Source organism: Scomber scombrus, chromosome 15 (genome assembly GCF_963691925.1).
Source record: "Scomber scombrus chromosome 15, fScoSco1.1, whole genome shotgun sequence".
NCBI classification, from domain to species: Eukaryota; Metazoa; Chordata; class Actinopteri; order Scombriformes; family Scombridae; genus Scomber; species Scomber scombrus.
The window spans coordinates 15,848,124-15,992,302 of NC_084984.1; the positions used below are offsets into that span (position 1 = coordinate 15,848,124).

Below are 144,179 nucleotides of genomic sequence, written 5' to 3' on the forward strand. Positions count from 1 at the left end.
TTTTAAAGTATTTTTTCTCCACTGTCAAGGGGCTAAAACTACGATGTCTACTCTTACACTTTTGTCATTATATACCAATGCAGAAACTTGAAATAAATGGTGTTTATTGATGTCCACAAACATTGGAAAACAATTACTCAGCATTTTTAAATAAAGAAAAATGACTTTTAAAGTACAATTTAAGAAGTATTTCTATGGTTGCTCACTCATTTCCGGCAATAAGGCGTTGCTGTTTATTTGGGTCACACAACGAGCGACTTTTCTTCTGTAATGTTTATGACTACACAGCAGCAGCAGCAGCAGCATTATCCTGCAGATGTTACTGGATGAATCTTTATTTATTCACTTTAACCAGATGCTTCCTGTTTTTGTTTCACTGGCGTCGCTTCACAACTGAAACGTCGTGCTTTAATTACGTATTTTAACATTAACTCGGTCACCAAATCATCCTCGACCATTTTCAATCTTATATCAATCATTTTTTAAATCCTGTACTGAATTGTTTGACTCACTAGTGTTATCTATTTGGTTTTCTTATTTAGTATATTGTATTTTGTACTTAATTTTTTTAGTATATTGTTCTTTGATGTCTTGTGTATTAAGCTGCTGGACCCTAAATTTCCCCAAGGGGATCAATAAAGTTTCTATCTATCTATCTATCTATCTATCTATCTATAGGCCCCTGTTAGCCTCACTAGCTCCCAAAAACAGCTGACGTAGCTCATAATATTTGGGTCACAGGCGGCAAATTTAAAGTCTATTTATCAATTATAACATCTGGCAACAACATATATTAAAGAGTCAGTAGTTACATGGTGATCATCCGTTTTTAAAACCCCCAAATACTTACAGACAAATGTTTCCCAGCGGGGTTAATATCTCTATGTGTCTGCTCCTGTTTGCTGTTTGCTAAACAAAAGCGGCGAAGCGGCTTTTATAGGGAACACACATCGGGGTATCCTTCCGCTGACCCACCCGGTGGAACTATAAAATATAGTTCCATCACACACACACACAAATACACCATAACACGATCATGGAAGATAATTAAAACATAAGTATAATCGATTAAAATACACAGATGTAATATTGTGTAGAATTATGAGGAGGGTAGCTTTTTTTTTATTTAAAGGAAAAGTGAGAGTTGCGATGAATGACCGTTCACAGCCTGCGCGGATGTAGACCTGACATAGAAAAGAAAACATTCGGCGTTATTTTTAAAGAAAAATAGAAAAAAATATATCAATAAATATTAATATAAAAATACCACGAAATTATTACTATTATTATTTTATTTTTATTATTATTATTAATAATAATGATAATAATATACTTTTGTAATTGTTGTTAAGATAAGACGCTTTTTTATTGATGGTAGAAATTCAAAGTTGACTCAAGCAGTACAATGGAGGGGGGGGGGGGGGGGGGGGAGTAGCAGTGTAAGGGTGAAGGTGACAAAAATAGATAAAATAAAAACAAAATACTACATACAGTAAACAATCTCTGTGTAAATAAATCAGCCATAAATAAATGTGCAATATGCAGAAGTTCCTGAGATAATATACATATGTGCAATGTTCCTAGGATTTACACAGTAAGGATAGCATCAGTCTTTTTTTAGTGGAAGTGGCAGGTACTGGGAATTGTGGTGTTGTACAGTCTGATGGCTGATGGTATGAAAGAGTATACCATACCATTTTCATTAGTTTAATTGTGTTAAATAATATGTTAAGTTGTATATCAAACACAAAGTTTCAGTTATAGTCAATGTTAAATCAAGAATGATGTGTGCCATATACTTCTGCAAACACAATACAAAGAATATTTAAGTTTTTAATGAGATCTTGAAATGAAGACAGAGGAAAATACTGTCTCACTATTAAAAATCATCTTTATTGATTATTTAAAGCTTCAGATTGTTCACACATCAAATCATTCTGATCAATGACTTTTGTTCAGTGATTTCATGTGCAGATTGACTTCATCCACACAATCAGCTAGTTTAACCACAAATGGCAGCTATGTTTAACAACATCATTAATGATCTCCAGGTTGATTATTATCATGATAATTACAGTTTGATTGATGACAACAAAATATCTATGAGGAAGGAAGTTATGCTGTTTTCTCTGTTTAAGAAACAACAGCACACAAGGAACTGAAATTATCTACAGAACAAATGAAAAGAAAAAGGTGTTGACAACTCCAGTTTGATTGACAGCTGATCTCTGTGCAGTTCAGAAACATGGAGACAAAAACATGAATAATTACAACACAGAATCTGACACATGAAGTCTGAAATGACTTCTGTCTATTTCAGTTTACACAACTCAGCTGTGACTCCATAATAAAGCTAAAGTCCAGCATAGAGAGGCTGAGTGAATGTGGTCTGGACTCTGTGGAGGAGAGTCATGGTTTCAGAGACGCTGTAGAAGGACAGAATACCTGCTCTGTGATCCAGCTACACTCCAACTCTGGAGGAACCAGGACCTGAGACGGGAGTTTCAATGTTGTTGATCAAAAATGTATAACTGTTAGTGTCACAATCTAAAGCCCAAGATAAATAGGCATTCATCCGACAATCCTGCTCTGCTGATATTCTTGTATGCGACTGCTACATAAACTTCTCCTCTCCACTCCACCTCTCAGTAACAACGTCCAGTCAGACTCTCTCTACTCAGGACCTGACACCATCAAGTGAATCTGTCTGGGTGACTAGAATAAGACTGCTTTTGTTTTATTCGTTCAACTTTTCTGTTCCCCTCAGATAACAGTCGTGTATTTTCTGTGTTTGGATCCAGAGTGATTTCACATGAATATTTTAAGAACTCAGCTCTGGTCTTGGGCTCTGGTTCTGACAGTAAAACATCCACTTCAAGTCTCAAAGACCAACTCACCATTTTAACAGTTTATTTAGATGTAAAATACTAGTTGGTATGCCAGGGTTTGGTGATGGATGCGTATTTCTTTAACTCTTCCCTATAATCAGATCAATTTATATGTATTGATTAAAAAACCTGACTGACAACAGTGAGTTATTAAATTAAAGTGTGTTCCAATAATTTAATGGCTTTATGATCATTTTCTCACATTTAATACACTTCTCTGAAGGCTTTTTGACAAAACAGGTGAAATTCAGAATACCATTCAACTTCAGACGGGTTTACACAAACATCATCTCAACCTGCAGTATCTCTAATGGCCATCAGGGGGCGACTCCACTGGCTCCAGAGAGAAGTCAGATTGTATGAAAGTCTGAGAAAATGACCCTACTTCTCCTTTGATTTATTACCATAGTAAACATTTTCCTGATGAGTTTTTGGTCTCAATGACAAGGTCAAAGTCTTCAATACATCATGATGTTCATTTTGTATATTATGGTCACATTTAATATAAATTTGATAATCTATGTGTGCTTTCGTGTGTTGACTTGATTTGACTCATTTGGACGGCTGAAGCTCATTAGCTTCAGATCAACTTTTAAATACATTTTTTACACAGGAGGAGGACTGTGGATTTAGTCCTCCATTACTTACATTGTAAGTGTATTGTAATAAATGTGCATTAACTCTAGCAATAAAATGCTAAAACTGTCAGACCCTTGAATAAACACACAGAAAGAGATGGCATACAAAAAGGAACAATCTTTATTAACACTATATCAAGAAATTGTTGAACACAGCACACACACAAGGCTTGCAACACCACACCTTAAATCCACTGCACACAGGGCTAGTCTCACTAGCTTTTAAGGCACACCTTTAAACACAGCACGCTATTTTGAAGAACCACCCCCACACGGCTAAACTTTAGCATAAGACAAGTTACTTAGCATGCTGACACCCTCCGCTAGGAGGCACTGCAGGTAAGACGCAATGCCCAGCCCACGACTCGTCACCTACCCCCTAATCAGCCCTCCCGCTCCACACTATTAAAACTACAAAAATAGCCGACCACACAATATAACAAATACATAGGCATACAATAAACAAAACACAAAGGAATAAGAACAAAGTCCATACAATGTACTTAACTCGCCGAGACCCTCCCCCGGGGTATGAGCTTGTGCCACCGTCCAACTCCCCGGGGAAACGGCTTCACTGGACGGTGAGACAGGAACTTGATGGCGCCCGGGTGAATGCTGGCACAGGCCACCAGGCGGCACACAGGGAGCAGAAGCAGCACAGCACTCTCTAATGTGGGCCCTGGTTTAACCCCTCCTGACACAGGAACAGCTTCCCCTAGACTACCTGTCTTCATCGCCGGCAGCTCTATTTAACTGCGAACGATACCCTCCCGTCTTCCTACCAGAGTGCCGTGCCACCAAACATGTTGCTCCAACCCCGTCCTGCCCCATCTGCCCGCCTTTTCATTGTTCGTCTCCTTCCATGTTGCCATCAGTCACAGCTGCATCAGATCACTAATCACGGAGTCTCCGCTCCTGATGTCGCTCACTAGTGGAGCCTCCCCCAACTCTCACCACAGTATTATGAATAGATCTTCTAATGGTCAGTATGAACAGGATGAATAATTACAGCAAGAAAAAACAGGTTTCAATGTTCATTTGGGCTTCTGATTGTTGTTTTAAGACACACTTGAAAATGAACTGTCCTATAAGAAGGGAGGATAGCTGTGTATTTCCAAAAGCTGTACACAAACTAACCTGTCTGTAAGAAAAAACAAAAGTAACCTTGTCTCACTCATTGTGCGCCAAAGGTGAATACAATTTATTGTCATATAATTGTTACATGCCTATGCCACAGGTTACCCCTGGACTCACTTGAGGAAACATTTCTCTATCATGTTATAACTATATGACTTTCTTGCTGTAGCAGCAACTTTTCCTTACTGTCACCAAATGATGAAGATTAACACCATCATCACCGACCATCAGTTTTAAAACAAACAGGATCTTCTGAGTCATTATTCCTACATTTCCTGACACAATGTGCACTCATGAATAAAACATATTGATTTTAGTTACCCCATGACCTTTGACTTAGTGCTACCAGGAGGCCTAACATTGCTAAATATATCATTTAACCAATACAACACTGTCTGTAAAACTAATGAGTAACTGAGGAGATTATTGGAGTGGAGCTATAATCAATTTCTGGCAGGTGAAAATGCCTTATTTTGTGTTGTAATGGTCCTTTAAAAGAGTTCAAAACTGTCCTGTGAGCTCTAGTGTTTATATTATGAAGCTTATGAATGAGATCAAGTCATTTTTAGGCAGAAATAACCATTCAGTAACTGCATTTGGCCTCCAATCAATTTTTGGCAGGTGAAAACTGTTTGTTATTTTAATAGTAGGCATAAACAATAATATTATATATACAAAACACATCCAAACATGGGAAGCAAATACTACGTAGGGCCCAGATCAGATAAAAAACAATGCAGAGTCACGAGGATCATTGCAAAAGTGATCATTTCTTTATTGAAAACACACCCATAAATCTAAAACATACTGTAGAGACATGTCTATCACGTAATTGCCATGCCTTATTTCGCTACAAACTACACTTCTTTTGGCCACAGTTGTGATAATGTGTGATAATTGTTTGTATATGCATATTATCACTTTTTGGCACGACACCGGCTGCTTATTTGATGTCTCCTGTGCGCTTGGTCCTTCCGTCTGGTCCGCGTTCATTAAACATTCTAAAGAACGTCCGCACGAAAAACAGAACCGCGTGAATTGGCTCAAGTTGTTCCCACAAAACGGGCAAAACATCATCCATAAACTTTCACTACATCCATGCACTCCATCAAGTCTTTTCCGCCATACAAACTTTTTGACCTCATCCTCAATCACTTCCGGCCTTTGGTACATTCCCCTTCCGTGAGATTCTGGCGTTTGTAAATTTGTTTCGGGATTTGTAAAAGTGTTCTGCCACTTGTAAATTTGTTTCGCAACTTGTAAATTTGTTTTCTAAAATGTAAATTTGTTTTGTCTGTGGTAAAAGTGTTTGGCTTATGTAATTTTGTTTAACAACATGTACAAATGTTTCCCAACATGTAAATGTGTTTCATGCTTTGTAAAAGTGTTTTGCACTTTGTAATTTTGTTTTGCACTTACCGGCCACCGTAGGTTTCCTCTACGTAATTGTCCTTTGATTTCAGATCATCTGTAACGCAAAATTTTGTCATGAGTGCATATTTTTTCTGTGAGAAGTCCAATGTTTTTAAAATGAGCTGGTCAGCATTTTTAACTTCCTTAGAAAAAAAGGAATTTTCAGTTTGAATTTGAAGCTTGTTGGAGTCACATTTTCAATTAGAGTTTATATAAAACATACACTCAAGTCCGTGTCACAAGTTTGCATCCTAAACACTTCTTTTTTTTTTTTTTAATTCAGTGCTTGAGTTCCAATAGAAGTTTCAGTGGTTAATGTAGTTACCATTGCAGCTCAGACTTGGCGGAAATGTATAGTTTATATAGTATAGTTTAATTTGTGTGTTATCCAATGAAAATAATAATTGTTGTGTTTTGTTACCTTTGAATGAGCCCTGTATATCTACAGAGCAGGTCCTCTTCCATGGAGCCTGCAATGTTGCACCACCATGTTTCTACAGTAGCCCCGAACAGACAGGTTCTTCCTTGCTTTTTGCAAGTTTAGTGGCATAAGTTCCCCAGCAACACTTGTAGTAGGAGAACTTTATTAACAGGCCAATGCATTTCGGATTGTGGCTTTCATCAAAGTAATCATAAAACACATCACAAGCAGTATTTATATGGGTATTGAAAACATGACATGTATCAGGCAATGGGTAATCCACCAAGGTGGGTTGGGTACATGGTCATATGACTTCAGACCAATCATTGTCCCGGACAGGCAGCGAGGCAAATTGAGTATCCAATAAATATGGGTGACACCATGGACCAAATATGGTGTCACCCATGTTATTTGATTGGCCTAAAGCAGAGCTGGGGACTCGGACTCGCGACTTGGACTCGAGTTGCACTTAAGTCTCACTAAACTGTGACTTCAGACTCGACTTGGACTCGACCTCAAAAGACTTCAGACTTGACTTCGACTCGAGGCTCGAGACTCGCGAACAACCTTTATTTCATGTTATTATTATTATTCTCATTATTTATCTGTCATCAGGGGCGGACTGACCATCGGGAAATTCTGGACTTTTCCCGAACGGCCGGTCTATTCCAGGCCCTAACCGGCCGGTGGTCGGAGCGTTTTTTTGTTTGTTTGTTTTTTAAATTAATGATGTTAATAAAGCGGAGCCACAGCAGCCTGCCCTCACAGCCCCGGCCGCAGGTAACACAAAGTCGGTAGGACGTCAGACCGGATCAATCTAATGTTTTGCAAATTAAGGGGGGGAAACGAGCGGCCCCTCCCAAATTGAACTGATCCATGTTTCCAGACCTATGCATGTTTCTGTCAGAGGCAAAATATGATTGGCTCGGCTGCTCAGTCAGTCATTAAAGTATTTTCCTGTTTTGTTTGAAAAAAAGAGAGAGAAGGTCCGGATGGTATGAGCATTCAGCAAGCATGGCGAAAAGAAAGAGACAAGAAAAAGAAATGGGTGGGGCGGAGAAAGTAAGGGCTAAAAAGAAAAAGTTGTTAGTACAGGATGCAGCCAAATGTGCGAAAATAACGGATCTTTTCCGTGGAGGGGCTGCAGTCAGCCAGGCCGCTGATGACACGGGTCCGAGTAGCACGGCCACAGTAGGTTAGCAAGTGCAGCCGACATGACCCTATCATCACAGACTTGGCATGTAACGTGCTTGTGTTTTTGGATGTGTTAAGATAACTTTAAAGGTAGTAGCTATCAATGTTACACCATATGCATCACTAATCTGCGTTATCAATTAAAAGAACATAGATACATTTCTTTATTGCAAGTATATATTTTAAATTACTCAACAAACATATTTCAGGAGAGTCTCTGTGTTCAAAGTTAAAAAGATTTAAGCCTATTTAAATTCAGGCTGTGCATTATGTTTTCCTGCTCTGTTTCTACATGAATGTATTGCCATTTTACCAGCTCAAGAGAATTACATTAAAGTGAGTAATTATTTTACAAAAAAAACTATGAGCAGATTATCAAAATCAAAACAAAAGAGTGAGTGTGTATGTTGAATGTATGTGCTCTAACACTGTGAATTCTTTACAACAGTGCTTTAACATTTATCATTGTTGCTGTTATTGTTATTATTAGCAAACAAAGCCAGTATAAGTCAGTACCAGTGTCAGGACAAAGAAACAGATGTGGAGGGACAGGAAGAGGAGGAGGAGGAGGAGGAGGAGAAGGTGGAACAGGAAGAGGAGAAGGAGGAGGAGGAGAAAAGACCAACAGTGTCAGGTATAGGTGCACTGCACAGGAAATGCATGGAATAGTATCAAGATGTTATATATTGATGTTCCAACTCAAGTCACATAGAAACAATGAGCCCATTTACTCCTGCAGTTATGTTCTGAAATAGATATCTGTTTTCCCCCCCAATATTAATGACTTATAGCTAATTTTTGTTATTACCTATGTTCTTTTCATGCAGATGTACAGGGAAAGGCAGGGCCCAGCACAGGGGAAACAGAGGCAGAGACATCAGTTGAAATTGAAGATGAGGGTTTTGATTTTTATGCACGCCCAGCCTCCAAAGATTTAGATCTCTTTTTTTCTTACCATCCTCAACAACCCCCCAGAAAAGGCATGTGTATTTATCAAACCAAAGATGGTATAAAGAGAAAGTGGCTTACCTACTGTGAGAAAGAAAACTCCCTATACTGTACAGTATGTTTGGCATACGCAAAGCCAGGTGCAGGTGACAGTGCTTTTGTTAAAGGTGGGATGAAAGCATGGAAGCATGTACATCAAAGAATAGAGGAGCATGAAAGAAACCAAGTGCACAGAGATAGTGCTGAAGCTTATTTCATGAAGGCCAACAAAGCAGATGTAGCAAGTCTACTTGGAGGAAAACAAGCTTCAATTCAACGTGAACAGGTCAGAAAAAAACGTCAAGTTATGGATCGTATCATAGAAGTGATAAAGGTCATTGGAAAATGTGGTCTCAGTTACAGGGGCACTAATTTTGAGGCTGCATACACATGGGAAAACATGGCTCATGACCATGGAAACTTCTTGGAAATGATCCTGCTGTTAAGCAAATTTGATGTTTCCCTTGAAGAACATTAGTGAGTGTATAAAGAAAAGCAAGAGCCTACATGAAGCTGGGGCTAAAGGCAGGGGATCCCTGGTTACACTGCTTTCTAGCACATCTGTCAACAAAATAATCAACGTCATCAGCCACTTGATAAAAGAAAACATTTCAAAGGAAGTAAAGGAGGCAGGAATGTTTTCGGTACAGATTGATACGACACAAGATGTTACCTCTACAGATCAGTGTGCTGTTGCCCTCAGATATGTGACTGACACAGTCCATGAAAAGCTCATCAGTGTCGTTTCATGTGAGTCAACAACAGGGGAGTATTTTGTTAAAATGCTCAAAGAAAATCTGGCAAAGGTCAATATTGATATCCAGAACTGTGTTGGTAACTCTACAGATGGAGCAGCAAACATGCAAGGGCAGTACAAGGGGTTCTCCACTTTACTCTCATCAGAGTCCCCAAACCAAGTGCACATCTGGTGCTATGCACATGTGCTCAATCTTGTTCTGGGAGACACTACAGGTGTTGTGATAGAAAGTGCATCCCTTTTCTCCATTGTGAATGACGTTGCTGTATTTATCAAGGACTCATACAAGCGTATGAACATGTGGGAGAAAGTGAGTGATGACAAGCGTCACAGACGGCTGTCCCCCATTGGAGAGACGAGGTGGTGGGCCAAAGACCAAGCCCTGAGCAAGATATTTGGCTGTTTTGGTAACCCAGACAATGCCTTGTTTGTTGATTTGATCATAACATTGAGAAGGATAGTGGAAGATATGTCAATGAAAGCACAAATCAGAGCAAGAGCTAAGGGCTACATTGAGTCCCTACTGAAGCATGAGACTTTGCTTACGGCACAGATATTCTTGAGGATCTTTGAGATCACCTCACCACTGTCGAAATACCTTCAGACCAGCAACATGGACCTAATCACTGCTCATCGGCTTGTGATGGGGGCCTTAGACAGACTAAAAACATGCACCAGGGACATGGAGGGTGTTAAAAAGGCAGCTAATGTATTTGCTGAGTGGGCAAATAAGAAGCTGGAGGAGGGTGAATGCAAAGAAGTGGTCCAGGCCGATCTACCTGAAAAAAAGATCAGAAAGAGGAAGACCATGCCAGGTGAGGGAGCAGAGGAACAACATGAGTGGACTGCAGAGGATCAATACAGGGTCAAGGTGCACAATGTTATTTTGGACACTGTCACTGAGAGCATTCAGACCCGCTTTGCAGCAAATGGAGCTCTGTATGATGATTTTGCATGCCTCGACCCAAGGAATTTTGGTGCAGTTAAAGAAAGGGGGCTTCCGTCTGAATCACTCCAACAGCTCAGTAAGTGTCTCCTTAGGTTTGATGACAGAGCCACATCTGGAAGACTGAAGGCTGAGCTATGTAGTCTTGCCAGCCATTGGGAAAGACTTAGGTTGCCCCATTTGGAGTCATATACTGTGTGGACTGCTGAGGAGACAGAAAATGAGGAAAACGTGGATCGGACAAACAACAGTTGCATCTCCTGTAAAAACTGTGCCATATGTGTCTACCACATACTTTCCAAATACAACCTGCTGACTGATGCCTATCATCGACTTTCTCCACACTCAAGTTTGTGAAGAACAGACTGAGGACCACACTGACACAGGAGCATCTTGAGGCATTTATGCTAATGTCAACAGAGAAAGAGACCCTGGTGACTTTAGACAACAATGCAGTCATAAACAGAGTTGCAGAGACAAGTTCACTGCTCAAAAGCTTGTTAATGATATGAGACAATTTGATTTTCTTGGGAGATATTTAGATGTTATAGGTCTGTATATCTTTGGAGTTTGGTTTCTGTTGCCAAATTTTTGCTAAGCTGCTTGTTTTTTTATTGCTTATCAACACACACACACACACACACACACACACACACACACACACACACACACACACACACACACACACACACACACACACTCACACACTCACAAATGCAAAACACACTGTAGTATATAGTAGTAGTAATATAGTATTTTTACACTTAAATTAAAGTTGTAGTGTTAAAATCACGGTTCCACTTGTGTCCTTCTTGCGGTCGGATAAAAGGCCTCTTGACACCAAACTCCCGGGCTGAATTTAAACCCCAGTCCGCCCCTGTCTGTCATTCATCTTTTTGTATGATCTCTGGCTCTGAGCTAGATGTAAACACCAACGTCATGCCACGCGCATGCACCGTGTGTGAAGCGCGCATCTTCAGTATCAGACATTGACAATGGCGAGTGCGACAAGTTCAGCAGGAGTGCCTCAGATCATTACGTTTGGATACAATGCCTTCACACTCCCGTTTTTCCATGGTTCTCCAATATTTCAAAACCATCTCCCGCCGCCCTCCCGTCATTTCTCCCGTAATTGACAAGCCCCAAATTTGTTTGTTAATAATAATAAGAAGCGCACAATAGCAAAGGTTTTATTTTGAAAGCTCAGACAGGAAACCACCGCAACTCCGTTATTTAGTGCCACTAACTTAGTGGCTCCGCTACTAATTATTAAAAAACACAACGTTGCGTTAACTATGGTCATTTTATATATATATATATATATATATATATATATATATTTTTTATATTATCCCCACACATTCCCTATTGTGTGTTGTGTTAAGCAGCAGATAAAAGGCATCTTGGAGAAAAAATAATGAACATGTGTTTGTACCACAGTGTTAAACTGCAGTGCAGTGTTTCTGTGATGTTCATGTTTTGTTCATTTTGTTATATTTTACAACATTGTTAAAATAATAATTTTTTTGTTGAAGAAAATACAGTTATGCAATTGAAATAATTCTTAGTGTATGTTTCTTCACATCACATTGCAGTAGATTCTCTATAGTGAACCTACAATTGATACATTTTCATACTGTCCTATATCAAGGTCTAGGTCAAGGTAATAGCCAAAGGTAGATTTGGTAACAGTTTCAGGAGAGGGCATCTCAACATACAAACAGATACATACATACAAACTTCAGTGACAGCACACCACAAAAACAGACATGGGCAGGTGCTCGCAAAGCTAACTGATCAGGATGAAGGATTGTACAGCTCTAAGGTCAGAATTTGAATTTGATTTAGTGTTGGCGAGAGACTTGAGACTTGACTCGGACTCTTGACCAGAGACTTGAGACTTGACTTGGACTTGACCCTCAAAGACTTGAGACTTGACTTGGACTCTAGCTCAAAGACTCGAGACTTGACTTGGACTTGTAAAAAATGACTTGTAAACAGGTCTGGCCTAAAGTCATATGATCATGTACCCAACCCACTTTGGTGGATTACCCATTGGCTGATGCATATCTGGATGCACATTATTGGTTCCTTTTTGCACCTTTTTGATATGTTTCTGTTTTTTTTAAATACTCTATATAAACTGCTTGTAATGTGTTTTATGATGACCCTGATGAAGGCCAAAAGCGGAACTATGTTGGTCTATTAATAAAGTTCTATTATATACTACAAGTATTGCTGGAGCTTTGACTTTCTTCAGACTATTTTTTCCTCTCCATGCACCTTGGAAGTAGGTGAAGTTGTGCCATAAACCTCCATCCTGTTTCTACACAATAGATTCTCTTACATGCTTGGAAGGAGTGTTGGGGTTTTCAGTTGGTTGCAATCTAAAAGTGTGGGTAATGTAGGCCAAAGATTTTGACAAGAAAGTAAATGTGGGATAAAAAAGAAGATATCTCTCTTCTGCTGCATCAATTTTTACCCTTTTTGTTTGATGGATTTCTGTTTTAATCATTTTCCTTACAGACATTTTCCAGAGACTGTTAACAAACAAAAAAAAAATCACAAATAGGGCCTGTAACCTTCTTTTGTTTAAAAGTGCAATACCAATTCCACAACACATAACAACAATGATTGCCATACTATAGACTGCTAGGTGGAGTCATTGGGTAACTGAATTTACTGTCCGTTTCGCTCATACACAATAAACTATAACAAGTCTGTGTTGGCTGATATGGGGAATTTAAACCTTACATGAGATGTGAACTGGTTCAAAATAAAGCCATGAGGTACTTTTGGGGAATAAATAAAAATGCTGTAGCTGTAGGCTCCAGCTGCGAGAGGAGACGTGGCCTGTGAGGTACGTGGAACAGACTGATGTGTCTGGTTCACCTCACACTAAAATACTAGCAGTGTGAGGAAATGTTCACTTGTAAAGAAAAAGTCAATATCAGTTTGATTAAAGTCCTGAAAGGCAAGTGAGATTTTTTCCCTGGAGATCCATTTTATAAGTCTAATCTAAATTGTTTTCTCTCCTGTGTTTATGGCTCAAGAATAGGTGAAAAAAGGTTTTTCTAACTTTTTTGTTGTGGTTGCTGTGAAAACAGATGAAAAAGACACATGGGGGTAGTGGTACACTTGTGTCCTCCTGTGGCCAAAATGAGTATTACACCAGCAAACACAGGGAAGTATTAAGATTATAGAATATTTTGTTTAAAACAAACTGAGTTTAGTACTGAAAATGAAATGTAATCTGTTCAGGAGGAAAGGTCAGACAACAGAATTAGATTGTCAGTAATGTGAGTTAAATGACAAGTAATGAGATATATTTTGTTTTGTATTCTCTTTTATATAATAGATTACAAGAAAAAAATGGTTATATTTCTTTATATAGCTTTCATATTGTATTTCTCTATTCTATTGTGTTTCTGTGTAAAATAAGCCAAACATTTTTGATTCATCTGTACCTGAAAAAGAGCCAAACTGGGCTCAAAACATTGTACTTTTCTTGTAATGTGTTACATTAAAAGTTTTAAACTTAAACAGTGTATTTTCTTTAATTTAAGAACATAAACAGTCTATGGTTTGCAGCAATGATTTGATTTCCTTTGGAACATGACAGTCAACTATCGAAAGTCTTTATTTACTTTTAATGATGCAATATGAGAATCAAAAAAAGTTCTTTTTGTGAGTAACTTTTTATTGTTTTCCCCATGTAATTTGGTATTTTACAGGGCACATAAGACTTTTTCTTTACACTTTACTGCAATACACTTGTGTACTGAGGAAAGTGTTCGGGCACAAGCGGTGTCCAATGATAATTTGTCAAGTGACTATAAAGACAGCTTCCACTGGAGTATACTAGCTTTGTGGGAAGGTTTCCATCTTATATCCAGGTTTATGTTATTTTTTGGTTGCTTATAATCCTGCAAACAGGACTCTCTTTCTATATACAGAGGGTTTGGCTTGTATCATCATTCAGTAACATAATTTGTGGAGGACAGGGTACAAAACCATCCAATATTTCAGAGAGGATAGAAGCAGCCTGAGTCCAAAACTAGGACACTTCTCATAACTGCATTCATATGATCCTGTTTTCATTATGATGAGGTTATACAATGTAGAAATCCATGAATGATGACTGAGTAAAACTTTAAATAAAACATCCAATTATCAGCACACTAGGACAGACGTAGTTATTTCATTTTTGCATTCTGCTGCTGGTCAGTGTGTCACAGTTATTGGCTTTACTTTCTGCCTGAAGCTCAAAAACTGGAAAACTTCCAGGAAAACCAAAGTGTCTCCTACCCTGTCTGTCTGTCTATTATACATAAATATCCTCTTGCCTCTGTAGTGTGGGTTTGACCCATGCTGTTAGCTGCTTGTAATATTGATGATCTCCTTGTGTTTCTGAGCTCATTAGAATCTCTCTGGGTAATAGCACAGAATATTTATTCTCTAAATGTAGACATAAATGTAATGTATTTCTGGCTCTGTGAATGCCTTTGGATCATTAAACGTATGTGGGTGGCACTCAGTTTTCTCAGAGTGCCTAATATCATAAAGCATCTGGTTTAAAGCTTCTCAAGAGTCAAATTAACTGCAGCAGGAAAGCCTCTGGAAATTGCTTTCGTTGCAGGAAGCATTATCTCCTTATTAGCATTCACGGTGGCAACAGAAGGAATCATTAGGACATTAAAACGGGCTGGAGGCAGGGAAATGCTGCGGGGCAGGATTTGCCGCCCACCCATCAGGGTATATTTGCAAGATGAAAACAGCACTCCAGAAAAAAACTTGCTTGTCAAACTGTATGCTTGCCAAAACTGCACACTAGGGTGAAAGTAAGGAGTTCATACTTCAAAGAAACTTTTCGGAACAATTAAGAAGATTAAAATCTTTTTATGCATTGCAGGGGGGTTGGAGAGCAGACAAAACATATTTCTGCTGCACCACATTAATAACAACAAATATGATTTGGCCAAAAATGAAAACAACCATTTGATCACAAACACAGACTGTATATAAAGATGGATGCAGTGAGGTGGGACGTCACTGCTTGGTTTAATTGGAGTTGGTTTGAAGTTAGAATTGCATCTTTTCCATTTGGAGCCAGGATTTAGAGCCAAGGACTGCAGGGTGTTTCCTTTAACACTCTGGAAACATGCCCCTCAGACCCAAGTTAATGCTGGCCTACTGGGAACATCTAGTGCTGCACATTAGCTAAATTGTGCTAACAGGGCAGCTATCATAATCACGTTACATTGGACTTTGTGAAATATTTCGGCAATAGTCCTGGGGGCTGGGGAGAGCAGCAGGTGAGCCAAAATCACCCAATGACAAACAAGACAAGTTGCTGTAAGTCTTCAAATCTAATTAACGGAGCAATAATTTCCAGAATGACCAGCAGCACATTTGTTACAGGGCCTGAATTTAGAGATTGAGACCAAAATGACTTGATGAAAACAATTGTTGAAGGTGCTTCAGCCTCAAGATGTGGCAGCTAATTTTCAACAAAATTTAGAGGTACCAAATTATGAAATGGCTTTTCCCACCTGACAAAAACTGTTCCTCTCTAAAAGTTATAAAAGATGGTTAAGGGAACATTTAACTGCTATTTTGTAATTGTTTTAATACTGTGAAATTTTAACATTTAGGTGGAGGCTTCAAATAAGCCTATTTGGGTTTTCTGCCTCTCCCCGCACTGTGTGTGTGCGTGTGTGTGTGTAAATTTTAAATTGTGTAAAATAAACTAAATTTTAAAAACAATTAGTTACAATATAATCAAACATTGAAAACAATACCAATAAGGCCAATAGGAACAATCATATACTAAAGATGAAGATTTAACAAGGTGAAATTACCCCCAAGTTAATATCCCTATTTAAAAGTTATGTGTTTTTAGTTTCTGTTTTAAGATGTCCTGGGAGTTTGGTGTAAGATCCAAGAGGAGGATGCTCCACAGTTTAGGAGAATGAAAACAGGAAGCAGCCTCATCAAAAATGAACTTCTAAAAAGAAAGCAGCGGGAGATCTGAGACTTCTGGTTGGTGCCTCCCAGCTTTAAGAAGCTGCTAGCTTATGTAAGATTTAGAAGAAGTTTAAATGCTTATTCCCACCGGACACATTTTAACATAAAAACATATACAAATAAACTTCTTTGAATAATAAGTTGTTTCTGATGTTTTTTTTCCTCTTCATTTTCAGTGTACATGCATCAGTTTTCACTTCACATTTATATAAGCTGCATACTGGACTATGATTGGCTCCAAACTAGTCGTGATGTCACAAATCCTGCTCATAGGTACACACCTTAAACCAGGGGAGTCAAACATGCAGCCCGTGGGCCAGAACCGGCTCGCCGAGAGGTCCAATCCGGCCCAGTCTTTCTTCCTCTTTTCCTTCCTTCCGTCTGTCCTTGCTCCCTTCCTTCCTTCCATCTTTTCTTCCTTTCTTCCATCTTTCCTTCCTGTATTCTCTTTCTTCTCCTCCTTCTTTTCCTTCCACCCTTCCATCCTTTTAGTGGTCCGGCCCACATGAGATCAAATTGGGCTGTATGTGGCCCTTGAATGAAAATGAGTTTGACACCTCTGCCTTAAACTCTGAGGCGAGAAACCCTGCCCCTTCAGCTGATGAATGTGAAAACAGCCTTTTAGTGTTAAACTCAAACATGTACATCATTCTGCACAGCGAAGCAACAAGAAACAAGAAGGAAAACATATTTTTGAGTAGTGGAAGTACTTCTAGAGAAACTTAGACGTCACATTTATATAATCCATCTTAAATTTTTGAATGCAGATGAAAGAAAATGTGCAATACATTCCTTTCTGAATCTAATAAGAGACTCTGAGTAGTCAGTTATGTACTTGTGTTTTGATAAATGAACTTGTTTTTAGTGTTTTCAATTAGTATGATTGTATTATATTGTTTGGATAAAGAATTGTGATACAGGTTTTCACCAGTTTCTCTTCTCATTTTGACCTATATGAAGCTGAATCCATGTTTAGTCATATTAAAACTACAGATGCAAATGAGCTGTTGAGTAAACAGTTCCACATTTATATTGCATGAAGTTGGCTAACACAGGTCTAACACAGAATTGGGTGATAATTTATACATTATACTTTATAAACAGTCAAATCAGACCGGGTGCACTGTCACCTATTAATACTAAATAAAGGGGAAATAGAATATAACAGTTTTAATAACCATTTACATTATAAAACAAGTTTGTGCACTGCTATAAAATATCTGGAAAGACTACAGAAAGAGCACTGACAGATGTTTGTGGGTGACAACAGATGAATTAATTAATCATAATTTCATCTGCTTCCTCATGGATTTTATGTTTCTCCACATTTGGCCCCTGAAAAGAAAACATTACACAAATAAACAGAACAAATCCATATTTAGAAATAATCTTTTGTTCTTTTTTATTCAAGTTTTACCATTTATTTAGGGAAACTGTTAACATTTGTCTTCTCATAATGAAAATGTACATTTATCAATTTGCATAAAACATCACATATACAGTACATCAAAATAAATACATCATCTGGTGGGTTGATTGAGCTTTTGCACTCGAAGGTCGGTCAGTAAACTACAGCTACGCTATTCACATTTGCAGCCTCCAACATCTGCAAAAAAATCGGTGTTTTTCATTTCCCTTTTTAATCATCAGCCGGTGCAGAGCTGGAGACTCCGAAGCCAGTCTACCACAGTCATCAGTCTAACTACATGTGAGAGAACTAAGACAATAGTACTGCACTGGCCCTAAAGTCACAGATTTATATACCACTTAACTACAGCTACAGCCAGACCTGGACCGGTTGGAGTAAAAAGCCTTGAAGGCGACTGCAGGCAGGAGGGAGTTTGGGGACAGGAGACAGCTGACATCCTGTGTTGGACTGGAAGCAACTGAACATTATTTCCCTCCTGTTATAATCATTTTATGGCATCAGATGGTGACTCGAGTGGATGTAAACAAAAACTAAAAACCCTATCCTTCTACCTTTGAATTTATCAGCTTAACTCTAGTATTTTTCCCACTAAATTGCTGACAAGTGAGAGTTTTTTTATGGCAAAAATATCAGGGGTAGGTGAATAAATAACGATCATTCAATCAATTAACAAATGTCATAAATCCATAACATTACACTGATGAAACTAAAAACATGGAAATCACCTGTGAGGGCAGCGCAGCACCTGCATGGTTTACAGTACGCATGCACACTCTGGAGTTATCTTATAGTCCAACTTGCGAAAAATGCAAGTGTTTAGGTGTTTTTTTTAATCTGACGACCAGGCAGCCGATAGGATCCAAACAACTGTTAAAAAACTCCACAAAGGCAGCTCACCACATTGTGCAAAACAAAGTTTTTTAAACAGTGTGCAGGTTTCATTTGCTGCCATGTAATCTGCTCACAGAGACTACGCACCTGCTGCCAATCACTGAGCAGGACAGAGCAAAGGTGCAACAGTGATTGGATGTTTCATGATAAGGATTAAACAGGCTCCACGCAAGTACGCAACTGGTAACACCTGGGTTAGGAGGAGCAAACGCTCAATCGGGAGTGTGTTTATAAGTGGGTCAATGAGGTTTTTTTGTGTCAATGTGGTTTAGTTTAAATTTAAAGGGGTTAACATGTGAAAATGAACGTATCTTGCACACATTCCGTGTGTAAACATTCAATTTCTGTCCTTAAGGAGGCGATATAGGTTGGTTAAAGCTAATCAGAGTGTTTCCATGACCACAGCACTAAACAAACATGGCGTCTGTGTTTACCGATGTACTTACTGCAGAGGAGGAAGAATAAAACAAGAAAACACCAAAGAGGGTCGACATATGAATCGCTCACAAAAAAAGACTGGACAAATCCTTTTGAATGAAGAGCTGATAATGTTCTACAGAGTAGTTTGTTGAACACAAAACAAGGATTCAGCTTTCTCTGGTTGTTTCCAGGTGGGGAGTTCCGGTCCTCTGAAATGAGGCCAACGCGGAAGTAACTTAAAACTGCATTTACTATTAAAAGGCCACCTGGGGGTGATCGTTTTGGTGTCAAAAGGACTTCCGTCTCTATATAAGTCAATGGAGAATTCACCAACTTCTCACTTGATTTCTAACCTCAGTAAACGTTTTCAAAATGTGTTTATGGTCTCAATCGCTAGTTTAAAGCTTTCTTCAATGCCGTAAGATGTTCATTTGTGAAATTTTGGCCTCCCTGATTTTATATTTGACGATAAAGCAGGGTATGCATTAGGGCGTGGCTACGTCGTGTTTGACAGGTTGATTGGTTCACAGGTTCAGGAGGGCGCCTCTTGCTCCTCCTGATGCCCATATAAGTAGAATCCGTGTTTTTATTTTTCCCGGCATGCACCTGAAATTTTGAAGATGGCGCTGCTCAGGTCCGATACTATTGGCTTCCGAGCAGCAGTCAACAAACCAATGGGTGACGTCACAGATGTTACGTCCATTTCTTATATACAGTCTATGGTTGTTTCATGCTATAGCTCCCTCTAGCTGCAAGGCTCAGACTGCAACTCATGCTTGATTTGCATTAAGAATTTTAAGGTGGTGCAAACCATGTTACAGGCTTTAATTATAATTTTTGCACGATGATCGAGCGTGTGCGTTTACGTACTTGCGTGGAGCATGTTAATAATTATCTTTGCAAGACGAACACTAAAGTATTTAGTGAATCCTCAGTAGCCCATCAACCAGAGACCAACGCTGGCGGCCCGAAGCAGCACGAACAAACGGTAGCGGCTGACAAACGCACACTGCAGCACTTTACTAAACTTCAACCTGTGAAGGAAATAAGTTGCTCCATTTGTCTCAGTTTTACAGTCTTTTAGAGTACTTTGCATCCCTTTTTAGCCATCTTACTCTAACACTGAAGCAATGAAGTTGGTCAGTACATCACACTTTGATTTCATTCTTCACATACAGGCAAAAGACTGGAAGATGCTTCCAAATTAAAACCAAAGGCTTTGTTCAGACTGCAGGCAGATCAGATTTGTGTGTCCAGACATCACCTGCCTACATCTACATGGGTTGCTGTGTTAACAATGTGGGCATCAGTAACTATGCACGATGGTGATGCTGCTTTCTAGTGTAGCGGCATTAGAAATAGAGATCCAACATCCCCTCAAAGTGCCAGCAGAAATTTTTTTTTAGTATCTGCTGGCACTGTGATTGTTGATCTCTGTGTTGTCTTCCATGATGCTCGGCTAATAGCAGCATGGATTCTGCTCAGCTGCTCTGATGCATCTCCGTCACATAAAGGAAACTTTTATTTGAGCATCCAGTGCATCCAGACTGAGACACATCTGTAGAAGTATGACTGGAAACCATCTTAAAATGAGACTTGGATTTGCAAACTTTGCATTTCATGTGTTGTTTTTTTTACTGTGCAGGCTTTCTAAAAATCCATCTGGATAAAACCTCGATATGTGAAACAACAGATTTGGGCTGGCAGTCTGAACAATGATGAAATGCTGCTTACAGACACTTTCTGTGCTTCTTTCTGTTGGTCAGACCTTCATCTGACCATCAAACACACCAGTTAGCTTCACTGTCGCTTATGTTTCATAGTGCAGTTCGGTGGATAAAGGTTCAATGGTTTGGCACACAGTGAATTGGACTAAAAGTAGCGCCCCCCTTTCTATTAACTGAATCAATAATCAGTTTTGAATTGAGAACTGATTCTGAATTGAATTGTGACACCAAAAATCTGAATCCAATCCCCTTAAAAAAATACTGCTTCAATCCTATTATTCCACACTATCCTCAAACTGTGTCCTGTCCCCAACTCATTCCCCTTTTCCCCTTCTTAAAACTTATTTACATCCCAACTTCACACCCAACATCTCTTCTTTTCTCACCACATTTGATGTTTTTGAGATGATCTTTGGGCTTTTTCCACACAGGCTCATCTCCTCTCCCCCTCCACGTTTAAAAAACATTTTTTTAAACCCTCTCCTCTTTTCTCCCCGTCTTGTCTTCAGAAGCCGTCGCGTCAGAGGAGGAGAGAACAGGATCGATCGCGGCGACGTCTCGTGGCAGAAGGGGCTGGAAATCATCTATTCGTATTTACATCGCCTCCTCGTGGGCGGAGAAGGGAGGGAGGAGAGGATGAAGAGTTGGGAAGGGGCGGTCGTTTTTTGTTCAGAAATGTCTTTTGTGAGGCTTTTCATATTGATACTTCATATTCACGAGTGTCCTGCTGAAAATGAAAGAGGAGATGAAAGAGGCGGTGTTAGTTGTCTGTCATGAAGCTAAGTCCAGAAATCTAATGTTTCAGTGTATTGGAGACTTACTCCTCCAGTCTCATAGAGCGGGTTGTCAAATTCGGTCTCCACAGTGATCTGTCGGTATGGGTGAGGATAGATGAGAGGCAGCCTTAAATTGGAGTGATATCGGCACCTAATGAGAAAAATGAGAGAAAACAGAAAGAAGGAATTAACCTTTGTGTCGTCCTCCCGGGTCAAATTTCTCTCTTTCTGTCTTCTTCCTTCTTTCCTTCCTCCATCCCCCTTTCTTTCTTTCTTTCCTTCTTCCCTCCTTTCCTTCCTTCTTCCTCCCTTCCTTCCTCCTTTCCTTCCTCCCTCCCTTCCTTCTTCCTTCCTTCGTTCCTCCCTTTCTTCCTCCCTCCCTCCTTTCCTACCTTCTTCCTCCCTTCCTTCCTCCCTCCCTTCCTTCCTTCCTTCCTTCCTTCCTCCCTCCCTCCCTCCCTCCTTTCCTTCCTTCTTCCTCCCTTCATTCCTCCCTTCCATCCTTCGTTCCTCCCTCCCTCCCTTCCTTCCTTGACTCAAGGACAACAGGAGGGTTAACACAGTTCAGAGATTCAACGTCCAAAGAGAGATTTTTTCATGTATTTTTATATTTATGTACTTTTATTATTGCATTAAATATAGTCATGCAATTTGATAATATATACACTCAAGGAGCACTTTATAAGGAACACCTGTGCAATCAATATTTTGTCCACCCAATTAACATACATCATGAAAGGGGAAAACATGACCCCAATAATAAACATTAAGTGATCACCTTTCTGACAATGTCAACAAAAACTGAAAATGTATAAGCTTCATAAAAGTACAATTTATGGCAGAGCTGTTGAGTTTGCATAAGATTGCACAGGTGTTCCTAATAAAGTGCTCAGTGAGGTTTTCCTGGCTGTAATCATTCCTCCTGTTCAGGGGCGTTTCTAGGCAAGAAGGACCATGGGGCCCCACTGAATAATGATGAATGAAGTCCAGTACTACGGATCAGTAGAGAAATCTTTTATTAAACAATGAACATATAAAATAAATCATATATATATGAAATTGTGTAAAAATCAGCCTGTCTCTGCTCCCAAGCGCTCTACCAAGTGTCTCCTATCAATCCATGTCACCACCTAGCTAGGCTGCTAGCTCGGCTAACTGGCAAAGGAGCAGGGTCGGGTTTATGCTAATTGTTGGACCCGCCCACTAAATCCTGAACGCAGACATTTTAAAACAGTTTGTGAAGCCTAGCTCCACAATTCTTGAGAAATACATTTATGACCTATTTAATGTGTTTAGAAGAAAATGGCTGAATCCACTTTACACAGACTTTAATGTGCAGTAAACTTTTTTGGTGCTTGGTGGATGACTGGGAGTTTGGGATAAAGTGGCAGGCTGGCTGGCAGCACTACTTTTTTTATAATGTAACACACATAGCTTACACGTTCCCACTTACCACTGTCACGTTTTTTCTTTTCATCCTCTTCTTGTTTTTTTTTTCTTTTCGTGTGCCCAGAGAGATATGTTCGCTTCATTTTTTCATCTGTGTGTTTAACAGGGACCGCACGACGATGCCAGCTAGTAGCGGGGCCCCATTAGGGAGATTCCCGGCATGTCATTGCAGTGTCTACGGTGGTTTCAAGTTGTGTCGCTGAGATGGAGCGATATCAGCCGTCTGTCGGGGCCCCCCTACTAGCAGCTAGCCAGTGACAACTCGGAAAGGGCCCTGTGCGGGGCATTTCCGATGCGTTGTCGTTGCAGCATCTAAAGCAGTTACATTATTTTGTCATTGACGTCAGCCGTCCCTCGGGGCCCCCTTCAGCTCGGGGCCCTAGGCAATTGCCTGGGTTGCCTGCCCCGTTGCGGCGTCCCTGCTCCTGTTCATACTGACTATTAAAAGATCTCCTTCAAATGTGCTTTTAATGTAAAGTGATGGAGGACTGTATCACAGTGTTTCTACACAGTCATTTAAAAGTAGATAATCAGCTTCTATTGAGCTTCATCAGTCTGAGTTAGTCATATCAAGTGATATCTGACACATTTACAGTCTTTTTAGCATCAGATTCCCTCTTAGTGTTTCCCTGTTGAGCTGTGGTGGAAGTATAGTAACAAAAAAAAGGAACTTTGGCACTAAAAACACTGTAGCGTTGAATCATAGAAGATGAAGATTTGACTCATTTGGACGACTGAAGCTTCATATTAGCTTCAGATCAACTTTTTAAATCCTTTTTTTACACAGAAGGAGGACTTTGGATTTAGTCCTCCATCACTTCCATTGTAAGTGCATTATGAAGGGATCTTCTAATGGTCAGTATGAACAGGAGGATGTTCTTTAATGTTCATTTGGGCTCCTGGCTGTTGTTTTAAGACTTGAAAAATTGTGAACGTATCCTTTAAGGGAAACACATCTCTTTTTTTTTAAATTACAACTACAACATTTTGACTTTACATCTTCATCCTGCTGACTCACTTGAATATGTGACAGGTACATTGGAGTCAGTAAGGTGCAACTTGAATACAAATGAGAAAAAGTACTGCTAGAATATTTATTAATTTGCAGAGACTACAGAGAGTTTTCCACTTTGGATGTTAAAGAAATAGGTTCACATTTTGGGAAATATGCGTATCAGCTTTCTGTCTTGTTATTGAACAAAACTTAATGTGTTTATCCCAAACTTTAAAGGTGCTTGTAGGCAGATTTAGTTACTTTTGGACAGAGCTAGACTTGCTGATTCCAGTCTTTGGGCTAAGCTATGCTGCTGGCTGCATCTGCATATTTAACAGAGAGATATAAGGGTGAGGTATTTAAGGTAGTGCATATATTATATTGCTTTAAGTTGGTCCCTAAATTATATAACTATGTCACTCTTCCTTAACCTTTGTGTCGTCCTCCCGGGTCAAATTGACCCTGTCTGTTTTGACTGTTCATTCTTTCTTTCTTTCTTTCTTTCCTTCCTTCTGTCCTTCCTCCCTCCTTCTCTCTTTCTTTCCTTCCTCTCTCTTTCCTCCCTTCCTCCTTCTCTCTTCCTTTCCTTCCTCTCTTCCTCCCTCCTTCCTTCCTTCCTTCCATCCATCCATCCTTCCTTCCTTCCTTTCCTTCCTCCCTTCCTTCTTTCTTCCCTCCCTCCTTCTCTCCTCTGTCCTTCTTTCCTTCCTCCCTTCCTCTTTTTCTTCTCCCTCCCTCCCTCATTCCTTCTTCCCTCCCTCCCACCTACCTTCCTTCCTTCTTTCCTCCGTCCTTCCTTTCCTTCCTCCCTCCCTCCTTCCCTTCCTTCCTTCCTCCTTTCCTTCCTTCTTCCTCCCTTCCATCATTCCTTCCTTCCTTCCATCCTTACATCTTTCCTTCCTTCCTTCCATCCTTCCATCTTCCCTTCCTTCCTTCTTTCCATCCTTCCTTCTTTCCATCCTTCCTTCTTCCTTCCTTCCTTGCTTTACTCGAGGACAACAGGAGGGTTAAAGCTGTGCAGTCAAACAGCTTACCGTGTGACATAGACATACGCTCCTCCCAGCAGCACAGACAGCAGGAGAACCAGGATGAAGATGGCCAACGCTACGTTCCCTCCATCCAGAGTGGAGCCTGCAGTCGCCTCGGCAACTGATCGACAACACACGAATAAAACAAGGTTAATTAAAAAGGATACAATTTTATCAAGACAATAAATAAAACATCTAATAAATAAAAAAAGTCTGGGGGTAAGGGTGGCTTTAGCAAACACAGGTGGGTGCACAGGTAAACAGATGAAGGGAAACAGGTGAATGCACAAACACACAGACACAAGGCAGGCAGATGTTTGCTGATGCAGGCAGAGCAGACACACAGACAGAGAGAGAGAAGTGAAGTGCTTTTTATTCTTTCGATCGTGTGATGTTTGAGGGTTTTTGTTATTTTTTTGTCAGTCTAGAAATCAAACTGAGGTATTTTTTCACCCCCAACAGCAGCAGAGCACACCGACACACACACACACACACACAAACACACACACACACACACACACACACACACACACACACACACACACACACACACACACACACACAGGCAGGCAGACTCACCTTCCAAAGCATGGTTGCCAAAGCAGTCATGGTTGGCTGCAAGACATCATTCTGTCAGTCAGTGCATGTTTAACCTTGTATCACACTTCCTGTTGAGTTTGTATTTGTAACAAGGCGGCTTTGACCGCTCGCTAATCCCCCCTCCAGCCCCCCCTGTTGTTTCCACACCTGTAAGGATTTCCATTGACGCAGGACTGATATGAAGTTTCTATCTATAATGGTGACGAGATATTTGAGGACGTCATCGCAGGCTTTGGGAAACACTGATCGACAGTCATTTTATGGACCAAGCAACTAACCGAATAATCATTAAATGTATCAATAATGAAGATAATTGTTAGCTGCAGCTGTAGTGTGTTGAAACTGTATATTTAACTTTGAATGTTACAAGAGTTAAGTCTTTTAGGATGAGGACTGAGCGATGTGTGATGTTGGATAAAAAGCAGTAATATCTCGGACGAGCCCCCAATTGTCCTAAACATTTGGCTCAGAGTCTTCAACAAAATGGGATCACACTTAAATAAAGCTTCTAAAATAACATTTATTATTAACTTAAAATGTAGTAATGTTAGTCAGTGAAGTCAGTAATGAATGCAATGTGTGGATGAGTGAAACGCTAACACATCTGGCTGGTGGAGGCCCAGAAGGAAGAGAAGAGAGAGGTTAAAAAGGAAGCCAGCTAAATAGGCTGAGACCTAAACTACACCAGGTACAGGTAGTTTCCTGATGTCCTCTCTAATTCCACCCACTAGTTCCTGGGCCAGTAAGCCAACATAACATATACCATATACTGTAGTTAATACTATGATCTTATGGCTTGAACGTAATGCTTGGTTACTACTCCTCAGGTAGTAATATAGTTAGCTGGACATATTAACGATTGCAGCTCACATTAGAGCAGATAAATGCAATTCATTCTTTACATGTTTGCTCTTGTGTTTTTGGTTTTGGAAAGACTACGCTTCAAACTCTTTAAATACAAAGAATCTCTAAATTCACAGCCCTGTGTACAGCGCTTTAACAGGTGGAAGAATCCAAAGGAAAACAGGCCTACAGTGTCTAGTTATATATATATATATAAACATATTCAGTGTTTTCTTTCTGCTTTTAATTAATCTGTCAGTTATTTTGGTCGATAAAATGTCAGGAATGATGAAAAATATTGATCACTGTTTCCCAAAGACGAAAATACATCCATTCATTTTCTGCCTCTTATCCGGGGTCGGGTAGCGGTGGCGTTAAGCCGAGCAATGAAACCCAGACATCCCTCTCTCCTGTTAACTCATCAGCTCTTTCTGGGGGATCCCAAAGCGTTCCCAGGCCAGAAGAGATATATACTCCCTCCTGTGTGTTCTGGGTCTGCCTGGGGTTTCCTCCCAGCTGGAACACCTCTAAAGGGAGCCGTTCAGGAAAAAGACATAAATGAAATCCTCAAATAGTTAATAGTTTTAATAAGATGGTAGTTATGAGGATTTCTTTTTATGATGTAGCAGTGAAGACTGATGGCTCTAATGGTTATACAATAAATCCAACAGTTCCATAAAGTTCTTCTCATTTTCACTTTACATATAAAATAACTTTTCAACCATTATTACTATGTTATATTTTCATGTCTTAAAATAGGACATGATATTGTGTGAAAGGAGCTGTTTAGTGGTGTAAAAGCTAAAAAATAAACTCTCTCTGCTCTCTGAAACATGAATCAAGGTTTAATCACACATTTATTGATCAGTCAGATCGACTATTGATGTTTTCTAAACAGATCTGTGGTTCAACATTTGGTTTAGACACTTTTTATGAGGGGAACATACTGCGAGGGTAGAATATTAACAGTATTTAAGGGGTAAGCATTGAGGTGTTTACTGCTAATTGTTTTATGTTAAACACACTCCCAAAAAGCTTATACTGTACAACATTTTTGCCTGATGCTGGCACAAAAAATGTTACCAAATCCTCAAATATCTTCCTTTGTCCTGAACAATGATCCACAACCCATAAATATTCAGTTTACTATCAAAGAGGTCTAAAGAAACCATAAAATATTCACATTTGAGGAGCTGGATTATAGAATTTGTACTCCACATGATGAATCAATCATCAATATAATATCATAATCATTGCAGCCATGAATTAGTTTTCAACTCGCTGATATCGCCTTATTCTTGAACATCAAGTATGTTCACTGAGGTTGCACCTTGAGGTTGCACATGATTGGACAATCACAATTTAGGGGAGGGGCTTAGCGAACTGTCAGGTGCATGCATAGGGGCATGATCAATCTGTATCAACAAGCATGAGACAAAAAACTATTCAAAGATATCGTGTACATGCATCCATCCAAAAAGGTCTACAAGGGTTTCATTCCACACACATACACGAAGATGTAGAAGTCTCACCTCTGCAGAGTGGGAGAGGGCCGCTCCAAAACGACGGGTTTCCTAGGATGCATTTAATTGCGACCTCTCCAATGAGCTCGTAGCCTTGGTAACAGACAAAGGTGAGTGACTCGCTGGGCAGGTAAAGCCTCTTGGACAGGACCTGGTAGCCATTGTCAGGGAGACCGGGGTTCTCACAGGAAACAGAATCCTCGGCTAGATGCAGGGAATAAAAATAAAAATGAAAGCTGGATGGATCCCACTGAGTTTCTCAACGAATCAGAGGTTTTGCGTCAGAGCTGGACTGACAGATCTGACAGGTTCTAGCTGAGGTGACATGACTCATGGATAATCTCCACCCCCTCCTCCAGGTGGTGGAGGGCTGATTGGTACGCTGCATTAGCATTTGAATTTACATATCAAACACTTTCCACAAACATTAATAACCCTGAAAACACACACACACACACACACACACACACACACACGCACACCGTCAGTCTTGAGATGAAATGAAGCGTCGTCTCTGGCATGCAGAGACGCTGTGATCTGTGTCAGCAGAGGAAAGAGAGCAATGCTTTTTTTTCCCCCTTCTTTTTTGTAGGAAATCACACAAACCCACTCATGTTAGATTGCACAGCGACAGGAAAAGAAACCTTTCATCTCCAGTTAACTGCCATGTGAAACTGTCTATCCTGATGACAGGTCTCTGAAATCACAGAGACGGTGAATTACACAGATAACGACTAAACTAAAGCAACCTTTCAGCCCACAAGTTCAATAAAATAACCACTAGCTTTTTCATGGTGGGTAAAACAAACTAACCTCATATGTTTTCTCTTTTTCTTGCAACAAAAAACCATGAAAAACTTTCTTTCTGATACTCACAGACACAGTGAGGGAGTCTGGACGTCCACACAGGGGTCCCAGGCTCTCGGCCGTAGCAGGTGATGGTGGCGCCGCCCTGGAGGATGAAACCCGGGCTGCAGCTGTACTGAATGGTCGTACCAACCAGGAGTTTTGGGTCTGACAGAGACCTGGTGGAGTGCTCCACATGGCCGGGATCAGAACAGTACATGACTGTAAGAAGAAAACAAGGAAAAGGAGGATTGTTTTTGTATCTGATTGTGGGTCCATGTGGTTTATTCAAATGTGACCTTTGTGTCGTCCTCCCGGGTCAAATTGACCCCGTCTGTTTTGACTGTTCCTTCTTTCCTCCCTTCCTTCTTTCCGTCTGTCCTTCCTCCCTCCCTCCTTATTTCCTTCCTTCCTTCCTTCCTTTCTTTCCTTCTTTCCTCCCTCCCTCCCTCCTTCTCTCTTTCTTTCCTCCCCCTACCTTCCTACCTTCCTTCTTTCCTCTGTCCTTCTTTCCTCTTTTCCTTTCTCCCTCCCTCCCTCCATCCCTCCTTCCTTCCTTCCTTCCTTCTTTCCTCCGTCCTTCCTTTCCTTCCTTCTTTCCTTTCCTCCCTTCCTTCCTTCCTTCCTTCCTTCCCTCCTTCCTGCCCGCTTTCCTTCCTCCCTCCTTTCCTTCCTTCTTCCCTCCTCCCTTCCATCCTTCCTTCCTCCCTTCCTTCCTTGACTCGAGGACAACAGGAGTGTTAAAATGTGAAAATAAACGTATAAATAACTTGCATCACATTTCTGCTTTTAATCCATTTTGAGAGAATATATTAGAGGATTATAGCAAAAATGTCTAAGTGGTGTAACCATAAAAACCTACATCATGAAGTAGCTTTTGGACATTGTCTCCTCTCAGATTGAGGGCGGAAAAACGTGGATAACAGAATCAATAACTGTCCATTGTTCCCTTCCCTTTCAGGAAGAGGAATGATTTTATCGGCTCAAACGTCAAAGTTTGTCATGGCAACGTCTTTTTTGGTTTCAGTTTAGACTGAAGTTGATCATCTGTCCTTTAAGGGAGGACAATAGGCCTTTATTAATCTGTGGAAGTCTTGCTACGCCTGTTTTATCAAGATTGCTTTGGCAGCTTGTGACTTGTGTTTCACTAAATTAAGTTTTGATATTTTATTTTTCAGGCGAGACCAAAACCATTTAGAGTTTGAATGTGTGGTAACTTTTCAATTAAAATTATGCAAATTTGAGCTAACTTGCTTTCCAGAGATGTGACAACTGTCTTCACATCTCTGGAAAAGCTAGTTAGGAGTCCAAGCAACAACAGTTTTGGAACACATTGGTATTTTTTGTGGGGGGTTTTCCAACCGAAAAGCATTTGAGTGGGTGTTTGAATGGAAGTCCAAGATGGGTACGACATCCTCACATCCTCCAGAGTTTAGTCTCCAAGAACATGACGTATTATATAATGAGAAAGGCCTGATTTGTGAACGCAGAACAGAATGCAATCTTAGTTTTTAACCTTCGTGTCGTCCTCCTTGGTCAAACTGACCTTGTCTGTTTTAACTGTTCCTTCTTTCCTCCCTTCCTTACTTCCGTCTGTCCTTCCTCCCTCCCTCCTTCTCTCTTTCTTTCCTTCCTCTCTCTTTCCTCCCTACTTTCTTTCCTTCCTCCATCCCCCTTTCTTCCTTCCTTCTTTCCTTCCTTTCTCCCTCCCTCCTTCTTTCCTTCGTTCCTTCCTTCCTCCCTCCCTCGTTCATTCCTTCTTTCCTCCCTCCCTTCTACCTTCTTTCCTTCCTTCCCTCCATCCTCCCTTCCTTCCTTCCTCCCTACCTCCTTTCTTTCCTCCCTTCCTTCCTTGCTCCCTCCCTCCTTTCCTTCCTTCTTCCTCCTTTCCTTCCTTCCTCCTCCCTTCCATCCTTCCTTCCTTCTTCCTCCCTCCCTTCCTTCCTTCCTTCTTCCTCCCTTCCTTCCTTTCTTTCCGTCTTCCTCCCTTCCCCCTCCTTTCCTTCCTTTTTCCTCCTTTCCTTCCTTCTTCCTCCCTCCCTTCCTTCCTTCCTTCTTCCTCCCTCCCTCCCTTCCTTCTTCCTCCCTTCCTTCTTTGACTACAGGACAACAGGAGGGTTAAGAGAGCTGGTTATGGACACGGAAGAGTTGACTGAGGGGAAATTAGGACAAAGCAGTGGTACTAAAGCAAAGCTCAGCTCAAACTATCCTATATATATATATATATATATAGTTTTTTTGTGTCCATGTGGTTTAGTCAAATTTAAAGGGGTTAAAATGTGAAAATAAACGTATGAATAACTTGCACACATTCTTTTTTTGTGGACCCAGCATCAAATTTCTGCTTTTGATCCATTTTGAGAGAATATATTAGAGGATTATGGCAAAAATGTCTAAGTGGTGTAACCATAAAAACTTTGTACCAAATAATTCAACTTGCTTAAAAACAGTAAATTCTCAATAAAACACCATATCAACTAGTTTGGCATGATCTTACATTATAACTTTTTATATTAAATAAAGGTAATGAAATACAATTGTTCTAAATATTACATTTCATCTGGGGAATCATGGAGATCAGGAAACATTTACATGTTTTAAATGAAGTCATTATTAGTATAAATCCCCTTAAATACACTGTAGGTGATAAAATATGTAATATGTATCATTCTTTTGTGGTTAATTCTGTTTCTTTCCTTTTTTTCTTTCTCTTTCTTTCTTTCTTTTTTCTTTCCTTTTTTACTCCTTTTTCTTTCTTTCTTTTCTTTTTTCCTCCTTTTTTTCTTTCTTTCTTCCTCCTTTTTCTTTCTTTCTTTCCTCCTTTTTCTATCTTTTCTTCCTCACTTTCTTTCTTTCTCTCTAAGTGGATGACATATTTAATATCTATCATTCTTTTGTGGTTACACCATTTGACATTTTCAGGAGCATTCAGTCTTACTTTTGGTAAAAAAAGTTGCAAATGTCATTTCAAATTATATAAAACCAACAAAAATACTAAATGTACATTTTAACAAACCTGATGCTGCTTTTAAAACTATTTTTAAAGATATGCCAAGTTATTTGTCACTAACACAACCTTAGTTTTCTATAGAGCTTTCATTGAGACAGAAATGTTGGTCGTGGGAAAATTAGGACAAATCAATGGTACTAAAGGAAAGCTCAGCTCAAATTCTCCTGTGGGGAAAGTGATAATAACTCATGTCAGATTCAACCCCACAGTGAATACCAGCTGATTCCTATAAACCACAACAAGCATGACCAGCGGCACATACACAAACACAGATGTAGAGCATGTGTGTGTAAATCAGAGAGTAACTGACTCTTTTCACAGAACGGGGGCTGTGAGCTCCAGGAGAGGTCTAACTGGCAGGTGAGGGTCTCTCGTCCCACCAGGTCGTAACCAGGATCACACTGGTAGGTGATACGAGCTCCTCGCACCAGAGCAACGTGGGACGTCGTCTTCCAGCCGTTCTGGATCTCAGGCAGGTCTGGACACGAGTCGTTTCGGGACACCTCTGAGAAGACACACAAACAAAAAAAACAGGTTGATGAATGGCTCCATTATGATGGTGTCATCACTCGCGGTCCAGGTTTGACGGCAGGGAAGCGTTTCCACTCTCTCGAAGGTTAAGTAGCAAACAGAACGTCTAATACTAACATGATTCTGGCACATGCACCCTGTGAGGAGGAACGCATCCCACCAGCAAAGATTTATGGACTTATTGTCCGTCTACTTAACCGTGTGACAGAATGATGGATTTCTTCTGTATTGGACGATCTTTAAATATCAGCTCTCCAGTGGATCCACAGTGAAGAATAGCCAGTCAGTTTTAATTCATCCTCAAACTGAAACTGTCTTCAATTAACCCTCCTGTTGTCCTCAGGTCAAGAAAGGAAGGGAGGAAGAAGGAAGGATGGAAGCGAGGAAGAAGGAAGGAAAGGAGGGAGGGAGGGAGGGAGGGAGGAAGAAAGTAAAGAAGGAAGGAAGGAAGGAAGGAAGGAAGGAAGGAAGGAAAGAAGGAAGGAAGGAAGGAAAGAAGGAAGGAAGGGAGGAAAGGAGTAAGGAGGGAGGGAGGAAAAGAGGAAAGAAGTAAAGAAGGAAGGAAGGAAGGAAGGAAGGAAGGAAGGAAGGAAGGAAGGAAGGAAAGAAGTAAGGAGAAAAGGAAGGGACGAAGGAAATGAGGAAGGGAGGTAGGAAGGAAGGAAGGAAGTGAGGAAAGAAAGGAGGAAAGAAAGAAGGAAGGAAGGAAGGAAGGAAGGAAGGGAGGAAGGAAGGAAGAGAAGACAGATGGAAGTAAGGAAGGAAGGAAGGAAGGAAGGAAGGAAGGAATGAAGGAAGGAAAGATGGAAGGGAGGAAGAAGGAAGGAAAGGAGGGAGGAAGGAAGGGAGGAAAGAAGGAACAGTCAAAACAGACGGGGTCAATTTGACCCGGGAGGACGACACAAAGGTTAACATCACTCTTGATTATCAATTAAGAATGAAATCTGATCAGATATCTTTGAGACATTGATTGCTCTTGTTCGACGGAAGGAAGGGAAAGGATTAAGGAGGGAGGGAGGGAGGAAAAGATGAAGGAAGGAAGGAGAGAAGGAAGGGAGGAAGGAAAGGAGGAAGGAAGTAAGGAAGGAACTGAGGAAGTGAGGAAAGAAGTATGGAAGGAGGAGGGAGCAAAGAAAGAGGGAAGGAGGGGAAGAACGAAGGAAAAATTAAAGAAAGAGGGAGGAAGGAAGGAAAGAAGGAAGGAAGGAAAGAAGGAAAAGTCAACCCGGGAGGACAACAGGAGGGTTAAGTGATTACAAGCTGTCAGTTATCTGTCACAGGCGGGGGAAAAAACATTTTGTTGTCATGTGCTGCAAAATAAACGTTTTGACAAAAGAATTGTAACTCAAGGTCCACTTACTACCTTTTTAAGGACTGCTTCTAATGGTCTTCATTGGTGCATAAGGGGTGTGGAACTTGCATTTACAGCAAGTATAGCCTTAGCAAAAAGTAGTTTATTCAGGTGTACTACGAGTATACTTATTTTATACTAAAACTGAGGCAGTATACTTGAAGTTTACTTTTTATATACTATATTTTATATACTTAAGAATAGTATAGTGAAGTATACTTGGCTTATACTGAAAAGTATAAAGAAAAGTTCATTTTATTAAGTATGCTTGAGTGTAAGTATAAGTATAGCAAGTATACTACGGACCATGTACTTGTTGTGTACTAGAAAGTATACTAATTTAATACCTCTTCGGACTAAATTGTAACATTTTTAAGTTTATAAAAGTATACTTTAAGTTTACTTTATAAAGGTCCTTTCAAGTATATAACAAGTACACTCATCTATATACTACTAGTGTATTAGGTATACACTTCTAGTCCACATTTTAGTTTATTGAAGTATACTTAAAGTATAGCACAAGTCCACTCTTCTATATATTGCCATTGTACTAGTTATATACTATATGATCTTGAACATATAAGTTTATAACAGGGGTAATAACTCAAAGCAAATGTGTGTAGTGAAAAACATTTTCATTCTGCTAAATTAAATGTAAGCACAAGTCAATGACTTGACCTTATTCTGCACTTGGATCAAGATATACTAAGTATTAGTACTTTGTGGCAGAAAGAAGTAAAAAGTATACTGAAGTACAAGTATAAAATTTAGTATTAAAGTATAAGTGTAAGTCTTAGTATTAATGTGCTTAGTCTTAGACTTTTCTTTATACTTTTCAGTATCAGCCAAGTATACTTCACTATACTATTCTTAAGTATATAAAATATAGTATATAAAAAGGAAACTTCAAGTATACTGCCTCAGTTTTAGTATAAAATAAGTATACTCGTAGTACACTCCAACAAACTACTTTTTGCTAAGGGTTACCAAATGAAGAAACAAACAGGATGAATGTTTTGTCATGTGTGAGCTGTACTGTGTATCTGAGAGGACTTCACACAGCAGCATGTACTGATTACACAGACAGAAGCAGCAGGAGGCTCAAACCAAATGTCTCCTGATTGCTCAACAGATCTATTTAAATCAAGAATTCCTCTGATCACAGCGACTTACTGGCATTGAGAGCGTCCGGCTCAAATATTTCTTACCATGTAATCTCTACAGGATGTTTTTGAGTTCTCAGTTGAAGTCCAGAGTCATGAGAGCAGAAAAAACTTCCTTTTAGACTGATCAAGGAGTTAAAAACTGGAGTCATGTCAGTATTAAAAAAAACAAGCATACTCTTTTTTGTTTGAAGTTCCACAAATGTCTACAAAAATGTTTAGTTTATGATGAGCTGCTACTGTAGGCGAACAAGTCCACCCTTAAAAAGACTCATTTAAATGCTGATGTACAACTAGAACTGCAGTCGGTACTTGGATGTACAGTTTCATTTCTTTTCTTTTCCTTAGTGCACAGTCCTTTGCACTAATCCTTAGGGCTTTTATATATATATATATCATAGACTGTATATAAGAAATGGACGTAACATCCGTGACGTCACCCATTGGTTTGTGGACTGCTGCTCGGAAGCCAATAGTTTCGGATCTGAGCAGCGCCATCTTGAAAATTTCAGGTGCATGCCGAGAAAAATAAAAACAAAGATTCTACTTATATGGGCATCAGGAGGGACAGGAGGCGCCCTCCTTAACCTGTGAATCAATCAACCTGTCAATCACGACGTAGCCACGCCCTAATGCATACCCTGCTTTATCGTCAAATATAAAATCAGGGAGGCCAAAATTTCACAAATGAACATCATACTGCATTGAAGAAGGCTTTAACCTAGCGATTGAGACCATAAACACATTTTGAAAGCGTTTACTAAGGTTAGGAATTTTCCATTGACTTATATAGAGACGGACACCAAAACGGTCGCCCCCTGGTGGCCTTTTGATAGAATGCAGTTTTAAATGACTTCTGCGTTGGCCTCATTGCAGAGGACCGGAACTCCCCGCCTGATATATATATATATGTATTTACAGTATATGTTATTTATGTATATTGTATGTGCAAAAAACCCTGACACTTCACTTTGCACTTTGCACTTTATTCACTCTATTCAGAGCAACACTCTTGTGCAATATTCTCAAGCACTTTATTTAGCTGTTCTTTATTCAGCTGTATTAGTATAGTATTGTGTAGTATTGTATTTTTATTTCCCCGCTGGTCATTTATCGTCTCCTCTGATATTGTTGTGTAGGAACGAATGTTGTTGATTGCTGTTTGTTTATGTGAGGTCGGGCCTGTAGAAACTGAATTGCCCCTCAGGGATTAATAAAGCTGAATCTGAATCTGAATCATCTGAGGTCAGCGGTGTCATAAGAAATTAATTAATAGCAAGTTAAATTAAAGCTGCGAGCAGCGTTGGGCGGGACCTCGCCCCCTTGCGCAAGTCGGGCCGCGGCGAAGCGGAAAGGTTTCCGTCAGGTGCATTTAGACGCATTCAGACCCGGGCATTTATTGGACACTGCAATAAGTAGATACACGTTACACACACAATCTCTCTCTCTGTCTGTGTAGACATTTAGACTGAGCAACTGAAATGAACTGCCACTTTGATGAGTCAAACAGGAGAGGAACTTATTTCCAGTGAAACCTGTAGATATGTTTGTAGTTCATGCTCATGTAATTCGTGTTTGATCTAGACTTTGACAGCAATGTCAGTGAAATAGTTGACAGACTGCACAGATATCTAAAATCACAATAATACAGTCAATAAACTTGAACTAGAATCAAAAATCTTCCTTATCAGGTATCATGACAAGTTTTCTCCACTGGGTGGCACACTAAGACCACAAATGAACCTGGCTGAGCCAACTGCATACACACACACAATCGTTGCCATGGTAGTTAACGACTGCAGAGCATGACAACAGAGCATGCACAGACAGAATGGAGATTCGGGATTGAATGGGAGAGGATCGCAGATCAAAAAGTATAAAACATAGCCAGACCAAATTACACACATCTATAGATGAGACTTGTGGCTACATTTTGACGTTTAAATGGAGTCTATAGCTGAAAGTATGCAGGAAAAATATATATATTTTGAAAAAGCCTGAAAAATCGTCCAAAATCATACATTTAAAGGCAAACTGTGCACTTCCTGTTGGATTTAGGTCAGTGGTGTCAGCATGTGATTGGTAGGTCTTGATAAGACAAACAACTGAGTTTTGGTTTGATCTTTCTACGACATTCCTATCAGGTGTAGTGGCCGTTTTACTGTTTCTAGGTGGCGCTAGAGAGTTCGACGTTGTTTGTTTTTCCATTTTATCGAATTTTTCGCCAGACCTGATGTGCGTTCCGAATTTGGTGAGTTTTGGAGCAGGTTTAGGGGGTCAAATTAAGGCGCAAAGAGGCGGTAGAAGAAAAAAAAACGATACAAAAACAATAGTGTCCTTGCCTCCAGGCAAGGGCAGGACTCCCTTCTGGAGTCCTCGCCCTCTTGCCTTTCGGCTCGGTCCCTAATAAATTACTGGACGATGAAAGGACAGATTTGAACAGAAAATGGACTCCAGTTAACACTTTTGTTTACTTAAATATAATGTGTATAAATGGTTACAATATGTTAGAATTTTTACATGGTACTAATTGTGTGTATTGGGTGAAAGACTTTTTATATCTTCCTTCCTTCCTTCCTTCCTTCCTTGCTTCTTTCCTCCCCTCTTTCCTTCCTTCCTTCCTTCCTCCTGTCCCTCCTTCCACCTTTCCTTACTTCGTTCCTTCCTTCTTTCCGTCCTTCCTCTTTTCCTCCCTTCCTTCCTCCTTCTTCCTCCCTTCCTTCCTTGACTCAAGGGCAACAGGAGGGTTAAACATTAGTTAGTGACCTTTAGAAGTGTTGGTAGGTGGATTTTGTTACTTTTCTGTCTCTGATGTGATTTCATAGTAACCATATTTCCTAAAATAAGTATGTTTCCTCTATTGTATTTACTTTAATTGCAATTCAACATTTCAGGATTTTTATCCTCTTAAGATTTCATTCTTTGAGTGATTACTGTTGTTGAATATATATTACGGTATGTTACCATGTGTTTACTTTTCAAATCTTTTCAAATTTAGTTGATAAAAATATGTCTCAAAAATCACGTTGTACAAAGAAGAAACATGAGCAGAGACACAACACCACATTTAATGAAATCAGTTCAATTTTAATGTTAAGTGCCCTCACAGATGGTTTATGCTTTTTTTCTCCAGGCACTTTTGTTGCCCTGTGTATTGTAATGTCTCAAGTGTACCATTGTCTGGAACAAAGGAAGAACAAAACAAAAAAACACTTCCAGTATCCACTCATGCCAAAACCCCCCAAAAAAAAAAACATTAATGAAAATGCGCTTTTTAAATGATGGCGAAAAAAGAAAAAAAAATCAGCACAGCTCAGCCTTGAAAGACATATAAGGGTCAATGACGTATAAGGATTTTCAACAACTCAATTTTAAATAATAAAAACAAGCATATCTAATGCAGTAGTTCAAACATTCAGAATGTTGTGTACCTGAAAATTCATATTACAATTTGAAAGTGATTTTAGTGGGTTTTTTCAAGATTAATTGGCACTGGCCTGAAAAAAAAGTCATGTGGTGCGACCATGATTCATCTTGAAATATCTTATATAAATAAAAGATCATCATTTACAAAAAATGTTTAAAAAATGCAAATACTTTGTTTCCAAACACTTTATATTACTGAAAACTTGTAAAAAAAGATGTGAAGCGTGTTAAGTATATTAATTTATTTCAAGATGAATCATGGTCGCACCACATGACTCTTTTTAAGGCCAGTGCCAATTAATCTTGAAAAAACCCACTAAAATCACTTAATTTCAAATGTATAATATGGAGCTTCAGGTACACAACATTCTGAATGTTTGAACTACTGCATTAGATATGCTGGTTTTTTATTATTCTACAATTGAGTTGTTCCAAATCCTTATACGTCATTGACCCATAAATAAGTGTCCTCCTCCTACTGATATGACAGTGTGTGTGTGTGTATGCATGAATATGTAGTAATATGTAGTCTATATCTGATGATTGATTGGGCAGCTTACAGTATTGCATTACACTGTACAAAATAATAGGTCTACAGGGATTTGTAAGTTGAAGTTCCTGAATCAATTATTCATTCTCTATTGACTCAGTTCTCCTCCTCCACATAGTCTGAATGTGTGTGGTGGGTAATTTATCTGCAGCACACACACACACATACACACACATTCATGCCCACATACATACATAATCAAAGAGAGTAGCCTACGTATTCACAGTGTGTCTACTTGATTTACTCCGTGGGGAAATGTGTGAGAGTTTGTGGAGTCGGGAGGGTGACAAGTAAATTGGACGGCGTGATTCTAAATTGGTGTCAGGTGTTGGTTGGATCTGGGAAGCAGTGCAGATTACTGTGTGTAAAAAAGAAGGAGGGAGTGAGTTTATTTGGCTGCTTGTAGAAACTGTGTGTGTGTGTGTGTGTGTGTGTGTGTGTAGATGAGGGCCGTTGTGAGATGGTGAAACAAATAGGATGTGATTGAATAAGGGCACGGGGAAATGAAAGGACAGACAAATAAAGATGAGACGAGACAAAAAAAAAAGAGAGAAGATGAAAAATGGAGTGGGCAGCTCGAGGAGAAAAAAAAGGCAAAATAGAAATGAATGGTAAACTAGATGAAGACAGTGCTATTTAAAGGGAAATTGTTATTCTGTAGTTTTTCTTATTGTCAACACATTTACTGAATGTAATGTGTTAGTCTGCCTTGCAACAACTGTCCTCCCCAAAAAGTCTTTGAACATTAGACTCAAATATATATAATAACATTTTTTTAAAAGCTTAGAAATTTCCTAAAACAGCAGGGCACTGTAGTTTTTTAGCCAGTTTTAGTCTATGTAGCAGTCGATAATGTTATAACAACCAATGATGTAATCATTTTGTCCATTTTTAAAATGTAACAAGGCAAAACGTAACTACTATTCGACAATAACATAGTAAAATGGAAGTGAGAAACTTTATATCCAATAAATGAAACTTAAATAAAGTGATATTAGTATATATACACTCTGAACAAAAATATAAACGCAACACTTTTGTTTTTGCTCCCATTTTTCATGAACTGAACTCAAAGATCTAAAACATTGTCTATATACACAAAAGACCTATTTCTCTCAAATATTGTTCACAAATCTGTCTAAATCTGTGAGCACTTCTCCTTTGCCGAGATAATCCATCCCACCTCACAGGTGTGGCATATCAAGATGCTGATTAGACAGCATGAATATTGCACAGGTGTTGGCAAATTGTGGTCACACCAGATACTGACTGGTTTTCTGAAGAAGGTAGGGGGAGGAAAGAGAGAGAGAAGGAGGTAGAGAGGGAGGGAAGGAAGGAAGGAAGGAAGGAAGGAAGGAAGGAAGGAAGGAAGGAAGGAAGGAAGGAAGGAAGGAAGGAAGGAAGGAAGGAAGGAAGGGAGGGAGGGAGGGAGGAAGGAAGGGAGGGAGGACAGATGGAAGGAAGGAAGGAAGGAAGGAAGGAAGGAAGGAAGGAAGGAAGGAAGGAAAGAAGGAAGGAAGGAAGGAAGGAAGGAAGGAAGGAAGGAAGGAAGGAACAGTCAAAACAGAGGGGGTCAATTTGACCCGGGAGGACGACACTAAGGTTAAAGTAGAATTCATGGCAGAGCTGTACTGGATTGCATTAGATTGTATGGGTAGTGTGTCGTGGCAAGTTACCTCAGGCTTTGGAAACACAGGTATCACCAGACCTATACTTTAATTCATACTTTCATATTTTCACCAGATAAAACAAGCATAGGTTGTTTAGATTGGTGATAAATTGGTTTGAACTCTCTCGCTCACCCATATAGTTTATGATGAAGCCTTCTCCTTTTCCGAAGACGAGCCCCGCCGGATCGGAGTGGAAGGTGACAGTCAGGTCAGGGGTGGAGGAGGAGAGCTTGAAGGGGCTGCTTCCTCCAACATACCGCCCCAGGATACGTGTCGTAACCTCATCACCGTCAGTAATGGTCAGCATGTCACTGTCGCTGATGTTCAATCTGAGGACAGGAAGAAAAGGGAAAAGACAAGAGCAGGTTTATTTGTCTAACATTTAGAAAAGATTATAGGAAGAAAGCGCAGTATAAAAATATAGATAAAATAAAGGAGAAGTTAACCTTCTTGTCGTCCTCCCGGGTCAAATTGACCCCCTCTGTTTTGACTGTTCCTTCTTTCCTCCCTTCCTTCCGTCTGTCCTTCCTCCCTCCCTCCTTCTCTCTTTCTTTCCTTCCTCTCTCTTTCCTCCCTTTCTTTTTTCCTTACCTCCTTCCTTCCTTCCCTTCCTCCCTCCCTCCTTCTCTCTTTCTTTCCTCCCCCTACCTTCTTTCCTGTCCTTCTTTCCTTCCTTCCTCCCTTCCTTTCTCCCTCCCTCCCTCCTTCCTTCTTTCCTCCCTTCCTCCTTCCTTCTTTCCTCCCTCCCTCCTACCTTCCTTCCATCCTTCTTTCCTCCGTCCTTCCTCCCTTCCTTCCTCCCTCCTTTCCTTCCTTCCTTCCTTCCCTCCTTTTTCTTCCCTCCTTTCCTTCCTTCTTCCTTCCTTCCTTCCTCCTTTCCTTCCTTCTTCCTCCCTTCCTTCCTTGACTCGAGGACAACAGGAGGGTTAAAAATAAAAAGAGTCAGCCAAATGACTAAATGTAAATGTAAATCTATATCAACTGACGATGCATCAGAACAAAGCCTTAGGGGACTCCACGTTTAAATATGTAGTTCTTCCCAGATGTCCAAATGTCATTCAAGACCTTACACGTCTCTGTGCACTGTGGTGTGGTCGAAAACCTCTAAAACACTTGCTCAGAAAACAGACAGGGCAAGAAACAGACAGAGAGAGGAGTAAAGGCTGTAGTATCAGTTCAGGACGAGTTAGGATGACTCAGAGTGCAGTCATGTCAACAGCCAACTGTGTAGGAGACAAGATGACCCAGAAGGCTAAATGCTACATTCATCTACAGGCAAAGTGTTTAACCGTCTGTAAACACAGCCATGTTTTTATTTGCCTAGAGATGTTTGTTTTACCACACCACAGAGGCTTCTGCTCTCAAGATTTTGAAAATTAAAATATCTTTAAATATAGTATGTGATTTCCCCCCCAAAGCATATAATTGGATAAATGCTGGAATGGAGTTTAGTTGGTAATTACAATCATGCATTTAATTTAAACTGCACTTTTCATTTGCAGTGAATCTCAATTAAAAACATATATTTTTCAGCCTTTTTTAAAAAGAGATTAGGATTTGTGCTGCCCCTCAGATGGTTATGAAAGCTTTTCCACAAGTGTGGTGCAGCAGAGCAGAAGGGTCAACCCCCATGGTGTGGAGCTTAGAGATTTGTAGTATGAGCAGTTCCTCTAGGTTGGAAAGCATTGATGAATTTGTATGTGGGTAGCAAGACTTTATTTTCTAAAACAGACATAGGTAGAAGCTATAAAGAAAGTGATGTTCATAACATTAGCTGTATTCCATAAGTTTGTTGCTTGTTTCTGTAGCTTCACATGTACCGATTCGAGCATGTGTGTATGTGATTCTTTGATTTGACTTTACTTGTGCTTTGGTGGTACTGTCATTATCTGTTGTGATGAGCTGTTTGCTTTAACTGATAAACCGATGTTATATGATAAGAAGCACACTGCCTGAATTCATCTTAATCAGGATTCTCTGTTATCTACAAAGAAAACTTATGCCATCAGAATAATGTAAAAGATGCTACAATTAAATGAAAAACAAGTTCTACACTTTGTGGCTGTAGATTTAGTTTTCTCAGTTCAAATACAGTTTTCTGAGACATGAATCTGTAGTCTTCAGACATGCAAAAGATTAAAGATTCAATCCAACAGCATCACACACACACACACACACACACACATACAGTAGAAGTTACTGGTTTGCTCTGGCACAGGCCAGTGATAGCACAGAATCAAGATGAGGGCAGAAATATCCCGAGTGGTAGTCTTATCAGTATGCTGCCTTATGCTGTTTAGTGTTGGGCCCCCCACACTGAAATTCCACACTCAAAGCTCCCTGCATACTGATAACATTCGGTTCTTGCTCGAGCCACAGTGTGGATCGAAGCTGAAGTTTTAAAGTGTATTAGCCTGTGTGTGTGTGTGTTGTTGTTTTTTTCTCTCACAGTTGTACGTCGAGCAGCACTCGTTTGTCCTCCCCAACATGTATCCTCCAGCTGCAGTCCTCCCCCTCCCCGTACCACTCTGGCCAGTTTGGAGACAGAATCACTCCTCCTGGACCAGTCAGGTCGCCTCCACACTGTGCTGCAGAGAGACAGGAGGAGGACAGGTTGAAGAATAAGAAAAAAGAGACAGTAAAAGCTGGAATAGTTTGACATATTAAGAGATATATTTATTTGCTTTCTTGACAAGACTTAAAGATGAGAAGTCTGTTAGCACTGTCCTGTCTGTATGGTATAAATGAAGTTTTGCAGCCAGTTAGCTCAGCTTCTTTAGATCAAACAAACAACATATAATACCGTAAATTCCGGACTATAAGCCGCTACTTTTTTCATACTCTTTGTACCCTGCAGCCTAAACAATGATGCAGCTAATCTATAGAGTTTTACGGGCTAACGGCCTCCAGGGGGCGCTCTAGCAGGAAGAACAAGAGCGAGACAGACAGGTGGAAGAGATAATGTGCCGAGGAAGACGCTAGTTTGATTGTGTTTTGAACAGTCTATGGTTTTGAACAGTCATTTTGCGCATCATGCACACACCCTCATCATGGAAAACACATGAATAAATGCATATGATGCAGCTTTTAAGTTAAAGGCAATCGATCTGGCTGTCGAAGAAGGAAATAGAGCTGCTGCACGTAAGCTTGGCATCAATGAATCGATGGCGAGACGTTGGAGACGGTAGCGTGAAGAACTGACTCAATGCAAAAAGACGACAAAAGCAATCAGAGGTTAGGTTCACTCATTTTACAACGTGGACACCTGCGGCATTGAACATACATGAGAAACCGGCATTGGGCTTCATGCAAGCTCCAATAAATGACTTCTTAAGAGGCAGGCTGATAGAGAAGAGACTGACAGTATAGGCTGCCACAGTGCCACCTGCTATCAGGGGTTTCTAATATTCATTCAGATACACACTCACACAGCTGTGGCACAGCCTTCTGGAGCAATGTGGGGTTCAGTATTTTGGCAGCACCAATCTTCTGATTAGTAGACGAGACCTGCTCTGAGCTCCTGAGCCACAATCCTTCATCTCTGCTTCCTGTCCTCATTTTTACCTTTGCATAGTGGCTCCGTGTCATTCCAGTACGGATCCCTCGCACTGATGCACTCGATAACCGGCGGGCCTTGTTCTAGAGCGTGGCCCGGGTCACAGGTGAACTGGACCACAGCTCCGACCCCATACAACAGGTCAGAGGTTGTGAAGTTTCCATTCTGGAGGTACGGCTCGTAGCAGTGACCACGCTCAAATGCTGTAGAGGAAAATGAGACATGGGATGGACAGAAAGCTCAGGACATTTAATGGATGCTTTAACAATTGTTCAAGTCTGTCTTAGGACAACAGTTAGGAACTTTAAGTATGTTTTTCTTGCTTTAATTGTTCCTCCTGTTCATACTGACCATTAGAAAATCCCTTCATAATGAATTTACAATGTGCAATGTGATGGAGGACAAACCTCACAGTCCACATTCTGTGCAAAAAAAATGTATTTAAAAGTTGATCTGAAGCTAATATGAAGCTTCAGGCGTCGAAATTAGTCAAATCTTCATCTTCTATGTTTCAACGTTACAGTGTTTTTAGTGCCAAAGTCTTTTTGTTCCTATACTTCCACCACAGCTCAACAGGGAAACACTAAGAGGGAATCTGATGCTAAAAAGACTGTAAATGTGTCAGATATCCACTTGATATGACTAACTCAGACTGCTGAAGCTGAATATAACTTCTACTTTTAAATGACTGTGTGAACACACTGTGGATTTTGTCCTCCATCACTTTACACTGAAAGCACATTTGAAGGAGATCTTTTAATAGTCAGTATGAACAGGAGGAAAGATTACAGAGAGAAAAACCTCTTTCACTTTTCATATGGACACTTAACTGTTGTTTTTAGACACTTTTTTTGCACCCATCCTTTAACAATTTATAACAAAATGATTCTTCAACTACAATCCATGATGCCAAAATGATTCATAGCATTTGCCTTGAAAACATAGAATCAAACATTGTCAATAAATCTTTTTTTCAATTTGCAATGATGATTCTTTTTCTCTTCACTGATGAGGATAAACGTGTTGGAAGCGTGTCCATCCCTCTACAATCTGACACTGCCAAAAACTCTGAAAGCTCAGATTACATTGGATGACCGGCGCAGTCGCACCACAATTCAGCCAACATCGACTTGGCAGCGCTCAGTATAAACAGAAACACAGAAGCCTTGCAATCTTCTCAGGAATAGTGGTGTTTGTTTACAAGATTATACAGTAATTCTAGAAAGACCTGTTTTATATTCTTGTGTGCTATTAGATCAACAGTGGATTTATACCTTCGTAGCGGATGTTGAATCCCGTGTTGTGGTTGGGCAGATCGGTGATGAACTGGATCCTTACAGCCGGACCCTCGCTGATCACTCCTTCAAAGGGTATCTGTCCACCCCGACCGGAGTCGAACAGCACCACTGAGCCGGCATCCAGGCCGCTCCACAACACCAGCCTGCAGGGATGGAGAGACTGAGTGTGTGAAAGTGTAAACCTTCAAGAGAGTTCTTCATAAAAACCCAGATCAAAAGCAAACTTGTTGACAGTTTTCGGAGGTTTTGTGGCAAACGGGGGAAAAAAGACGTTTTCTGGAGTTGTGCTAAACTAAAGCCTTTCTAAAATATGTCAGTCCTAACAACTGTGCTGTGATGTCTCTGTAGAGAACAAGGCAAAACATTGTTCTTGTTGTCAGCAGAAAACTAACAAGAAGTTTGGTGTGAAGCTGATCCGACAAAGGAAAGACGAATGACTTGTGGATATTGTTCAATAAATACATTCAGTGAAAAAATGACTTAAATTTCCTGAGTAATAAACCTGCATTAACTATTTCTTTGCCACTTATTTTTATTATTACTTTTTTTGTTTGTTTTTTTTTTCTTCTCCCATTTACTTATTTATGCCTTTCTGTCGCTATACCTTTTCTTTTTTTTTCGTGTACTTTACTATGTAACTGACAGCACTTGGAAATCAGCGCTACAGCACTTTAACCCCTTAAATGTCCATATATCTACCACTGTCATTCATTATGATCAATCAAAACCACAATAACAACTATGTACCGGATTCTCACACCCATCTACACCCCAAGCAGTCCCTTTTCCCACACCTGTGCAATACTATTTTAATGTGTCGCTGGACGACTTATACTGTGACGCTATGACTGTTGTGAATATCTATTGTAATTGCATCGTATTTATTATGTGTAATGTAGTTAATTTTAATTTTAATTCTAAGAATTGTGCCGGTAACATCTGCCAGGGGGGACTACCAATGGAAATCAGCCCTTGGCTGCAAATGGGTACATTTACGTTTTTAGTTCTCCGAAAAATGTAGAATGATGTACTTTGTCCCTGTGGAGAAATAAATAAATAAATACAAAATAAATACTTGAGAGCAGCAGAATGTAGCTAAACACAACTCTGACATATCATCAGCTTTAAAGTTGATATGTTGAACTTATTTCCACATCCTGCAGTTACTGATCAACATTATCATTCATTAGGAGTCGTGTCTCTGTCCACCTGCTGAATGAATGTCCAATATTCACATCACATCATCATCACAACATTTGAGGACTATGTAAAAACAATGAGCTGAAAGGTGCTAAAACAGACAGAGTTGGGTGATAACTAAGAGCAACATCACATTACATATCAGATTTGATCTCCCGTAAACATACAAATATTGATAAAAGCAGCTTTCTGGAAAATATTTTAACAGAAATTAGGTAATTAGTATGAAAGGTATGAAAGATGCCCGACACGTATCTTGACAGTTTAAATAAGGGATAACTAAAGAGAGGAATACATGCATACAGGTTTTAAATACTGCCTTATTTCATTCATGTTTTATTCTTTTTGTGCAACTGTCATGTTGTTGTTTTCAGATATGAATTGAAATGTTAAATAAATTGTATTTATATAGAACCTTTCTAGTCTTCCGACCACTCAAAGCGCTTTATAATACAGGCCCACACACACACACACAAACACACACACACACACACACACACACACACACACACACACACACACACACACACACTGATGGCTATGCAAGCTGCCAACCTGCTCATCAGGAGGAGTTTCTAATGCTCATTCACACGCGGATGGCACAGCCTTCGGGAGAAATTTGGGATTCAGTATCTTGCCCAAGGACACTTCGATATGCGAGCTGCCAATCTTCCAATTAGTGGACAACCTGCCTTGCCTCCTGGCTCAGAGAGGGTACGGTGCCTCAATACGAAAACCCAACAAAACCAAAGCATTAAAGAAGTGCAGTCCGACCTGTCAGTGGGTCCTAAGGCCAGTCTCTCCAGGTGGAGGTGCAACCTCTGGTCTTTGGGTGCCTCCAGGGACCAGGAACAGGAGCGGTCCTGGGTGGCGTTGGGTCCGTGGTGGGGGGAAGGTGACAGCACTCGTCCAACTGTCGCATTCTTCACTGTGCCGCCACACAGAGCTGCAGAGAAGAAGTCACTGCAGTGAACTTTTATGCAACAAAAAGGCCCACGGTAACTTTTGGTGCTTTTCCACTATACAGTTCTAGCAATACTCGGCTCGGCTCGACTGGACTCGGATCGGTTCCAGGAACGACCTTTTCCATTACAAAAAAGTACCTACTCAACGTGGGCGGGGTCGGCATAGCACGGCTCCGCGAAACTGCCGTGACATTGTTTAATACGTGACACATATACAATGGAGGACATGGGGGCGATGGTGTACTTGCTGCTGTATGAGGATTTCTGTCACACACAAAGCAAGAGAAGAGAAACGAATCGCTGTAACGCTGTTGTTGGTATTTAAAAATGGCGGGTTTGATTCTTGTGTGGGACGGCTCATTACTCTTCCAGTGACAACTCTCTGACCAATCAGTGGCCGGCAGTCTGTTGACGTCACATTTAGTATCGGCTCGGCTCGCTTGGAACCTCGGCAGGGCAGGTACTAAAAAAGTACCAGGTATCAGGTACTTTCCCTAGTGGAAACGCAAAAAGAACCGAGGCGAGTCGTGCTGAAACTGTGTAGTGGAAAAGCGCCAATAGACTGTATATAAGAAATGGACGTAACTTGAAAATTGAAAATTTCAGGTAAATGCCGGGAAAAATAAAAACATGGATTCTACTTATATGGGCATCAGGAGGAGCATGAGGCACCCTCCTGAACCTGTGAATCTATCAACCTTTTTAATCACTACGTAGCCACGCCCTAATGCATACCCTGCTTTATCGTCAAATGTAAAATCAGGGAGGCCAAAATTTCACAAATGAACATCATACTGCATTGAAGAAGGCTTTAAACTAGCGATTGAGACCATAAACACATTTTGAAAACGTTTACTGAGGTTAGAAAATCAAGTGAGAAGTTGGTGAATTCTCCATTGACTTGTATAGCGACGGAAGTCCAAAACGGTCGCCCCCTGGTGGCCTTTTGATAGAATGCAGTTTTAAGTTACTTCCGCGTTGGCCTCATTTCAGAGGACCAGAACTCCCCGCCTGGTTCCACCCCAAAAACCCCAAAAGACTCTCACCCCTGCAGCTGGGCTCCTTGCCGCTCCACACCGGCAGGGATGCGTTGATGCAGGTGAGTAGCGGCTCCCCCTGCAGGTGGTAACCCATGTGGCAGTGAAATCGGGCCGTGCCTCCAGGCAGAAGGTCCAGCACTGACACCTCCCCAAAGTGAGGCCTCTTTGGCAGTGAACAGCTCAGCCTGAAGACTACAGACAGAGGAAGTTTAGGTGCTGCATGTACAGTGGAAACAGCTTTTATTGATCGCAGTAACAGTGATCAACTGTTCATATGGATAAAAAAGAATCATTGCTATACTAATGCTGTGTAAAGAATTAGCTTATAGTAATCAATGTGTCCTCTTAGGGCCTGATTTACTAAAGGTCTGCATGTGTAAAAACGTGTGCAAACTTGACATCACCAGCAAAGAATGTGCAAGCTGATCTACTAACGCAGCCCACTGAGTTTTACGTCTTTCAACTGTGCAAGATAATACTGCGCTGTCCATTTAGTAGTTTGCCATAATGAATATGTAATATGAGACGTTTTAACCCCAGTGCGCAAAATACAGGGAGGAGAAAATGCTAATATGTTATTTAGCACACGCATTGTGATTTACTAAACTTGAAGGTATTTTTTCTGATGCTAACTGCGTCTATAAATAAAACCTTTGAAGGGCAGGTATTAACCGGCTGTTACTATGGAGATGAGGAGAAGGACGCACAATGACAGAATACGCACAGGACGGAGTTTTTCCACCTTTGTTAATATTTTTGGAGTGGAATATTTGTGGTTTTACTAACAGCATTGACTTTGTCACTAATACTCTCCCATATGTGGGTTTTTCTGGTAATATTTGTTTTTGTTATAACTCAATATATTTGTTAACCTCTACCACTAGAACCTGATCACATTTCATTTTGTGCTTGCAGCTTTCTGCTTGTCCAAACTCTCCATTAAGACACAAAACCCTCATTTAAATACTGCTGTCTGCACCTGTTGCACCTGTTTTCATTTACGCAGTTATTCTTAGTAGATCACCCGCAAAACGCACGCAAACGAAATGCGCAATCTATTGCACTGTGCACGCAATTTAGTACCCACTATTTGGGATCTAAGCAAATCAGGCCCTCATAGTGTTAATTTGGGGTCTTTTCATACATGACAACAAATGAGATACATTTTAAAACTATGGTAATCATATTTTTTTCTTTTTACTTTACTGCCATGATACACGTGTGATATGTAGACTTCTTAGCGGCTGCAGCTCCATTATTGCCTCTCAGTAACCGGCCGGTTCCAGCTGGTTACTTGAGGCTGCTGCTGTTGCCTGCTCACTGAAATCATGGCTGAATAAAAAAGTAATTTCCTCTTTAGTCTCCTCGAGGCTGATGACAAAGTGCCAGAAAAAATGAGCCAACGAGATGCAGCAGTGAAACCACAAGAGTTTGAAACAATTGGTAAAATTCAGCAAATAGTGAAGCTGTCCATTTCATTACTTTATATCCATTTAATACATTTACACATGTCAGTTAGATAAGGTAATCTGCATGAGAAATAAAGAAAAAGATAAAATGGCAATATTATCCAAAGTTATCATTTTAACCCGGAAAGATGTAAAGTAAGGTAAAGTAAAATGTATTTATATAGCGCTTTTCACAGACATACAGATAACACAAGATGATACATATACATATTAGGGCCGGGACTCGATTAAAAAAAAAAATTAATCTAATTAATTAGAGGCTTTATAATTAATTAATCGAAATTAATCGTATTTTTAACCACATATAAATATTTGACCTGAGAACAGTGAGAAGTAATTTTTTTCACATGGATTTTTAGTATACCATTGAATAATGACTGAATACATAAGCTTAAGCAACACAAATATTGTTTATTTTTGTTCAAGTCCAACAGACCAGTGCAATTTTTGCCATTAAGTGTAGCAATAGCATATTTAGAAATATAGTACATTTCAGAAATTAGCTAGCTACCACACTAGCGTCCACGCTAGCTGCTATATGTTTTGCATTGAGGTGATACTTGAGGCTCGATGTGCTGCGGTGATATGTGAATTCCTTGTTGCATAGCTTGCACACAACCATGCTCTTATCCACACTCCCATCCACGGGGCCAACCAAAGCAGTCTCATCAGCTACTTTGTTCATGTTCACTGTGGTTTGTTGTTGTCTGAACTACGCTTGTTAGAAAGCCCACATTGTTTTGAGTGATATTTACCTGTTTATAGTCTGTTTGCATTGTAGGTTTCATTTGCCCTACGTTATTGAATGCAGCTGAGTTTTACCGACGTTCTTGAACGCACCACACCTGTGCAATTCTCCTTCTCCATGCGCTAGAGAGCTGACGTTTTTTCCCTTGCCTTTTTGCATCTTGCATCCTTATTGCCCTGATTTCCTGCTGTGTGTGAATGTATAAGGACCACAGCTGTAATAAAGCAGATAACTCCGTACATCTGTATCCGTGTTCTTTAATTGGGACACACTCACCATACTTTGCCACTCTAAACCAGTTAACTTCCTGGAGACCCCCACTATCTCCTTTTTAACGCTAGTTGGTGCTCCCGTATAATCGGTCCGCCTGAAACTCATCCAGTGAGAAACGTTCCGCGGTGCAAAAATAAGTGCGATTAAAATGCATCAATTTTTTTAACGCTGTAATTATTGTGTAATTAATTAATCTTAATTAACGCGTTAAAGTCCCGGCCCTAATACATATATATACTTACTTACACACACACACACATATATACACTTATATATATATTATAAAGTTATCAGTGTATCAATATATGATTAATGCTCATAGTACAATGTGATCACTATGAGCAGTTTCCATTTCATTTTAGGATGTTAACCCTCCTGTTGTCCTCAGGTCAAGGAAGGAAGGAAGGAAGGAAGGAAGGAAGGGAGGGAGGAAGGAGGGAGGGAAAGAGGAAGGAAGGAAGGAAGGAAGGAAGGAAGGAAGGGAAGAAAGAAGAAAGGAAAGAATGAGGAAGGAAAGGAGTAAGGAGGGAGGGTGGGAGGAAAAGAGGAAGGAAGTAAGGAGAGAAGGAAGGGAGGAAGGAAATGAGGGAGGAAGGTAGGAAGGAAGAAAGGAAGGAAGTGAGGAGAGAAAGAAGGGAGGAAGGAAAGGTGGAAGGAGGGACAGGAGGAAGGAAAGAAGGGAGGAAAGAAGGAAGGAAGGAAGGAAGTGAGGAAAGAAGGAAGGGAGGAAGGAAAGGTGGAAGGAGGGACAGGAGGAAGGAAGGAAGGAAGGAAGGAAGGAAGGAAGGAAGGAAGGAAGGGAAAGGAGTAAGGGAGGGAGGAAAAGAGGAAGGAAGTAAGGAGAGAAGGAAAGGAGGAAGGAAGGGAGGAAAGAAGTGAGGAAGTGAGGAAAGAAGTATGGAAGGAGGAGGGAGCAAAGAAAGAGGGAAGGAGGGGAAGAACGAAGGAAAAATTAAAGAAAGAGGGAGGAAGGAAGGAAAGAAGGAAGGAAGGAAAGAAGGAACAGTCAAAAGAGATGAGGTCAATTTGACAGGAGGGTTAAGAGTCAAATACAGAACCAATAACTATTACTGTTGTTTCTGTAACTACTGCTTCTGTTATAATAGTAACTATTGTAATGATACAACAGCCTCTTCTACTCTAATTACTACTACTACATACTATCATTACTGCTACGGTGGAAGTTAAAATACACAAGAACATTTTTAAAGGTATTATACCATTTTTAGAAAGTAAGACAAAACATGTAAGGTTTAAATCTCAACTCAACTCAAAAATGTGTCTTTCTTCTTGTTCAGTTCAGTTTGAGCTTAACCTTCGTGTCGTCCTCCCGGGTCAAATTGACCCCGTCTGTTTTAACTGTTCCTTCCTTCATCCCTCCTTCTTTCCTTCCTTCCTTTCCTTCTTCCCTTCCTTCTTTGCTCCCTCCCTCCTTCTCTCTTTCCTCCCTTCGTTCTTTCCTTCCTCCCTCCCTCCTTCTTTCCTTCCCTCCTTCCTTTTCTTCCTTCCTTTCCTTCCTCCATCCCCCTTTTTTCCATCCTTCTGTCCTTCCTTCCTTCCTTTCTTCCTTCCTTCCTTCCTTACCTTCCCCCCTCCTCCCTTCCTCCCTTCCTCGCTCCTTCTCTCTTTCTTTCCTCCCCCCTACCTTCCTCCCTTCCTTCTTTCCTCTGTCCTTCTTTCCTTCTTTCCTCCCTTCTTCCTTCCTTCCTCCCTCCTTTCCCTCCTTCTTCCTCCCTTCCTTCCTTGACTCGAGGACAACAGGAGGGTTAACTATGTAGAATGATGTTAGTGTACAGCAGTATTAAACATTGTTTCTTATTCACTATAAAAACTATTTAAAAAAAGTTTTGAATATGTATTCAGAAGTGGAAGCACATAACCTTAAAACTTTCTGTTTTCAGCCAAGCATTTGAAATTACATGGAAGTTATTTTTTAATTGATTATCATTTGTATAATTTATAATAATTTGTGATTTTGTTATTCTGATCCCACTCTCTGGTCAATTTGTATATTTCCTTCACCATGACTGCTAAATTATCCTTGAATTCCAGTCCAATGTTAAGTCATGTATAATGTTTAATTGAGAAATAAAAAAAAACCCATAGATATACTTCAATTGAACAATCTTAATTAATATTACGTTATAATAATATTAATTAATATTTTAAGCCTATTTATGATATCTTTGTGGTTTTGATTCTCCTAACGCTGTATTTTTACGCCTCATCTTGGCCGTATCTTTCTGTAAAGACATTTTAATCTCAGTGTTACTTCGGTTTTAATCTACTACCTGGTGTTGATGTAAAAGGATTAGATGGCTGTGATTAATGGCACAGGTGGGTCTTAACACTCTGATGCTTCCTTCCTTTTCAGTTCTTGTCATATCCATTACAGGCTGCCAAATGCACACCACACACACACACACACAACACACACACACTCTATACAGCCTCTTAATGAGATGAGAGCCAATTAATCAGAGCTCTAATCGGTTAATTCACACGACAGATTCAATCACTGTGCTAAGTGATTAGATGAGAAGATTTTTGATGATGTAATTAGCATGTATGCAGTGCACAAACAGGCCCTTTGTGTATATAGCATGTTTATATATATGTATGCATATTTATATCTGAGTCATTTAATGTTTGTGTACGCTTGCTCACTCGTGGACTCACTCTGATAGTGCAGCTGGAAGATGCCCATGCTTCCCTCCAGCGTGGAGCCGTAGTAGACGGACAGAGTGTTGGTGGGACTGCGGATCACCTGCCCTTCTACCAGCAGAGTCTGGTTGGCCAGGACCAGCAGAGAACCTCGTGAGTCTATGCCCCTGATGGACAGCTGCTCGCCCTCCGACAGGTTCACACTCTTCACCTGGACACATAGGACAACACTTGATGAGTTACAAGACGAGAGAAAAACACTCCAGATTTGACTGAATTTCCAAATAATTATTCCACCTTATTGCTTTTCATCTTCAGTAAAATCAGTGATAAAAAAGCAACTTCAAAATCCTCAAATTGTTGGTCCATAACCTCCAGAATGACACACTTTAGAAGCATTTTATGTAGGTGAATACTGTGCAATAGTGCGTACACAAGTACATCTGTGTACATTTACCAAGTGCAATAATATCTGAGTGTAAGAAATAAGTGCAATAGGGCATTGTGCAATATAATCAACACACTGAAACGGAAAATGTACAATAACAGCCGTTTTTAATATAGCAGCACTTAGAAGCACTTTAGCACTTAGCACTTTATGATCCCCCAAATTCTGGTCCTGTCAAGACTAACCAGGTTTTCTGCTCATTGTTTATCTGTCTGATTACATATTATTTTTATTTATTTTATTTTATTTTATTCTATTTTTTTCTTTCTTTCTCTATTTTCTTTTCTCTTCTTTCCTTTGAAGAATGTTATTTTACATGTTGTTGTTTTAACATCAACCTGCCCCCAGGGACTAAAGATGGAAATTAACCACTTTTTTTTTTCAATATGCATTGTCCCTGTCTTTTAAATCAAATAAATCAAATAAAAATGTTCTGGTCTGACACTTCTCAGTAGGACGACATCTAGCCCCAGTTTGTTCCTCTCGTGTATCAGCATACTGTACATTCGGGTCACATAGGTAACCATCAGTTTCTCTATTGATAATTAGCTGTCAGTATTAGAAAAAAACCCACACGGTCGTTTCAAAACATCTGCAAGGTCACTTCTAGCTCCTTGGAAAAAAATATTCTGTCCACTGATTGAGAAAAACATTTTTATTCTAACAACTACGTGAATAGGACACAGAGTCTTAAAGGCTAAGGCTGGAAATTTTATAATATTTTTCTATAAATTTAATGTCTCTATACAAGTCAATGCAGAATTCACCAACTTCTCACTTGATTTCTAACCTCAGTAAACGTTTTCAAAATGTGTTTATGGTCTCAATCACTAGTTTAAAGCCTTCTTCAATGCAGTATGATGTTCATTTGTGAAATTTTGGCCTCCCTGATTTTATATTTGACGATAAAGCAGGGTATGCATTAGGGCGTGGCTACGTCGTGATTGACAGGTTGATTGATTCACAGGTTCAGGAGTGCGGACAGATAGACTGCAGGAAATAGCCGTGAACTTGTTTCACACCGACAGTTTTCTCTGGAGTTTTGTGGTTATAGTTAGTCGTAACAGCTAACTTGGTTAGCATCACCAGGTTGCCGGTGTAGACTGTGGTAGATTCAGCCCTCGCAACCTCCCCGGTCTTCTTGCCCCTCCTGATGCCCTTATAGGTAGAATCCGTATTTTTATTTTTCCCGGAATGCATCTGAAATTTTCAAGATGGCGCTGCTCAGATCCGATACTATTGGCTTCCGAGCAGCAGTCCACAAACCAATGGGTGACGTCAAGGATGTTACGTCCATTTCTTATATACAGTCTATGGGTCAACACCACCGTTTCATCCAAATATGGTCACTTCTGGTTCCAAAAATCCAAAATGGTGACAGTCAAATACCAAATTCGAGGCTTCAAAACAGGAGTCCACAAACCAATGGGTGACATCATGGTGACTACATCCATTATTTAGAGCTGCATTAGTAAACTTGTCTTTTTTTGGACAAACCATGACCGACACAAATTATGACTCAGTTATGACTTAAGGCAGTATTTTCATAAGGCTTATATGTGGGTGGGAGGATGGGGGCGATCTTTAATGATTCACATTGTAAATCATTCAAATTTAGGGTTATTTAAAGACTAGGATCACTATTTTTCAAATCTGTCTTGAAACAACATTCATATTAGCTTCAGATCAACTTTTAAATACATTTTTGCACAGAAGGAGGACTGTGGATTTTGTCCTCCATCACTTCCATTGTAAGTGCATTATGAAGGGGTCTTCTAATGGTCAGTATGAACAGGAGGAATCATTACAACAAGAAAAACTGCTTTAACGTTCATTTGGAGTTGATGTACTCCATGTAAAGTGAAACATGACTCAGTGAGCAGTAGCAGTACCATCAGCCGCCACTAGGAGGCAGAGCTCAACCTTGTATCAGAAGCATCCACACGGTCAAAACAGACAATAATAACAATAAACTGACTGCATTGTGATGTCCAGCCGGGTCAGCAGTGAGTGACGGAGGCTTTCGCTGCATCTAGCTGTGTTTATGTGTGTGTGTGTGTGTGTGTGTGTGTGTGTGTGTGTGTGTGTGTGTGTGTGTGTGTGTGTGTGTCACTGTCATGCTGCTGAGGTTATACCTGCAGCTCCACGCCGTAGCCGGTGTACACAGTCACAGTGTAGGTGCAGTGTATCATGGTGCCGTCTGGCAGAGGGGGGTCATCTGCCGAGTCTATGTATCCTTCTGGGTCGGAGAAATTCACCACACAGCTCGACACAGCTGAGGAGAGAACAGAGGAGTTTGTTGGGGTTTTTTTGCCTTATTTATTTTTTCTCTCTCTCTCTCTCTCTCTCTCTCTCTCTCTCTGTCTCTCTCTAGCCTGCCTTGTAATCCCTTTAATGTGAGAAACCCACTGCTGAAATCCCCGCTGTGTATAATTAATGACAGAAATTACAGGGATCAAAACGACTACACAGCAGACACACAAGAACAGCAAAGCAAGAACTGGTGACTGTTAACAGTAAAATAAGATTTTAAAAGAAATTAAGATTTGTATAAGATCAGTGATAGGGTTAGAGAATATTCAGATTATTTTCTCAGTTAAAAGGCGTAAAAAATACTCAATAACCAGCGGAATTTGAATTTATAATGTAATTTATATAAAATTACTGAGGAACTGTACTAAAGTCCAATTTTGAGGAGCGTTACATAAGTATTTTACATTTTAAACTGCTTTATAATATAGACTCCACTAGACTTCAGGAGGATTTATTGTTGTTTTAATTCCACTACATTCATTTAACAGCAGAAATGACTGAATACTTGTTTGCAGATTATTATCCATTATTATCTTATAAAATATGATCCATTGTTATAGACTGAACTACCCAACAGCATATAAAGTAATTCAAATTAGCCCCATCGCAGCCCGCTACAACATTCTGCTTGCATATTAATGCATCATTCATAATAACCACATTAATAAAATATTTGTAATATAAGACTCACAGGGCCAATTTCTATGCATGAGTACATTTACTTTAGGTGCATTTTGCTGAAAATACTTATAGGGGACATATTATGCTTTCAAAGTTAAAATAATTGAGTTAAAAGTATGCAGAAATGCTGCATGCAAAATTTGTTTTCTACCCTGCCGACGAGCTGATGACCGTTTGCCGTAAACAGCCATCTGTTCTGTAGCATTTGTTGCTAAGGTTTTAATTTTAAGGTTATGGGCTGATCGTTGTGATTTTTAAAGAACAATGTTGACTAGTGGTTAGAAACAGGAAACAAACAACACGCTCTATATTAACGTCATCTGATTTCCTCCTGTCATAATTACTATGGCCACCAGAGGCCGCTGTAAATGTAAATGTAAATTTTTTTGCAGATATTCTGTCGTAAAGTAACTCAAACTGTTGGATATATTGGAGCTGATGATGATAATCCATCCTGTAGTTGTTGAGACATTTCACTCCGAACTAGAGCTGCAACAATTAGTCCAATAATGAATTAGTTGCTAACTATTAACCTTTGTGTCATCCTCCCATGTCAAATTGACCCTGTCTGTTTTGACTGTTCCTTCTTTCCTCCCTTCCTCCTTCTCTCTTTCTTTCCTCCCCCCTACCTTCCTTCTTTCCTCCCTCCCACCTACCTTCCTTCCTCCGTCCTTCCTTCCTTTCCTTCCTCCCTTCCTTCCTTCTTTCCTCCCTCCCTCCTTCTCTCTTTCTTTCCTCCCCCCACCTTCCTTCCTTCTTTCCTTTCCTCCTTTCCTTCCTTCCTCCTTCCTTCCTCCCTTCTTTCCTTCCTTCTTCCTCCCTTCCTTCTTTCCTTTCCTCCTTTCCTTCCTTCTTCCTTCCCTCCTTCCTTCCACCCTTCCTTCCTTCCTTTCCTTCCTCCCTTCTTTCCTCCGTCCTTCGTTCCTTCATTACTTCCTTCCTCCCTTCCTTCTTTCCTTTCCTCCTTTCCTTCCTTCGTTCCTTCCTTCCTCCCTTCTTTCCTTCCTTCCTTGACTCGAGGACAACAGGAGGGTTAAACTAATCGCCCTCAAATTTTGATAATCGATTAATTATTTGGAATCATTCATTAAGAAACATTTGACAAAGTCTCTGATTCCAGCTTCTCAAGTGTGAATATTTTCTGGTTTCTTTGTTCCTCTGTGACAGTGACACTGAATATTTTTGGGTTGGGGGCTGTTGTTGGGATAAAAGAAGATATTTGAGGAGATCATCAACATTTCTCACAATTCTCTGCCATTTTATAGACCAAACAATTAATCGATTATTCAGGAAAAATAACCAACATATTAACTGATGTTGAAATAATAATAAGTCACAGCCCTACTTTGAACTACCAAATGTAAACCTCATGTTGGTACTAGAGGAAAATACAGAGGGTAATTAAAGTAATTATGAATGTTTATACAAAATTTCATAGCAATCCATCCTGTAGTTGTTGCAACATTTCAGTCTGAACCAGATCTGCAACGATTAGTCAGTTAATTGATTTATTACACCAAACATCTTTGGTTGTGATTAAAGAAGACATTTGTGGACATCATGTTGGGCTTTGGGAGACTGTGATTTGAACATTTTTCACAATTTTCTTACATTTTATGGGCCAATTAAACAACTAATAAATGAATCGGGAAAATAACCAACAGATTAACTGATGTTGAAAATAATAATTAGTCACAGCTCTACTTTGAACACCAAATGTAAACCACATGTTGGCATTATTGTTGGATCATTAACCTTTGTGTCGTCCTCCCGGGTCAAATTGACCCCGTCTGTTTTGACTGTTCCTTCTTTCCTCCCTTCCTCCCTCACTTCCTTCCTCCCTTCCTTCTTCCTCCTTTTCTTCCTTCCTTCCTTCCTTACTTCCTCCCTCCTTTCCGTCCTTCCTTCCTTCCCTCCTTCCTTCCTTCTTCCTCCCTTCCTTCCTCCGTTCCTTCCTTCCTTCCTTTCTTCCCTCCTTCCTTCCCTCTTTCCTTCCTCCCTTCTCCCTCCCTTCCTCCTCCCTCCCTTCCTTCCTTCTTTCTTCCTCCTTTCCTTCCTTAACTCAAGGACAACAGGAGGGTTAAAGTCATTATGGCTTCATCATCTGGGGAACATGAATATTTGTACAGAATTTCATGGCAATCCATCCTGTAGTTGTTGAGTTATACTTCAGTCTGGTCCAGACAACATTACCATCTGTAAGGCAGCTAACACGGCCCGAAACTGTGATAATTAATCTCTGTAATGTAGCAGATATAAAGTAGCATAAACTGAAAATAGTCAAGTAAAGCACCACAAAGCTCATGAATAAATGTACTTATTTAAATGAATAGTGCTTGCATACTATTCATACCTGATGGAGTTCCTGTCTCTGTGTCTACATCCAGCATTGTGCCCACAGTGGTGCTCTCAGTCTCCTGCTCAGGTGTGTGCGTCTGTGTGTGAGGCAGCTGGGAGTGTGTGTCAGTAGGAGGAAGTTGGGTTGGATCGCTGCCTGGGCCTGACACTGCAGCTGATGCTGGGGGTTTTACCCTCCTCAGTAATCCCCCGCTTTGATGCTCCAGGGAATGACTTCCAGGGAGGGAGCTGACGCTGAGTCCTCTGCCCAGAAGAGGGAGCAGGTTCTGGGGCAGAGCGGAGGGGACAATGTCTCCTTTCTGGGAGACAAGTCGCCCTTTGTGAGCCAGCACTGACTGTAGCAAACCTCCGGCTGTGGCGCTGGAGCTTTTGCCTTTGGGGCTGCCATCCATTGTGCTCCCTGGTGTCACGACTGGAGGCTGTGTGGAGGGGGCGTCTGTGGGGATTGCTTTAGCTGAAAAAGTGGGAAACAAGGAGTGAATCATTTCAACTGGCAGCAAAGGAGAAAGGGAGAAAAAATCTTTGAGAAAAAAAAAAGAAGGCCTTGGGAGTCCAGCTCTGGGTGGTTCTGTCACTGTCCTGCTAGTCTTATCAGGAGTGGGGTTATCTAGCCAGCACAGCCAAAGCTATACCTCCACTTTTCCCCGGCAGGCACACACACACACACACACACACACACCATACTGAGCATGCACACACATACACAATAAGACGGTGTAGTGGAGAGACAGGGCAGTTAAGCATGACAGGAGCCGAGCGAAGAGGAGGAGGAGGAGGAGGAGGAGGAGGAAAGTAGGGGGGGGAGAAAAAAAGACGAAATGCATAGACAGGCAAACCGCTCTGCCGTGCATGCTAAAATGCCATCTCCTGCAGCTTAGTTCAAAAACAGCACAGACCAGCATTTATACACACACACACACACACACACACACACACACACACAAACACACACACACACACACACACACACACACACACATACACACACATTCACAGTCACACATTCACAGTCACATACTTGAGCGTCCAGCCTCACAACCAAGCAGCCAAACATACACACCAGCTGAGGAACTGCCCGCGGTGCAGCCTCACAGCACATCTACATTTGAGTGTCATTTACACTCCTCTAAAGTACGACCGCACAGGCCAAAGGAGCGCTGCCGCTGTCATCTTTATCAAGCAGGAAATAAGTCGGGGGGGAAATATCCTATCTGTGTTGTCAACCACAACAACAACAACAAGTGCTTTCTTGTTTTGCTGGTTGTTTTTTTTTCACTTGAGGAGAAAATACATTTTTGTTTTTGTTTCTGGGTATAACTGCATTACGTTCAATGTGTCAAACTGCAGTCATCAAGAAACTCATTTCAGCTTTCACAGCTTGAAGATATTTAGGCAAGCTGGCAGATGTTCACACACACACACACACACACACACACACACACACAGAGAGAGAGAGAGGGAGAGAGAGAGAGAGAGAGAATTGAAGTATCACATAAATTAAAGTGATGTAAACACAATAACCTTTTTTCATATGGGAACCATTTTCACTCCGTTAACCTTCATCCTACCAACATACAGGGTTGTGCAGGTTATTTTGGAAATGTAATGTTTTTCATGGATACTGACATGATTTATAAGGGAGATCATTTCTTATAAAGCAGCATTTATCTCTCATTTGAAAATGTATTCTTTAGTTCATGTAGATTTTGGAATATAAAATAAAGATATTTGATGAATAAAGTGAGTTTAATTGGTACTGTGACTCCAAATAAGCCCATGTGTGCTCCAAATAAGCCCACGTCATGATTTATTTACTAAATATATAAACAAAATATTGATTTCAAAGAATTAAAAACAGCAATATATGTATTCAGTAACATGTTAAACGAGGAAAAAACCCTTGGGGCAAAAACTTAAAGGTCTGACTTCAGATGCAACCTCCTTTGTAATCATCAACACTCTCAGCTGCTCTCACTGTCGTTTTCTGCAGTAACCGGCAGCGTTCTCTAAGTGCAAAGCTCTAAAATAAGCTGCTGCACGCTACCTGCTGAGCACCAAACAGCAGACAAAGTTACTGACTAACTGCATTTAAAAAAACAAGATTAAGAGTGGTATTGTAGCAGCTCTGGCAGGAAAAAACAAACTAACACAAGATGTTTGAGAGTGAAACACAAACACAGTACATCATGTAACCTTATATCGAAGCTTGTGAAGCACAGTTTCAGGAGCGGAAACACACCCCAATTACACCCCTTCCGGCTCCTATATAAACCAGCCTAACCCCTCTTCCGCTCTCGTATTCGAGTTTCACGTGCAGACTTTCATGGTCATCCCAGAAACTTGAACACACGCTACGTTTACAACTCCAAGAGCCAACTCACCACGGATCACGAACTGCAGATCAACCCGTCCGACTTGACTGAAGATTCGTGTGAAACCGGTTCTCCTCTCCTCACCCAGCAGCAGACCGCAGCCGAGCATCCCAGCGCTAAGCGGTGCACATACCGGCCTCGTGGGCTTTTCAACTCACGCTCCCCTGACGTGACACTCCCGGTAGATCTGCGGCTCCTTTCCTCCACCAGCGAGGGTAAAAAACCAGGGAAGCAACGGGCATAGCCGCTGGAGCAGCTGATTCAACTCTCCCCTCCTCCGCTGCTTCAACAGTCCAGTCCCCTGGTGGGGGCCAGGTAGTATTGCGCTACTCATTCTACTCACTTGTCAGTATTATACCAATGGCACGAGACATCAATTCTGCATTATCATCTGCCATTAAACGCGTCGTGTTGCGTGTTACTAACACAGCTTATCACAAATGCTAACAGAAATCTCTCCGTATTGTCCACGTTAAAAGCACCGGATCGTAAGCTACTAACACAACTTATCACAAATACAACTAACCTGAAATTATTCTTTATCATCTGCACCCCATGCCGTTCCCACTACAACCGCAGCGTTTAGCTTGGACAGGGCCATCAGACACTGTGATACCAGCAACCCAGGCCGTTCCCTCACTCCAACCGCAGCGCAACGCCTTGACAGGGACATCAGGCACCGGGATGCCTGCGTCCCCTGCTGTTTCCTCACTCCAACCGCAGCGTTTCGTTTAGACAGGGACATCATGCACCGGGATGCCTGCGACCCTTGCGGTTTCCTTACTCCAGCCGCAGCATTTCATTTAGACAGAGACATCAGGCACCGGGATGCCTGCAAACCATGCGGTTTCCTTACTCCAAGCACAGCGTTTCGCTTAGACAGGGACATCGGACACTGTGATACCAGCAATCCATGTCGTTTTCTCACCACTACTGCAGCGCTTCGTTTAGACAGGGACATCAGGCACCGAGAAGCCTGTGACACGTTGTTTCCTTACTCCGATCGCAGTGTTTTGCTTAGGCAGGGACATTGGGGTCCACAATGCCAGCGACCATGTAGTTTCCTCACTCCGACCATAGCGTTTCGCTCAGACAGGGACATCGGGCCCCACCCTGCCTGCAACCCATGCTTGTTTCCTTACTCCAGCCGCAACATTCGCTTAGTCAGGGACATCGGGCCCCACACTGCCTGCAACCCATGCTTGTTTCCTTACTCCAGCCGCAACATTCGCTTAGTCAGGGACATCGGGCCCCACACTGCCTGCAACCCATGCTTGTTTCCTTACTCCAGCCGCAACATTCGCTTAGTCAGGGACATCGGGCCCCACACTGCCTGCAACCCATGCTTGTTTCCTTACTCCAGCCGCAACATTCACTTGGTCATGGACATCGGGGTCCACGATGCCAGCGACCCATGCTTGTTTCCTTACTCCAGCCGCAACATTCGCTTAGTCATGGACATCGGGGTCCACGATGCCTGCGAGTCATGCCGTTTCCTCACTCCGACTGCAGCGTTTCACTTAGACAGGGACATTACACACCGGGATGCCTGCTACCATGCTATTTCCTTAAATCGAACAGCAGCACTTTGCTTCGTCTTGGACATCGGGCACCGGGATGCCTGCAACCCATGCTGTTTATGTCCAACCACAGCACTTCGTTCCAACAGGAACATCAGGCACCGGGATGCCTGCGACCCATGATGTTTCCTTAAATCCAACAGCAGTGCTTCGCTTCGTCATGGACATCAGGCACCGGGATGCCTGCGACCCATGCCGTTTCCTTAAATCCAACAGCAGCGCTTCGCTTCGTCATGGACATCGGGCACCGGGATGCCTGCAACCCATGCTGTTTATATGTCCAACCACAGCACTTCGTTCCAACAGGAACATCAGGCACCGAGATGCCTGCGACCCATGCCGTTTCCTTAAATCCAACAGCAGCGCTTCGCTTCGTCATGGACATCGGGCACCGGGATGCCTGCAACCCATGCTGTTTATATATCCAACCACAGCACTTCGTTCCAACAGGAACATCAGGCACCGGGATGCCTGCGACCCATGACGTTTCCTAGTTTGACAGCAGGCAGCTTTTATCGGGGACATCCGGTTCTGGTTGCCGCAGCAGCCTGCTCTAGTCAAGGCTCCTGGCACCGAAGGCTGCTAGCACTCTGCTTTAACTGGGACATTCGCCACCGGGATACCAGCACCCCCGCTGTCTCCTTATCGAGGTAACAGGATCACCCATATTCGACTACACTGATCCCTGCAAGTCATCTCTCCCGGGCAGTGACACCGGTATGTCATTGCCACTAAGTGCTACTCCTGCAACTTCATCAGACAGAACCATGCAGGCCAATTTTGGGGGTTCCATGGTGGATGATCGCTCTCCGGCCAAATGGCCAGCTGAGACCACCCCCTTTCAAACGTTTAATGTAACCTACCTGTCGTTCTATCCCGTCACTACGACCATTCACTATCCAGCTCCTTTCACACGTTCAACGTAACCTACATTTCTTTCTATCATCACTCCGTTCATTTATCAAAGCCCTTTTCATACGTTCAACATACACATCGTCCTATCTCGTCACTTCAACCATTTCCTTATCAACGTCCCTTTCATACGTTCAACGTGAGCTACATGTTGTCCTATCTCGTCACTTCGACCATTTCCTTATGGACGTCCTTTTCATACTTCCACGTAAGCTACACGTTGTCCTATCTCGTCACTTCAACCATTTCCTTATCAACGCCCTTTCATATGTTCAACGTATCCTACACGTCGTCTTTTCTCGTCACTTCGACCTTTTCATTATTAACGTCCCTTTCATACGTTCAACGTAACCTACATGTCGTCCTATCTCGTCACTTTGATCATTTCCTTATAAACGTCTCTTTTATACGTTCAACGTAAGCTACACGTCGTCCCATCTCGTCACTTCGATCATTCCTTATAAACGTCCCTTTCATACGTTCAACGTAAGCTACACCTCGTCCTATCTCGTCACTTCGACCATTCCATTAGCAACGCCCTTTCACAAGTTCAACGTAACATGTTGTCCTAGTTCGTCACCATAACTATTATCGATGCCTCTTAGAGCCTCTCTTCATTGCCGAATTCAAAAGTGCCTAATCATTCCCGGTCACACAGCACTTTCTCCACGTATCATCGTCGCACCATTCTGAAGATCCGCTCGGTGTTGGTGGAGGTTTTTGGGGGTCCTCGTTGCCCGGGCGCAGCAGCGGATCCTTCATACGGCCTCCCCACACCGCATCAAGAGCACAAACGATTCATTCAAATCTTGTTAATACATTTGTCAAACGTATCTCATTGGTGGTGTGGTCCTTGGTCGTGAATCGAAGCTTGTGAAGCGCAGTTTCAGGAGCGGAAACACACCCCAATTACACCCCTTCCGGCTCCTATATAAACCAGCCTAACCCCTCTTCCCCCTTTTTCGCTCTCGTATTCGAGTTCCCCCCCCCCCCCCGCCCTCTCTTTCTGTTCTCTCCTTTCTCATAGGTTCCAAGGGGGTCCTCGTTGCCCGGGCGCAGCAGCGGATCCTTCATACGGCCTCCCCACACCGCATCAAGAGCACAAACGATTCATTCAAATCTTGTTAATAAATTTGTCAAACGTATCTCATTGGTGGTGCGGTCCTTGCTCGTGAATGGTGATTTTAGGGCTGTGAATGATTCAAATGATGAAATCTGAGAAACGTTTCAACTCCTCAAGAACAGGTAACATTCATCAGGCTGAAACTGGCAATTCATGACATGTTCAGGCAGTGGAGATTTGTGTCAAATGGCTTTATTGAGAAGCATTGATAACAAAGAGCCAGACAAGGTGACGTTATGCTTCTTTTCACATATGGCTCAGTGACAAATCAGGTTCGGAAAGATGAGCAATTCAAGAATATGTTTATATGGTTTTAAAAGCAGCATCAGGTTTGTTAAAATGTACTTTTAGTATTTTTGTTGGTTTTATATCATTTGAAATGACATTTGCACTATTTTTTTACCAAAGGTAAGACTGAATGCTCCTGAAAATGTCAAATGGTGTAAACACAAGAATGATACATATTTTATCACCTACAGTGTATTTAAGTAGACTTATACTAATAATGACTTCATTTAAAACACGTAAATGTGTCCTGATCTCCATGATTCCCCAGATGAAATGTAATATTTAGAACAATTGTATTCCATTACCTTTATTTAATATAAAAAGTTATAATGTAAGATCATGCCAAACTAGTTGATATGGTGTTTTATTGAGAATTTACTGTTTTTAAGCAAGTTGAATTATTTGGTACAAAGTTTTTATGGTTACACCACTTAGACATTTTTGCCATAATCCTTTAATATATTCTCTCAAAATGGATTAGAAGCACAAATTTGATGCTGGGTCCACAAAAAAGAATGTGTGCAAGTTATTCTTACGTTTAATTTTCACATTTTAATCCCTTTAAATTTGACTAAACCACATGGACACAAAAACACCTCATTGACCCGTATAGGAATAACATATTAAAACACCCAGAAAAGTAACATGTATAGCAGAATAAAATGAGTGTTTGAACATCTGATAAATGAAAAAAAACAGTAAAATGAGTAAAGTGCAATAGAATGAGGGGAATATAAATAAATAGATAGAAAATGTTCTTGCATGAGGCCTTTTGTGTAACGCACCACTGAACTGAAGACAATTGCTGCAGCCGTATGAATGGCGATGCATTTATGTACATATGTGAAGTGCATTTGAGCAGTTAACTCAGGAACTGAACTGACTGAAACAATTCAAATTAGCAAAGTGATTCATAATTTCCACCTGTAGTCTTGGTTTGGAGCCAGAAGACTGAGACTGAGCTGAATATTACTTTGGGTGAACCGACAGCATTAGATTAAATAAGACAGTTTGTTGCCTGAGCAGCACATTTGTGGTTTGTTAGCTTTATAGTGTCAACAGAATCTCATTGAAAGCCATCAGTGGCTGACAATCCTTTGTCCTTAATTGGTCTCCAGTGTGTGTGTGTGTGTGCATTTGCATTCACTAAGCCTTTGTTTTGTTTTTGCACTCATCCCAGTTACCTTATTTATAGCAAGAGGGTCATTGTCTGACTTTGAACCATCGAAACAATGAGACGCACAGTGAATACAGATCATCATGAGCTCTGTAAGTTAAAGTGTGCTTTGATCCAACCATGAAAATACACCAATATTTCTTTACGATAAGATAATTTAAGATACAATACAATACAACACTATACAATATGATGCGATAATTTAAGATACGATACAATACAAAACGATGTGATGCGATTATTTAAGATAAGATTATTTAAGATACAATAAGATAAGAAATAAGTAAATTTAAGATCGGATCAAATATGATACGATAAGTTAAGATTCAATACGATAAGATAATTTAAGAAACGATAAGATCTGATAGAATACAATAATTTAAGATACGATAAAATAACATCATTTAAGATAACATATGATAAGACGATCATTTAAAATACAATAAGATACGATGAGATAATTTAAGATTGCGATGAGATAATTTAAGATACAATAAGATAATTTAAGATACAATGAGATAATTTAAGATAAGATACGATGAGATAATTTAAGATACGATAAGATAATTTAAGATACAATGAGATAATTTAAGATAAGATACGATGAGATAATTTAAGATACGATAAGATGAGATTATTTAAGATATGATAAGATACAATAAGATGATATAATTTAAGATACGATAAGATAAAATGATAATAATTTAAGATAAGTTGATATAATTTAAGATAAGATAAGATACGATGACATAATTTAAGATAAGATATGAGATAATTTAAGATACGATAAGATAAGATGAGATAATTTAAGATAAGATGAGATCATTTAAGATACGATAAGATAAGATACGATGACATAATTTAAGATAAGATATGATGAGATAATTTAAGATACGATAAGATACAATGAGATCATTTAAGATATGATAAGATAAGATACGATGACATCATTTAAGATAAGATATGATGAGATCATTTAAGATACGATAAGATACAATGAGATCATTTAAGATAAGATACGATGAGATAAGTTAAGATACGATAAGATAAGATACAATGAGATAATTTAAGATAAGATACGATGAGATAATTTTCAGATTGCGATACTATAAGATACGATACAATAAGGCGTTAATTTAAGATGCAAAAAGATAATTTAAGATATGATACTATAAGATAATCCTTTATTAATCTCCCGATGGGGAAATTAGGGAGCAAAAATAGAAGAAAAATTGTTTTTAAATCATAAAAGGGCAATAAATAATAAGTAAACAAGCAATATGAACAATAGTAGACAATAGGTAATAAAAATAGTAACAGAATCAACAACAAAGAAGAATATTGGTATTGTCAGAGTGATAATAATATACCTGAGTGTGATATTGATATTGCACAGTAGTGTTCAATAAAAAGGGCAGTTTGTACGGCAATATTTATAGTAAATATTTAGTGCAGTCCATCATTTCTCTGATCGACTTTAAAAAGCAGACTTTAGGAACATGCTGTGTGATTAATTTCCTGTCATGTATCAAAAAGTGAAAAAATGAAAAGGCGCTGACAGCTTCCAAAGCTGCGCTGCTGCCACCTGAGCCATTGAGTCGGATGAATAATTAAAGCCCAGATGTTGTGAAGTCCATTAACGCACAGGCTGTGTTTACAACCAATTTCTCCACCATTGCAATTTTCAACATTAATGTGCACTGTTTAGTTCTGAGGAGATGACAATAGACATCTCCTTTTTTTTAGTTTTTTTTTTTTTGTGGAAACTTGCTGTGACATTCGCTATTGTGACAGTTTGATGGAAGCATTCAGCATACTGACAAGATTCCACACAGTCTGCAGATAAGACTGAAAAATTAGTAATTACATTAACCCTTTACATACTGTTTAACCCTCCTGTTGTCCTCGAGTCAAGGAAGGAAGGGAGGAAGAAGGAAGGAAAGGAGGAAGCAAGGAAGGAAGGAAGGAAGGAAGAAAAGGACGGAGTAAGGAAGAAGGAAGAAAAGGAGGGAGGAAGGAAGAAAGGAAGGAAAGGAGGGAGGAAAGGAAGGAAGGGAGGAGGGAGGAAGGAAAGAGGGAAGGAAAGAAGGAAGGAAGGAAAGGTGGAAGGGAGGGAGGAAGAAGGAAGGAAAGGAGGAAGGAAGGAAGGAAGGAAAGGAGGGGTTGAGGAAGGAAGGAAGGAAGGAAGGAACAGTCAAAACAGACGGGGTCAATTTGACCCGGGAGGACGACACAAAGGTTAAAGTGGCCTAAATGCACAAAAATGAAACTATATTAAATGTTATACTTTTGTATAGATGCTACAAATGTTTGTCCATTGGGGCTGTTCTGGGTCAAATTATCTCCGTATCTATTGACATGTGTTTTAGTGAAATGAATAGTTAATAGTTTTAATAAGATAGTAGTTATGAGGATTTCTTTTTATGATGTAGCAGTGAAGACTGATGGCTCTAATGGTTATACAATAAACCCCACAGTTCCATAAAGTTCTGCTCATTTTCACTTTACATAAAATAAGATTTAACCACCAAAAAGATATGCAAGATTAATGAAAGAGACACAAATTGACTAAAGAAACCTAAAAACTACCAAAAAGAGATGGAAAAATGACTAAAAGAGACAAAAATGTACTAAATAAACCAAAAAACTACCAAAAAGAGATTTAAAAATTGAATAAAAGGAGACTTGAATTGAATAAATAAACCTAAAAACTACCAAAAAAGAGATGAAAAATGACTAATACGGGACTTAAATTGACTAAATAAACCAAAAAACTACCAAAAAGAGACATACAAATGACTAAAAGAGACAAACATTTACTAAAGAAACCTAAAAACTACCAAAAAGAGACATTATTGCTATGTTATATTTTCATGTCTTAGGTAAAATAGGACATGATATTGTGAGATAGGAGCTGTTTAGTGGTGTAAAAGTTTTTTAAAAATACACTCTGCTCTCTGAAACATTAATCAAGGTTTAATCACACATTTATTGATCAGTCAGATCGACTATTGATGCTTTCTAAACACATCTGTGGCTCAACATTTGGTATAGAGACACATTTTATGAGGGAAAGGTACCGTGAAAGTGTAGAATATGAACAGTATATAAAGGGTTAATCTGCATGCTCGCCTGTAGATTTAAAGTTGACCATCAGTCTGTTGCTAATCTGTCGGGGTCCAGTCCTTGACGCTTTGTACAAATGGCCTAAAACTATCTGCAGGTACAGATGTGATCGGTCACCGTTCCGCCTCGAGCCCGACAGCCACTCTGAAGATATGCCTTTTTGTTTGGGAGAGCCTTGATGTCTGATGTTTCAAAGGCCTACGGAATAAGTTGTGTGGGGAATCCCTGCGGGCTGCAGAGATACCTGAGTGACCTCTCGATCACAGAGAAAGGATGAAAGAGCCCACTTGCTGCTGCTCGACGAGGGTTTCTGTAGAGCCTGGGAGCATGTACTGTACTGTAGCTCACAATAATCAGGACAGTCGTGCCTATTTCAGGACATCAGTAGTGTACCGAGACAGTTTTATTGATTCTGAAAGTCTCCAAACAATCCAATCTGTTGTAACAGCCGCAACTAAACTAAGTCTTATATCTTCCCTGTCTGGATGGGCATGTCTGTTTTAGAGTGTGCTGTTGATTGAACACATACTACAGAAAGGAAGGGAAGCTGTTCACTCGCAACTCAGATGCAATCTTTATCATTTTATGTCCTGCACATCGGTGTTTGGCACATTGCCTTCTTAACCATCTTGTTGTCCTCGAGTCAAGGAAGGAAGGGAGGAAGAAGGAAGGAAGGGAGAGAGGAAAAAGGGAAGGAAGCAAGGAAGGAAAGAAGGACAGAGGAAAGAAGGAAGGTAGGAGGAAGGAAGGAAAAAAGGACAGATGAAAGAAGGAAGGGGGAAGGTAGGGGGGAGGAAAGAAAGAGAAAGAGGGAGGTAGGAAGGGACGAAGGAAGGAAGGAGGGAAGGAAAGAAAGGGGGGAGGGAGGAAGGAAAGAAAGAGAGAAGGAGGGAGGGAGGAAAGGAAGGAAAGAAGGAACAGTCAAAACAGACAGGGTCAATTTGACCCGGGAGGATGACAGGAGGGTTAAGGGGCCTGTTTTTTATCCTGAAGAAGGTAACAGCCTCTCAACTGTTGTAAAATGTGAAATGTTGTTTTTTTATTAAGACTTTTTATATCTTTTGAGGCGCTTTTTTTTTTTAACAGAACTGAATCCAAAGGCTATAAAAAACGTTTCAGATATGCTGCAAAATGTCAAACTGTCCATTTAATTGGGGACATTCAGCCTGCATTGGTTCATTTTGTGTCCACTAGTTTCCAGCAGAAATAAGTAGAGAACACAACACTGGCATATTATAAGCTTTTAAGTTGTTGTTTTTTTTACAGCTTTTTCTTTCTGAAAACAACACTATGAGAGCGCTGAGAGTGAAACAAAACAGTAAAGTTGCAGCCAGACATCTAAACAATGAGCTGAAACTCAACTATAAAGCTCGGTAAAGCTGAGGAGGAGCTGCAGAGACTCTGATAATTCTCTGTAGGTTCATCACTACGAGACACGACTTCCACATTACACACTGACAGATGAGACTGCAGTGTTATAAAACAAATATCGATTACAGCTGCTTTAAGATGAATGGGCTGGAAAACAATCATACACAGCTCCCATTTGGATTGGATTGTCTAATTTTTCTGAAAACAAAAAGCATCTGACACCCAATTTGATTTTAAAGATAATACAGGCGCATAACCATTCTGCATATAGTGGCTTTAACCCTCCTGTTGTCCTCGAGTTAAGGAAGGAAAGGAGGAAGAAGGAAGGAAGGAAGGGAGGGAGGAAGAAGGAAGGAAAGGAGGGAGGAAGGAAAGAGGGAAGGAAGGAAGGAAGGAAGGGAGGAAGGGAGGAAAAAGGAAGGAAGGAAATGAGGGAGGAAGGAAAGAGGGAAGGAAGGAAGGAAGGAAGGGAGGAAGGAACAGTCAAAACAGACAGGGTCAATTTGACCCGGGAGGACGACACTAAGATTAAATGTTTATGAGGACAATTTATTAGGAAACTTCCCTCAGAGTTAAGTCTTTTTTTGGAATGATAAGCACTCTGGGGCCTCAAAGATTTTCAGATAGTGATCTAGCTTATAGTTATTTCTGACCACACAGGCAGGGGGTTTTACTGTAGTGTTTTTGTGCTTGTTCTTATAAGACCTTCACCACTGCAGCCGTGCTGACAGTCGATCCTTATTAGCTTTTCTGCTCAGTGGCTCTTTTCTCGTCACAGTTTCTGTCACACAACCTCCTCTGCCCTAAACGTTCGCTATTATTCTGCTGCATTATCATTCCTCCTCACCCGTGTCTGTAGCCTTTTTTTGTCGTTTTTGCTTTTTCTGCAAAGAGTCGTATCAATGCTGCAGTTCAAGCTGTTTTTTTGGTGGAAAACAAGCAGCGTCTGATTATTTCCTCCCCTCTGATTGAAGGTGCTGCAGTTTCTTGGGGTGGATTAAAAGAAAATCTGCTAACTCATTGATCTCGGCTAGCACTCTAATATAAGATGTAAAGATTTCACACCTCAAACAAACCAAACAGGACGTGGTTGTTGGCAGTGTCCACTAAGATGCTTATAGTCTTTTATTTCCTCATTGTATCATTGTCTTCATTATTTTATTAACCCTTACATACTGTTCATATTCTACCTTCACATTCACAGTACCTTCCCCTCATAAGAAGTGTCTCTATACCAAATGTTGAACCACAGATGTGTTTAGAAAGCATCAATAGACGATCTGACTGATCAATAAATGTGTGATTAAACCTTGATTAATGTTTCAGAGAGCAGAGAGAGTGTATTTTTTTTTTAGCTTTTACACCACTAAACAGCTACTATCACACAATATCATGTCAGGTGGGGCACACAAAATGGGTCAAATTTGACTGAAAACAGTATGTAATTGTTAAAAGCAAAGCTAAATGATTCACCTTCAATATCAAATACTGACTGTAATAATTCAACTGTATTTAATCTATTCAGTAACTTCAGCAGAAAGTATTAATGTTGTTGATGAACAGGTCGGCTAAAACTCTCACCTCAGTTATTATGTCCTCCATGACACCTTCTACATAATGATTAGGGTTGGGTATCGATACTTGATAACTTTAAAGTTTCGACCGAAATAAATCGACACCAAGTAGTATCGATACGTTTCCCGTCAAACGATACCTGCAAATGATCTTTTTTGCACTCAGAGCTAGAAAATATGACTGTTTGTATGGACTTGATCACAGCAAATCAACATAAGCGTTCTACAACCCGTCTGTGGTGGTGAAGTCATGGTGAGTTTGAGTTAGCGCGCTTAGTAGTTCAGCAGCCAAGATGCCACCTAAACGCTCTAAAGTGTGTCTACGCTACACGCCTGTTACACCGGATAAAAAACAGCACAAATGCGCTTTTCCACTATACAGTTCTAGCACTACTCGGCTCAACTTGACTCGGTTTGGTACCAGGAATGACCTTTTCCATTACTTCATAGTACCTACTCAACGTGGGCGGGGTCGTCATAGCACGGCTGCGCGAAACTGCCGTGACTTCGTTTTATACGCGACACAAACACATAAACAATGCAGGACATGGAGGCGATGGTGTACTTGCTGCTGTATGAGGCTTTCTGTCACACACAAAGCAAGAGAAGAGAAACGAATCGCTGTAACGCTGTTGCAGATATTTAAAATGCCGGGTTGGATCCTTGTGTGGGACGGCTCATGACTCTTCCAGCGACAACTCTTCTGACCAATCAGTGGCCGGCAGTCTGTTGATGTCACATTTTAGTACCTGCTCGGCTCGCTTGGAATCTCTGCAGAGCAGGTACTAAAAAAGCACCAGGTACCAGGTACTAACCCTGATGGAGAGGCAAAAAAAAACCGAGTTCAGTCGAGCCGAGCCGAGTAGAGCTAGAACTATATAGTGGAAAAGCGCCATAAATGTGTATCTAATGAAGTATCACTGGTATCAGTATCACTTTAAGGGTACTTGGATTGGTACTGGTATCCTAATGTTTTAAATGATACCCAGTCCTAATAATGATATAAAGAAATACAATACAGCTGGTGTTACTGTAAAAATAACTCCACAAAAATACAAATGTAGCACAATGCTTTCAATTTCAGAGCTGAGAATGTGAGTGTAAATGGTAAAGTGGTATAGAAACTTAGACTTAATCAATTAGCACATCAAAGCTAACCATTGGTGGTGCTGATTCTCTTATCGATTGCAGTAAACCACAAAAAGAAGAAAATGGTACAACGCGATGACATAATTAAGAGAGCTGAAGCGATGGAAAACAGTGATAAACATCCTGGTAATGGAGAGCATGATGGACAAACAGCTGACATCACACCTCGATAGCAGCCCTGTGACACTTCTATAGACGTGTATTGAACGTTGCCCAGAGAAGAAGAAGAGGAGCTGACAGTGGAAAAAGGTTTGCTGCCATGTTTCAGAAATCTCCAGGGACAATTAAATCACATGCTTTTTGTGCAGAAATTGGACAATCGTATAAAGAAGTTGGCTGTAAACGCACAGAATAACACCAATAAAGCATCAATCTTACTGGTGTGTCTGTCTGCGTGTATCAGAAATGTTCTTTTCCATCCACATTATTAAAGGTTTCTTTTAAACGATATCTTTAATCTTACTGAACACCATCTTTGAATCTGTAAACCCAAAATTTAACCCTCCTGTTGTCCTCCCGGGTCAAATTGACCTCATCTCTTTTGACTGTTTCTTCTTTCCTTCCTTCCTTCCTTCTTTCCTTCCTTCCTCCCTCTTTCTTTAATTTTTCCTTCGTTCTTCTCCTCCTACCCTATTTCTTTGCTCCCTCCTCCTTCCATACTTCTTTCCTCACTTCCTTCCTTCCTTCCTCCCTTCCTTCTCTCCTTACTTCCTTCCTCTTTTCCTCCCTCCCTCCTTAATCCTTTCCTTTCCTTCCTTCCTTCCTTCCTTCCTTCCTTCCTTCCTTCTTTCCTCCCTCCCTCCCTCCCTCCCTCCCTCCCTCCCTCCCTTCCTTCCTTCCTCCCTCCTTTCCTTCCTCCCTTCCTTCTCTCCTTACTTCCTTCCTCTTTTCCTCCCTCGCTCCCTCCTTACTCGACCCGCCATTAATAGTGAATGAGCATCGATGTTTTTTGTGGCATTGCGTTACTTGTGTCCTTCTAATGCTGCTCCATAGAGAGCACACTGACCTACTGTATCTGTGTGAGGTTCGCTAGCTGCACAGTAGCAGAGAGGAAATGTCTCCAGAGGGTCGTAAGCACCGACCGGAGGATCATCGGCTGCCCTTTACTCTCACTGGAAAATAGGGTTAGGGTTACGGTTTGGGTTAGGGTTAGGGTTATGGGTTCTACAGCTCTTTCCACTTTCTCAAAAAAGCCAACAGCATCCTAAAGGACCCATCCCACCTGGGGCAGACATTACAGGACACTAAAAACATGGGGAAAACTGGTTAAAAAAATGTTTTTATGCAAAAGTGAACTGTTCTAAGTGCACCGAAAACCTAATTTTGTATAGTTGCAATAACACTATTTTTTGTGCAATATTAAGGGAAATTGTGCAATAATGACAGTAGCATGTGTAATGTCTCGTGTGTGTGTGTATGTTATATGTTTTTACCACCAAATATTTATTTTTGTATAGTTATACTATCTTTTATAAGCACTATTTTTTAACTGGCACCAATAAGGATTGCTTTCAATTACGTTGTGCGTGTAGAATGACAATAAAGACTATTCTATTCTACCTTCTCCTCCAAAGTCTTTATGTCCATAGGCTTCTACCTTCGAACAGATAGCTGTTCATCTTTTGTACTGATGCTCCACCATGAATGCGGTTTTTACCACCAGTAACAGGAAGTCCTCCCGCTTTGAAAAGTGCTGTTTCAAAGTCACAGTTTGATCATTGCTGCAATTTCAGTTTAAAGTACAATGATTTCTTGTATAACTGCCACTATGGTCTACTCTCATATACTTGCACACCTTGCAATTGGGACACAATTGTGGTATCCTGTGAACATATACTGTGCATTGTGTCTCAAATTGCAGTTCACCTCTGGCATCACAATGCAACACAAATGCACCTCGAGAGGCCAAATGCAGCTGGATGTTGCTTCTCCCATTCAAAGCTGCCAGACAGGAAAAATACACATTTTAAAAATCATGTCCAAGTTGTTCTTCATGAAACAGCCAAAAATCTACAATGCTTTGCTCACACTGGACAGATAACTCAATTGTTACTGAACAAAAACAGCCCCCAATCCTTTTTTTGGTCCATTGCAAAGAAAGTTTTATTCAAATAAAATAGCCACAACCTCAAAAATGTCGACCCAAAAAAAAATGGAAAGGCAGCGTTACTTTGTTCAAGAAGAAAAAAAGAAGAAAAAGAACTCGCAGCCATCTGGGACAAAGTGGTCTCTCTATTTTGCAGTGATGTTCACTCTTATTTACATCACAGCACAGACTGAGTCAAGACTGCAGCCACATAATGTATGCATATATGTAATATTAAAACAATCTCATTGCAGGCTGCAACCAAGCAGCAACTACCACAGATTAAAGAACCTTAAAGAACCATCGAAGACCGCTAGATGCTCCAACTTTTCTCTAGAAATATAAATCAATCATATTTTCAACGAGTCATTCTGGTCTCAATCTCTAAATTCAGGCCTTCTAATAAATGGTGCTGGTGCTCATTTTGGAAATGATTGCTCTGTTAATAAGATTTGAAGACTTGTAGTGGTTTTGATATCTGCCATGTCACAGCTGAGATTGACAGTTGGCTCTGGGACTCGCACTGAGTTGGACTATCGTCGCAATATTTCACTGAGTTTAATGTTACTTGATTACGATACCTGTCCTACTAGCACAATTTAGCAAAAGTAGATAACGTTAGCCCAAGTTTGCAGCGCTCAGTGTTCCTAGTAGGATAATATTAGCTTGGGTCCGAGTTAGTGAGGCGTGTATCCAGAGTGTGAAAAGGAAACACATCACACTCCTTATTTGGACGATCCTGGATCCAAACGGAAAAGATGCAACTCTGAGCTTTAACCTCCTGAGACCCAAGCTTTTGTTTGGTATGCATTTTTAATTTCTCCTAGATATTTGGGTTAAGTAGGACCTGATAAATACAAAAAGTGGAAAAAACTATTTATTTCCTTACATTTACCCTTTGCACAAACGGTAATAACCTCCCAATGTCAATCGAACTGCAAATGTTATTAAGCATTAATACACAGGTTTCAACCATAAAATGTTATACAGTTTTGTACCTGCTCCACTTATATCTGGGGATTGGCTGTTGATGGACTCGGCCAAGATGCTGCCATCTGGTTTTTTACACAGATCTTTACAATGTAATGTGCTTTTGTTACCACTAGGTAGCACAACAAGTTGTGTACAAACAAGGACAACAGGTCAAAGTTCAGCAAAATGAAGTAAAAGGTCTAGTGAATGCAAAATCTAATGTCCCCATATGAGGACGCAGGGTTGCAGGAGGTTAAACTGGCTCCAATCAAACAAACTCAGTGGACTCAGTCGATTGCCCAAATTAAAAAGCCCGTTAAAGCTTCTCAGCTCTGCAACCACTGACTCTACATCAGAGGTATAGCAAATAGAGGCCTGTGGGCCAAATTTGGCCCTGCAGCAAAAATATTTGGCCCTCTGATGAAAACAGAATAGAACAGAATAGAATAGATCTTTATTGTCATTGCAAGTAAACAATGAAACTCCGTTTGAGCAGTCCAATGCAGCATTTAAAAAAAAAGATAATATATATACATATAACACTAGTACACACGCGCACGCGACCACATACACATTCACACCCGTACTCACAAAACTCTATAACTTTCATAGTAATAATCAAAACTTTCACATCATTTTTCACAAATCTACAAATAACAAAATTAACCAAAGTCTCCTTTTAATGCTGATTATTATCATATATCTTTGTTACATCTAATACTGCCCCCACACCAGCAGAGGCATTAAACTGTCCTGCTATCTTAAGTCCAATAAACCTTCCAGAAATTAAAGTTTAATAAGTGAATTCAACAACTTTTTGGCAGTGGAAGAGAAATGCTGTGTTGATGCTTCTTTTCCCTTTTTATATGCAATATTTAACTGTGTTGTAAATCTGTTTTATTCTTAAATGAATTATTTTGCTTTGTGCTGTTATATGTTTTAATATTGACCTACTGAAGGGACTGCAGATGAGCTATAAGCTAACTCTGGTAAAGTATATCAAATGGTATATTTATGTTTAACCCTCCTGTTGTCCTCAGGTCAAGGAAGGACAGGAGAGAGGGAGGAGGAAGGGAGGAAAGAAAGAAGGAGGGAAGGAAGGACAGGAGTAAGGAGGGAGGGAGGAAGAAAGGGAGGGAGATAGGAAGGAAGGAAGAAAGGAGTAAGGAGGGAGGGAGGGAGGAAGGAAGGAAAGGAGTAAGGAGGGAGGGAGGAAGGTAGGAAAGGAGTAAGGAGGGAGGGAGTAAGGAAGGAAGGAAAGGAGTAAGGAGGGAGGGAGTAAGGAAGGAAGGAAAGGAGTAAGGAGGGAGGGAGGAAGGAAGGAAGGAAAGGAGTAAGGAGGGAGGGAGGAAAGGAGGAAGGAAGGAAGGGAGTAAGGAGGGAGGAAGGAAGGAAGGAAGGAAGGAAGGAGGGAGGGAAAGGAATAAGAAGGAAGGAAGGAAGGAAAGGAGTAAGGACGGAGGAAGGAAGGAAGGAAGGAAGGAAAGGAGTAAGGAGGGAGGAAGGAAGGAAAGGAGGAAGGAAGGATGGAAGGAAGTGAGTAAGGAAGTGAAGGAAGGAAAGAAGGAACAGTCAAAAGAGATGGGGTCTATTTGACCCGGGAGGACAACAGGAAGGTTAACACTGTACATCCAAATGAACAAAGTACTACAGCTACTACTACGTCCCACCTCGCTACGTCCATATTAATATGCAGTCTGTGGTTATAAAAAACTGCAGTCATGTGGGAAATTGGCTTCAAACTTCATCTGGTCATCTGACTGCCAGATTACTGATGATTCGGGTAATTTATCCAGAGAGCTGCGAGCAAAATGAATATCAAACCTCATCTGATCAGACAGACGTTTGTTCTGGTTTTTGACCAATTTCGAGTTCACATAAACATCTGTCCAATTCTATGTGGAATATTTTGTCCTTGAGCGCATCCCAAAATGAGCTGAGTGATTGATCCCATTTAAAAATACCTTCTTTTTGTGTTTGTGTTTCTGGTTCGACTCCCCTAACTTTGCAGGGAATGAACTGTGGCAGAAGCGACTGGGAGATGCGCCTCCGTCTCATTATTGTTTACGCAGGTTTGTTATCAGATGGCTGATTGAAGGCATAAATATTAGATGCCAAAAAAACAAAAAATCATTAAATTGTTCATTGGGTTTTCAGCACGTGTCATTTGTTGGTGCGATGCTGGCTCTCAGTCTCCTGCTAATGTTTGTGCAAACGAGCATGTTTCTCTGAGGAGGGCTGACAACTTTAACTCTCATATGAGCCATTAATGTGTGTGCAATACATTGACTACCTTATTCATTTTATTTATATATATAGACACAATTGCACTATTACTATCACTACATACCATACCGACTGGAATTGCTGCTATTTACTGACTGTTCTTTTTGCACTGTTACTGTTACAAATATATCTTACAGAACGTTTGCTGCCATTAGTGCCTTTTTTGCACTACCACAACTTAACTTATACAGAAACTTATGCTACTACTTCCTACATATACATAGTAGACTCGGGAGCGTGTCTATGTTCCCACAGCCCTATGTTCCCACAGCACCTATGTTCCCACAGCTCTATGTTCCCACAGCTCTATGTTCCCACGTTTCTAAGAAATTATTCAAATTTAGGCCCTATGTTCCCACAGCTCTATGTTCTCACGTTTCTAAGAAATTATTTAAATTTAGGCCCTTTGTTCCCACAGCCCTATGTTTCCACAGCACCTATGTTCCCACAGCCCTATGTTCCCACATTTCTTAGAAATTATTCAAATTTAGGCCCTATGTTCCCAAAGCTCTATGTTCCCACATTTCTAAGAGATAAAATTTAAAATTTAGACCCTATTTTCAGACAGCCACAGACACGCCCTGGTACCTCTGTAAGGCTACGAGTGAAAGTCCCTAAGATGAGCAATAATTTACAAATTAAGCACTGGGGCGTCTTTTTGTAAAATAGTTGTAAAATATAACCCTAACCCTGTGGGAACATAGGGCCTAATTTTGAAAAAAAAGTAAAAGTCTATGTAATGTGGGAACATAGGGCTGACCCCATAGACTCCTATATTTTATATTTTTTTGTCTATCTTTTTAATATTAGTAAATGTCTTATCTTGTTGTGCCCTCCAATGTTACTTTTTAGTGTTAGGAAATGTCTTGTCTTATCTGTTGTGCCTGTGCACTTTATCTGTTTCACAGTGGGATAGTGAGAAACGTCTTCTCGATTCCTTTGTGTGTCCGGTACATTTGAAGAAATTGACAATAAAGCTGACTTTGACTTTGACACACACATTTGAAAAAATCCGGCTAAAATAGATGAATAGGTGTTTTTACAGCTCTCAAATGTAAAAATTGGTCAAATTTGACCATGAACAGTAAGGGTTAATGTAATTGATCTAACTTGTCTTCTCCTGTTTTATGTTCATAACATAAGATACTTATTATATAGTGTGATTGTAAGTGTTTTTTTCAGCACAAACAAAACGCTTAACCTTCGTGTCGTCCTCCCGGTTCCTTCTTTCCTTCCATTGTCCTTCCTCCCTCCCTCCTTCTCTCTTTCCTTCCTTCCTTCCTCCCCTTCCTTCTTTCCTTCCTTCCTTCCTTCCTTCCTTCCTTTCCTTCCTCCCCTTCCTTCTTTCCTTCCTTCCTTCCTTCCTCCCTCCCTCCTTCTTTCCTTCTCTTTCCTCCTTTCCTTCTTTCCTTCCTTCCTTCCCTTCCTTCTTTCCTTCCTCCATCCCCCTTTTTTCCTTCCTTCTATCCTTCCTTCCTTCCTCCCTCCCTCCTTCTTTCCTTTCCTCCTTCCTTCCTTCCTCCCTTCCTTCTTTCCTTCCTCCATCCCCCTTTCTTCCTTCCTTCTATACTTCCTTCCTCCCTCCCTCCTTCTTTCCTTCCTTCTTCCTCCCTTCCTTCCTTGACTCGAGGACAACAGGAGGGTAAACTATCTCTGCTCTCTGAAATCTTCGTTATGGATTAATCACACATTTATCTTATGACTTATGAGATATCCATGATGATTTCAAGTGGAAAGATATTGTATAGAGGCTAATTATTAAAGGGAATATGGACAGTATGTGAGGGTTAAAACACCACCACGTTTAGTGTCTGGGATGTTTGTGCGCTCTGTGTACAGTACGTGCCTCTCACAAATTAACCAGTGAAGACTTCATTGCAGGGAGGAAAACAAGGGCGACTGTGTGTGTGTGTGTGTGTGTGGCTATTTATTTGACTGAGGAGGTGAGGTTGTGCTCGTCGCAGAATGAGAAGCGATGTGAAAGGAGAAACAGAGTGAGATGGAGACGGAGACGGAGGCTGAATTCAATAGCTCTCGGTGACTGCAGACGTTCATTGCCACTCCGACACAATCAAGTCCGAGGTTGTTAAAGCAATGTCAGAAAAGGTTTCAACGGCACTGAACGGGGGAAGACTGACAACAATGAAGACGGGGGGGCCTTCTTTGTTGTGTTTGTATATGTGTATTTGTGTGGTTTTTCTTGAGTCTGAACCACCGCGCTAAAATACAAGAGAGGGGGGAAAAAACTCATCTTTTTGTTTTCTTTGTTAGTGTGTTTAATTTGTATTCTAGGAGCTATAGTGGCTGTTTAAAGTGCTTTATCAGACCAGAGACTGGCAGTAACTGTATCTGGAATACATTCCCTGTCTACCATGTCCGTTCCCCATGGAGACCCACTGTGATAAACAAACAAACACACACACACACACACACACACACACACACACACACACACACACACACACACACACACACACACACACACACACACACACACACACACACACACACAGCACGACTCAGCTGTCCTAATTCATGCACATACTATCATAGACAGTTTTTTGGCTGCACTAATAACTAATAAGACAGGTGTGGTTATCATTTCAAGGTGCAGGACTATAACAGGTTTTACTTTTGAACATTTTTCACGTCTGGAAAGTAGAACACTGAACTAAATCTACCAAATTAAAGGTTAATATTTATAGTTTTGACCATCTCTTTACTCCAGTACCATGTAAAGTTTAAAGGACATGTTCACAATTTTTCAAGTCTCTTAAAACAACAATCAGGAGCTGAAATGTTATTGTTGTAATCATTCCTCCTGTTCATACTGACCATTAGAAGATCCCTTCATAATGCACTTACAATGGAAGTGATGGAGGACTAAATCCACAGTCCTCCTTCTGTGTAAACATTTAAAAGTTGATCTGAAGCTAATATGAAACTTCAGCCGTCCAAATGAGTCAAATCTTTTTAGTTGTAAAGTCTTTTTGTTACTATACTTCCACTACAGCTCAACAGGGAAACACTAAGAGGGAATTTGATGCTAAAAAGACTGTAAATGTGTCAGATATCACTTGATATGACTAACTCAGACTGCTGAAGCTCAATATAAGCTGATCATCTACTTTTAAATGCATCACTTTACATTGAAAACAAATTTTAAGATATTTTAATAGTCAGTATGAACAGGAGGAATGATTACAGCAAGAAAAACCTCTTTCACTGTTCATATGGACAACTGACTGCTGATTTAACACACTTGAAAAATTGCAATCATTATGTTAGATTGTATTCATGCACTGATTTCTGCTGGTGTAGTTGTGAAAGAACCAACACATCCTGCACAATTAACTATAAACTAAACTGCAAACCTCCCATTTGAATTTGCAAAGGAAAAACTATGTGCATACAGATATATAGTGCAGTGGAAGTCGATGTTGGTGCGAAATTGTCTTCTTCTCTTCAACCTGTGTTATCAACTGGATGCTCCTCTATCTTTCCTCTACAGACTATTTTCCAGCAGTGTGCACAGTCATTATTACAGGAAAGTTGTAACAAAGCAGAATTATCTTTACTTTACAAACTAGGTCATCGTGACCACTAGTGTACCTCGGTGTTAATTATTAAGGGCTCTTGTATAATTGGATGAAGCCACTGGAAGCCAGATTGTAGTAAACTGCAGCATTTGTGACCTCAGATGTGTCTTCCTCTCAGATTTTTATCTGGGTAAGCACACTGTGCTGATTTAATGATTTCCTGGCTGAGCTTATATGACTGCCAACACAAGCACATACTCTCTCACACACATACACACACACATACACACACACACACACACACACACACACACACACTGATCAATGTTATCTCAGAATTGGCGCTTGAACTGCGCTCCGGGTCAGCGGGCTGAATGACCTGAAAATGAAAGCAGAGCAGCTATCGAACCGACCAATCAACGATGACCTCTGAGCAGATGAGCATGTAGATAGATAAGCAATCTCCTCTTTACACACACACACACACACACACACACACACACACACACACACACACACACACACACACACACACACACACACACACACTCGCACATCTAATACAAACAAACCTTTTAACATCCATATCATACCTCATTGAAACTCGTCATTGTATCAAGTTTCTATAGATATGTTGTTGTTTTATTCAAATTTGTCACATTAAAGAACAATAAAATAATAAGTCCCTACACTAAATGATTAATATCGACTAATTTTGGCTTGAATTTAACACCATTCTTCTACTAATGATGCAAAAGAGTAGACGCAGCATTTTTACAGAGAAAGAGAGAGTTAATTAAAGTGAGTTAATTAAACCTGACTGATTGGAAAAGCTGTTAGGAGGAAACAAGTCTCTGTAAAAGTCAGTAAAGTAAATTGTTCCGAAAACACAGCCGACCAATACTAAGGGGATTTAATTTTGACTTTATAAACTGTTCATTTAACTTATATTTTACTATAAGAGAGAAAACTCGATGCCACTTCCCTGCAAAACAAGCGTAGCCATTTTATTTGCCATTTTTCAATGTGGGTCCCAGTTGGCAAAATATCTGTATTAATTAAAATAACAGCAATTTATCATAAGACAGAGAATTAGTAAGTAAATGCAAATTCTGTTCAACATTTGCATTTACTTACTGATTCACTGTCTAACTCAAAAATGCTCTGATTACAAATGATTGCAGTACGTAATTCTGATTTTGTAATGTTGTGTGAATTTAATTATTTTTTTCTTCTGTTTTGTATTGAACTTACAATTCTTTGCTGTTTACCTTTTTTTTATTTTGCATTGTTTGTACGTAATATTATTTAGGTAAATCATATTCATGTTAATTTTTGTTATTTCACTTTGCATTGTTATTGTGTTTTATCTCTTACAGGTGAGGCTTTAAGATAAGCCCAGAGTGTGTTTCTACCTCACCTGCACAGGTTTTATTTTTTATTTTTCTCTGGCTTTTATTTTACATTTGTGCAAATAAACCAATAATCCAATCATTGCACTCAATAATATAGTGTCAGATTCACAATGAATAAGACAACAAGCCTCTAAGAAATATTCTCAGTATTCATTTCATTGTTGGTGCATATAATTAGGCTATTAATAACAATAATAATAATAATAATAATAATAATAATAATAATAATAAAATCATCTTTATAGAGCAGCTTTCATACAAGGGAGGTAGCTCAAAGTGCTTCACAGAGAAAAATAAAAATACACTAAAATAACAAAAATGAAAATAGAAAAGAAAAAGTAATTTATTATAAGTTACATGAATTAAAAGCCTGAATAAATAAATATGTTTTCAGCTGTCGTTTAAAAATATTCACATAGCTCACATCTCTTACAGATTTATGTAGAATACTTTATAATAGTAACTCTATTTTTTCTATGCTTGTCTTTTTTTCTAATTTATACATTTATCTCTTTTGATAAACTACATGTTTTTCTTTTTTCCCTTCAAATCCTGTGTCAAATTGACCCCGTCTGTTTTGACTTTTCCTTCTTTCCTCCCTTCCTTCCTTCCTTCCGTCTGTCCTTCTTCCCTCCCTCCTTCTCTCTTTCTTTCCTTCCTCTCTTCCTTCTTTCCTCCCTCCCTCTCTCTTTCTTTCCTCCCCCCTAGCTTCCTTCCTTCCTCTCTCCTTTCCTTCTTTCTCCCTCCCTCCCTCTATCTTTCTTTCCTCCCTCCTTTCTTCCTTCCTTCCTTCCTTCCTCTCTCCTTTCCTTCTTTCTTCCTCTTTTCCTTTCTCCCTCCCTCCCTCTCTCTTTCTTTCCTCCCTCCTTCCTTCCTTCCTCTCTCCTTTCCTTCCTTTTTCCTTCCTTCCTTCTTCCTCCCTGCCTCTTTTGCTTCCTTCTTCCTCCCTTCCTTCCTTCCTCCTTCTTTTCCTTCCTTCTTCCTTTCTTTCTTTCTTCCTTCCTTGACTCGAGGACAACAGGAGGGTTCAAGGACAGAGGAGATTGTATTGTTGTACAGACTGTAAAACCCCTCAATGCAAAGCTCTGATTTGTGATATTGTGCGATACAAATAAAACTGAATCGATTTGACTTGTTGAGATGAGATGTCCTCATGAGTCCTTTTGTATTTTTACACACCAGCACAATCCTTTTTTTTTTAAAAACTCCTTTAACACATGACAGTTATTTTGCACCTTGTTATTTGTGCAAATAAATAAACTAAAACTAAACTAGAGCTGAAACTGCAGATTATTGTCATCATAGATTCACCTGAAGATTAAACAATTTATATTTTTGTGTCTAAAATGTCAAAATAATGGAAAAAACCCCTCTAATAATTTCTTGGAGACCATGGTGACATATTCAAATGTTTAATATCTCAAATCTAGAGATATTCAGTTTAGAGTCATACATGAACAACGCTTCATATTGTCACATTTAAGAAGCTGCAACCTGGAAATATTTTTGGCATTTTTGCTTAACCTTCGTGTCGTCCTCCCGGGTCAAATTGCCCCCATCTGTTTTGACTGTTCCTTCTTTCCTCCCTTCCTTCCTTCCTTCCTTCCGTCGGTCCTTCCTCCCTCCCTCCTTTCCTTCCTTCTTCCTCCCTTCCTTCCCTCCTTCCTCCCTCCCTCCTTTCCTTCCTTCTTCCTCCCTTCCTTCCCTCCTTCCTTCCTCCCTCCGTTCCTTCCTTCTTCCTTCCTCCCTTCCTCCCTTACTTCCTCACCCCCTCCTTTCCTTCCTTCTTCCTCCTTTCCTTCCTTCCTCCTTTCCTTCCTTCTTTCCTCCCTCCTTTCCTTCCTTCTTCCTCCCTTCCTTCCTTCCTCCCTCCTTTCTTTCCTTCCTTCTTCCTCCCTCCCTTCCTCCTTTCCTTCTTATATATTTCTTACTATTATTGTTCTTTTTTTTTTTGTACTTAGTAGTACAAGTATTTATTGTTCTCTATTCTTTTTCTTATTGCTGCTCTTATATTCTATTACTGTCCACTTGCTGCTGTGACAATGCAAATTTCCCCATTGTGGGACTAATAAAGGAATATCTTATCTTATCTTATCTTATCTTAACTATTTAGGCCTAACTAACAATTTTCATTTGTAAAAATAGTTGCAAATCAATTTAAAGTACACTAATGTAATATCTAATCAACAGCTGCTCGTCTTTTCATGGACTCAAGGTTTTTGATCTCTTGGTTTCCTGTCTAATAATAGATACTCTTATCCTTTTTTGGTAATTTGGTTTTGCTTGTTCATATTTTATTGGGTTGTTGGTCCTTACATACTGTTCAGGGCCGTTAAAAAACACCTTATGCACATTTATTTAAGCCAGACTTTTCCTCATGTGACCCAAAGTTTACAAAAAATGGAAATAAAATGCATCATTTAATACAATTGTTGTGCAGCTGATAGACATTTTTATTGTTATTCTCATCATATTCTATTAAATGTTTTCCTGAATTTATGAAATATGAGTCAGAATATGAACAGCATGTAAGGGTTATGTATGTATGCTGGGATGTATTGTGTTCTCTTTTTGTTTACAGTTTCCCTTCTCTGTTCCTGCACTCCACCCCATCCCATTTTCCCTCCTTCCACACCTTCCCTCCATCATGTCCGTCAGCCCTGCCCTGCTCTCTGTGTTTTTTTCCCCAGCCTGCTGTTATACCTTCACACCTGTCCTGTAGCAGTCTCATCAGCCCTGCGCCTGCTCATAGTGTCTTCCCAGACAATCAACTCCCAGCCTGGACTCCCTTTTGTGTCTATAGTCTCCTGTTCCCTTATTAGTTTCTGTCTGTCTCTGCTGAGTCTCGGTCTGCAGCTCAGCGTTGTTGGATCCACAGTAATGTTAGGTTTAGTCCGTTCTGCTCAGCTCACCCTGGTTTGTTCAATTCCTCGTCCTGCGTCTGTTTTGCTCAGGTCAGCCACTTCTTGTTTTGCTTACTCAGTCCAAGAAAAAAGGAAAAAAAGAGTAGTTTTTTCAGCCTCAATCAGCTCACAGTCTCTGCATCAGTGTCCACTTGCTCCGCTATTCCTAACACGTCTCATTTTGAGATTGTATCTACTATTATTATTATTATTATCATTATTATTATTATAATTCAGGCTTCCTCTAAAAAATGGAGTGTTTTTTTATACGTAGTGTCACTGATTACAGATCTACATTTAATCTTTGAGTTTTAGTTCATTTACAAGATTAGTTACTCAAAAAAAGCTAAATTTGATAAATGGATTCAATAAAATGCTATTGAACCGGGTGTGTGTGTGTGTGTTTGTGTGTGTGTGTGTGTGTGTGTTTGTATTACTCACATTATGGGGACATTAATCTAATTATACATTGCGGGGACTTTTTTTTGGACAAAAATCAAGTCCCCATAATGTAAATGATTCAATCTTAAGGTGAAAAGCTGTTTTAAGGTTAGAGTGAGGATCAGGGCGAGGAGGGCAAGTCTCCAGGAAATTAATGTTGGTCAATGTAATTTCCTCTGAAGTGATGGAAACATGATTTGTGTGTGTGTACGTTTTTGTGACCTCTTGGAGACTTATTCCAGTACAGGCCTTGTCAGGACCAGTGGTCCTAATGGGGACCAAAGCCTGGTCCAGGTAAGGCAAAAGATGTGGAATTCAATACAATGTCCCAACAAGGATGTCTGTGCAAACCTGTGTGTGTGTGTGTGTTGTGTGTGTGTGTGTGTGTGTGTGTGTGTGTGTGTGTGTGTGTGTGTGTGTGTGTGTGTGTGTGTGTATGTGTCAGAAGCAGGTGCTACTGCAGCCAGCTATGACCAGCTCAGTCGAGCAGATGGCATCATCTGTGGGCTCCCTCACATCATCCTCTCTCTCTCCTTCCCTCACTCTCTCTCTCACTTGTGGTTCTCCGTCTATCTCCCTCCTCCCTTCTCCCTCCCTCCTCCACTCCCTCCATCATCGTGACCAGCTTGTTGGTGCAGTTGTGCTTCCTTCTCTACCTTCCATATCAAGTCTTGCCTTTCATTTTATATTTTCACATCCCTTTTTGTCTTTTTCATGATCACAGCCTCTCTCTGTCTGACTCATTTTTTTTTTGTTTCGCCTCTGCGTTTCTCCCTTGGGCGACCCATATGATTAATGAGCGATAAATCCTGTTGCTCAACCATATAAATGGTTTCCCTTTTGGGTTGTATAGCACAACCACTCCAAAGCTTTATTCTAGGAGAGTGTCCTTATTTCACCCATCAATAACATGTGCTACAGTGAGAAATTGACTTTACACTGTCTTAGTCAACATATTGTAAGTATATAAGACAACAACACCCACATAAAACACACATCAATGAAGTTATTGTTTTTTTAGCCAACTTTAGACAAAAGCCAAAGTGATAAAAACACATCAGCCGAACACAAAAGGATTTCATGAAGAACACATAACCAAAATAAGTCACACTTTTGGTTTTAAATATATTATATCAGTGTACATCAGCCAGCCAATAAGTAACAAGAAATGTCAGGACAGAAACATGCTTGAGGTAGTTTAGAAATCGTGTTATCATTAGAGCTGCAATAATTGTCAAATTAATTGTTAGATTCATTCAACAATGTTTATTTCATGTCAGTCAAGTGTCTAAAGTTTGTGGCTTTAATGTTGTTTAATGAGCTCGAACAGTTCACTTCAGAGCAGCATTTAGTGCATTGACCCAAATATAAGACAATATTTAATTCTAGAAATAACATTTTAAAAATTATTTTTTAATGGAGAGATTATCAGTTTAACATCAGCTCCGACAGAGACTTTTACAGTTTTGACTTTTTATCAAACAACCAGATAAATGCAACCATGCAACAGTTAAAGGACTCATATTCTTAACATCTCCAGCTCTATATTAATATATATTAACACCTTATTTATCTTCTACTGGTCCTTTATGCAGCTGCTCAGTTCAGCCTCTGTCTGACACAGGTCGTTTTAGCTCCTGTCTTTTTAAGGTCCAAAATTGACCCGGTCTGGTTTGACTGTTTATAAAGCATAAGATATAAATTATCTCCCAATTCTGTGTTAGATCTTTTTAGCCAACTTCATTCCAACTTGTTACCACAGGTTTTAGTACACAAATTATGGTCAGTAGGCCTCCTTTAAATGAAACTTTACCCCATACCTTTTGTCCTCCTGGGTCAAAATTGATCTGAGGACCAGTGTTGGGAAAGTTCACTTTAGTTCAAAGTTCAGTTCAGACATTTTATAATGAACTAGTTCAGTTCATAGTTCATAATTCAAAATTTTGAACTAAGTTCACAGTTCCAAAAATGAACTTGTTCATAGTTCTTTCTTTTTTTTCAATATGTTGCTGCAAGCTATTATTTTTCAGAATTATTGCCACAGCCCATATATAACTATGCGTCAGATTTCAAAATTCTTTTAAGTAATCATACGAAGATGCCGTATTAATGGTGGAGGCAGAGTCTGAGGTAGTGCTGCTCATAGACATATACATGGGTTAGGGTTAGTATATATGTCTATTCTGCTGTTGCCTTCATTTGTTTTTGCCTCCATGCTTCGCATTTTGATGACGCATGCGGCGGTGCGACTCTGTTGTGGCTGGTGTTGCCAGATTGGGGTTTTTTTCCGCTACATATTAAGGCCTGTTTATGATGTGTTTTAGCTGGGTTTTCGCCTGGAAGGCTCTATGGAAATCTGGCACTCTCTTGAACGAAGTTAAACTGTGAGAAAGCGCCGTTCACAAATGCCAGAATGAACGTGTTCACAATAACGTTCATCAGGCAGAAATACAGTACGTTCAGTTCACGTTCGCCCAAAATATGAACGAGTTCATGAACGATCGTTCATTGAACAAGTTCAGGCACAACACTGCAGAGGACAACAGGAAACAGGAGGGTTAACTATGGTAAACTTAACTATTATTCAGAAGACAATGAATTCAATCATTTCTACATTTTATGCCAAAGTTTGGAGTCCCTACCAGGAATCTGTTCTGTTTGCACAATACATCGCTACACGGACCTGACACTAGTATGTGCCTCAAGCTTCCTCAGATCAGGACACATAATGTATGAAGGGTGGTATCTGTGTCGAAGGTTTCTTTCTCCTGCACATAGAGACCTTTAGTTAGCACTGTTGGTCTCATCACTCATCAGATGCTTCAAACAAACTTCTTTTTTGGGGTTTTTGGCACTAAAGTTGACTCACTACTCGTTATTCTAATTGTTCTCTCATCAAATTTGGTCTTTTGTTTTTATTTCTATTTTCTGTCTTTCATCTTTCCTACATTTGACGTATCTTTCATACTATAACACAGAGTTTATTTGTCTTCAGCACATAGTGAATGATCTTAGGGTGTGCATTAACCTTTGTGTCGTCCTCCCGGGTCAAATTGACCCCGTCTGTTTTGACTGTTCCTTCTTTCCTCCCTTCCTTCATTCCTTCCTTCCTTCCCTCCATCCTTCCCTCCTTCCTTCCTTCCTCCCTCCTTCCCTCCTTCCTTCCTTCCTCCCTCCTTTACTTCCTTCTTCCTCCCTTCTGTCCTTCCTTTCCTTCCTCCGTCCTTCCTTTCCTTCCCTCCTTCTTTTCTTCCTTCCTCCCTTCCTCTTTTCCTTTCTCCCTCCCTCCCTCCTTCCTTCTTTCCTCCGTCCTTCCTTCCTTTCCTTCCTCCCTTCCTTCTTTACTTTCCTCCCTTCCTTCCTTCCTTCCTCCCTCTTTCCTTCCTTTCTTCCTTCCCTCCTTCCTTCTTCCCTACTTTCCTTCCTTCTTCCCTTCCTTCCTACCTCCCTACTTTCCTTCCTTCCTTCTTCCCTACTTTCCTTCCTTCTTCCCTTCCTTCCTTCCTTTCTTCCTTCCTCCCTCCCTACTTTCCTTCCTTCTTCCTCCCTTCCTTCCTTGAATCAAGGACAACAGGAGGGTTAAAGTAATATTTGCATTCTCCTGTAGCTGTGCAGCCATCTCAGGGGGGGATTAAAAGTGTTGAATGACGTCTGCATCTGTCCACAAATGCTGAAGCTGAAATTTTTCTTACTTTTTCTCGATTCCACCGTCTGGCCTTTTGGATGTGCTCAGCTGTGTCTGGCACCACATTTTTCCAGGTGGATCGGTTCCAGACTCGCACTTTGTCAGCTCGGAGTAGTTTCTGTGAAGCTTTTTGGATCACAGCGTCTTTCACCTTGTAAAGTAAGTCCTGCTGTTATGACCCTCTGTTGGCCACACAGTCACAGTTTACACCTACAGCTTTTGCCGTCCTTCCTCTGCAGAGTTAATTCAATGTTATGACAGTAGTTAATGTACTGTGAATATCGGACATGTCCTTTTTTTTTTTTAAAGAATGATTTATTCATAATCTTGTACAGTGTGTTAACATTTGGCCGACCCATCCAGAGCTAAATAAAAAAGGTAATTTTGACCCTCCGTGACCTGGAGTTGGCCTCAAGTTGGAGTCTTATGTTAAACAGTTTATGTTCATTTAAATATATAATTGATTTTATTGAATTGATTAATTAGCAGTAATTTGTTGTTTGAGGTCGGCTAAAATAATCTGATTTAATTCATGTTGATGTAAACTTGATAATGTGTAAAACTAAGGTTTCTGTTACAATGGTGATGTATGTTTAACCCTCCTGTTGTCCTCGAGTCAAGGAAGGAAGGGAGGCAGAAGGAAAGAAAGTAGGGATGAAGGAAGGAAGGGGGAAAGGAAAGAAGGAAGGAAGGGAAGAAGGAAAGGAAGGAGGGAAGGACGGAGGAAAGGAGGAAGGAAGGAGGGAGGGAGGGAGGGAGAAAGGAAAAGAGGAAGGGAGGAAGGAAGGAAAGAAGGACAGAGGAAAGAAGGAAGGTGGGGGGAGGAAAGAAAGAGAGAAGGAGGAAGGGAGGAAGGAAAAGAAGGAGGGAAGGAAAGGAAGGACGGAGGAAGGAAAGGAAGGAGGGAAGGAAAGGAAGGACGGAAGGAAGGAAGGAAAGAAGGACAGAAGGAAGGAAGAAAGGGAGGAAAGAGATAGGAAGGAAAGAAAGAGAGAAAGAGGGAGGGAGGAAGGACAGATGGAAGGAAGGAAGGGAGGAAAGAACAGTCAAAACAGACGGGGTCAATTTGACCCGGAAGGACGACATGAAGGTTACGAGTTTTAGGTCCCCGATATTTACAGAGGGGTGAACCCGAAGTTTTGGTAGTTGAGGGTTAATTAAGGACAGAGCCACAGTTTATTACTTTTAGTACAGTTTTCTGATTAGGAGAACTTAGCTTTGAATGTATTCCTGTAAGAAGATACTAAAAACAGTGGGATAAATACTTGTTTTATCCTTTTTTTTAACGTTACATCAAGTTAATGTATATAAGTTAGGAGTTAGGACCACTATTCATTCTGTTGCTCAGGCGATTAATGAAATAAGCTGCAGAACAGACAACCATTTATGGACATGCATGATGTAATGGGAATTCTTATTATTCACCTTCTCTGTGTCAAATGAGTAAACTATGTCTTATGATTAATGAATGTGCGTGTGTCTTAATCTGATGACCATGGCACCATTTGTGTTGTATGAACTGTGTATGTCATATACTGCTGATTAAGTGAACATCATGTATGTTATAATCTACTGATTAATTGTCCTGTCTGTACAACACATTATGACGTGACTATTGTGCTTATATTATACTGATGATAGAACAATGTTATCCTGTTACAAGATAATGTATTGTATATAATATGACAATTTCCTCTGCTCTGGACTTCATTCGTGCCATCTCTATGCTTGAGACAGCAAGGAGTCCGTCTGCAGACGATTGAATAAACTATCAGAAAGACAACGAACGAGTTTGTGCTCTTTAATACAAAATTGCCAGAGATAAGAGATAAGAGATGAGATAACGTCAGATCGTCAGTAGGTTTTGTACTAGTGCTATTTAAATTGTTTTAATTGTTTTGCTTTTCCTACCTCTTTGAGGCCAAATCCCTCATTGACCCTAAATTTTATGTTTTACAGACCTCAGTTATTCAAAACTTAAAAAAAAAAAAATGTTAGAGACTCATTGTGTTCGTGTCAGGCTGGGAGTTCCGGTCCTCTGAAATGAGGCCAACGCGGAAGTAACTTAAAACTGCATTCTATCAAAAGGCCACTAGGGGGCGACCGTTTTGGTGTCAAAAGGACTTCCGTCTCTATACAAGTCAATGGAGAATTCACCAACTTCTCACTTGATTTCTAACCTCAGTAAACGTTTTCAAAATGTGTTTATGGTCTCAATCGCTAGTTAAAAGCCTTCTTCAATGCAATATGATGTTCATTTGTGAAATTTTGGCCTAATGCATACCCTGATTTTATATTTGACGATAAAGCAGGGTATGCATTAGAGCGTGGCTACGTCGTGATTGAAAGGTTGATTGATTCACAGGTTCAGGAGGGCGCCTCATGTCCCTCCTGATGCCCATATAAGTAGAATCTTTGTTTTTATTTTTCCCGGCATGCACCTGAAAATTTCAAAATGGCGCTGCCCAGATCCGAAACTATTGGCCTCCGAGCAGCAGTCCACAAACCAATGGGTGATGTCACGGATGTTACGTCCATTTCTTATATACAATCTATGTTTAGTGTACAAGATGAAAAAATGAAACTCAACTTTTGTTTTTGACCAGATACGACACAAAGTAACCTCTACCAAACCTTAAAGCCCTGACTTTTGACTTGCAGGCAACAAAAAAATAAGAATATGATCCCTTTAATGTAGGTGTAATTTTCCCAGCGATAAAAAGCTTTATAGTCCTTTTAGCCATTTACTGTAGCATTTGTGGATTTTTCCAACGTACAACAATTATGCACTTGGCAAGCAGATAACTACACATATACTGTTGTTTTCTTCTCATAACTGAAGATACACACAGTAGGAAATATACCAAGTAGACATAACTTGTGGCACAAAGGAACAAGAATATGTTACATGTCATAAATGGCATGTCAAACGTGTGCAAATAATCAAATTTGTGGTTTAGGAATCTGACTTTAAAAGCAGTTTGTGGGCCCTTGTTGCACTTTGTGACCATATTCACATAGGCATTTGGTTACATTTGTTGTTCCAAAGCTCACAGATGGACATCGGTGACAGATTGATGATCAGATGACTATCAACACCTCCTACGATTGTATGAACCTCGCACCTCTCATCATCATTACATCTTTATAAATATGTTTGTCATAGCAACTAACCGATCATAGCACGAGGAGACGTTTGAGGCTCTAACTCCGAACGTTTATCTGTTTTGTGTTCGAGGCGGCGAGGCGTGCAGGAGGAGGAGTGTGACTGTGTGTGTGGATGATGAAGCAGTGGTGGCTGCAGCAGCAAAGAGAGAGAGAGAGAATACACAGAAAAGTAAAAAAAAAATGATTTAAAGTCTCTGCTGTCACAGCTTTGGGACTCTGTTTGTGTCTTCTTATAGTTCTGTGAAAACATTTAATCCTCATGAGGATTAAATGTTCTCAAAAAAGAAAGACGGGAGAGAAAAATATTCCAGAGTCAGAACATTTTATTTTTTTCCCCCAGTCCTACTTCAGAGTTAGATGTGGGTTTAAGGCTAAGATTAAGATAGGATTAAGTGGAAATGTCAGAGTTAGTCGTGGTAAAGGTTAGGATTAAAAGGGGGATGAATACAGTCAATGAAGTTCCTAACAAGTATGCAGCAGTAATACAAATGTGTGTGTGTGTGTGTGTGTGTGTGTGTATGTGTGTGTATGTGTGTGTGTGTATATGTGTGTGTGTGTGTGTGTGTGTGTGTGTGTGTGTGTGTGTGTTCGCAGCTCCACTGAGCAGAAACATCGCTGTGTGAGTGCACTTGCAGCCACAAGTCATTGAAACTCTCCTCACACTCCTGCCTGCCTCCAGTTAGCAGCAGGGAGTAATGAGGGGAGGGGAGGAAGAGGAGGAGGAGGGGAGTGATGGAAGAAAGTGATGCCAGAGGAAACAGACAGCTCTATCTCTCCACAGACACACAACATCCTGCCTTGTTTTCACTAAATGTCCACGAACAGCGATGATTTCTTATCATATTAATTGTATTTTTTTAACCCAATATATTAACCCTCATGTTATCCTCGAGTCAAGGAAGGAAGGGAGGAAGAAGGAAGGATGGAAGGGAGGAAAGAAGGAAGGAAGGAATGAGGAAGGAAAGGAGTAAGGAGGGAGGGAGGGAGGAAAAGAGGAAGGAAGTAAGGAGAGAAGGAAGGGAGGAAGGAAATGAGGAAGGAAGGAAGGAAGTGAGGAAAGAAGGAAGGGAGGAAGGAAAGGTTGAAGGAGGGACAGGAGGAAGGAAGGAAGGAAAGAAAGAAAGGAGGAAAGAAGGAAGGAAGGAAGGAACGAAGGAAGGTAGGAAAGGAGTAAGGAGGGAGGGAGGGAGGAAAAGAGGAAGGAAGTAAGGAGAGAAGGAAGGGAGGAAGGAAGGAAGGAAGGAAGGAAGGAAGGAAAGGAGGGAGCAAAGAAAGAGGGAAGGAGGGGAGGAACGAAGGAAAAAATTAAAGAAAGAGGGAGGAAGGAAGGAAAGAAGGAACAGTCAAAAGAGATGGGGTCAATTTGACCCGGGAGGACAACAGGAGGGTTAAAGGTGGCTTCACATGTTTTAACATTTATACAAACTCTCTTTTTTACATAATTTCTGCAGTCTTTTCCAAAACACATCATGTTTTTAAATGCGGTTACGTTCAAACCACGAAGGACTGTTTTCAAACAGAAAGTCAGAGATTTCAGCTGATGAAGAATTTCCATCATTTAATAATTTACTAAGATCCTTTGGCAGTGTTGGGGAGACTTAAACTACATGTACACTTCGCCCATAAAGTTGGAATAAAGTATTTTTTACCTCTTTCCATGAAATGATTGTGACAATGTGATTTATTCTTGATAGATAAAGTGTATATATTCTCAAAATTGTATTGATCAGTCTCATTGCACCTGGTCAAAGGTGATTACTGATGTGTATAAATAGAAAATATAATATTCCTTCCTTCCTCCCTCCTTTCCTTCCTTCCTGCCTTCCTTCCCTCCTTCCTTCCTCCTTTCCTTCCTTCTTCCTCCCTTCCTTCCTCCTTTCCTTCCTTCTTCCTCCCTTCCTTCTTTCCTTTCATCCCTCCTTTCCTTCCTTCCTTCCCTCCTTCCTTCCTTCCCTCCCTTCCTTCTTCCTCCCTTCCTTCCTTGACTCGAGGACAACAGGAGGGTTAAGTGTGCAGTATTGATGTACATTGGGATGAGTGTAGAGGTTGTTTGTGGTTACAGCACGATATAATGATGTATCCAATCACATGTACATTTATACATCACTCATTACTATTTATTTATTTTATTTCAAATTCATTTGTCAAGGATGGATTTTAAAATAAACATTACATTTAGAACTATAAATAACCCTAACCTGAGTACTTCATTAGATACCCATCATATGAATTGAAGCATTAAATCAACGAACGCTTGTATTGATTGGCTGTGAGTAAGTCCATACAAATAGTCATATTTTCTAGCTCTGGGTGCAAAAAGGATCGATTGCAGGTATCGTTTGATGGGAGATGTGTCAATGCTACTTGGTATTTTTATTTTGGCAGATACCTTAAAAGGTATTGACTGCTGATACCAAGCCTTGAGGTACACCTCTTGTGTTTGAGCCGGTGTTTTAGAGCAGAGAAAGGATTGTACAAGTATTTATATGTATGGAGAGAGTCTTCTAAGAGTGTTGTTTAGTATAGTTATAGTATAGTATATAGTTGTACTGTATAGTATAGTATATAGTTGTATTATATAGTTATAATATAGTATATAGTTGTATTATATAATTATAGTATATAGTTGTATTATATAGTTATAGTATAGTGTATAGTTGTATTATATAGTTATAGTATAGTATATAGTTGTTAGTATATAAAGTTATAGTATAGTATATAGTTGTTAGTATATAGTTATAGTATATAGTTGTATTATATAATTATAGTATATAGTTGTATTATATAGTTATAGTATAGTATATAGTTGTATTATATAGTTATAGTATAGTATATAGTTATAGTATAGTATATAGTTGTTAGTATATAGTTATAGTATAGTATTTAGTTGTTAGTATATAGTTATAGTATAGTATATAGTTGTTAGTATATAGTTATAGTATAGTATATAGTTGTTAGTATATAGTTATATCATATAGTTGTATAGTATAGTTACAGTATAGTATATAGTTGTTAGTATATAGTTATATCATATAGTTGTATAGTATAGTATATAGTTGTTAGTATATAGTTATATCATATAGTTGTATAGTATAGTTATAGTATAGTATATAGTTGTTAGTATATAGTTATAGTATAGTATATAGTTGTTAGTATATAGTTATAGTATAGTATATAGTTGTTAGTATATAGTTATAGTATAGTATATAGTTGTTAGTATATAGTTATAGTATAGTATATAGTTATAGTATATAGTTACAGTATAGTATATAGTTGTTAGTATATAGTTATATCATATAGTTGTATAGTATAGTATATAGTTACAGTATAGTATATAGTTGTTAGTATATAGTTATATCATATAGTTGTATAGTATAGTATATAGTTACAGTATAGTATATAGTTGTTAGTATATAGTTATAGTATATAGTTATAGTATATAGTTATAGTATAGTATATAGTTGTTAGTATATAGTTATAGTATATAGTTATAGTATAGTATATAGTTATATCATATAGTTGTATAGTATAGTATATAGTTACAGTATAGTATATAGTTGTTAGTATATAGTTATATCATATAGTTGTATAGTATAGTATATAGTTACAGTATAGTATATAGTTGTTAGTATATAGTTATAGTATATAGTTGTTAGTATATAGTTATAGTATATAGTTGTTAGTATATAGTTATATCATAGTTGTATAGTATAGTATATAGTTACAGTATAGTATATAGTTGTTAGTATATAGTTATAGTATAGCATATAGTTGTATAGTATAGTATATAGTTACAGTATAGTATATAGTTATATCATATAGTTGTATAGTATAGTATATAGTTACAGTATAGTATATAGTTGTTAGTATATAATAATAATAATAATAAATCAAACTTATATAGCGCTTTATGCGGTGCTCAAAGACGCTTTACAATTTCCCTATTTCCCTATTTAAAGCTATGAAACAAATGTTTATAAGTTATAAAAGGTTAAAAAACAAACAACGAAAGAACACAAAAACAAAGGTTAAAAACATGACGAGTCCAGTGGGAGCTAGGAGTTGAAGGCTAGTAAGAAAAGGTGTGTTTTTAGTGCAGATTTGAAAGAGGAGAGGGTTGGGGAGATTTTGATGTGAGGGGGGAGTGAATTCCATAGGGTGGGGGCAGCAACAGAGAAGGCCCGATCACCCCAGGTCCGGCACTTAGTCCGGGGGACTTGTAGCAGGTTGGCAGAGACGGACCTGAGGGATCGGAGGGGGCGTGGTGATGAAGGAGGTCAGCAAGGTAGGGGGGTGCTAAGTTGTTGAGGGCCTTGTAGGTGGTGAGGAGGATTTTAAAGTTGATTCTGTGTTTGATTGGAAGCCAGTGAAGTTCACGGAGGACAGGTGTGATGTGTTCTCTGGAGCGGGTACCGGTGAGGAGGCGTGCAGCAGAGTTCTGGACGTATTGGAGTTTATTGAGGACTTTGGTGGTGGTGCCGTAGAGAAGACTGTTGCAGTAATCGAGCCTTGATGTAATGAAAGCATGAATGAGTGTCTCAGCAGCGGTAGTAGACAGGTTGGGGCGGAGGCGGGCGATGTTTCGGAGGTGGAAAAAGTCGGTTTTGGTGATATGGTTGACATGGGGGAGGAAGGAGAGAGTGGGATCCAGGATAACTCCCAAGGTTACGGATTTTGGTGGAGGGGGTGATGGTGGAGCCGTCAATGTTGAGGGAGAAGTTCTGAGTGGAGTGGGTGAGGGAGTCAGGACCAATGATGAGGACTTCGGATTTGTTGGAGTTGAGTTTGAGGAAGTTATTTTGCATCCAGGTCTTAATGGCAGTCAGACAGTTGGAGAGGGTTGAGAGGGTGGAGGCAGTGATGGTTTTGGAGGGGAGGTAAAGCTGTGTGTCATCAGCGTAGCAATGGAACTGGAGACCATGGTGACGGAGGATCTGACCAAGTGGAAGCATGTATAGAATGAAGAGGAGTGGACCAAGCACAGAGCCCTGGGGGACACCGTGGATGAGAGGAGCAGTGGCTGATTGGCAGTTGTTGATGGCAATGAATTGGTGTCTGTCGGAGAGATAGGATCTGAGCCAGGAGAGGACGGTGCCAGTGATGCCGAGGGTGGATTGAAGACGGGAGATGAGAATGGAGTGGTGGATCGTGTCAAAGGCAGCACTGAGGTCAAGGAGGATGAGGATGTTGAGGGAGCCAGTGTCAGAGGATAGCAGAAGGTCATTTGTCACTTTGAGGAGGGCAGTTTCTGTACTGTGTTTAGAGCAGAAACCAGATTGGAAGAGTTCGAAGAGGTCGTTTGAGTCTAGGTAAGTGATGAGTTGTTTGGCAACAACACGTTCGAGGATTTTTGATAGAAAAGGCAGATTGGAAATGGGGCGGTAGTTGTTAGGGGAATCGGGATCAAGGCCGGGTTTCTTTAGTACGGGGGTGACTGATGCAAGCTTTAGGGAGGAGGGGACATGGCCAGAGGGAAGAGAGGAGTTTACAGTGGTTGTGATGAGGGTGGTGAGAGCAGGGAGACAGGCCTTTAGAAGTGCGGTGGGAAGCGGGTCAAGGTTGCAGGTTGATGGTTTCATGGTTGAGACTGTGGAGGAGAGATCAGAGGAGGTGATGGTAGCAAAGGTGGAGAAGGATTTACCAGTGGTTAGGAGGGGCCCAGGTTCGGGACATGGAGCGGGGTAGGTGGTCAACTGGCTGTGGATTGTGCTGATTTTGTCACTGAAGAAGGATAGGAAGTTATTGCATTTCTCAACTGAGAAGGAGTGTGAGATGGTGTCCATTGGTTTGAGGAGTGTGTTAATGGTGGTGAAGAGGGTCCTTGGATTGCTGCTGCCAGACTGGATGATTTCAGAGTAGTAGGAGGAGCGGGTAGAGTTCAGGGTGTCTTTGTAGAGCTGTAGATGTTGTTTATACATTTCCTGGTGAACAGTAAGACCCGTTTTTGAGGCAAGCCGTTCCAGTTGGCGTTGTTTGGATTTGAGATGGTGGAGTTCATCAGTGTACCATGGGGCAGAGTGGGTGAATGAGACCAGTTTAGACTGAACGGGTGCAAGCTGGTCAAGGCAGGATGAAAGTGATGAGTTGTAGCAGTTGACCAGGTTGTCGGGGGAGTTGTTGTGGGTGATGGTGAGTTTTGAGATGGACTCAGAAAGACATGTGGAGAGAGAGGATGGGTTGATGGACTTAAGGTTGCGGAAGGTGATAGTGCGTTTTTGCTTCTCGTGGGGGGAGGGAGTGTGAGTTTGGAAAGTGATGGCCAGATGATCGGAGATGTGAAGGTTGTTACTGGCCAGGTGACTGATGGTGACTCCAGTGGAACAGACCAGATCCAGGGTGTGGCCTTTGTGATGGGTTGGAAAATCAACGTGCTGGGTGATGTTGAAGAATGAGAGGATTTCCAGAAGTTCGGTTGCTGGTTTGCAGTCAGAGGAGTCAACATGAGTGTTGAAGTCGCCCAGGAGGAGAACAGATGGAGATATAGCACAGAGCTGGGTAAGGAATGCAGATAAATCAGAGGGAAAGGCAGGGTCGGGCTTGGGGGGACGGTAAATGACTGCAATGACCAGGGGCTTGGGACCAGATAGTTTAAAAGAAAGGGATTCGAATGATGAAGGGGTTGGGATGGATGTTGCACTGGTTTTGATGTCATGGCGATGAATGATGGCAATTCCACCTCCAGTTCGACCATCCAGACGAGGTTTGTCAATGTAGGAGTATCCAGGGGGTGTGGCTTGATTGAGTGAAAAATAGTCCATGGGTTTTTGCCAGGTTTCGGTGAGACAGAGAAAATCCAGTGCTGAGTCAGAAATAAATTCACTGAGGAGAAGTCTTTTTTATTAAGTGAACGGGTGTTGAGAAGAGCAAATTTCAGATGAGATGGGTTTCTATTGGTGATGGGTTGAGGAGCTCTGGGTAGAGGAGTGAGGTAAACAGTGCGCACGTTGTGATTGTTATGGTGATGACGTTGTGTCTTTGGAGGGTGCCGATTGGCCCACAGAGAAGGAATTGAATTCCCTGAGCCGGAGTAAACAAACTTTCTCCGGCTGCCTCTATGGACATATCGTGGCCGACAAGGAAGTCCAAGTTCATTGATGCTGTTGGATGCAACGTGCCCGGGAGGAGTGGTTGGTGAAGAGTGTAGTTGGAGAAGTTCGGAGATGGGATGCCGGTATTTTAGCACCATGCTGTCGTTGGTCCTGCTGACACTGCTAGTAGCGTTAGCAGCTAGACGTGCGATGCCAGCACTAGTCGGCAGCTAGCCGCGAGCTCGCTGGCTAGTAACGTCAGCCAACTCAGATGGAGAACAGAGAGGGAAGCGAGGACAATCCAGACCATGACAGGACGACAGAAGCAAATGCAACCGGAGTGACGGAGGTCGGCAACCCGACGGGGACGGAGGTGGTTAGGCCCGCAGAGTTTTTGTTTCCCGGAGGGCAATGTTGACAGCAGGAGATCCAAGCAGGTAGGATGCCTACTTCACGGGTAGAGGGGGAGATTGTAGTCAGATCCCAGGTCCAGAAAGGTGTCGAACAGAAGGGGTTGAAAGTAGGAGGAAAGTAGACACAAGGAGAACTAGTAGAAGAGTTTAAAAGACCAATAAATTTAAGAAAATCGCGGGTGGAGAAGCGGCGAACAGAGCAGCGCCAGCGTCCTCTCCATAGGTTGCCAGGCAAGTTATATTATATAGTTCTATAGTATAGTATATAGTTACAGTATAGTATATAGTTGTTAGTATATAGTTATAGTATATAGTTGTTAGTATATAGTTATAGTATAGCATATAGTTGTATAATATAGTATATAGTTACAGTATAGTATATAGTTGTTAGTATATAGTTGTTAGTATATAGTTATAGTATAGCATATAGTTGTATAGTATAGTATATAGTTACAGTATAGTATATAGTTGTTAGTATATAGTTATATTATATAGTTGTATAGTATGGTATATAGTTACAGTATAGTATATAGTTGTTAGTATATAGTTATAGTATAGCATATAGTTGTATAGTATAGTATATAGTTACAGTATAGTATATAGTTGTTAGTATATAGTTATAGTATATAGTTGTTAGTATATAGTTATAGTATAGCATATAGTTGTATAGTATAGTTATAGTATACAGTTACAGTATAGTATATAGTTGTTAGTATATAGTTATAGTATATAGTTGTTAGTATATAGTTATAGTATAGCATATAGTTGTATAGTATAGTATATAGTTACAGTATAGTATATAGTTGTTAGTATATAGTTATATTATATAGTTGTATAGTATAGTATATAGTTACAGTATAGTATAGTTGTTAGTATATAGTTATATCATATAGTTGTATAGTATAGTATATAGTTACAGTATAGTATATAGTTGTTAGTATATAGTTATATCATATAGTTGTATAGTATAGTATATAGTTACAGTATAGTATATAGTTGTTAGTATATAGTTATAGTATATAGTTGTATAGTATAGTATATAGTTACAGTATAGTATAGTTGTTAGTATATAGTTATAGTATATAGTTGTTAGTATATAGTTATAGTATAGCATATAGTTGTATAGTATAGTATATAGTTACAGTATAGTATATAGTTGTTAGTATATAGTTATAGTATATAGTTGTTAGTATATAGTTATAGTATAGCATATAGTTGTATAGTATAGTATATAGTTACAGTATAGTATATAGTTGTTAGTATATAGTTATATTATATAGTTGTATAGTATAGTATATAGTTACAGTATAGTATAGTTGTTAGTATATAGTTATATCATATAGTTGTATAGTATAGTATATAGTTACAGTATAGTATATAGTTGTTAGTATATAGTTATAGTATATAGTTGTTAGTATATAGTTATAGTATAGCATATAGTTGTATAGTATAGTATATAGTTACAGTATAGTATATAGTTGTTAGTATATAGTTATAGTATATAGTTGTTAGTATATAGTTATAGTATAGCATATAGTTGTATAGTATAGTATATAGTTACAGTATAGTATATAGTTGTTAGTATATAGTTATATCATATAGTTGTATAGTATAGTATATAGTTACAGTATAGTATATAGTTGTTAGTATATAGTTATAGTATATAGTTGTTAGTATATAGTTATAGTATAGCATATAGTTGTATAGTATAGTATATAGTTACAGTATAGTATATAGTTGTTAGTATATAGTTGTTAGTATATAGTTATAGTATAGCATATAGTTGTATAGTATAGTTATAGTATACAGTTACAGTATAGTATATAGTTGTTAGTATATAGTTACAGTATAGTATATTGTTGTACAGTATAGTTATAGTATATTGTTCTATAGTATAGTTATATTATAGTATATACTGTAGTTGTTAGTATATAGTTATAGTATATCGTTATTGTATAGTATAGTATATAGTTACAGTATAGTATATTGTTGTATAGTATAATTATAGTATAGTATATATTTGTTATTATATCGTTATTGTATAGTGTTGTATAGTAATATATGTTGTACTTGGACAGAAAATAATAGTTTATGCTCGCTGTATGTAAACTGTTAAATTACTATTTGTTCCAGCTTAAAAAATGAAATAAAAAGTCACAAAATGCTTTAAAGAAAAATCAAAGCAAGCATGGCCGCTACAGTAAAGCTCTGATGTGACTGCTCGTTATCTGACCCAGTGTTCACGTCCGGCGCCTGTCACAGGTATGTGAAGCTCTCTGCTTTTAATCCATGAATAAAAGAAAAGCTGGAATGTATATCTTCACTGACCACATCAATTGTGAAAGGAGGCAAGAGCGAGAAAAAGGAGAAATAGAGAGAAATAGAGGATAGCTGAGAAAAACAGAAAGACGAGGAGAAAAAAGAAAGTGAGGAATGCTTTTAGTGTGAACCTCGGGGTGGCCGTGACCCAAATGTCAACACGGAGGAACACTCAGTAATAAATTATGAGGCGAGGAAAGAAATACAAGTGGATTGTGATAAAGAAACGCACACTGTATTGTGTGCTTGAATCCTTAAAAATGTGGTTTTAATTGAGGTATGCTGTAATTGATGATATAATAATAAAGCATATATTGACTTTCTTTTCTATTCATCTTTTTTGATAGAAGATTTAATTCTGTAGTTTGTGACTCTGCTATAAAAACCTGAGAGTGCTCGGATGGTATAGAATAGCTTATGTGATCTAAAAGCAAAGGATTCACATATTTCTAAAGAGCACAGATTGAGTCTGTTTTCCCAGCTGTCCATTATAGTCTTTATATATATATATATGTACAGTATATATAGGTAGTAGTCTAGTAGCCAGTCCATAGAGCCCCATTGTGAACCCGGAAATGTTGAGTACACCAAAGTCTTATTGCAGAAATGTGAAGTATGGGTCCCCAGTATACAGAAACTGCCGGATGCTAATTTGCATATGTTGAGCAATTTGCATTATTAGCTTAATCGTCCATTTTGACCAGGCGGGGAGTTCTGGTCCTCTGAAATGAGGCCAACGCGGAAGTAACTTAAAACTGCATTCTATCAAAAGGCCACCAGGGGGCGACCATTTTGGTGTCAAAAGGACTTCCATCGCTATACAAGTCAATGGAGAATTCACCAACTTCTCACTTGATTTCTAACCTCAGTAAACGTTTTCAAAATGTGTTTATGGTCTCAATCGCTAGTTTAAAGCCTTCTTCAATGCAGTATGATGTTCATTTGTGAAATTTTGGCCTACCTGATTTTATATTTGACGATAAAGCAGGGTATGCATTAGGGCGTGGCTACGTTGTGATTGACAGGTTGATTGGTTCACAGGTTCAGGAGGGCGCCTCATGCTCCTCCTGATGCCCATATAAGTAGAATCCGTGTTTTTTTTTTACCTGGCATGAACCTGAAATTTTCACGTTGGCGCTGCCCAGATCCGATACTATTAGCCTCCGAGCAGCAGTCCACAAACCAATGGGTGACGTCACGGATGTTACGTCCATTTTATATACAGTCTATGATTTAGACACATTTTTCATTAATTCTGTTAAAAGTTTAGGTTATTTGCATGGTAAACACAATAATCTCACATTTCAGAATCACAAGAGCTCTTGCTCTTTGATGTGAATGTTGATAACCCATATTTGTTTACATTTCTTGAGGTCCGGTCAGGTTTTAATGCAAATAAGCTGTTGCGACTAGCTGTTGTAGTTGTAATAAGTATGTTGTAAAGCAAGGGAGCATAGTTTAGTTTTAAAGTACTTGAAACAATTAAAAATGTATGGAAAACTTAATCATAAAGGGAGTAGTTTCACCAACTAGCATGTCTTCCTTAACCCTCCTATTATCCTCAAATATTACTAACACATTTTACCCTCCCCCCACTTCACTCTTGTAAGGAGCTATATTTTCCAGATGTTGTGATATAAATAACTGTTTTTATTTCACAGGCTCAGATCAATCAGAGCTGACCTTAGCATCGATCAATGACCCGCTCCTCTTTTTCTTTTTTCTTTTTAGATATGCCTTGTAGCTTTTGTTTCCCCGCCCAGACCTTTATGAGTAAATGATCAAAAGACAGTGTTGGCTGAGTGGAAATTGATCACAGTTTAAAGTAATAACCAGAAGCTTTAAATGATGATGATAACAGCAGCGGAGCATCAGAACGTGTGAGGATATATTTCTACAGACTGAATGATTGATTTTTATCTCTCACAGTGTCCATGAAAGCTTTTCAGCAGCCAAGTCTCGAATCATGAATCCTCTACCGAATGCAGTTTTTAAAAAAAAAGATTATTACAGTGTCACTCTTTGATCTAGACTGATATATCCTGACAGCTATTTAATGCGTTGACATTTTTGTGCAGACATCCATGTTCTCCAGACGATGGATCTGACTGACTTCTGATTTTAACCCTTTACATACTGTTTAGGCTCAAATTTGACCAATTTTTTAACATTTGAGAGCTGTAAAAACACCATATACACATTATTGTTAGTCAGACTTCTCCTAATGTGACCCATAGTATACAAAAATGGAAACAAAATGCATATTTATAAAATATTATATAAGTACTTATTATATAAGTTTTTATATATACTTAAATAATAATATTTGTGGTTTAGTCAAATTTTAAGGAGTTAAAATGTGAAATAAACGTATGAATAACTTGCACACATTCTTGTTTTGTGGACCCAGCATCAAACTTCTGCTTTTAATCCATTTTGAGATAATATATTAGAGGATTATGGCAAAAATGTCTAAGTGGTGTAACCATAAAAACTTTGTACCAAATAATTCAACTTCAAATTCAAATTCTCAATAAAACACCATATCAACTAGTTTGGCATGATCTTACATTATAACTTTTTATATTAAATAAAGGTAATGGAATACAATTGTTCTAAATATTACATTTCATCTGGGGAATCATGGAGATCAGGAAACATTTACATTTTTAAATGAAGTAATTATTAGTATAAGTCCACTTAATTACACTGTAGGTGATAAAATATGTAATATTTCTCATTCTTTTGTGGTTACACCATTTGACATTTTCAGGAGCATTCAGTCTTACTTTTGGTTAAAAAAAATGGTGCAAATGTCATTTCAAATGATATAAAACCACCAAAAATCATAAATGTACATTTTAACAAACCTGATGCTGCTTTTAAAACTATTTTTAATATATTTCTGAATTGCTCATCTTGCCAACCCTTATTTATCACTGACCCATATATGAAAACCTGATTCTTCAGTTTGACCGCAAATAAATAAGCTAAATATTATTCTAACTGCAACATATTATTGTTGGAAGGAATGTAGAGAAATCTATTCAATAAAACACATTCATCAGATGATTTTAAACTTTCAGACAGCCCCAACTTCGCTCAGTCTAAGTCAGCGTTCACTGTGATTGATTACCTGTCACCATTTTCAAGTATCTGCAAGTTGATTTTTTATTCTGACTGTACAGCAGCAGTTGTCTGGAGGGCGAAACATCTCTATGAAAATATATATAGAAAAATAAAATAAAAAAACCTGCTCCTCTTAAAACTCCTGCTTCAAAGAATCTTCCGCCTTTCTATCAGCAGCTGACTGAATGAATCCAGTTAGAAAAATAATCGAACTGCAGCAACAGAAGCGCCTCTTTCCTATTGAGTTTTTTTTAATGATTTTTTTTTGTGGAGCTTGTAAAGCTATCTCTCAAACCTAAAAGAAGAAGAAGAAATAATAATAAAAAAAAAAGTCTATTTCAGTTTCTGTACCAGCGAGTCGACCCGACACAAACAACTGTCCTGCAAACTTCAGAGCATGACTGGCAGCCATCATCCTGCAGGAAGCTGAAGTCTGGGATGAAGGCTTTGTGCATCTCCCCTCAGCCTTTAAATTCATCCTACATCACGCCTCAAAACTGCTGGACCATAAATTTCTCAAAAAGCTCAGAAGGGCTTTGTCAGTGCGAGAACTTTACACCCCTCCTCCACCACCATCACCACCACCAGCACCCTTCTCCTCTCCTTCCTCCGTGACAGGAATCAATCAATCAATCTAGGCAGCGGAGTGAAGCAGCGCTGATACATTGAACCTCACGGCCCAGACTGGAGCCAATCATACTGATAAAACACCCAGACACCCCTCTGTATCCCACAGCGCTCGTCTCGTCTCCGTAGACCTCTTCGAGTTGAGACTCGAGGGGAGGGGGGGGCATGACAGGCATTGCTATCAGCACTGCTCTGAGTGAATTATCATACACACAGATGCGGTTTGTCGAAGGTGTCGGCAGACCTCCACTTCAGTGGGATTCCTGTATCAGAAGTAGATAGACGAGGGAGAGGAGCGGTGGCTTAGACTAAAGCTTTGAGGCAAATGGGAACTGAAATATTAACCTTTTAAAAGGCTTGGCGGCAGACACACTCGATTGTGCCAATCTTCTCCGTGAGCGAGTTTGACAAACGCAAAGTGTCGGGCCGAGTTTCTGTGTGTTACTCACTCAGACCGAAAATCCAAATTGTCACTCTAATCCCAGACAAGCGTGTCAAATCTCTCTTTGGATCACAATTCGTCGCTTGCCACGGAGGCAAAAAACTAACAACATTTTCAATGCCCTTTCTAACCGCGCCTGTTGACTCAGGCTTTAAAAATAGATTTGTCTTGAAGAGAGGAAATATATTTCCCTACAAGATATTATATAAGATATATACGTCCTTATTCCTCCGTCTCCATCCACGAGATTCTGAGCCAGACTGACGCTGACATCAAACAAGAAAAACATGTTTTTAAGGCAGATGGGGACTTTTGTGTTGCCAGGTTATGAAAAATGTCCTGTTGTTTTCTCCCCTGAGGAAAGACACTTGGTTTGTTTTTAAGAAAACTATTTTATTTTGTATCCCAGTAATTAACAAAATGAGCCTGTACTTCATGACTTTTGCCCTGATTTTAAGTCCTAGACTAGTTTCCAGTCGCTTTATAATCTTGAAGAAATCCTGAGTCAGTGGTAACAGTCCTGTAGTTTGAGACGCTCAATGATGGGATTATTTCGTGTCCTGGTCGGGTTTGGAAGTCGTCTGTGAGCTCAGCATCATCTCAAACTATTCTGATTTTGTCGGTGAGTCTGCGGAGACGAGCAGTGACGCAGTGAACATGGAGGAGCCTTTTTAACGTCTCCTCAGATGTGAATCATGACAGGAAGGAAAAAGAGCAAAAGAGGTTTGGTGAGAATTGCCAATGGCCTTCAGCTACCAAGCAAGTTAAAACACTTTCAACTTGCTGATAGCTGATATTATTATTATCTATTAGCTATTAATCGCTAATCTTCATAGCTCGAGCGATTCCGGGCAGAGGCACTTTGCGTTACCGTGGCAACTTGGCGTTACAGTTGGAGGACGTAAGCAAGTCTTTTTAAAATCCTTTGATGTGCGACCTCACTGTGATTATCTGTCCATCATAAATCACCTCGTGTGCACCTTACCAACAGCATCTTTAGAAGACAGTCATGAGATGTGAACTGATCTCCTTCAACAGGGTTTTAAAAAGGCTTAAACGTAGCCAAACCTTAACCATCATTAAACTTATTTACATTTCAGTAGTGATTTATAACAGTTATGAAAGACAAAAGAAGACTTGATGAATCATCTCTTCACCCAGTTTGGCCCATTTATGCTCAACATACGTACGAAAATGTATACGTCCTTTTAAAATGATGTTACTGTCACTGCTCACATACTTCCATGCGTCCTTTACGTTGGCATGGATGTTAACCAATACATCCACGAGGGGGCAGCGCAGAGTCAATAGTTTATGACAACAACAAACTCAAAAACAAACATGGCGACTGTGGAGGAGATATTGATAATGTATCTCTTGCATAAAAGACAAAAACGATATGTTTAAAGATTCTAACCAAAAAAAAAGTTCCGCCATTGTTATTTCTTCTTCGTGTCTCACTAGAGCTACGTATCGGGTAGTGACAGCAACGCTGCCCCCCACGGTTTCCGGTGGTACTGCTCCGTTTGGTCCGTATCCGTAAGCTTTATGGAAACGTGAAGATATACGGACGAAATGAACGCGGAGCACGGACAGAAGGCTCCCTCCGTATCCGTATCCGTATTTAACGAAGCCCATATGGGTAAACACAAGTAGGGACACCATGGAAACTGCGGACAAGCCCACGTGGGACCCAAATGTAACCCTTATGGAGCCCACATGGACATGCTGGCTGGGCTATTTCCCAAAATGGTGAATTATTCCTTTAAAACTGCTTCATGTCATCGTCACTTTAACGCTCAAAATTGGTTAAAATTGTCTCATTAACTACTGTAGGTCTCCATCCAAATGTAGCACACATTTTTCAAGTGAAAATCTGTAAAAGAAAATTTTAATATTTGTTTCCATCCATTTTTCATAAACTGTTGATGGCACTAATTCTCCAGTCGGTGCTATTAAACAACTGCAGAAGATGATTAGTAGAACTTTTCCTAGTAATATGTTTTATTTATTACTTTTTATTCATTTAAATCTGCATTAACTGATGTTTTTGTCTGCTAGTTTCCAGCAGAAACAAGCAGTGAACTCAACACTGACACATTTATCATCTTTTGAGTTGATATGTTGAAGTTATTGTCACATCCAGCAGTTACTGATCAACATTATCATTCATTTGGAGTCATGTTTCTGTCCACCTGCTGAATGTAAAGTCCAATATTCACTCTCTTTCAGCTCTGTTTTTACTCTCTACCAACTCCTAAGGGAAATATCTAAATGATCCACTATGCTCACCAGCTAGTCTACAGATAGCTGTGTCTGTTTGCTATTTTTTTAATATAAAGCTCTGTTAGCTTTATGATGAGTTTCAGCTCACTGACAGAGAAGACATGTTATAGAAATATATGTTATAGATACTTTAACACATCACACACTAAAAACTGCAGGATTCATGAGTGAAGGAAACAGTTTAACCATCAGAACACTTTTGGAAACTTCAACAAAAACACTTTTCAGACGTTGGAATTGGAAACTTTCAGAAACCAATCTGATAACAGTGATCACTTAATGCAGCAGCTGGTCAGATATGGTGCTGAGCAGGTAGTGTACAGTGGCTTTTCACAGCTTTTTCTCTCTTAAAAACGATGCTGAGAGTGAACCAAAACAGTAAAGTTGCAGCCAGACAGCTAAACAATGAGCTGAAACTCATTATAAAGCTCCTTAAAGCCGAGGAGGATCTGCAGAGTCAGTGATAATTCTCTGTAGGTTCATCACTACGAGCAACGACTTCTACATTACACACTGACTGTTCATATATATATTATTATAATGAAGAATAAACAGAATATAGTTGATTTGAAGAATGGTGCAACATGGTTTTAATGCTTTCCTGATGTGAGGATGGTCTTAGACGTTTATTATCTATCAGTACGCTGTGAAAGTCAAAACCTCAGCTTTCATCAGGGAAGTTAATTACCAACCACTGCTCTACTTGGACTTACTGCGATGTGGTCGACCATATATGACACTTCGGGGATGGGGGGGTTCTGTATGTCAGTGAGCCTCTACATGCTTGAGCAGTGGAGATTCACCATTGTATACCTTCTCACTTGTTCTACACAGCTTTTGGTAAATGAAGTTCGAGTAATGGAGAAGGATGACTAAAAAAACATGGATGGTTTAGCTTCAACTACACACACACACACACACACACACACACACACACACACACACACACACACACAGCTTAAAACAGACACACACAAAGTTAAGCTTCAGTTAATTGCTTCCATTGTACAGAAGTGTCAGCAGCACCCGTGCAATCCTGCAGCCAGAGAGGATAATCCCGGATACTAAAGCAAAGCACCAACACACTCACTCTCTCACACTGAACAACAAACACACACTAACACACACACACACACACTTCCAAACCTCTTTAAACAGCTGCACCGTGTCACAAAGGTCTAAGCAGACCCGCTGAGGTGGAAACATCACTGTCGGTAAGACCTGCTACTGATTCAGGCGTTCCTCCTTTGATGTCAACACAGAGGAAAGTTAGCATTAGGAGAACATCCACCTCTTGCCCAAACTCCTCCACACAAACACACACACTTTGAATAATTCACTGGGATGTTGTCGTCTGTGGTAAGTTTGTTGCAGGAGCATCGCACCATATGTCAGCGTGTGTGCGAGACCGAGAAAGCTGCAGCTCTCACTTCTGGTCCTAATGAGTGCGGAGTGTAATTGAGTTGGCAGCTTGCTCTACTCCAGCTGCAGACAACACAAACATGTATAAACACATACATAATGTGCAGAGATGTCCGGAAGAAGACCCTCCCTAGACCCCTCAACAGTTTGGTTGATGTTGAGTAAGAAAAGCTGATATTTATTTGGGCATATTTAGAGGCTCTCCTGCTTGTTTGTGTTGCACTTTAATTTTTTTAGGATTATGTCAGAGTCACCCAGGCTGCCATATATAGTTTGGCAGAGGCTTTAATGTTGCTCCAGGAGACTTTTTATAGGGATAGAAATCAAAATGTTACTTGAAACTTTGTAGGATTTCTTTTGCTTATATCTACATTTTTATTCTAGCATAAACTGGATAAGTGGGACTGTCAGAGCTCCAGAGTCACATGAACCCTGCTGATAGACTCAACATGTATTTGTCAGGGCCCGTTAGTGCCGGTTAGGGTTTTAGTTGATTTTCTGTTCTTGTTGTGCCACTTCCTGTTTTATTTTGAAGTCCTTGTCTTACCCCTGGCTTCCTGTCAAGTTTCCCGCCTGTGTGATTGCTTTCCCCTCCCTAATGTGTTTCACCTGTGTCTAGTTGTCTTCCCCCTCCTTGTGTATTTAAGCCGTGTCTCCCCTCCCCTCTGTGCCAGATCGTCTTGTCCTTAGAGTCAGAGTTCCAGCGTATTATTTCCTTGAGTATCTCCCTGTGTATGACCAGCTGTTGATCCGTGACCTAGATTATAGCCTGCCGACTACCTGTACCTTCGCCTATTCTACTGCCTGCCTGGTTTTGACCCCTGCCTGTAATAAACAACTCTGATTCAGCCTGAGCCCTCCGGTTCCTCGTTTGTGTCCCGAGCTGTACCTGATAGTACGATCTGGCCCAAACATGGACGCAACGGAATCGGACCAGATCCGCACCGCGCTGAGGGCACAGGGACAGAAACTGTTTGAGCAAGACCAGCAGTTTGCCCGCCTTCATCATGACCTGGCCGAGGTCACCTCCCGCTCTGAGGAGCAGTGTGCTACAGTCTCGGCTCAACTCGCCCACGTCATCGATCAGCTTCAGAGACTGACAACCACCACCTCCGCTGAACCACCTGCCGCTGCTCCTGACGAGCCTGATCAGGCCAATCTCCCTGAGCTCCGCTCCCTCAGACTGTCCAGCCCGGAACGCTTCTCCGGGGACTCAGGTGACTGTCGTCCATTCCTCACCCAGTGCGAGCTCCATTTTGAATTTCAGGCTAAGGTCTTCCCCTCTGACAGAGCTAAGATAGCGTTCATCATGTCTTACCTGTCCGGGAGAGCCAACGCCTGGGCCACCTCAGAATGGAGTCGTGACTCAGCTGTGTGTTATTCACTGCCCCTTTTCCTAGAGACTTTCAAACAGATCTTCCACTCTGCCACCCCCGGTCGAGAGGCAGCCAAGGCACTAGTCAGCATTAAGCAGGGTAGACGGTCAGTCATGGACTACGCCATTGAGTTTCGTACCCTGGCTGCTGATAGTGGCTGGAACCAGCCGGCCCTGGTAGATGCTTTTCACCAGGGTTTGTCGGAACGTCTCAAGGACCATCTCGCTCCCCTGGACCTCCCCTCCGAGCTCGACGCCTTGGTGTCCCTGGCTTCTCGGATAGACCAGAGGCTCCTGGAATGCCAGCGAGGCAGACCATCTCCTCCTCCCTACAGGCCACCTGCTCTCAGGTCCACGGAACTTCCCCTTTCCCCAGAAGACAACATCGCGTCGACAACTCCTCCTGAGCCTATGCAGATTGGGCAGACCAGGCTGACCCCCGCTGAGAGGCAGCGCAGATTCCTCGAGGGCCGGTGCATCTACTGCGCTCAGTTGGGCCATGTGATAGCTCACTGTCCGGTTCGGGTTTCCAGGCCTTCCAATGCTCCAACGTCTCTGGTGAGTGCTACACAGTTAACTTCCCAAAAACACCGCCAGCTAACTGACTTAGCACTCACCTCAGACACTACCTCCATCTCGGTAAAGGCATAAGTAGACTCTGGGGCTGACACAAACCTTATGAGCTCCAAGCTAGCAAACCAGCTAGGTCTAGCGACTGTTCCCCTGGAGAAGCCCCTATCTGCCACAGCCCTGGATGGCAGGCTCATGAGTCTGGTCACACATGAAACACCACCGGTTGCACTCACCTTTTCAGATGGCCACTCTGAACAACTCACCTTCCACCTGTTCCGCTCAGTCACTCACCCCCTCATTCTCGGCTACCCTTGGCTGGTTAGTCACAATCCCCACATGGATTGGGCATCTGGTAATGTGTTGGGTTGGGGACCCACCTGTAAGGAAAACTGTTTCCCCAGTCTCACCCAAAGCTCCCCGTCACCTGAACTGTCCCTCTCTGACTCCGCCCCTGATGTTAGCCTGGTGCCTGAGTGCTACCATGATATAAGAGAAGTCTTCAGTAAGTCTAAGGCTCTATCTCTTCCTCCCCACAGGGAAGGTGACTGCGCCATTGATCTCCTACCTGGTGCCCCTATCCCTAAAGGTCGTCTGTATTCTGTCTGCCCCTGAATGTACTGCCATGGAGGAATACATCACGGCCTCCCTGCAAGCAGGCTTGATTCGTCCTTCCTCATCGCCTGCAGGCGCAGGGTTTTTCTTTGTCGAGAAAAAAGACAAGACACTCAGACCTTGTATTGATTACACCCACCTTAATGAGATTACAATAAAGAACAGGTACCCACTTCCACTCATTGCCTCCGCCTTTGATCTTCTTCAGGGTTCCCAGGTTTATACCAAACTAGACCTTCGCAATGCCTATCACCTGGTCCGGATTCGAGAGGGGGATGAGTGGAAAACAGCCTTCAACACCCCCGTTGGCCATTATGAATATTTAGTCATGCCTTTCGGTCTCACCAATGCCCCTGCAGTTTTCCAGTCCCTGATCAACGAAGCCCTCCGAGAATTCCTTAACAAAGATGTTTTCGTGTACATAGATGATATTTTGATACATTCTCGAAATATGAACGAACATGTAGCCACGGTCAGAAAGGTTCTGACTCGTCTGTTGGAAAATGGACTATATGTGAAGGCTGAAAAGTGTGAATTTCACAAGAGCCAGGTGACCTTCTTAGGCTACATCATCTCCAGCGGTCAGGTCAAGATGGATCCTTCCAAGGTACAGGATGTACTTAATTGGCCTTCCCCCACAGGTCGTAAAGAGTTGCAACGCTTCCTGGGGTTCGCCAACTTCTATAGGAAGTTCATTAAGGGGTTCAGCTCTGTAGCCGCCCCCCTCCATGCTCTAACCTCTTCCAAGTCTGTCTTTCAGTGGTATCCACCTGCAGAGGAGGCCTTCCAGCGCCTGAAGAAATCCTTCGCAGCAGCCCCGGTCCTCACCTTGCCCGACCCCGCCGAACAATTCATTGTTGAGGTGGACGCCTCGGATATGGGGGTTGGTGCTGTCCTGTCCCAGAGGTTGGGTAAGGATGGAAAGATTCATCCATGTGCTTACCTCTCTAGAAAACTGTCCCCTGCAAAAAGAAATTATGCTGTGGGGGACCGGGAGCTGCTGGCGGTTAAAGTGGCGCTGGAAGAATGGAGACACTGGCTGGAGGGGGCAGCCCTCCCGATCCTGATCTGGACCGACCACAAGAACCTGCAGTACATCAAGTCTGCCAAGAGGCTAAATCCACGTCAGGCCAGGTGGGCAATGTTCTTCTCCCGCTTCAATTTTGTCTTGTCTTACAGACCCGGTTCTAAAAACAAGAAGCCTGACTCCCTCTCCAGAATCTTCTCCCATGACGATGCAGAGGGAAAAGAGACCCCCATTGTGCCCCCAGAACGGGTTCTGGGAGCCTTCACATGGAATGTGGAAACTAAGGTCATCGAAGCCAACCGCCACAACCCTGCTCCGGCTCCTCCTCCGCCAAACCGGCTTTTTGTACCACCATATCTCCGGAGTGAAGTTATTCAGTGGGGACACTCATCCCCCTTATCATGCCATCCTGGGGTTAAACGTACATTGTTTCGCCTGGCCGAAAGGTTTTGGTGGCCAGAGATAAAGAAGGATGTCTGTGAATTTGTCTCTGCTTGCTCTGTGTGTTCCCAACAGAAGTCATCTAATGCTCCCCCTGCTGGTCTCCTTCATCCTCTGCCCCGTTAGTGCCGGTTAGGGTTTTAGTTGATTTTCTGTTCTTGTTGTGCCACTTCCTGTTTTATTTTGAAGTCCTTGTCTTACCCCTGGCTTCCTGTCAAGTTTCCCGCCTGTGTGATTGCTTTCCCCTCCCTAATGTGTTTCACCTGTGTCTAGTTGTCTTCCCCCTCCTTGTGTATTTAAGCCGTGTCTCCCCTCCCCTCTGTGCCAGATCGTCTTGTCCTTAGAGTCAGAGTTCCAGCGTATTATTTCCTTGAGTATCTCCCTGTGTATGACCAGCTGTTGATCCGTGACCTAGATTATAGCCTGCCGACTACCTGTACCTTCGCCTATTCTACTGCCTGCCTGGTTTTGACCCCTGCCTGTAATAAACAACTCTGATTCAGCCTGAGCCCTCCGGTTCCTCGTTTGTGTCCCGAGCTGTACCTGATAGTATTAATATGTTGGTTAGTGAAAGATGAAGCATTAGAGAGAACAGGAGTTTACTTTATCTATAAACTACCCTACATATATCTCAAAAACTTCCCACCCGTTATAACACCAGCAGACCCCTTAGATCCTCCTCAGCATGTTGGCAGTACGCTGTTTTAAGATTCACTTTTATTCTCTGGCTTTTAACTTCTTATTGTTTTTATTTCTTATCTGATTTCTTGGGGTTTTAAGTTTGTGCTTAGACGTTGTTCTATTTTAATTTTGCTCTTCTTCATAACCATCTGCTATGCAAATAAATGTCTTTATGCTTGACTTCATGAAGCCCTTTGGTGCAAAATCTGTTTGCTTTTTAAAGTGACATATAAACTTGAAACTTATATTTACCCCTAAGGAGAATCTTTCCGGTCATGTTTTGTTCTAGTCGACAAACCTCCATGAAAAGATTGACCAACATTGTATTGGGATAATTCACATTTTGGTTAAGTGTCATAGACCTCCATTGTTGTCCAAAAACACATCAGAGTGTCACATTGCTGCATGTTCCTTCATCAGCATGAACACACTCTGTAGTTTATTTAGATTTAGTTACAAACACACCATCCTGCTGCTAGAAGTACTCACTACAGCACCAAATATGGATTAATCCACCGCTGAAAATAGTCCCCAATAAATGAAACATGTCCTCTTGTTTGTGTGTCAACTGCATTAGGAAGCTAATGAGCATTTTTAAATTAACCTTTGTGTCGTCCTCCCGGGTCAAATTGACCCCGTCTGTTTTGACTGTTCCTTCTTTCCTCCCTTCCTTCCTTCCGTCTATGCTTCCTCCCTCCTTCTCTCTTTCTTTCCTTCCTCCCTCCTTTCCTTCCTTCTTCATTCCTTCCTCCCTTCCTTCTTCCTCCCTACTTTCCTTCCTTCTTCCTTCCTTCCTCCCTCCCTTCCTTCTTCCTCCCTTCCTTCCTTGACTCGAGGACAACAGGAGGGTTAAAGTCTTCAGTAGGAACCAATGAGTTTGGAGCTGAGAGCCACAGAGAAAGGAAGGAAGTATTGAGAGATGGACTCACACTTTGTTGGTTTTGGTGCGTTCAAAGGATTTGTTGAAAAACTGGGCACTGAGTCAGCTGAACATAATCCATAATCCAGCTGATATTTCCTCCAGTTCTGAGTGTCCTTGTGTTCAGCAACAAGCAGTGATTGTTAAAAACAATCTTCACTCACAACTGTAATTATATTCAATTAGAGCTGCAATTACCTATTATTTTCATGACCAGTTAATCCTCTAATGTTAAATGACGTCATCAAATGTCTTATATTGTCCGACAAACGGTCCAAAACACAAATATACTCAGTTCATGAGCAAATTAATGATTTAACCTTTGTGTCGTCCTCCCGGGTCAAATTGACCCCGTCTGTTTTGACTGTTCCTTCTTTCCTCCCTCCTTCGCTCTTTCTTTCCTTCCTCTCTATTTCCTCCCTTCCTTCTGTCCTTCCTTCCTCCCTCCTTCTCTCTTTCTTTCCTTCCTCTCTATTTCCTCCCTTCCTTCTGTCCTTCCTTCCTCCCTCCTTCCGTCCTTCCTCTTTTCCTTTCTCCCTCCCTCCTTCTCTTTCTTTCCTCCCTCCTTTCTTCTTCCTCCCTCTCTCCTTTCCTTCCTTCCTTTTTCCTTTCCTTCCTTCCTCCCTCCTCCTTTCCTTCCTTCTTCCTCCCTTTCTTCCTTCCTTCCTTCCTCCCTCTTTTCCTTCCTTCTTCCTCCCTCTTTTCCTTCTTTCTTCCTTCCTTTCTTCCATCCATCCTTCCTTCCTCCTTCCTCCCTTGACTCTAGGACAACAGGAGGGTTAAACGATTATTCAACCATCAAAATATCAGCTGTTATAATATTAGCAGATTAAGGGGAATAATTACTGCAGCTCTAGATTCAATCGTAGCATCATTTTCACAAACAAATAGTGGATTTTGTGTTAACACCATGATGGATTGTCCATCTGAAACACCTCCAGGGTCTCTGCAGTGACCTGAAACCAGCGGCAGCTGAAAAAGTAGGAAATCAATGAGAGAGAGAGAGAGAGAGAGAGAGAAAAGCTCAGCATTAATGTAACGAACACATGATATGTAGTTAACAGGCTAAAACCGCTGATTGTCTTTTTTTTAAAACCTGGACTGCAGCAGCAATCCACTTCATCAGAACATGCGGCATTAGCTCTTCAGAATGAAGGAAAGGAGGGAGGAAGGAAGGAAGAATGAAGGAAAGAAGGAAGGAAAGACGGGAGGAAGGAAGGAGGGAAGGAAGGAAGGGAGGAAAGAAAGAGAGAAGGAGGGAGGGAGGGAGGAAAGGAAGGACAGAAGGAAGGAAGAAAGGGGGATGGAGGAAGGAAAGAAGAAAGGGAGGAAAGCGAGAGGAAGGAAAGAAAGAGAGAAGGAAGGAGGGAGGAAGGACAGACCGAAGAAAGGAAGGGAGGAAAGAAGGAACAGTCAAAACAGAAGGGGTCAATTTGACCCGGGAGGACGAACACGATGGTTAAAATATCACTAATGCATCAAATGTGCAGTTTATTTCATGCTCACTGCTGCTTTTGTTGTTCCAGTCATATGTGTATTTATTTTACTTCATCATTTAAAGTTGTTGCATGAAGCCAAAATACAGTAACATGCTGTATAGCATGGCCCTAGAAAAATCAAAAAAATATAGCAGATTAAACAGGATAAGTAACATAATAAATAGACATCTAAATAAATAAATAAAAATACATTTAAAAAAAAAAATCAAAAATAAGCAACAAAAGTGAAATTTTGCCTATGTGTAGACGACGTTTCACTCCAAATTAAGGCGTTCACACATTAATGGTATATTGCTTTTTATTTGATGCATCCTGCTTATATAATGTTTGCCAACTAATTACTTTATTGATATTTCCAATAAATATTTCTGGGTCATGAGAGTGTGTTATTCTCCTTTTTTTTCACAGAAGTTGTAAAACATGTTGTTGTTGTTCAGTTAATGTGAAAGAAGACTCAATAATAGTCAATATATAATTATAACAAAGTATTTTTTAGGTCCGTAGCTAACAATTATTTTCAATATGATTAAATACGCAAATAATTTCTCGATGAATCTATTACTTATTTGGCTTCTACAGTGTCAGAAAAATGGTGAAAAGTCCAGACAGAAACCTTACTGCATGTCATACCAAGCTCTCTCCCATTGCTTCCTGCAGAAATACTCACTGAAACACCAAATGTAGATTCATCCACCGCTGAAAATAGTCCCACGACAAACCTATTGTTCTGTAACGTTTTCTAAAAGCTACAGTGGTCAGCTGTTGTAAATGAGAAGTAAATTAGCTTCTTTTCTTTTAAAAAAAAAATGAAACTATATATTCATGAAGTGTTTTTAACCTTTGTGTCGTCCTCCCGGGTCAAATTGACCCCGTCTGTTTTGACTGTTCCTTCTTTCCTCCCTTCTTTCCCTCCGTCTGTCCTCCCTCCCTCCCTCCTTTCTTTCCGCCCTTCCTTCCTTCCTTCTTTTCTCCCTCCTTTCCTTCTTTCTTCCTCCCTTCCTTCCTCCTTCCCTTCCTTCTTTCCTCCCTTCCTCCCTCCCTTCCTTCCTCCTTTCCTTCCTTCTTCCTCCCTTCCTTCCTTAACTCAAGGACAACAGGAGGGTTAAAAATGTATGTATTCAGTAAGAACTGATGAGTTTGAAGGTAGGAGGAAAGTATTGAGAGATGTTTTAACAGCCTGAACTGAGTCGACTGAGCTTAATCCGTAATCCGAGTTACATTTCCTCCAATTCTGTCTGCCTCTCCACTGCTTAGCGTCCAATAAAGGCAAAAACACCCAAAAATAATAATAAAAGAGAGAATAAACCTGGTCATTTAAACATAAAGACTAACACTCTACAACCATGCTAGCAGCTTTTATACAGATTCTGATTGGAACGTCGTTATAAATTTGCAGATATTTGCTCATAAACTACCCTTAGCAAAAAGTAGTATACTTGAAGTTCATTTTATTAAGTATGCTTGAGTGAAAGTATAAGTATAGCAAGTATACTACGAACCATGTACTTGTAGTGTACTAGAAAGTATACTAATTTAATACCTCTTCGGACTAAATTGGAACATTTTTAAGTTTATAAAAGTATACTTTAAGTAAACTACTAGTGTACTAGGTTTATACTTCTAGTCCACATTTTAGTTTATTGAAGTATACTTAAAGTATAGCACAAGTACACTCTTCTATATACTGCCATTGTACTAGTTATATACTATATGATCTTGAACATATAAGTTTATAACAGGGGTAATACCTCAAAGCAAATGTGTGTAGTGAAAAACATTTTTATTCTGCTAAATTAAATGTAAGCATGAGTCAATGACTTGACCTTATTCTGTACTTGGATCAAGATATACTAAGTATTAGTACTTTGTGGCAGAAAGAAGTAAAAAGTATACTAAAGTACAAGTATAAGCTTTAGTATTAAAGTATACGTGTAAGTCTTAGTATTAATGTACTTAGTCTTAGACTTTTCTTCATACTTTCTTCATATATTTCACTATACTATTCTTAAGTATATAAAATTTAGTATATAAAAAGTCAACTTCAAGTATACTGCCTCAGTTTTAGTATAAAATATGTATACTCGTAGTACACTTGAATAAACTACTTTTTGCTAAAGGTAAACTACTCAAAAAAAGGAGTTACAGTATATCATGAGGGGAATATGAACCACATTTCAGGTTAATCCATATAATACAATAGCTGTTAAAACATTTCACACAGAACCACAAACTTTAACCTCATGGAAAAGTCAGAATATCTCCAAACTCAGCGTGATTCATCCTCTGAGGAGCACGAACGTTTGAACCAAATCTCACAGCAATTAATCTCATAACTGTTGAGATATTGCAAAAGCAGTGTGAAAGTGGAGATCAAAAGAAGAAAGAGTTAAATAAATCCTTGTGAAATATATACGTTTTCTATAATCAGGCTTTGTTCAGCTTCTCAGACGGTATCTTTCGTCCGCTGCTCAAGAGCTGAACGGACTATGGAGGGAAAAAAAGCCAACATATAGATTTAAGGGCGCACTCACACTAGGGCCAGTTGTTCCGTACCGTGCTGAAGCACGGATGTCCCCCCTCCCCTGTCCCCCGCTGGCCCGCACTCATATTACTCAACTGTACTCAAGCAAGGTTACCTCCCACACATTGCGCAAAAACATATAGACAGTTTACTCTCATAAAACATGCACAGGTGTGTGTTCGCGTGCTGTGCGCCGGTAAAACACAACACAGCCGATCAATTAACACAACGCATTATGATTAAAAAGTGCAAGCTTGTTCTTCTGAGTCATGCCTGTGTAGTATGCAGTACTAGATGCTTGTATAAAAAAGACTCTATTAAAAGCAGACGTCCTGATTCAACTCTTTACGCCAGTAAAAGTAAGACTTAGTTTAATGACTTAGAAGTCGCCAAATGACTTACTTTAACGAATTTCGTTAGTTTATATAATGCAGATTTGTAAAATATTACTTTTATGGGGGTCACAGTCACAGACAATAAACTTAGCATTTCATAATTGTGGTAGCAGCAGTGCAGCAGATGTAATGAAGTCCACGCAGCACGCTGGATGCAAACTAATATTAAGCCTTTAGCTTATTCATTATAATGTCGATGGACATAAATTGAGTTATTTTGCCTTACTAATGATAAAATAATAAACAAAAAATGGTCGGATTGGGAACCCATATATGCATAATATCTCCGCGTTGCATTTAGTGTTGCTTGAAATGAACAGGGCTCAGCTAGTGTTGCCTTTTAAAAATCGTCCATTTCCCGGGATTTAAAATGTTGGAAAAAATATTAATCCCTAGTGCACATGCGTTACCAAGTGTACCGTGCCTAAGCAAACCTCTTCCAAGCGTACCATACCAGGGAAGTGTACCGTACTCAAGCACGGTACACTTGCACTCACAGTAGCCAAATAATCCGGATTTTAGGGGGCAAACGTGCTTGGGCACGGTACGATGCCTAGTGTGCGTACGCCCTAAGTGAAAGAGTTTAATTTAGAAAATGGCTCTCTGTGCTCGGCCTCTTACATCCAGCGGGTCACGTAGAGGTTCGGAGGGAAGACTTGCACCCGATAACTTCTTAATCTCCTCTTTTCAATTGTGTTTTCCTCTCCTCTCGCCTCGGCTTTACTTACCGCCCTCGTGCAGTTCGGTGTCTCTTTCCTTCGACACAGTATTCTCAAAAAAAAAGTTTGCGAGAGGAGAGAGAGAGAGGATTTAGTTGTATAATAAGGGCCGGAGAGTTAAGTCAACCGTAAGAAACAATCTCCGCTGTCTGTCTCCCATTTTTCTCTCCTCTCACTCACAAGTAATAGGGAGAGGAAGACGAGATAGAGAGGAAGCAGGAGAGGTGATGTGATGAGAAGAGAAAGGCGAATTAGAGGAGTAGAGAAGAGAAGAGGAGATCTATATATTCTTTTAAATGAAGCAGACATGCCTCATTGATATTTGTACAACAAAACAATGCCAGTGTGGGTCGATATAGGGGGGGAAAAAAGGGGGCTCCATGTTGCTCTCTGGATGCAAACTGCAGCTGACTTTGCTTCCCAGCTGGAGCTCTCGAATCTCTACTCAGCTGTCAAGCTGTCGTTCCAGCAGATTATCGGTCTCACCCTAAGAAATTAGACCACACAGTGATCCAGCCTATCTTCATACACAGGCACAATCCGCGTATTAAAAAAAAAAGAGAAAGAGAGAAGAGAAAAACACACACATATTCACACAAAAACAGACACGCTAACACATTGACAACACACACACACACACACACACACACAATCCTTGTGCTGCTGCTGTGTGACATTACATCTCTGCTGGGTGATCTCATTAACCACAGACACCGACGGTGAGATGAAGCCAGTGATGCAGCACATGATACGGAGTGTTTTTGTATCTGTGTGTGTGTGCATGTGTGTTTCCTGCTGCATTCACAGATCGAACATTTGTGTTGCATTGTACACGAAGGAAAAGAGACGACTAACCACCAAAAGACTGGATGATCAAACGAGCAAAGCAGGAGACCATCCAGCCCCCCCCCCCCCTCCAAAAAACCTCAAATTTACTCTTCATCATTTAGGTCGACATAATCTGATTATTTGCACGTTTTTTTATTCACTCAGAATTTGCTCCAACATGTCCTCATCTGCCTGCATCCATGTTTCTTTAATTGTGTGTATTCTATGTAGAAACCGTTTCTACTCTTCTCTTTCTTTCAGTTAACACGGCACAATGTTGTCTTATTCAGTGCATATAACTCATATTTTATAATGTTCATTTGTGATAGTTTTAGAAACAGAAACATTTATGTGGGCAGACTGCTCTTAATAAGTGGTGTATGAATAATGCTCCAATTTGCTCCAGAGTCATTTAACATATTTTCACTATGAATTTTAAGCTTTTTACAAGTCATTTTTAATTAATTGGTAATTTTGACCCGGGAGGACAAAGGTTAAGGGGTAAAGTTTCATTTAAAAGAGGCTTATTGACCAAAAAGTTGCACTAGTGATTTGAGACCACAGATCAGGTTACCATCTTGTTGGGCATTTTAGCATTTTAGTGGCGTCAAATGAGATATTTTACCACATTTAACTGTTTTAACCCAAACTATGATCTTTAACAAACCCTAAACTGCTGCTTTCTGTGCCTAAACATAAAAAAAACGCGTTAAATGACACGCAAAAAAGCACAAGAGTGTCCTGAGATCATCTCGATATGAGTCATTTTACAACATTCATCGGTACGAATGACCCTTTCCTTTATTTATAAGTTTATTGTTCCTGATTATGAGGACGTGGGTTGGGTAGTTGTGTATAATGTGGTAAAATGTCCCATTTAATGCCATTACAATGCTTTTAAATGGGACATTTTACCACATTATACTGTTTTGTTTGTTTTTTTGGAACTTTTTTATTTATTCCACATATTTGAAAAACATGAAGATGTACATAAAATCACAAACAGTTGCTACTGAGAGAATATTTAAAATAAATAAAAAAATTAAATGAATTTTAAAAGATTTTAAAAAAGGTGCTTGGAGTTCTGACATAATTTTTGTTATCGGTTCCCATCTTTTCTCAAATGTTTCTAATTTCAATTGTAGTCTCGCCGTAGTTTCCTCCATAGTAAATATTTGTTTAACTCTGTCTCTCCATTGCTCTATGTTGGGGGGTTGTGGTTTCAACCAACAGATTGTTATCATTTTTTTTTAGCAATCAGGAGCAGGATTCTCAGCAAGTAGCTGCATTCTCTGTCTATTAAATCCTCAGGTAATATCCCAAGTATATATAGTGTTGGGTCAAGGTGTAGGTTGATACCCAGAACTCTCTTTATTTCTTTTTGTACATTTTTCCATAAATCTAAGATTTTTGGGCAATCCCAAAATATATGAGTGAAGTCACCCACTGTCCCACAATTCCTCCAACATAAATCTGACGTATTACTATATTTTGAAGTGATAGACGGGGGGGTTAAAATAACGCATCTTCACCTTCCAATCACACATTATACTGTTTTAATCTGAACTATGATCCTTTCTTAACCCCTAACCAAATGGTTTTTGTGCCTAAACCTAACAAACGGTGTTAAACGACAAGCAAAAAGCATGCAAGTGACCTGAGATCATGTTGATATGAGTCGTTTTAGAAGATAATTACATTTGACCCAATTTATTTCGACTTTGATGGTAGAATGACTTTAGTTTTCAGCACCTGTCCATTATGAACCTTTTTACATTAGGATAGTTGCATTTATGGGACAGGGTAAAAGACCTACAGTGATATTTGCAATTAAATTGTTTTGGTTGTGAAGAAGTTCTGCACTAACTTAATATTCTACTTAAATGTTCCTGATTTTATAATATTTGATGCACTGTTTGTTTTTATGAGTGCTTTGAAAGGCATTAGTATTATTACTGTTATTATTATTATAAATTGAGGTTGGTGTGTTATTCTGTCTTTTAGGATTGCGTTTTTTCATTTTTATGCTGAATGTTTTGTGCTTTTTTGTATTTTCTTTGTCTCCTACCATCTACAATCAATATTTTCACTTCTACATGGAATCCCTTGGAGTCTTTTGTCTCTGTGTCTCATAATCCATAAATAAAATCAATCAGTGCATGAGCCATGGTTAATGTAAAAAATATTGATTATAGCTACTTACACAGTAGCACCAACAACATATCATCTTATTAGCTGGTTTTAACTGCTGTGAACAAACTGTTAACACCAACCAATCACCAGAAAAGACATCAACATTGTACATTTCTGCCTGTGTTTCAATGTTAATCATATTTTTTCATCATATAAAATGCATGTCATCAGTTAAATAATGATGTTTTGTGAGGTTTGGCTAAGATTAAGTAAAAACCAAGGGGAAAATCATGGTTTGAGTTAAAATGATTGGTTTTCTGGCCAGAAAAACAGCTGAAAATATCACAAAATCTTGCTATAAATACACAATTTTGTGGAGCAGCCTCTGCAGCTTTGATGCAAGCATCTAGCCAACCGCCTCCTCATGACAGGGAAGTGATCTCATATAGATGTCATCTGAACTACGTCACTTTCTCTATTATAGAAATACTGATTGACATATTCTGCACATTTCCAGCTCTATATTTGGCTCTAATGCTTTATCTTTTCCATCTTATTCTAGCTCTGTAGTGGCTTTGTGTTATAAACTCCACACACACCACACCCGCAGTTTGTAACACAGGCTTTCCATTATTACCCAAGTCTATGATACAGCTGTTTCCACTGACCATGACACTGAATTTGTTGTGTAAAATAGCTGAAAAGACACTTTGAAAGTGACAGTGACATAAAAATACACTAAGTGGAGGTCTGATTCGAAGATATGACAACATCTGCCTCTGTGCTTCCATCTCAAACATCAACTCTTCTCTTGACTTTTCTAACATCTCCTGCGTTCACATTTCAGTGGAGGAATCCCCCCCCCCCCCCCCCGTGTCCGTGTGTGTGTGGAGCTGTAGTGCTTGTTGACAGGTGATCTCTCTCTCTCTCTCTCTCTCTCTGCATTCCTGCTGATGGAGGCTCCCACGCACACGAGTGGGCTCAGGTCCACATTGACTCTCTCTCTCTCAGGATGCGTGTGCAGCCTTGTGCCAAAACTGATTTGGAGCTGCTCGCAGTTCAATAAATAGCCTGCAACAGCGTTTATTTCAAGACTTCAAAGGCTGCTTCAGACTCGTGCATCTCTCTCTCTCTCTCCCTACGGTGTGAAATGCCTCAGAGATGCCCGGAAAGACGAGTTGTTTTTGCGCCCTAAACTGAACTCAAGCTGCTGTCATTCTGCTTGGAAACATGCCAAGACAGAGGAGTTGGATTTAGTGTGCAAAATAAGAAAAAAGAAAACATGCATAAGGTTATTTTTTCAATCATCAGCCATGTGCATGTAGTAAAATGAGACCTACCTCCTGCAGAGACGCTGCTCCACAGCAGCCCGATAAACAGCACAAGTCCGACCGTGCAGGCTGCCGGTGGCATAGCGACAAAAGCTGGTCCTCCAGAGGAAGAGGAGAAGTAAAAAAAAAAAAAAGGGGGGGGGGGGGGGGTGACCGAAGACAAAAGGCTTGCTCCCGGTGGGAAGGATGGGGGTGTGTGTGTGCTGATGAGTGCAGTCAGTGTGTGTGTGTGGTCAGGTAGAGAGCCGGTAAACGACACCGTGTGAATCAGAGAGTGCCGACGGTCCGCATGTCAGCGCAGCATCCTCCTCACTGCCTCCGATCTGTCCTCCTTCTCTCCTCCGCTTCTCTCTCTCTCTCTCGCTCTCTCTGTCTCTCTCTCTCTCTTTCTGTGCATGCCCCCTCACCCGCCCACCCCCTCCATACACACAAGCATAGCTACACACACACACACACGACCTGACCTTAATGATAATGAAACTTTTGCTCAGAGAAGGACAGTGTGCGTGCGTGTGTTTGTGTCAGAGGGTGACTGTTTTTTTAATTTTTTTATATCATTATCATTAAGCAGAAGGAAAACGTGCAGAACAACACTGGGGGATACAAAATGAAGGATTGGGCTTTAATCAACAATGGTGGAAATGATGTTAAAATATATTTGCATAAACATAACACACACACACACACACACACACAGAGGTATCAGTATACTGAAAATCAAGAAAAAAGACATCGATCTTTACAAACAGCAGCAAAAAAAGGAGAAAAACAATCAACTTGCACAAGAGAGCAAAACAGAGACATAAAAAAGCTATAGACAGTTTTTAACCTTTTTATTCATTTTTTCCACTATATTTCAGGGTCTTGGCAAAAGTATGCATGAACTTTCAAATGTGTGTGTATGATATTTACCCAAAAAAATAACAAAAAAGATGAACAGTCTCTGAAATGTTTGCATCCCAGTGTCACGGTGACTGCAGGAAGGTCAGGACACACTTACATAACATGGAGAGAGAGAGAGAGGCAAAATACCAGTGTCCCATGTTAGAGAGAAGGGGGGGATTTATGAGCTGTCTCATCCCGAGCTGGTAATCTGTATAAGTAGCTGTATTTCACTACAGCAATCTACTGCAATCCATGAAGGCTTCAGACTGAACTGACTGCAGGCTGATACATGCTGAGAGGCATCATACAGGGGACACTTCATTCAAACATCTGACTGGATCATTTGATGCTGATTGATTCATTTATATATCATGTCATATATCATCATAGTAGTAGTAGTAGTAGTAGTGCCAAAACAGTTAAACATTGAGCTGAAACTCACTATAAAGCTCCGTAAAGCCGAGAGGAGCTGCAGAGTCTGATAATTCTCTGTAGGTTCTATTCTATGAGACACTCTTTTCACATAAAAGAAGTCATGTGATCCATTATTCGTCTGTTTTATCTATTTCTAACCCTTATATTAATTTATTGAAACCACTTTAATCAAATTATTACTACAGTTGTCCCAAATTACTACTGTTGTACGATAGATTGATGATTTTTACTTGACATTATCAACCCAACAACAACATCTGCTGCTCTGGGTCAGGAGATCGTCCACTTATCAGAAGATTGCTGGGTTTGATTCCCGGCTCCTCCAGTCCACATGTCGACGTGTCCTTGGATAAGATTCTGAACCCCAAATTGGTCCCAATGCTGATGAGCAGGGTACCTTGCATGGTCGCACCTGCCATCAGTATAAACCGTCCACAAACTGAAAATAAGCTCTTACTGTTCCTCCACCCTCACTCTCAGCACTGGCTCCCCACAGGGCTATGTACTGAGCTCTCTCCTATACACTCTGTACACTCACGACTGCACTCCCAATGATACCGATGATACCACCGTGGTTGGACTCATACATGATGATGAGTCGGCGTACAGAGATGAGATCCTGAAGCTGTCTTCATGGTGATCTGCCAACAACTTAACACAAGCAAAACAAAAGAACTGATTATTGACTTTAATGCCGCTTTTCCACTATACAGTTCTAGCACTACTCAACTCGACTCGGTTTTTTTTGCGTTTCCATCAGGGATAGTACCTGGTACCTGGTGCTATTTTAGTATCTGCTCTGCAGAGGTTCCAAGCGAGCCGAGCCGATACTAAATGTGACGTCAACAGACTGCCGGCCACTGATTGGTCTGAGAGTCACTGGAGCCGTCACTCATGAGCCGTCCCACACAAGAATCAAACCCGGCATTTTTAAATACCAACAACAGCGTTACAGCGATTCGTTTCTCTTCTCTTGCTTTCTGTGTGACAGAGAGCCTCATACAGCAGCATGTACACCATCGCCTCCATGTCCTCCATTGTTTATGTGTTTGTGTCGCATATAAAACGAAGTCACAGCAGTTTAATGCAGCTGTGCTATGACGACCCTGCTCACGTTGAGGAGGAATTTTTTTGTAATGGAAAAGGTTCCTGGTACCAAACCGAGCCGAGTCGAGCCGAGTAGTGCTAGAACTGTATAGTGAGAAAAGTGCCATAAGAGACACCAAGCAGAACCCGCCCCCCTTCACATTAACAGGGACCGGGTGGAGAGGGTCTCCACCTTCAAGTTCTTGGAGGTACAAATCTCCGAGGACCTCAGCTGCACAGCGATCTCCTCTGCAGCAGTGAAGAAGGTCCAGCAGCGACTGCACTTCCTGAGGGTGCTTCGGAGGAACAGCTAGGAGAAGCTGTCCTTCTACCGCGCCACCATTGAGAGTAGGGCTGGGCGATAATTGAACTTTTAACCTCGATTACGATTAATGAACGATTATCTCCACCCTTGATGAACAATTATGTATTTTCACAGTTTCTTTTGTTTTGTATTTTACACTGCTGCCCCTCACACATGAGTATCTTTAGGGAGTGAAAATAATGATGTTTTAAGGTGTGACGCTGTGGTTAATGTCTAGTTTACTTGATTAGAACTATGTAAAGATCATGGTTTGGGTTAAAATGATCACTGGAGACAAGTTTTCAAATTTCTTAAAGATATGCAACCTACACTACGATTAATTGACATGAGCAAGATTAAGTCGATTAGAGTTTCTAAATGTCGTTTTTGATTATTTTTCGATTTATTTGCCCAGCCCTAATTGAGAGAGAGTGCTGGTTTACTGCATCTCTGTGTGGTATACTGGCTGTTCGGCTGCTGACAGGAAAGCTCAGCAGAGGGTGATAAAAATGGCAGCAGGAACCATCTAGAGATCTCCAGCTCCTGGTGCTTCAGCAGAGCCAAGAAAATCATGAAGGACTGTTCCCTCCCAGGTCACAAACTGTTCACTCTCCTGCCCTCTGGTGGAGATACAGGAACTTAACCCTCCTGTTGTCCTCAGGTCAAGGAAGGACAGGAGGAAGGAAGGAAGGAAGGAAGGAAGGAATGAAGGAAGGAAGGAAGGAAGGAAGGAAGGAAGGAAAGGAGTAAGGCGGGAGGGAGGAAAGGAGTAAGGAAGGAAGGAAGGAATGAGGAAGGAAAGGAGTAAGGAGGGAGTTAGGGAGGAAAAGAGGAAGGAAGTAAGGAGAGAAGGAAGGGAGGGAGGAAGGAAGGAAGGGAGGGAGGGAGGAAAGGAGGAATGAAGGAAAGGAGTAAGGAGGGAGGAAAAGAGGAAGGGAGTAAGGAGAGAAGGAAGGGAGGAAGGAAGGAAGTGAGGAAAGAAGGGAGGAAGGAAGGAATGAAGGAAAGGAAAGGAGTAAGGAGGGAGGAAAAGAGGAAGGAAGTAAGGAGAGAAGGAAGGGAGGAAGGAAAGGAGGAAGGAAGGAAGGAAGTGAGGAAAGAAGTATGGAAGGAGGAGGGAGCAAAGAAAGAGGGAAGGAGGGGAAGAACAAAGGAAAAATTAAAGAAAGAGGGAGGAAGGAAGGAAACAAGGAACAGTCAAAAGAGAGGGGATCAATTTGACCAGGGAGGACAACAGGAGCTTAAAAGCACAAACAAACAGACTCAAAAACAGTTTTTACCCGTGGGCCATCAGGCTGTTAAACCTACAGTCTTAAGTGCAATGCTACTTATTTATTATTTATTATTTTTACACCATTCTCTATAGTTTTTACCCCTTTTTCTTAAACTATTTATTCTGCCTTGTGTGGTTAGTTATGTTGTCTGTCCTATTGGTTGTTTTTTTGACAACTGAGCACTTGTTTCAGATGTAGCACTCCAAATCTCGTTGTATATTCTTGCACAATGACAATAAAGGCTTTCTACTCTATTCTAGTGTGAATGTGTGTGAATAGGTGAATGTGACATGTAGTGTAAAAGCGTTTTGAGTGGTCGAAAGACTAGTGCTATAAAGAACAGTCCATTTACCATCATATCTTAGCTCCGTAAAGCCGAGAGGAGCTGCAGAGTCTCTGATAATTCTCTGTAGATTCATCGCTACGAGTCACTCCTTTCACATAAAAGAAGTCATGTGATCCATTATTCATCTGTTTTATCTATTTCTAACCCTATCCTCTAATGTAAAAACATCTATTGAAGCGACTTTAATCAAATTATTACTACAGTTATCCCAAATTACTACTACTGTACTACTGACTGACTATTTTTTCTTGACATTATCAACCCAAACAACAACGCCATATTTTAGCTGGTCTCACTGCTGTGACCAAACTGGACTGTCACTAAGCACCTGTTTTCCACCTACTACTAGTAGTAACAGTAGTAGTAGCTGTAGTATAAGTAGCTGTATTTCACTACAGCAATCTACTGCAATCCATGAAGGCTTCAGACTGAACTGACTGCAGGCTGATACATGCTGAGAGGCATCATGCAGGAGACAATTCATTCAAACATCTGACTGGATCATTTGATGCTGATTGATTCATTTACATATCATGGCATATATCATAGTAGTAGTAGTAGTATCCCTAAGAGTGCCAAAACATTTAAACAATGAGCTGAAACTCACTATTAAGCTCAGTAAAGCCGAGAGGAGCTGCAGAGTCTGTAATAATTCTCTGTATTCATCACTATGAGACACTCGTTTCATATAAAAGAAGTCATGTGATCTATTATTAATCTGTTTTATCCATTTCTTACCCTAACCCTTAATGTAAAAACATTCATTGAAGCCACTTATAATTACTGCAGTTGTCCCGAATAACTACTATTGTTCTATAGATTGATGATTTTTACCCAACAACAGCGTCATATCTTAGCTGATGTCACTGTTGTGACAAAACTGTCACAAAGCACCTGTTTACACCTGGCATTAACATGCGAGCAGACAGCCGAGACACATTACTGTTCACACCTGTCTCTAGTATGCTTCTCGAGCAGTCTTGAGTTGACCACTTGTGTCCAGATTTTGTTGCTGCCGACATCACTTCTGCTAAAGGGTCAAACAGCTCCGCTCACAGTTAGTCAGTCAAGAGCTAATAAAAATGTACGAGCTATTCTAACTGTTCATATTACTGCAACCACGTACATCTGTGCTCATCTTCTGCATGCTCGCCTTTTTATACTTGGTCCATAAGGGAGCTGTATAGAAAGGAGCATAATATGCCTTGAAGAGCCTTATCTTGACATCTTCTGAGTATATGTGAAAGTTCGATTTCCAACATATTAGCTTGGGAAAATAATATGTGACACTGCGCATATATGTCATCATTATCAGAGATGTGATCTGTAATGTAGTGACCCAGGTATCAGATCACCCAAGATGCATATTAATGCCAGGTGTAAATAATGTGACCATGACCGTGTTCATTGGTTACATTTTATATCAAAGGGGACATATTCTTTACATTTCTAGCTCTATATTTATATTCTGGGGCTCTACTGGAATATCTTTGCATGATTTCCAGTTAAAATCTCTTTATTTAGTCGTGCAGGTGGTTAGGGCACATGCCACATACGCTGCGGACCCCGGTTCAAATCCCGGCCGGAGGACCTTTGCTGTATGTCACCCCCCCTCTATCCCTTGAATTCCTGTCTCTCTACTGCTAATAAAAGTGTCTATGCCAGAAAAAATCTTTTTTTAAAACTCCTTATTTATCTTGTACTGGTCCTTTATGCAGCCGCTCAGTTCGTACCTCCATTTTAACATAAACCTCAACTTAACTTAGTAATAATTAGAGTCAACGTCATCTCATAAGCAAAGTAGCCTAATAAAAAATTGTAGTCGAAGGTTTAGGGGTTGCTGAAACCTGGGCTCATAAAATCCCAATAAGCAGGATACGTCCTCTTTAACAAAAACATTGATTAGTGCAGCTTTAACTTCAGATTGACCAAGAAAATATAACTATGACTGCCAATTTACACCTCCACATTTTCTCCGGTACCTGTCTGGGCTCCATTTTTTGCTGTTATCAGTATAGCAGCAGCAGTTTCATATAAGTGAAAATATATATTTTGAGTCTCAAGCATCAAACTGCTTTCTTTCTCAGTATGCCTCTGTATATAATGCATGGCAAAAAGGTTATCAATGATTCAGTGATATCAATTTAAAAACAAGCTCTTCAAACAGAGACAGACATACGGACGGGGGATGAGGATGTCTGTCCATCTGTCTGTCTGTCTGGGGTTTCAGGGTTGGCTTCTAGTAGGAAGGAAGTAACACACACAGCTCATTAGACAGCGTGCTACAACAGCTGTCTCGCCCCTTCTGCACGATTTTTCACTCGCAACTTTTCAGCTGCTGACACATCCTGACGGGCTGACGGGGGGATTAAAAAACAGAGAGGAGACACGATACATTGGAGGAGATTCCAAGCTTGTTGCTCCAGGTCTGAAAAATTAAGCCTACAGTACGTGGAAGTGAGTTAAAGCTGTATTCTCTCTAATGGTCAACAGGTGGTGACTCCACTGATCCCAAAAAGAAGTCTAATTGAATAAAAGTCTATGAGAAAATGACCCTACTTCTCACTTTATTTACAACTTCAGTAAACACTTTCCTAATGAGTTTATGATCTCAATCGCTTCGTTTCAAGTCTTCTTCAATTCAGCATGATGTTCATTTAGTAAATTATGGTCCTATTTAAAGTAAAATAGATGACAAACGAGCATATACTTTAGGATGTGGCTACCTTGTGTTTGACAAGTCATTGTGTCAAAATTGATTATGTAATATAACAATGGCATAACCCCTGATTCAAAGAGTGTAGCTGCCACTATTTCGCAGTGTGTTTTTAGTTCATTAAAGTTAATTTGAACATTTCAGTCACCTTAATGTTGGTTGTACTAGAAGACCCTCTAAAGAGTCAGCTGGTTAGTTCTTCCTGGAAGTACATTTTGTTTTAATGGTTTTAAGCCTGTTTTTCACCAGCAAAAATTAGTATTAGCATTAGTTAACCACAAAACATAAATGCACTGTGCTACCCAATCTAACATCTAGCACTAGATTCAGCTCCACCTTCTCGTCCACTTAGGGTTACTTCTGGCTCCAAAAATGAAAGATGGTGACGGTGAAATTGCTAAACTCAATGCTTCAAAATGGCAGTCCACAAACCAACTGGTGACATCACGATGACTACATCCATATTTTTTTATAGTCTATGATTTGACACAACTGATACACTTGTGCACATGTGATTTTACTTTCCAGGGCTAAAAAATACAGCCAAATACAACACCAAAGCATTTAATACACTGACTAGCTCACCGTGTCTTTCCTGGTCTACGCATGAAGAATAAATATGTGTATACCACACATCTAGCAACCACCTTAATATATTAAGATGTAATGAAGTGTGACATCATCCGTTGGTTTCAGTTGCATCTGGCAGTCGACACCATTTTCCATCTTTTCCATTTGGAGCCAGGAGCTTCCAAATAAGGAGTGTGGGCTCTGGAAACACACCTCACTATATTAGACTCGAGCTAACGTTACCTTAATGGGAACACAGAACACTATACACACTTGGGCCAACTTTAGATACTTGCACTAAATTGTGCTAACAGGACAGGTATTGTAATCAAGTAACATTACTTAGTGAAATATAGTCAATCAGCCCCCTCACAGCAGATATCAAAGCTACTATAAGTCTTAAAATCTTATTAACGGAGCAATAATTTCCAAAATGACCACCAACTCACTTATAAGAGGGCCTGAATTTAGAGATTGAGACCAGAATGACTCACTGAAAAAAATGACTGACTCAGTATTTCTAAAGAGAAGTTGAGGCTTTTTGAATGGGAGTCAGTTGGAGCAGCTAGCGGCCGTTGGCAGAACTTCAAGGTGCTTCAGACTCTAGATGTGGTCGCTGCTGCTTAGTAACAACTTATTCTGAACAACTGAGTCATTTTTCTTGGGAGGACAGTTGATTCTTATCATAACTGATACAAATGACCGCCAACATGAAGAGATAAACACAGATTTTCCTGTAATTTAGGGACTCGTGTTCAGAATATTCTCAGCATAGCAGCAGAACATCGTCTTCATTGTGTTTCTCTGCTAATGTCCTGCCATGTTTATTATCCCGAGACTCTAAACTGGATCATTGTCCACATGAATAAACTCCTTGATTTTTGCCTTTTCTCTGCTGAGACAGGCAGCGCTGTGTTGTAACTGAGTGGCTGACTGCCAATATGGCAGAGTGCTGTCTCCTCCATCTCTGATAACTAAAGAATAAAAGGATTAGACAACGGCCTCTGAAGAAGAAGAGATATCATTATTTCTGTGAAAGATAACTCCACCACCACCACCCCCCCGCTCACTCTCTGTGTCATCCGTCCTCATCCCATCTCATCCTCCCTCTATCTAATCCCCCCCCTCCACCCTTCCTCTTCCATCTTACCCTGAATCTCATCTCTTTTATCTCTCTACTTTCCTCCCATTGCTCCTGGTTCTCACGCTGCTGTTGTGTGTTTTCTTCACAGATACATGTGAGGAAGGATAAGCCAGCCGCAGCGACAGCCCGCTTCATGTAACTACTGTACCTTTCTTTTTCACACGGCGCAGCAGTGGTCACATTCAGAGACCGACAGAGCTGGAAAGTAACTCACTAGATTCACTCAAATACTGTACCTAGGTACAATTTTGAGGTGCTTGTACCTTAATTGAGTATTTCCATGTGATGCAGCTTTATACTTCTACTCCACTACATTTATTTGACAGCTTTAGTTACTTTTCAGGTGAAGATTTGAAACAATGGATAATATAACAAGCTTTTAAAATACAACACATTGTTAAAGATGAAACCAAAAAGCAGTGTGTAGTTGGGCTCACATTTCAGATGTCTATGAGTTGTTAACAGCTCCACCAAATAGTGATTTTTCCCTATAAACTTCTCACATGGTTTCATTTCAATTAATGTTCAAATGATCCAATATTTCAGCAAAAATCAAAGATTAGAGAAAAAGTCCAAAAACTGAAAACACATTTGTGTATCAGAACTTAGTTTTTTCTTCTTTCCTCTCCCATTAATCATCTCACCACCCCTCACATTTATCTGCTGACCCTTTGGAGGGGCCCCACCCCTAGGTTGGGAACCACTGGACTAAACTAGCTAACTGTATATAAAGTAGTGTAAACTAGCTCCACCTCCAGCAGCTACAACAGTAACATGCTGCTCTAACACTGATGATTCACTATTAATAATCTAATGATGTCATATATAATAATATATCAGTCAGAGGGACCAAACCACTACTTTTACTGTAATACTGCATACTACATCACTCATAATACTGCAGTACTTTTACTGTAATACTGCATAGTACATCACTCATAATACTGCAGTACTTTTACTGTAATACTGCATAGTACATCACTCATAATACTGCAGTACTTTTACTGTAATACTGCATACTACATCGCTCATAATACTGCAGTACTTTTACTGTAATACTTTAACTGGAGATAAAGTTGTTGATTCTGGTGTTTTCATGTGATTTAATGACAGTCTCTGATCTACAATTTTCTAGCTGCATAAAAATGTACTCCTTCCACAATTAGAGAAACCTTGCCAGTAAACATAATCTAGTTTTCTAACACGACATAATTGGTTAAACAAATTTTTGGCATTTAAACATAATTTCCATCAGACACGGTTGTTGTAGAAGCTGCGGAGAACTCAAGTTTAAGTGGCATTGTTATTGTTTGAGAAGCAAGAACACAGACACAATAGATACACAACATCATGCACCAACTCTTCCTATTGTGCACACTTCACCACTTACACTAGACACAATAGCATGTCCACAAAAGCTGCCGGGGCAATATTTTAGGTCACCGAGCAGGCTCCGCTTCCATCTGTAGCTTGTCTTGGACTTTGGAGGCAGACATCAAATTAACCAACAAACCCTTTTTTATCAGCTCCAGGACAAAAACACAATGCATTTATTCCCCCTTATATATACAGTATATATACACACAAAGCTCCTTCCCACACACACACACAAACACAATGTAGCTGTTACAGTGTTTTCTGTGTGTTCCTCTCTGTGAGACGCCCTGAGGTGGTGGAGATTTACTAAAGTGGAGATCCTCTATTGCTCCTCTATTGTTAAGATTTCCTAACAAGCCACATTTGGCTACAGCGGCCTGCAGCAGTCAGATAACACACAATAGGAGAGCTATAGCCAACATTTGTTTACCTCACGCAAACAGACAGACACTCACCAATCTGCCGACTGTATCAGCTGACATATAGCAGATGCATCAATTATTCACTACTTAGGTTTAATTCTATTTGTCGTCTCTCATCAATTTCCTTAACACAGGCTCAGGGAACATTAAAAAGGATTTATTTGAAGTTGTTAACCGTCAGCTGGATGTTCAATCGCAGGAGTCAATCTTAGAAACATCAAGAAAGTGAGTGAAGCACCAGATACTGACGATGCAGGTCTATTACTGTAAATCAAACAGCAATTACAAGTGAAGACAATCAGACTTGATATACATAATTTCTGCTCGTTCTGGATGGTAGCAGGGAGAATGTGTGGCGGCAGAGATATAATCACAGAGGAAAGTCTCCTACTGATGTGGCATACCTAATGTGCAGCTGTTCAGCATCTCCTAATGAGAGCGGACTCCTTCGCTCAGTGTGCACGGGTTTCATATTTGTAATTCATGAAGGGAAAATAGATTACACCCGTGCACGTACATGTATACATGCATGCATACACACAAACTGAGGAGACTGAAATAACATCACCAAAAGCCCTAAAACAACATATTTTCATGTGACAGCACCCTCTAGTGGTCATTATTAAGGGCTGTCCACACTGAGAACGATAACTATAAATATAAACTTTTAAATGTCGTTCTAATTCGAGTGGATGGAGGAGTCTGCACCACGACTATAATGATAACGATAGAGGAGAACGATATCGTTGGAATCACTTTCAGAGCGATTTGATGAACGATAAAAACACTGACTGTCAATCAAAATCCTTATTTATTTATTTTAATGCAGCTTTGCTCCTCTCTCACCACGGACTATCGCGCTGTAAATTGGAGCAGAATGACAGAGGGGATTTCTTTAGAGAGGTCTTTATTATTACACAGATGCTGGAACTTTGTTCTCTATTATAATGTAAAAAATCAAATCTAGCAGATCTTTAAAGCAGATCTGCTAGATTTACTTTATAATTTACTGTTTAGGTCTAATTCAGAAACCTGTATGCTTCTGCTGAATCACACACTCTGATACACTTTGACAGGTGAGGATGAGTCCTACATTGTAAGCTGTTCAGCAAATGTGTATGTATGTTTATGTTATTATTTATATGTTACTTATTAGCCAGTTCGTGGTGATTTTTATAACTCACATAGTGTAAGCTAGATTTTAGCTAGATGTTAGCTAGAGGCTGGCTGTGTTTATACAAACTAAACTAACGTTAGTGTTTTATTTAGCTAGTAACACATATCTATAGCAAGCTCTTTATCCCAAAAACACAAGCCGACTGCTCCGAAAATACAAGTCAGTGACTGCCGGTCCGTCTTTGCTACTTTCAAGACTATGTTTACATATTGCTCAATTTAATAGATAAGGTATAAATCGTAATGTATGACTTTGTGTAACTCCTACAGAAAGACTTTTGCTGTTATTTCAGTTTATATTCTCGGACAGGGTGATGTATGCTAGTTTTTTATTGAGGTTTTTTTGTTTTCCTTCCTGTGTACCTGGACTGATTTTCCCTCCTTTTCTCATTTACACACCTGTCCTGCATCTACCCTCGCTAGCCATGCGTTTCCTCCAGCCAATCAGCTCCCTGCCTGTTCTCCTGATTCCTCTCCTGAGCCTCACCTCTCATCTCCTCCCACCTGCACCTCATCTCCTCGTTAGTTCAATTAGTTTTAAAATCCTGGTTTTCAGTTTAGTCTGGTTTGATCATTTGTCCGGTTTCGTTCTGGCACTGCCTCCATATTATATTCTCCAGCTCCTTTTGCCTGTTTCCAACATTCGGCTCCTTCTCCTCTACTCTTCATGGTTCTCCCAAATGTTTAATTTTGTAGACAGACTTGACAGCTTACACAGCCGGCACTTGTAGGCTTGTCAGAAAAAAAAAGACGGGGTGAAAAATACCTTGTATGAATGTTTGCAGGATATTCAGCATGACGTGTCGGTATTGCGCCGTGGTAGTTGACAGCTTGTCTCCTAGCAACACCGGCTCGCTCGGTTGTCAGTCAACTGTTGCCGTGGAAAACACCCACTCAGACTACCTCCTTCACACACAGTGTTCAAACTTCAGTTCAACTTTAAGTGCATTTTTACAGACACACAGAAACATTAAAAATCCATTATGAAGCCATTAGAATAATGGGGGTGAAAACAAGTTAAATGATAAAGTATCAACAACCTCAATGAGAGCGAATTCCTTGTTATTAAAGCAATAAAAATGAAAACTGAGGAATATATATACGACTGGAGCAACATCCAGGTGTAAATAACAAGCACTCCCCTTACAACTGCAGAGACTTCTCATGCTGTTTATACACGAGTTTAATCATTTTCTATTTGCTGGAGATCACATCATTCAATGTCAGCCCCCTGAAGGTTAATTCAGATCACCGGTGTTATTGACCACTGCAAAGACGCCATTGATGCGCAGGTCCTTTGCCAGTATAAAGATCAGTACTGGCACATCACCGCTTAGTGACATTTGGTGGTTTTTTCAATTTGAAGATCAATTTGAGAAGTGTAGAGCAGCAGGAAGATAGAAATGTGTTCCTTGAGCAGCTTCTTGCTGGTTGATGTTGATCATTTTAAAGGAGTAGTGCGTAGGATTTAGTGGCATCTAGTGGTGAGGTTGCATATTACAACTAACTGAATACACCACCCCCTTCCAAATGTGTAGGACACTGTGGCCACAAAAATGCAAAAAGCCCTCTGTAGAGCTAGTTATTTTATTTAAGTGTTTACTTACTATGTCATCTTTTTTAGCTGTGTGTATCTGTGTCTTGTTTTGATCTGGTTGTCATGTTTTTTATTTGTCTTTAAAGCACAATGGAGTGGCACCTGTAATCTCATTATATGTAAAATATAACAACAATAAAGCTTTCCATCTTCTATATTCTATAGTGTTTGGTTTTTTCCATTTTGGGCTGCTGTAGAAACATAGTGATGCAACATGGAAGAGGGCCTGCTCCCTCTGTAGATATAAGGGCTCATGGTGCTTTCCATTTGTACTCTGTGTACTTCTATCTGTGGACGTGTTGCTATGGTGATTATATGAGCAAAATGTGTTTTTAATAACTGGTTTTGCTATCAATGGTTAACCTGGCTAGAACTGGTTTTCTGACTTCTTGAACTGGAACAACACAAACTCGGGTGCGACGTTATTCCCAGCTCCGACTTCCAACTTCTGAGATAAATGTAACACAGCATCATCCTAAGGTAACAAAAACACATTGATTCTTATTTTCTTATTTTAACCCTCCTGTTGTCCTCGAGTCAAGGAAGGAAGGGAGAGAGGAAGGAAGGGAGGAAGAAGGAAGGAAAGGAGGAAGAAGGAAGGAAGGGAGCGAGGAGGAAGGAAGGAAGGAAAGGAGGGAGGAAGGAAGGGATGAAAGGAAAGAAGGAAGGAAAGAAGGAAGGACGGAGGAAATAAGGAAGGAAAGAGGGAGGGAAGGAGAAAGGAAAAGAGGAAGGGATGAAGGAAGGAAAGAAGGACAGAGGAAAGAATGAAGGGAGGGAGGTAGGGGGTGGAAAGAAAGAGAGAAGGAGGGAGGGAGGAAAAAAAGGAAGGAAGGAGGGAAGGAAAGAAGGAAGGAGGGAGGGAGGAAGGACAGAAGGAAGGAAGGAAGGAAGGAACAGTAAAAAGAGATGGGGTCAATTTGACCCGGGAGGACAACAGGAGGGTTAATCAGGTGATTATACACTGATTAAAACATACTTATTACTAGATGCCATTAAATCCTACACACTGCTCCTTTTTAAAGGGGTATTCCACTGATTTTTACATACTGTTACCTCCTGTGTTAGTGTGCTCTCTGTACCTGTTTACTGGACCTGAGACAAATCATTACTCACATCCAATCAGTGGCGGCTAAATGACTTACAAAAGACCCTTTCTTCACAACACTTCAGTCAATTTAAGCCAGCAGGCTCTGCAAGAGAAAACTCCTCCACACACAGCGTCTTGTTTGTTTTTACTTATTAAACTGCAATTTTGTTTGACCTAATTCAGTTTCCTTGTTCATTGTACTTCCCCCCAGAATACTCAGTCTGTACAAACTAACACTTCTGACTTAACACTTTAATAGGAACACCTGACCTGTGCAATGTAAATTCAATACAGCAGCTCTGCAATAAATTCTACTTTAGTGACGCTTATACTTTTTAAAATTACATTGTCAGAAAGGTGATAATTCACTTCACTTAATTGATCACATATCTTTGATTTATAGTGTGTTTATTTCTTTTGTTTTGTAACTCATTTTACACATCCCACATGTTATATAGTTAACAAAAAGTGCTAATGATTAAGTTATCACCTTTCTTTTTTGCCTTTATTAGTAAGTTGATGGCAGCGAGGCCAACAGGAAACGAGGGAAAGATAAATGGGTATGACATGCAACCAAGTCACTTGCCGGACTCAAACCAGGTGCGTTGTGGGTATATGGCATGCACTGTATCCACTCGGCTATCAGGGCGCTCTGAAATATCACCTTTCTGACAACGCCAAGTAGAATTTAAGGCAGAGCTGTTTGTATTGGATTATAATTGTATTGTACAGGTTTTCCTTAACCCTCCTGTTTTCCTCCCGGGTCAAATTGACCTCATCTCTTTTGACTGTTCCTTCTTTCTCTCCTTCCTTCTTTCCTTAATTTTTCCTTCGTTTTTCCCTTCTTCCCTCTTTCTTTGCTCCCTCCTCCTTCCATTCTTCTTTCCTCACTTCCTTCCTTCCTTCGTCCCTTCCTTCCTTCCTCTTTTCCTCCCTCCCTCCTTCCTTACTCCTTTCCTTTCCTTCCTTCCTTCTTTCTTTCCTTCCTTCTGTCCCTCCTTCAACCTCCCCTTCCTCCATTCCTTCTTTCCTCACTTCCTTCCTCTTTTCCACTCTCCCTCCCTCCGTCCTTACTCCTTTCCTTCCTTCCTTCCTACTGTCCTTCCTTGACCTGAGGACAACAGGAGGGTTAAAGTGTTTAGTGTATGTATGTACAGTGCCAGTTTGGACACACTTTCATATTCAAGAGAAAGAGAAGGTGTATCCAAACCTTTGACTTGTACCACATAAAACTATACTGCTGTCTTTTTAATACATAACTATCTCTCGCTGATTTGGCTTCAATTCTTCTCAAGATAAATGAGTTTGAGGGACTAGCAGCATCTTAACCTTTTAAGTACAGCAGCATCACCAGTCAGGTCAAAGACATGTATGCAATATGGGCTTCTACACAATGTGAATCACAAAATATCTGAAATCTGAACCTTTTATTGGATCCTCAAAATGAAATACAACATGCAAAATCTGTGTATGAGCTTAAATCCAATTGTCATGTTTGATTTGCATCAATGTTAAATCCCCTGTGAGACACTTTGGACTGCAGTCGTCTTGTAAAAGTCGTGTACCGTTCAAATTAGATTGTCAAGGGATCTGCAATCCAGCAGCGCCACTTAAGATAATTAGGTCAGGACTCGAGCATCAGGCCAATCAGGGTAGCACTAATGTATATGACGTACTTCATCACTCTGAGGTGGTTTTAAAAGTGGGCCACAACTCAGTTACGACGCATTTGCAAAAGCTAATAGAGTTTAAAAGTGGGGATAATCCAAAAATCCTCCCAGGCGTTTGGAGTGAAGCATTTAATATAAAAGCTGCTAAATATGTGGTTCTGAAATCAGGTTTGATAAAGGGGCACTCGACTCCTCTCTCAGCTGTAGGTCTGCAAGAGCAAAGAAACATGAGAAGGGTTGACATTTTAATGTGTGAGAGACAGATCATGTAACCATCCATTCAGTCCAAACCCATTAAGTCACCTGTGTACCGTTGAAGCCAGCTGTGTGGACATTTAAAGTGACTATTCTCTTAAACCCCAAAAAGAAATTGTCCAATCATAGCTTAGAAACTGTAGGCATGGCAGTCTTTGGATTTCTCCACATGTTGAGGTGCTAAACATGGAGTTGTAGAAATAGTTCTTATGTAAAGAGTTTGGAGGGTGGTGTCTTTTACTTTTTTAGCCCTCAAAAATCAAAAACAAAAGAGTAAATGTGTGAGGTATTGTGTTT

The 144,179-nt window shown here is 40.3% G+C and overlaps 2 protein-coding genes across 2 annotated transcripts in view; both read right to left on the reverse strand.

The window, feature by feature from the left end:
• The window catches only part of LOC133995113 (polyubiquitin-B), a 2,390-nt gene extending 1,458 nt beyond the window's left edge, over positions 1-932 (reverse strand). Inside the window, exon 1 of the mRNA XM_062434413.1 lies at positions 851-932. The gene's annotated coding sequence lies outside the window, so the exon portion shown is untranslated. The remainder of the gene's footprint in view (positions 1-850) is intronic.
• A 20,637-nt stretch (positions 933-21,569) lies between these two features.
• Positions 21,570-60,133, reverse strand: LOC133995749 (seizure 6-like protein). Its single transcript, XM_062435223.1, has 16 exons — positions 59,644-60,133; positions 56,432-56,571; positions 53,864-54,059; positions 48,701-48,886; positions 47,464-47,635; positions 45,466-45,632; positions 44,200-44,394; positions 43,085-43,223; positions 40,768-40,964; positions 32,255-32,449; positions 28,965-29,156; positions 28,098-28,292; positions 25,702-25,737; positions 25,129-25,243; positions 21,697-21,802; positions 21,570-21,602 (listed from the first exon to the last, which is right to left on the reverse strand). Exons 1-16 carry the CDS (start codon positions 60,131-60,133, stop codon positions 21,570-21,572), a joined length of 2,754 nt encoding a protein of 917 aa, XP_062291207.1.
• Positions 60,134-144,179: the final 84,046 nt, after the last annotated feature.

Coding starts and splice junctions, on each gene's coding strand:
- LOC133995749 (XM_062435223.1), bottom strand. CDS start 60,133: ATGATTCACTCCTTGTTTCCCACTTTTTCAGCTAAAGCAATCCCCACA. Junction 29,157..32,254: donor GCCCCCGTTCTGTGAAAAGA/GTCAGTTACTCT, acceptor TTCTTCTTACAG/TCATGTACTGTTCTGATCCC. Junction 28,293..28,964: donor CAGACTCCCTCACTGTGTCT/GTGAGTATCAGA, acceptor CCCTGCATCTAG/CCGAGGATTCTGTTTCCTGT.